The sequence below is a fragment of the Pan troglodytes genome, chromosome 17 (genome assembly GCF_028858775.2).
Source record: "Pan troglodytes isolate AG18354 chromosome 17, NHGRI_mPanTro3-v2.0_pri, whole genome shotgun sequence".
NCBI classification, from domain to species: Eukaryota; Metazoa; Chordata; class Mammalia; order Primates; family Hominidae; genus Pan; species Pan troglodytes.
The window spans coordinates 77,152,085-77,296,263 of NC_072415.2; positions in this window are offsets into that span (position 1 = coordinate 77,152,085).

The following is a 144,179-nucleotide window of genomic DNA, read 5'->3' on the forward strand; positions in this document are numbered from 1 at the left end:
TACCATCTCTCACCTTAGAATAGCTATTATTAAAAATTCAAAAACCAGCAGGTGTTGGTAAGGCTGAAGAAAAAAGGGTTGTTGGTGGGAAAATAAATTAGTTCAGCCACTGTGGAAAGCAATTTGTAGATTTCTGTAAAAACTTAAAACAGAACTACCATTTGACCCTGCAACCCCATTACTGGTTGCACATCCAAAAGAAAACAAATTGTTCTACCAAAAAGATACATACACTCTTATGCTCATTGCAGTGCTATTCACAAGAGCAAAGATCAAAGGAATCAACCTATATGTGATATATATATATACACACACACATATATACATACATATGCTACATACATATATATATATACACATACATATATACATATATCTTTGTAGCAACAGGGATGCAACTGGAGACCATTATCCTAAGTGAATTAATACAATAGCAGAAAACCAAGTACCACATATTCTTGCTTCTGAGTGGGAGCTAAATTTTGGATATTCATGGACATAATGATGACAACAATAGAAACTGGGGACTCCTAGAAGCAGGAATGATGAAGGGGGACAAGGGTTGAAAAACTAACTATTGGGTACCATGCTCAATGCCTGAGGGAAGGATCATTTTTACTCCAAACTTCAGCATCATGCAGTGTACCCAGGTAACAAACCTGAACAAATATTCCCTGAATATAAAATAAAAGTTGGAAAAAATTTAAATGGGTAAATTACTTGAATAGACATTTCTACAAAAATAAATAAATACAAATAGCCAATAAGCACATGAAAGATGCCGAATGCCATTACTCATTAAGGAAATGCAAATCAAAACCACAATTAGATAGCTTTTTATACTTTGTAGGGTTGGTATAACCAAATAATTGGAAAACAACAAGTGTTGGCAAAGATGCCAAAAAAGTAAAGTAAAATCCTAGTGCACTGGTGGTAGGAATGCAAAATGGTACAGCCACTGTGGGAAAAGTTTAACAGTTTCTCAAAAAATTAAACATCAAATTACCACATGACCTAGAAATTCCACTCCTACGTATATACCCAAAATAATTGAAAAAGGCACTCAAAGATATTATCATTCATGAATGTTCATAGGGGAATTATTCACAATAGCCTAAAAGTTAAAACAACCCAAATGTCCATCAATTGATGAAAAGATAAACTAATCATGGTAAATATAAAATGTAATGAAATGCTGTGTATCCTACAATGTGAATGAATCTAGATAACATTATGCTAAGCAACAAAATTCCTGGGGTTATGGGTTTTTGAGAGAAAGTCCATAGAAGTAATGGACCATTTTAATTCTGCTAAGAACATGTACTCTCAACAAGATTTATCAGTGTGGATGTTAACTTTGCCTATCTGACTAATGTAGTACCTGTCAGGTTTCACCACAGTAAAGTTACTCTCCTTTTCTCCACCTTTTGATACTTTTTATTTTTTGTTTTATTTTGTTTTTTGAAGGAAATCATTATACACAAACCACTCTTGAAGTGAAGGGCTACATTCATTGCCCTTGACGGTAGAGTGGTTACGTAAGTTATTCGGAGTTCTGTAAGGAAGATTTCTCTCCATTTCTACTTTTATTGTTTATTCAATTGTTATATAGTATGGACTCGTATACTTATTTCATACTTTGGGTTAAATCCAATATTAATTTTTGCTTTTGGCTTTTGCTCAAATAGTTTCAGTTTTGGACATTAGGAGATCTTTCTGTTGGAGTCCTTGACCTACCCTATCAATGTGTTTTTCTTGTTTCTTGGGATTTTTTTTTTTTTAGCATGTTCTTTCTTTCTGGCACCACGAAATGCTCTTGATTCACTTTCTATGTTTCTTCTCTCTGTCCTAGAGTCAGCCACTTCTCTATAGTGTCCTGGATCCTTTCATTGAAGAATGGTACTGAAAACAGATCCCAGTGCTAGGTGTGCTCTTGGATTCTTAGCCATCTGCACCTAACGAAGTCAAGTCTGTGCTCATACTGATGTCTCTACCTAATTCATTACCACATGGATTACTGCAGCCTCCTTCCCTTGGTTGTCTGTACACTACCACTTCAGCAATAAGAACTTTCAATTAATGTAGGAATTTTAAACAAGAAACACAGGCATGGTTTCTTTATACTCAAGAAGTTTAAGTGGAAAAGTCCCTGCTCTAAGTGGGTCTCTTCATGCTGCTGAGTCAACAGGCAGAGAATGGGCTTACTGTTGATACTAATTGCAAAGGATAAATTTGGTTAATTATATACAATAGGGGCAAGTAGGACAATGTCAGAAACTAGGGCACTTGTCTCTTAGTGTCCCCATGTATGATAATGCTAATCACTAAGAAACAGCAGATACCAAATCAATATGGGATCCTAATATTATGGTTCCTTTTGGAATGATGGTTTTGATCTCCTCATTAGATCGTCTCCACCTAGAAGACGTTCTGTGGGAAATAAGGGGAACACGAAATGCATTTTGGAAGAAAGGTCTGATGATAATCCCAGTTCTTCTGGTCAGCTATGGAGCCATTATGTTTCACATCTACATTTCATATTAATTGTTTACTTTCCTCCTTTCCCTGGAGTCTTACTAAAGAGTGTTAGTGGTACATAACATTGCATATAGGTTCCATGTTGGGGTTTGACTGAGTTGGCATTAGTGTGTGACGATAACTGAATGAATTTTGTATCTTTGTGTTCAGTATTACATATACTTACTCTAATTTTAGTAAGCCATTATGAAAATTCTGTTTACTAGATTCCTTTCACTTTTTTCTTTCTTGTTTTGTTCAAGGAGGATGACTTCTAGGATTTCCATCACCTAGGTTCCCAGGTTCCCCTTGGCGTCCAGTTGCTGGAGAACTTAGGCAATAGGGGGCAATGGCAAGAGGCAAGAGGGCAAAAGCAGAGGGTGCAGTGTTGGTCTTTTCTGTTTCCACGATGTCCTGCTGTGGACTTTCAGGGAGTGAACTCCTCTTGAGTGTCAGCTCCTATTGAACAATTCCTCTTCCATATCTCAAACTCCGGCTGAGCTCCAGGAACACTGTTTTCTTTTCTTGTTCCTTCAGTTCCAGGGATGATAACTGCTTCCCTCTGTTGTTAGGTCATGGCTCTTTCACCGTCTCTCATTATTTTTCCCCTTACCCTGTACATAAATATGTAAGTAGTCCACTCAGCTAAGCATATTTAAGCGTGCTTTCCCTTTCCTGTCTGTAATATGCAGCACACACACACACACACACTCAACAGACCCAATTATCATTTTTATTATTTTTAAGTGGTATCAATTTCTAAACATATTAGAATTAGCTGTTTTTAAACATGTAACATATATTACATGCATTTCTCCAGGTAAATATAAACAGAGCTAATATACAATAATTGTTTATTAAATGAGTGATCATTTTACCTCTGTTATAGACATTTGGGGAAACAATTTATGTAAGTAATCATTAGGTAAAATAGGTAGGCATCTTATTATCATCAGTTTTATTATTTTTATTTCATTTTTAATAGGTCAGGGTAGAAGTTTGTTTCCAGAACTTTGCTAATAGGGAGCAAATAATCTCCTTTTCATAATAACCGAGGCCTTTGCTGATCTATGAATTTATGCTCCCTAGTAACTTCTTCAACAATTACTATGGAATCTTTTAAAACTGTAGGAAAATTTTAAACTCTTATGGAAAGATGAACACATAATTTTATAAAACAGAATTTATGCCACATTTTTACATTATTCTCTAAAGCACCAAATAACCTGTAAAGTAACATCCTGGAAATTGCTAACTATGACATTTCCCCGTCAGATTCTCAGCATTTTGGATAAACCTCTACTCCTTCTCATCTCATTAGACAATTAGTAGTGACCTTTTTTAAAAGAACCTGTGACAACTTTTATATTAGTTTAAAATTCTGGTGACATACAATTTTAGACCTTTCTATTTTCTCCTTTCTTTGGAAGGGCTACATTTGTGGTAATATAAGAATAACCTTCTGAACATATTAGAGCTTACCTTATTTTGTCAGAAACACTATCAGTTTTTTAAATTCTTTTGTTGTATGAAACTTTGCAGATTATGGACAATGATCTCCTCAACAGTAACTAAGCAGACAGGGTAGAAAACGAATGTGAAAAAAATAAGTGTAAGTAAATAGTGAAAAGGAAACCAGAAGCAGTACTGTATGAATATTTAGTGAGCTTAATTTTTTGGCAGATAATAGTTTTAATAAAGAATGTACGTATAGAAAATAAGTGTAAGAACATTTGAGAAAAACACATGAATTCAAGTGGGTGTTTATGTGGAATATTTAGTGATTTAAAGAAAAATATATATCAAATATGAGATCATGGCTTTTAGAAGAACAATAACATTATTTGTGGAACATATTTCTAGGAAACAATTCACTAATTGTAATTTAGTGGATTTAAAAGATAATATGGATTGTTTATTGATTGCAATTGGTTGAGCATTTAAATTAATGTAAGTGGTTTTAAGTCACACCAACAGGATTTGGTATAGTTGATCACATCCTGCTGCTAGAAAAAGTCTCTTCACTCGGTTGGATGCCACTTTCTTCTGGCTTTTCACCAACATCACTGGACTCTCAGACTCTGGTCTGTTCTTCCTTATACCAAAGACTTTTAAATATGAAGGGCTATAGGGCGTTGTCTTTAGAATTCTTTTCTATCTATGCTCAATCCTAAAGCAATCTTTTATTGTCTAATATTTCTAAATGCCTTCTAAAATCCAACTTATTCAAAATTTGTACGTCCAATCCAGACCTGTTCTCCAATTCCGCACTCTTATATCCAAATGCCTGCATGATCTATTCACTAGGATATAGGCATCTCAAACTAAATACACCCAAAATAAGATCTTCATCTGCAACTCTTCCCAGGGAAAAAAAGAAATCTAACTTGAAATCAAAAAAAAGAAAAAAAAGAAAAAAAAATCCCCTCTCTCCTCTTCCCTCAGGTTTCTTCATTCCAATCAGTGTCTTTTCCATTTCTTCCAATTTCTCAGCAGAAACACATTTAAAAATCACCCTTTACTTCTCCCCCTTACCCGACACATCTACTCTATCAGAAACCCACCTTTTAAGAATATGCCCCAAATCAGAACACTTTATATCACTTTAACCACTATCAATGTAGCACAAATAACTGCAATTTATCTTTGCACTTTTTGAACTAGTCTTCTTTTCCAACAATCTCTCTGCTTCTACTCTTGTTCCTCAGTTTATTTTCTAAGAGCAGTCAGAGCTATCCAGTCAATTTCAATTTCAGATCATGCCAACTCCATGCTAGCAGCCCACTGTATTCAGAGTAAAACCAAAGTACTTTTGACCTCTTAAAAGATATTTATTATTGTAGGGTGGGGCTTGGGGAGGGGGGGTAATTACGCTCCCACTCCAATACCCATTTTCGAAGACTAAATATGTATCCTCTCTGTCCAGAACACTTTTTTCAAAGATAACAGTTTTATGCCCTTATTCACCTTTGCTCCTGGTTCAAATATTATATTTTCACTAAGGCACCCATATAATTTATGAAACACACATTTAGAATTACAAGCCTTCTACGCATGACTCACTATTCCTTTTTATTGCTTTATGTTATCCACAGCATGTGTTTCATATACAGTTTATTATACTTGATTTTATTTTTCTTATCATTTTGCTGCACTAGAATATAATGTCTATGAGGTTGAAAATATTTGACTGTTTTGTTCAGTTCTTATGCATCAGCAACTCACAGATTATGACACAAAATATGTGATAAATACTGGAGTAAAAAGTGTGATTGGGTGATTTTTAAAATAATTCTGTTAATTGTGAGTAAAGGTGAAATAAACATGAAAGTACAGATATCTTTTTGACATACTAATTTCATTTCTGTTGAACACATAGCCAGTAGTAGGACTGTTAGCTGATATGGAAGTTTTATTTTTAATGTTTTGAAGAACCTCCCTACTGTTTTTCATAATTGCTGCACTAATACATTGCCACCAATAGTGTGCAAGAGTCCCATTTTCCCCACATGCTCATCAACACTTCATATCTTTTGTCTTTTTGATAATGTCCATTCTGACTGGTGTAAGATGACATCTCATCATGGTTTTAATTTGCATTTCCCAGATGATTAGAGAGGTTGACCATTTTTCATATACCCATTGGCCATTTGTACACCTTGTACATCTTCCTTTAAGAACTGTCCATTCAGTTCCTTTGACCAATTTGTAATTTGGATAGCTGTTCTTTTGCTATTGAGTTCCTTATATATTTTAGATATTAACCCATTATCAGATGTATAGTTTGGAAATATTTTCCCCCATCTATAAGTTGTCTTTTCATCCTGTTTATTGTTTTCTTTGCTGTGCAGAAGCTTTTGAGTTTGATAAAATCCATTGTCCATTTTTATGTTTGCTGCATTTTCTTTTGGAATCGTATCCAAAAAACCATTGCCTAGGTCAATGTCCTGGAGAATTTCCCTATGGTTTTGTGTGGTGATTTCATTGTTTCAGGTCTTACATTTAAGTATTTAATCCATTTAGAGTTGATTTTGTATATGGTGTGAGATAAGGTTCTAATTTTATTTGTATACATGTGAATATTCAGTTTTCTTAGCACCATTTCTTAAAGAAACTGTTCTCTTCTCATTAGAGATTATTGGCACCTTTGGTGAAATTCAGTTGACTGTAATTGCTTGGAATTATTTATGGGTTTTCTATCTTGTTCCATGTCTATTTTTATTCCAATAATTTTGCTTTTTTGGTTACTAGAGCTTTCTAGTATTTTCTGAAGTCAAGTAACAAGATGCATCTGGTTCTGTTCTTTTTTGCTCAGGATTACTTTGGCAATTCAGAGTCTGTTGTGGTTCCGTATCAATTTTAGGAATTTTTTCTATTTATGTGAATAACGTCATTGGTAATTTGATAGGGATTGCATTGAAACTCGTGATTAATTTGAGTATTATGAACACTTCATTTTTTAATAAAAATATGTACTTAATATGTAAGAAAATTTGTAGTTTTCTCCGCAATATTCTGTAGAAATGAACAGACACCTCTGGCCAGAGCAGTACAGGAATCTAGATTACATCTGTAGCCTCAATCAAAGGGCACCTGAGGTTGACCATTATGAGTCAGTTACTGGGTTGTCTCTGAAGCCTAGAGATAGGTGGCTAAAATGTTTTACTACCCAAAATCAGTAGAATGTTCCCCTTTAGTTTTTAAGAGCAGCATTTCAGTGAAAGCTTGCTGCTAAATAAACATTATAATTTAAATATGACCATACTGTTTTGCCATTGAGAGTCATACATCCCTGTATATTGAGACTTACATTGGATATTTATCATGGAGGGAGATAAAACCAATATGACTTGTGTGTGTATGTGTGTGTGTGTGTGTGTTGTTTTTTGGCCAGGACAATACAATTTTCTGAGGAATCATTAGGTAAAGAACAATCTGAGACATCATGAAAAACTTCCTAAAATGAAACTCCAAAATTATGAAACTAAATACATAATTATTAGAGATTGAGTTAACATTAGCTTATACCCTTTAACTAATTATTACTTATACAGTGTTTAAAAGATCATTGCTTTATTTTATACAAGAATAAATATATGTTAACTTCTCAAAAATTATAAAGAGATGTTATTGGGGTTTTAGTTTTACTTATACATTAATTTTATGATTTTGGCCAAACCTGAACAACATTACAAATGTCTTAGCCTAAGACAGCCCATGTAAAACTGTTCTCTCTTCAAAAGTGACTACCACCAAAAATTTATGTAAAAGTGGTTCTTCACAGTGAGTTCTGAACAGTTTCTCTATCACAAAATTAGTGTTCAATAAGGTATGTTAAATGGGTGAGAAATATAAATTAGTGATTATAGATAGAAAAATATTACCTTTTAATAAAAAAAAAAGCTCAAACTCTGGCTTCTGCATTTTTCCTTATCCTCATTCACAAGGAAGAACATTGGGTGAAAGTAATGACTTACACTAACTATTCATTATGAACATCCCATTTACGGAACTGTACTGATAACAACATCTTGTGATTATGTTGTGGAGGGGCAAAATTTTCCCCGGAATTAATGATAAATGCATCAGGACCTTTATCCAGTACACTGTTCGAGATGATTACATTCATGGTATGTTTTCTTAATCTATTTTCCCTTTCCAGACACTATGCTCTTTGCCTGAGGCAAACCCATCTAATAATTTTCAATTGAACAAAACCATAACTCATGACCCAATAAATTATTAAGGAACCCTGACTTGCATCTGATTCATCATTCATCTTACCACAATGGCAGAAAGCCTACTGAATTTCCTAACAGTTTCTTGCCATGATGAATAGTTCCTTTTAAATGTAGGAATACTTTCATGTATGTTTACGCATGTATATTTTTACAAAATTACTTTTTAAACTAAAATTTGTCGCTAAAACTTCATAGTAATAATATCGGTGTTTGAAAAAGTTTTCTCATCTGTTTACATCACTTGAAATTTGCTTATGAACCCAGACAATCCTCTAGAGGTAACCATTATATGTTCCCTGAGGTTAGATTTTTTTAATCAACTACAGAGTATAGAATATTAAAATATTGCTTCTTATTTTCTCATTTTCTTATTTCTTATAAGCTAATATTCTAAACTGGCCTCTAGAATTCCAAGGAGAGAACACTGTTTAAAAGTATATGTTACATAGTAGGAGTGGAGTAAACTTGGAAGGGTATTGAGATGTTTAAAATATTTCAAAACAGAGAGATGATTGCAGTAGTGTCAGTAGTGAGCAATAAGCTTCACCTTTGACCTGCCTCTCTATAGCCAGTCATGAAATATATATTGAATCACATTTTAAAGCCTAGATATTATGCTTAATAACTGAGTTGTCAGATGTGATATCTGAGAATACAATTCATCATAGTAACCGGTTGAACAATAATTATGATTTTCCATAGGCTATTACCTATGTTATCACATAAAAAAGTGTCATTGTTGTGATAAAAATGGAATATTTGACAGTATCAGAAAATATAATCTGTCTCCTTAGTTAGCTGTATTTTAAACTGGTGTGAGTACAGAATACACAACTCACCAAATCTCTGAACAGTATGTATCTTGATGATTTATTATTTTTCTTCTTAAAATTGAAAACTGGGGATATGGAAGTTTCAAAAATAATATTGAAGAAGGAGAAAGAAAGAAGTGCATCCACATCCCCACGATTCTTCCTCAGTGTCTGATTTCATTTTGGATATTACTCACTGTTCAATGATGACCACAAAGACAAAAGTGTCAATTTATTTCTTATGAAAGTGTGTAACAACATTACCTAAAAAATTAAAGTTATTATGTTGAATTGATACAGGTTTTATTTCTGATTCCCTGTTACTTCTCTTAAGGGCTGTCAAGAACAAATTCCTGTTTTCTTTTTGTTGAAAAGAAGATTTGTAAGAAGTTTTAAAAACTACAATTTGAATCAATTGTTCAATTTTCTTCCCTTTATTCCTGATGGCACAGTTGAGCCAGATGTCTTTTTGTGGGTGAGAGGAGCAAAAAGCAAACAGAAGCAATAATTGTGTGTTCATGCCTGAGAGTTTCCTGAACCCAATTACTTAATCAAAGGCAACTTGCACCTGCGGTTACACAACAGCGGGAATAACAAGTTGCTGCAGGGATATTGGACTGTGTCTAGAAAATTTCAAAGACTTGCCCTTTTAGTCTGCCCTCCTACCTTTTTGAAGTTTGATTCCCTCGTTTTGTAGATAAATACTTGAACAAGACCTTCAGAATATAATAAGCAATATAAATAAAACACCCAAAGACAAGAAAACCCCCTACCAAAACAAATGGTAGAACTTCATATGTGGCATGTTTATAAAAACCGAGGATCATTTTTTGGTATTCTCATAAACATGACATGACCACGAAATACTTAAAAAGCTGCCACTCATTCGGCTGCTGCAGACAAATCATCATTATGCTTCATGGAAAATAACGGCTGAAGGGCTCAATTCTGAAACAAGTGGAGAAGTGCTCAAGCAGTATTTAAACCCCTAAGAATCCTTTCTCCTCCTAAAACCATCAGCTTTTATAAACAGTATCTCACCGCACCACAAAAGGTGATCAAATATACTTTGTACAAGAAACTTGTAGAATTTGGTAATGGAGTTTATTTAAACTGGAAAAAGGTTGCACTCCAGTGCCTTTATATCATATAGGTCTTTTGAGTAGCAGATAAGAAGATATTTATTTTAAATGACATATTGTCTGTTTTATTGGCCGTATTTTGAGACAATGTGTACATAAAGTATTTTGAGACAATGTGTACATAAAGATGAGAAGTAGAAGTAAATATGCTAACTCAATCATGGAAGTAATCAGTGCTGTGTGTCTTGGCACAGATAAATATGATGGAAAAACCAGGTGCTACAGAAACAAATTGGTAGTTTGTAAAGATCCAAGGTAGGGGCCTCTCCCTTCACTCATTCCTGGGGTTAGTCATTGCCCCAGTGAAAAATACCTTGGTTCCTGGGAGCATGTATGTATGTGTTTGGTGGTGTTTCATTTATAGTGAAGGTAATTCTTAAAGTCCTCACTTTTTATTCCACTTTCTCTATTAAATTATTCTTGACTAAACTTTTGTTATATCAAAAATTTCTCATTTATAGGATTGCTATTAACTACTGTTAACAAATACCCAAACAGAGAGACTAAAGCAATGGTTTAGGTAAAATTGTTCATGCACAAATTGAATTAAAAATAAAAGCTTTTCAAAATTGGGCTGAACTGTACCATTTGCTATTTTGTGACCTTGCTTTCATTAGCCGGGTATCTGACTGTATAAATATAAAGCTGAGATTGTTAGAATTTCTTGAAGATATCCTATGCATCAATAAGAAAAAATTATCTACTGGTTTCTTGTTCATCAAGAAAATTTACAGCAAGGAAAACAGATTGATTCCGTTTATTCTTAACAGCACATGCAGCTCTTATCATTGAAGCATGAAGAAAGAAAATGTATTGATTTAGACAGAGAAATAATTAGGTAAACATTGTGAACATTCATAGTTTATCTGACATAAACCAACCCAGATAGTACAGATAAGGTCTTCAGTTTATCTGCCCGCCACCCCAGTCATCTGGTCATCAATTTACATGTATCAGTCATATATTGATTCATTAAAAACACTCCAAACTTGGCAGCAAATAGTAACAATCATTTATTCTCACTCACACTTATGTGTGTCTGGTTGTAGCTGATGTAGAATGAGTGAGGCTAGATGATATGGTTCCAGCTGCAGGTCTCACTGGACTCACTGACCACTGCATGTTGCCTCCTGCCAGGTTAAATATGTTCTGTGTGATCCCACTGTGGGGTACAAGCTAATGGAGAAGAACTTACCTAGAGAAAGCTTTTATTGTGGTGTTGGAAGAAGCTCAAAAAGCAACTGGTAACACACAATTCCTCTGAAGGCTGAGGTTGGGAAACAGCACGCTGCCACTTACCCCATGTTCCATTTTCCGAGGCAAGGTCTTGGCCTGGCTCTATATTAAAGGGGTACGTTCATGCTTCCATATGACAGAGACTATAACTGCAAAGTCACGTGGCACAGGGCCAAGGAACAGGGAGAGATGATGAACTGGGGCTGATAATTCAGTCTACCACCATGTGCTCTCTTGCAAAATAAATACTCTAATCTCCCTCTCAAGACTCCCAAATATGTAAACTATCATAACCCTAGGCTTCGAATTTAGAAAGTTGCAGCACACCTCAATGTATCAGCCTCCATTGAATCTGGAGAGTTAGATCCTAAACAGTAAAGGTAATATCCTGTCTAAAACAAACGTGTAATGAGAGTTTAGAGACAAGCTACTATAAGTAAAATGGAAAAAAATAACAGGCGCATAGCAGTCACTGGTTTATAACAACTCTGAGATCACACTGGACAAATACTGCTTGATCTCCTACTGTTAGTTTTCTCTATTTTCTTCTTTCCAGATTATTTCAGGAGGCAGTTTTAATAGATACGTCACCACAACATAGCATGTATTACCCTTTTTGCAGCTTCCTATAGTAATTTTTGAAAATGATTCCCATTTTCTCTATTATTTATCTTGCTATATTTCACCTACCTCCAAGTCAATTACCACATACTTAAATACTTTGTTATAGAAGCACTCAGTGTTTAAGTGCTAATTTCTGTATCAGTTAGTTATTGCTGTATAATAATCTGTTTTAAAGTGCAGTGGTGTGAAGCAATGCTCACATATTCTTTTGTGTACGTGTTTGCTGGACATCAAGTGACTGGTGGCGAGCTGTCTGAGTGGCTCTACTTAAAGCTAAAGCTCTGGCTGGCCATGGCTCCTTTCTGTGTGTTGAACTTAGGTCTGTTGTTTGTGTATCCATTTCTGGGCTAGCTGGGGAGGCCAGCAACTATCCGTGGGTGGTTTTCTTCTTATGTTTTAAGAAACAGAAAGGAACAAACAGAAACATACTATGATAGAGTTAAATATGTTGACAGATTACCCCCCTGACCCCCACATCAAAGTATGTAATGTGTATCTCCACCCTTGGATATGAGCTGGCCATGCAATGACGAGCACACTTTACTTGCAGTGGTGACTAGAACATTACCAATCCCCTGAGGCACACAGAGCATTCAAAGTGTTCGAATGTTAGCTGCTGCTGTCTAGCCTCAGACAAATTTATGAATAAGGCCAAACCACGCATCTAGACAATGAGAGACCACAAGGAAGAAGTAATAAACTGGCCCAGCTGAACCACCAGCCTGCTAAACAACAGACAGCAGCTTCCAACCCTCACTCATCTTAGAGGCGTGAGCAACAAAGCTGACTAAGCTAGAGCAATCACAGAATTTATCTGAATGAATCTTTATGTGTGTTGTTCTCATTAGCTACTAACTTCTGGTATAGTTTGTTACAAGGGAAAAAAGCTACCTGGTACGGTAATTGATACCTAGAAATGGGTCTTTACAAAACTTAAAATGTATGGCATTGACTTTGGAATTGGGTGATAGAGAATGAAAAGCCACCAAGGACTCAGTTGGAAAAAGGCTAGAGAAACAGTGCAGAAATTATTTATGTATGTATGTATTTATGTATGTATGTATGTTTGTATTTATTTATTTTTGAGATGGAGTCTCGCTCTGTCACCAGGCTGGAGTGCAGTGACATGATCTCGGCTCACTGCAACTTCCGCCTCCTGAGTTCAAGCGATTCTCCTGCCTCAGCCTCCCAAATAGCTGGGACCACAGGCACGTGCCACCATGCCCAGCTATTGCTTTTGTATTTTTAGTACAGATGGGGTTTCACCATGTTGGCCAGGATGGTCTCCATCTCTTGACCTCATGATCCTCCCACCTTGGCCTCCCAAAGTGCTGGGATTACAGGTGTGAGCCACTGTGCCTGGCAGAAATTATTATTGAAGGGTGGAAAAACTGACAATTTATTTATGTGGCTGTGAAACAATTGGCAGAACTGTAACCTGTGTCACTTGTCAGATAGAAAATGTACCTAATAAACATGAATTGTCCAAAGATACCACCAGACAGAATATTGAAAGTGTCAGCTGGATGTTTCCAGCTGCATATGATAAAGAACTCCAGGGGAGAGATAAGCTATAGATGAAACTGTTATGATTGCAAGAGTAAGTTAAAGGGTTATAGAGGAGCCATAAATTATTGGGTTGGAAAATAAACTCTGATCCCTAGTCTCTGAGTGAGTAAAATGTTCTTGAATCAAAAGGAGACCTAAAGCCATAGTTAATATCAAAGATGTGGTTATAGCACTTCACATTAATAACTTCAAAAGATTTAATACAATGCCTACTAAACCCTCTCAACTAGAAGAATTGGTTTCACAAAAGTCAAAACACACCAAGTAGAGAGAAGGTTGTCTCAGAAAGAAAAGTAAGTTTTTTTTTTCCCCTAATAGAATAGAATATAAAGTGATACATAATATCCCCACAAAAGTTCTTAAGGAAAATATGGTGTTTTAAACTAAAAGAAAATGAAATTGCTTAAATTTCAAAACGCCTCATTTTTTGTGGTTTTATAACTTTATTTGACAAGCAGCTATTAGCTCTCATCCACATTGACTGTTTTTAGAGTTTTGAAAATGGTAACAGGTACATAGGTAACCAAAGTATAGAGCTTGTTTGATAAATCTTTATCCTCATTACATTTTCTGGACAATTGCACATGGACACGATATGGGACATGCCTTTGGTGTTGTCAGCTTTTTACAAGCAGGAAATGTGTTGAGAAAGTTATTTGGCTACAAATGTTGGCAATTTCATAAGAAAAATGTGGGACATCTCAGGAGGCAGAATAAAGATTCCATATGGTGTAGGCAGGAAACAGAGAGCAATGGAGTAGGGAGATGACAACTAGGTACAACTTAAGCAATGGGCACAACTGCTTATTTAGGGGATCCTGGCACCATGAACCCAACGGGATTTTTAAAATTTTATGGGCCAGTGGCTGATGAGCATTTATTAGAATTATCCATATACTGTGAGCATTTATTACATTGAATTTTTAAAATCTTATGGACCAGTGGCCAATGAGCATTTATTACGGTTATCCAAATGTAAGCATTTACTACAGTTATCTATACATTGTCTCACCATCATATTTGAAGTGTGAAAAGGATATTATTTGTTCCTTAGTTCAGAGGCCTACAGATGAAGAGATGCTATACCAGAGAGGCTTTTCCCACAAGAGTCTCATTTTCATCTGGACCTGATATAGATGACGCAATGAAATTGTGATCCTGGAATTTAATATTATAATCGAATGACAATTTAGAGAGTCTTTGAATGGAAGTGACTATGTTTGCACATAAGAGGAATGTGAAAATTATACAACAGGGGAAAGATTGAGATGGATTGCAAACTTAATCCTAAACACTTTCCCTCCTATCAAGAAATGGATCTATTTCATGACCCTTAAATCTGGGTTGGCCATATAACCTTACTTGACTAGTAGGATATTACTATCTTCAAAGAATACATAATCTAAAATTTTTATTTATATTTGCCCTGTTACCACTAAACTAATGTTGTATACAACAGAAAAAAAAGACAACTTTCACTTTTTATCCACTGTAAATTCTTTGGCAGTTTGTGGACAAATAGTCTAGGGAAAAGCTGAAGGAATAGTTTCATTGATCCACAGGGCACTGTTTCAATTATAATAGTCATTGTTATTACCAGTACTGCATGAACACACCCTAACACACTCATTGATATCACCAGCACTGCATGAATGCACACATCTATATGAAGACAACTAAATTGAAAGTAAGAAAGTTCATTCTAAAATGCCCTATGTCATCGTAAAACATTACTACTATTGACGAAAATGAAAATTTTTGTTTGAATTGATTTTGTTTCATTTTTAATTGGCAGACAATATTTAGTATATTATGTACCTGTTTAAAGTATATAAACATTGTGCAATGGTTAAATATAACTAATTAACAACAGCTTTACCTTACATAGTTATCATGTCGTAGTGGGAACATTTAACATCCACTGTCTTTACATTCTTCAAGAATACAATATATCATAATAAACTATAGTCACCATGCTGTACAATTAACATTTTAGTATGCTTAGTAGTTTGGTTCATGATACAGTAAATATATATATATAAATTTATACATATATTTATTTATATACATATATGCTTTGAATAATGGCCCACAAATCTGATAATTTTTACTCTTAAAGAAAGTATACATGACTTGTCTTGCATGATAAAATATGATGTATTAAATATTTAAATTTAAATCTAGCATAATACACATTACATTATAAACTAATGTGTATTACTCTGCTGAAAGAAAATTATTATTATAGATTTAATAAACACTTATCAAGCACCTGATAAGTATAGATTATGTTACTAGAAATGTTACCACAGAAAATAACTCAATGATACTTCTTTCAATTGAAAGAATTCACTTGAGACATTTATGCATACTAATAAAAAACAACAACAAAGAAACTCTTCAATAGACTTTAAAAACATGTACTTCTCGTGTCTTCAGTCTAGTAATTTGGTTTAATTCTGAGCCCATAACCCATTCAGAGTTACCCTAGAGAGGAACTAAACACTAAATTAGTTTCCAAAGCAACTCTGAATAAGCCCTTCAAAATTAAATTTAGCTGCATAAATCTTCAGAACTCTAATATATTACAAAGCCCTTAACTCATACTAAGTGTTTAAGAGAAATGTGTTGACTAGCATTTAAATAAAATTTGGTATGGATTTACCTCACTGTAATGAGTTTCTGATAAGCCTGGAAAACGGATGAGTTGAGTTATTATTCTTAACATTTCTCTCTCTCCTTCTTGTGTCTATCTGCGCTCTTTGATATTTGACTTTGTATCTTCCTCCACTACACATGGAAAGTTTTTCCTCATCCCATTGACATTGGCAGCCAGATGACGGTCTTATGCCAAGGGAATGAGGGCAGAAATTTCAAGGTGCCAATTCTCAACAGAAGTTTTAAGAAGCATAACCAGCTTTTGCTAACTGTAGTATTACGTGGAGACCTCTGGCCTTAGATCCAAAAGACACATGGAGCAGTTCTTAATCAAACCCAGGTATGTAGCCTGAAGTTGAGTCTTCCTATTTGTCCCCACAGGAGTCAATCAATCAATCAATCAATCAGTTCGCACAATGCTTGTTATTGACAGATAATGACATTTGGCATTGCTTAATATACAACATTATTGAAGAAATAGTTCATGTTCCCCTTGGATATTCTGAATTCCATTGTATTATGAATATAAATATGGTTAGGGTTTTTTTAAATGATGAAAAAATCTTTTCTTCTTTCCTTCCTCCCTTCCTCCTTCCTTCCCTCATTCCTTGATCTGGAACTACCTCCTCCCTGCCTTCTCAGTCTCCCCCTTTTTCTTCTTTTTTTTATTAAGCTTTAAAAGAATAGGAAGTTAATGCAACACATAATATGTCTAGGCTGTGTTGTGAAATTCACATGTTCCCATGTGACCATCTTTGATTATTAATCGAAAGTACACCCTGACTTATGTAACTATGAACGTTGCATTCATGGCCTACCCTTTGCATTTATCTTGATTATTAAATGTTCTCATTTTTTTTGCTCATCTCCCTCAAATTGCAGGATATGTTCTCCCCTGCTTTTCCAAATGGATAGACCATTTCATACCATATGAAATTAAAGAAGTTTGACGTATAGCACAGCGACATTCTTCTAGCTCCTTTATCTTTTTTTTTTTTTCGAGACAGAGTTTCACTCTGTGGCCCAGGCTGGAGTACAGTGATGCCATCTCAGCTCAATGCAACCTCTGCCTCCTGGGTTCAAGCGATTCTCCTGTCTCAGCACCCCCAGTAGCTGGGACTACAGGCGCACGCCACCACCCCAGGCTAATTTTTGTATCTTTAGTAGAGACGGGGTTTCGCCATGTTTGCCAGGCTGGTCTTGAACGCCTGACCCTTAGTGATCAGCCTGCCTCAGCCTCCCAAATGCTGGGATTACAAGCATGAGCCACTGTGCCCAGCCTTTCTCCTCTCTCTTAAAATATTCTTCAAAGCCAACCAGAGAAGCTGAGGAAGGAATTTCTCCTAAAAATCTGTACATAAATATATCTTAATGAATTTTATGTGTACTGTTTCAACAGAGGCGCTGGTAGTTGGAGAATTCAAATGTGATCTAGGAAGCGTAGGGCAGAAGTAAAACATAGACACTCCCAAACTCTAGACAGATTACATCTTTCCTGGATTAATTTTGCGTTTTTCTCCTTATCCTCCTGATACTTTGTGCCTGAAGCCATGACATCAGGAAATTGTAAATAAAACTTGTGGCCATTACACTTTTAATTGTGGCAGCAACACTAAAATCTTCCAAGTATATTCATGTGGAAGGAGGAAAGCCGTCTGCTTTGGGAGAGGCGCCACTGGGGGACAATTTCTGTGCCTCTGGAGGCAGTCTGGGACTTAAAAAGGAAATGGACAGTTTGTGTCCTTTGTTGTTTTCATTTATTTTACTTTAATCAATTTTGCTAAAGGCACGTCTTGATTACATGTAGCAAAAGGGATAATGTAAAGATAGAAAGAGTGGTTCTTTTTACCTAGATAAAATATTGTATAAGTCATTCTTTCTATTAAGACAAAAATAAGACCAGCCAAAGGTATCCTCTTATATAAGGAACGTGTATTTAAACATTAATATAATATTTCTCCAAATGTCATATCATTTAATAACTAATATAATGTTATATGACTCATGTTTTTTCTTCATATTAGCATAAAATTCAAGATACTGATTTAAAACAGGAAATAATAAAATGAAATGTTCTTTGTAGATGGTCTCAAGTTGACACCATCAAAATCTGCTGCGGAAACATGTACGTTAACAAGGATGCCAGGAATCAGAGAATACAGGCAATAGGTAACCTTCAGGGAGGAAAAGTCAAAACCTTAGGAATTAATAAATAGTAAAAACAAAAAAAAATCTATAACTATGGTTTTATTTATATATTTTTAGATTTCTAAAACAACTCATCCTTCCAAAAATAAAGTATATCCAAATACGTATATCATGAATTTGATTTTTTATTGTTGCATGCTACAACCATTTTGCCTATGGTTATTGGGTACTTGGCAAAATTTCTGGAATATTTAATGTCAGTCTTCAACTATGTCTCCCCAAAACACATTCAACGCTGGTTTAATAAGCACTTAGTCCTCACGCAGCTTTCATCTTCCATGTGAAATATAAATTTTCACCCATTACCAAATTAATGTAGAGCAGAGATTTAAAAATGTAAAAAATAAAAAAGAATCACAGTATAACAAAAACTTGCATTTTCAATTTAAATGAAAAAATATTTTATGCTTTGATAAATTTGAGTTTCTGTGCAAATGAATTTTCTGTTTTCTTTCTTCCGTGTCCTCATATTAAAATATATTTTAATCTACTTTCATTCTATTACAAATAAAATATCCAAATTCCCTATATTATGACATGTGTAGTTGGTAGAGTGGTATTTTAAACTACTGGTAGGCCAGCTGCAAGTGCTGAAGGATGCAAGTAGAGTGTTGTCAGCGGAAACGGTGGAGTATACCACAATGAAAGGTTTGAGCAAAGTCAGAAACCATGTGAGAATGTCGAGTCTTCCGAAGGAAGTGGGGAATCCACTGAAATAGTCGCCTGCTAGGTATATTGAAAAGAAAGAACGTAGAAATTAGAAGTCCTGTGCCAGGGAGATGAGACCAAGGATATGTGGATCAAAAGTAAAGGGAGGGATGGATTATTGTGGGAAAAAAAATTCACTTATTTTAAAGTTATTTTCATGAAGTGATGGAAGCCTGATGGATTGGCCTGACTTAAAAAACTGGCAGATGATACATGGTTATCCCGACTATAAACTTCATCTTAGTCATTTTTTAATTTCCCTCGGGATCTGACCAAAGTGCTTTCCAAATAAAAGGGGCACAGTAACGACTGTTGACGGAGTGAATGTGTGGATGATAAGACGGTGCTCACTGAACCAGATTACTGTAAGGGCCCTCTTCTGTCCCAGAATATACTTTAATGCTCTTGTTGCTTTGGCAAGTTTTCCTATAATATCTAAGGAGTGCTGGGTGCTGCAAAAGGTTTTCTGATTTGTGCAATGTGCAGTTTTACACAGCTGAAGTCATATGAATTCCTTCTTTTATCTGAAAATTTAAATCTTTTATCAGGATGAAATCACCTTGGTGCTGTCTGTTGAGGCTTATTATTTTCATGTTTTTTTCCCTTGAACGTATACTTTTTTATGCCTCTGAAACAAAGAAATCTGAGATGCTGAAAATTAGTAGCCATGTTAACCCTTTATTATCAAATAAAAGACAAAAATGTTATTTTAACTAATGTCAAGACAATGGTTGCATATTATACTTGTTTTCTTAGACTCTTTTACTGGCAGCCTACATATTGTTAAAGTAATTATTCAGAGCAAATGTCTATGTTTCTACAAATGAATACATGAGCAATTCGTTAAAATGTATTATGTGACAAGAAATACAGTATTCTTCATGATACTTTCTAATTTTTTTCTGAGTAGGAATTGAAACTATTTCAATGTTATTAAAATCATATTGAAAACAAAGCATTCATAATAAATAGTCCTTAACTTCTGTAATACAATTCCAATTTAGTTGAATATGAGTCACTGTTTGAAGTTGAATGAAACAAGCTCATTAACCATTTGTTTGTACTGACCAGTATTTGGACTATATTTAAATTATCGTAACATATAAAGCATTTTATCATATATATTATCTAAGTTGATGTATTCACCCACACTTAAATTTTTTACATATTATTTTCATGAATTTTTTAAAAAATGTACCCATTGCTTGGAAAAAAGAAATGTGCATTCTCTTCTCTCTTACAAATCACATTTAGAACTTAAACTCAGTGTTTATTATTTACTATACTTTGATTAGCCTTTTAAAGAAAATGTTAGGTTGAATTTCGGAAAGATTTCGTACCACTATTGGTTTCTTCTACTTTGTATGCAATGCTCAGTGTACTCAGACATATAATGTGAATGATGTGGCATATGCATATAAATATATAATATTTATGCATTTTAAATCTTTCTTTAAAACAAGAGAGATGATCATTTTCAAAGTATATTAGTCTCATTTATCTCCATGATGCCATTAATGTTGTAAAATGTTGCAGCACCATTCCTAACTCCTGAAGGCCTGCATCAGCCTTTAGCTACTCAGCCGCATTATTAGACTGTCAACATAATTCAGACATCTCATACAGAAACAGCCAACCCGCTGGCTCCAGTGCTTTGTAAATGTATTTGCTTGATGTAGTAGCTCTGAACATATTGAGGACTTTCCTGTTTCTATGCAAACGGCACTTGCAGAATCATCTCTATTGCTGCTTCAGAAATGTGCTGAAGATTTACAGCTTTGTTGTTCTGTGTTATACAGTTTGGTCTATCTCAATTCCTATTCACTGATAAACATATGAAAAGGGAAAATGCAACTTGTAGAATTAGAAGGAAAATTAGTGTTTGTACTGATCACCATTCCAAATTGACATATTTTCATTTACTTTTCCAATTCAGGTTTTAAAGCCTCCAAATGTATGGATAAAATTACACAGTTAAGAAATTCATCAAAATATTTGTAATGTACAGGGGATGCTTTTGTTTTTCAATTAATGAGCATAAGCACTGTTAGCTCAGTTTTATACATAAAAATAGCATAAGAACTAAAATAGCAATTTCCCTTTAAAACTGAACTCAAACATGGACACATATTTGAAAACCTAGAACTAAATTTGACACCAAAAGAGAAAAACGAGTGAAAATTTGTTTAAGGAGCTATCCTTATGACACGGGAAATCATAGGGGATGAACAATGAATGCACAAAGTTAAAAGAGGCCAAATAGAAAACCTATCATTCTCTGTTCTGTCTTCAACATTGCCCACTTTCTTTATCTACAGATGCAATACTACTTTGAGTTAACTCAGAACTTGCAAATTAACGTTTATTTATTTTGAATTATTTTGTCATTTTTAACAGAACAAAGATAATCAAAATGTGCATTCTTAGGGCAACTAAGTCAGATGAAGATTTGATGTTCTATTACCAACTAAAATGAGCTTCCAGGCAATGTGACTAGTCAAGACAGCCATGATCAAGTAATGTGACATTATGTATTACACATGACAATGATTCTGGCATCTCCTTAAAAAAAAATCTGCTCTGTGTATCAATCATTTTAATAACAACAGACTCTCTCGCTGTGAGCTTTCTTTACAGATGGGCTCAGTGTAATCTATAAAAACTCTACTAGTGGTCAAATACTGTGTTAGGCACACAGGAATCAACAATATAAGGACAAGGAACATTCGGCCTCACAGAACAGGCAAGCTCCTAGGGAAGTCGGGTATTCCAGTTCACAGATGCAAACATGCAGTGAACCGTATATTGAGATGCAGCATGTTCAATGAAAATATTAACAAAATGGTCTCTGATTTGAAACTGGCAATGATTTTGTCTGCTGCAGGAGTTAGGGATGATCTCAAGCAATAAAGTGTGTTAGTGTTTGGAAGATAAATCTGCGTTGACCAGGTTGCTCACGTGGGCGGAAGGGCTTTCCAGTTAGAAAGAAGTAGCAAGTCATGTTGAGGATATTGATTTGCAGTAATAGGGATACAGCAATCCCAGAAATTAATGAATCCAATCCTATGATATTACAGGTGAGAAAGCTGAGGCCCATTCAAACTTAGTGACTTGCCCGAAGCCAGTAAGTTAATTATTACGATAAGCAACCTTAAAAAATATGCTGGGTCACCAGATAAGCCTCTGTCCAATGTCCTTACTGCGCCTCTGCTGTTATTGACCCTGCTATTCTTCCTCTGATCATGTATGACTACGCCTTTCCAGTCTCTGGTCTCCCCTCAGAGTCCTGCTGATTTGTGTGCTCTTGCTATGATTTTCTAAGCTGTCAGTTCTCTGAACCTAGCTCTCTGTTCTCCATCTTTCCAGATCTTGCTTGAAGCCAATCCGAAGGCATTCATGGACAGATCTTCCTCAGTGGTTTATACATAGTCTATATATTGTGTTCTAGCTAAAATATTTTTTACATGTCAAAAGAAGGAGATACATACAATACATATTTAGAAGCAGGCAAAAAGAAAAAGAAAGTAACTCATAACCTTACCACCCAAAGAGTATCACTGTTAACATGTTGGTGTAGAACATCCTTCCAAATATTTCTCTGTTCTACATTTTTTAATTATATATTTGAGATACTAATTTCCACTTTTCCATTTCCATGAATGTTATTCTTTTAATATTTATTTCATATTCAAATTCCCCTTTGTTTCTGAAATTTCTCTGGTAGCTGATTTTTGCCTGCCCAGATGCTGTCTGTGACCTCTCATTGCATCCGGTTAACATGATCCTTAAATCTCCTTTAATCTAGGGCAGTTTATTAAGTTTTTCTGTCATTGACTTACTGAAAGCATCAGGCTTATTGTACTCTACATTATTCCAACTTCTCAATTTTCCAAACTACTTATCTGAAGTAATGCCTCACATAATGCCCAGTAATGCCTGGGACCATAAGCTGAGCAGGGAGACTGCTCCCTGTGTCTCCCCTCCTGTGACCATGTCCACTTCATATCAATGGGAGATATTCAAGAGCGGTGAGTAGAAACACGAGCCATCATTCATTTATCCTCTAAATTCAGTATTTTCTGTAAAATGGACATCAGTTCTAAAAAAAAAAAAAAGCAGATTCAGATTTTTGGCTAAAATGCATTTTATAGGTTGCACACTTTGCAGGGTCTACATCACATAATACTTAATCATCCTAGCTGCCATATCATACTGTTGCTAGGGTTTATCAGTGGTTTAGGCACTGATATTGAATAGTTCATTTTCTCTCTTTCAGAGTAACAAGTAATACATGTAATATTTATATGGCATTATATAAATAACTAATACCTTATCAACCATTCCCTTAATGGTAATGAAAACAATTGCCAATACCTAAAAGAAATATATATTTATACACATATATGTATATATATATACACACACATATATATACTTATGAGTTATAAAGTTACGATTTTCGAATTATGTCATTTCCATATGGACTGATAATATTTAGTTATCCTAACATAAGAGTCTCGCTGATAAATATTTAGTTTTCTGTATTTAATTACCATGTTTTCAAGAAAAGAAAACAGATTTAATACCTGTATGTCTAACGATGACATATGGGTTTTATCTAGCTTTCTCTTTTGTGAGCAATATTAGGAGCAAACGGATCTTTTAATAATTGAATGAATATTTATCCAACAAATTATTCTTTGGCAAGTTTGAATGGTGGAATTGCCTTGAAGTAGACCTCCATATCCTGTTTATAAAGTCCGTCCAAATTATTAAAAGGTTCCCCTTTTTTAAGCACAATATAATATCATAGGTTCATCATGTGTCTTCCTCTCTTTACTCCTGAAACCATTCTTCAGGAATCCCCATTCCTTTTTTTTTTTTTTCTTTTTTTTGAGACGGAGGCTCGCCCTTGTCACCCAGGCTGGAGTGCAGTGGCGCGATCTCAGCTCACTGCAAGCTCCGCCTCCCGGGTTCCAGCCATTCTCCTGCCTCAGCCTCCGGAGTAGCTGGGACTACAGGCATCTGCCACCTCGCCCGGCTAATTTTTTGTGTTTTTAGTAAAGACGGGGTTTCACCATGTTAGCCAGGATGGTCTCGATCTCCTGACCTCGTGATCTGCCCACCTCGGCCTCCCAAAGTGCTGGGATTACAGGCGTGAGCCACCGCGCCCGGCCCCCAGTTCTTTTTAATATAGAATATATTCCAAAATCGTGCTATTGCACTCCAGCCTGGACAACAAGAGCAAAACTCCATCTCAAAAAAAATAAAATTAAATAAATAAATAAATAAATAAATAAATAAATAAATAAATAAAATGGGATAATAATAATAGTGGAAAATAATACAGTATTGTACTTTTTTCTCATTGAAATGTATTTAATTTAAAATACAATGTTCAAGTACAGTCAACACCCTATTATTTAAATCACCTGACATAAATGATTTCTTCCTATGTTAATATTGTGAAATTGGGAGGAACCTTGGGTGCTTTGTTTACATTTGTATGCATTGGCAGGGCTTTTTATAAATTTTTGTTGTTATTATTTTTAAATCAGGAGATTTACTTATTCAGAAGCAAAAATGATGTTGAAATTTTGTCTTCCATTCACCCTTGACCTTGTGACCATGCAAATTTTTATCTAGTAAAGGTCAGCAATGTTATTCATTTCTTGCTTGTAGATTAAGGACAATTGTATTTTCTGTGCAAATAAAAAATAATAATTCATTTTGACTAGAACTTCTGCTGCATCTGTTTTTATCCTTTATTTGTAAGTAAATACATTGATACATTAAGTACATTATTCTGAACACTGATTATCAGAAAAAAAATAAAAGGAACTCTTTTAAGAACCCCTTTTTTTGTATTTCTATAATAATTTTAATAAATTTTCAGTTTTTCTTAAATTATAGTCACTACTGTTTATCTTTCTATTAGATTGTGAATTGCTGGACACAGAGATTATATTTTATCAGCACTTCAGTGACTTTATTTTTTTCTTATTTTATTCTTCAAATTTCCTTTATTTTTATTTTGGTCCATAATAAATGCTTAGTCATTCCTTGTTGAGCGAGATTGTAAATAAAGTTTATTTCCCTAGAGCTTATGTTATTCTTCAAGGATTCTAAAACGTGTCATTTTTTCCAGGTATATAGAGAGCAAAATTCAATGTTATTACACCAGATTTGGCTTCAAGGGGAGCGGAGTCCTTCTCGCTCCGTCTACCTGTTTTATGGTAACTGTGGCTTGTTCTTGTTGGTGTTGAAGGAGATTCTGTCAGGAATGGATTTGGGGGTCTTATCGATGCCCCTGGTCCATTCAGAGAACCCTAGGGTTCCAGGTTAACCTACCTTACAAATAGTTTGTAGTAACCTTTTTATCTGTAATTTGGAGATTATTACGGAGCTTCCAGCACTTGTTTTAAATAAATGTATTAGTTCTTTTCCTTAATCTTCACAATAGCCCTACAAGGAAATTCATATCCTTTGCTTTTTATAAATGAGGAAACTATATCTTAAATGTTAGGCAATTTTCTAAAGAGTTTCTAGTTAATAATATTTTCAAAAGGATCACAGTTCTGAAGAAATCTGTGTGACAGTCCTGGCTGAACTTTGACCACTACAACTCATTCCCTAACAGTATAAAGTATTTGAAAATTAAGTACAGCTACACATCCCATAGGACTTTTGATGTCATTCTGTCATTTTAGTTTTGAGCTTACAGTTACCAAGAAAAAACTTAATTTAAAAAATCCTAGATATTTATACTTTTGCTTGGCTTATGAATGAACATAGCTGTCCCAAGCAACATGGGAGCCTGGAACAAAAGACAGAACTAGTAACACTGATCTTGCATTTATTTAAAATGTCATATTTTGTTTATCATGACTTTTGCTATTAATTATAAATTGTTAAAATACATTGCACTAAATTATTTTTATTACTGTGTTTGATGCCTTCCTTAATTTTGTTCCCAAGGCAAATACCTCATTCATCTCAGCCCCAGTGCTGCAGCAATAAGAAAGGTGTTTGTTATTAGAGAGCCATGTAAAAATAAACCAGTCAATCTTTATGAAGCCAAAATATGATAGGCATTTTAGGAGGTAATAAAAAGCAGAGTTATGATCTTTGACTTTAGAAGCTTTCAATGCTGTTTTGTCCATAAACTATTAATATGCAAATGTACAGTATGGAAGAGTTTATGATAGATGCAAAATAAAGATAGTGTGATTTACAGCTCAGACTATACCAGGAGCTGAATGTGTCAGAGGAGTTAGAAAGATTGTTATCCCATAGGTGGTGCTTAATTTGGAACTTTGAGAATTTATAAGATTCAGAGGACACCATGAGGATGAGGAACTGCAGGGAAATGTTTTTAGACATTGTTAAAAGTCAGTGATTTATAGAGTCTAGGAGGAAGGAGGGGATATATAACAATAATGTAATTTGATCAAAAAGTTTATGCAGTAAATTAGTACAAGAGAATTTGTAAGATTTAAATGTGAAGAGTTTGTATAAACACCAAATTTAAGACAAATCTTTTAAAAATGAGTATAAAAGGAGGAAATCATGTCCCAGAGGAAGTTTCTGTCCAAGATTTTTCTGGTAAACAGGAAGGGTTGAGAAGAGTAGCTTGATAGGAAACTATATCTGCATATTGGAGTCAGAAATGAAGTAATAAGGGCCTAGCAACAACATGAAATGGAACATCTTAACATCCATAAGGTGATAAAAATAAGTTTATTCACTTAAAAATAATGATGGCAGTGCTAGCAATTATTGAGCATACACTATGTCAGACACTACCCCTAAGGTTATAAAATGCTGGATACAAATGGTGATAGTTACTGAAGACTTCAGAAGAAAATTTCTCAATTATTTATCATTATGAATAACATTACTTGTATTAATTTTAGACACTTTATTATATTTAAAAAGTTTTTCTGGTTCATATCAAATGATTTTGTTCAGGATTTTTTGAGTTGTTCATATGCTTTTTCTTCTTCCTACTAATATGAAAATTTACCTTGGTTGGTATTTAAATGCTAAAGCAATTCCTAAGACAAACAGTCCACAGTTATGATGCATTATCTCTTGTTTATAGTGGTGGGTTTAATTTATTGACGTTTTCATTTTAGAATTTTACATCTATATGACAATAATTGACCTGTAAATTTGCCATCACTCCCCATTTGATATCTTTGTCAGGCTTTAATATAATAGTTATCCTGAATCCATAAAATGACTTGCAAAGCTTTTCCTCCCTTCTCTTTTCTGGAAGGGTCTAGGTAACATTGAGCGTATAACTTCCCTAACTGTTTGGAAGAATACAAAAGGAAATCTACTTACATCCATGTAGAGTCTTGTGGTTTGTTCCTTTTTAGTCATTTTGGGTATTTTTGAAAAGATTCAATTACATATTCAATGTCTTTAGAATATCTAGGTGCATTTTACCCCATGGTAGATACTTGAAAATACTCACAGACTGCACAGCAGTTTAAAGGCAAAGAATAAGATACAACAAGAGAAAGAGGTGCAGGCACACATTGCAATTCTAAGAGATACACACACACTTACTGGCTACCATGGGCCCCCGTGTTCCTGAGTACCGTGCTGTGTCCTAGCCTGAACCTCCACGATTCGTGCGAGGAATCTTAGCTTGGAGAGCTCACCAGAGGCGCTCTCAGGATCTCTTTATATAAAGTCGGTCTTGTCACACTAGTTAGGCCATTTCAAGCATAATGAAAAGACTAACATTGGGAGACACAAAGGGAGTTTTGTACTTTTCAACAGCACATTACAAATTCCACTTCTGGATGAGAGTCAAAAGCTAGACATCGGACATTCCCAGAGATAGAGCGAGTTTGTTCATGGCAGCTGTAAATCAAATCTATCTCTATCTAAAAGTATTCAGACTTTCAAAGAAATTTCTTACATGAGTTTTGATAACTTCTGTGTTCAGAATTTTTCCACATCATCTAAATTTTCGTTTGTTGGCATAAAGTAAGAAATAGTCTCTTATCTTTTCAATATAATTAAGGTCTCAAGTGACCCCTCATTTTATTCTTCATATTTTTATTTTGTATTTCTTCTTGCTTTAGCCTTTCTAGGGGTTTATAATTTGACTAGTATTTTCAATGAATCAAACGCTTGATTTTTAAAATTTTCTTGATTGCCTTTATTGAATTTCTCTGTAATTTATTCCTATACAGGCACACACACAAACACACAAACACACACACACACACACACACACCCCTAGACTTCCAACCAAAAATTTACTGTCTTACCCTTAACAGTGAAGTGTAGAAAAAGTATTGCAAATATTAAAAGGTAAAAATAATTTGTCACAGAATGTTGTATTTTACCATTTAGGATCCTATGTCAGGGAGAAAAGACAGGCTGATGACCAATTAGTTAATAATAAACACATGACCTAATATCAAAGATAAACATTTGCTTGATGAAACACTCATCCAGTGTGTGTGCATGTGTGTGTGTGTGTGTGTGTGTATGCATGTGTGTGTGTGTATTAGGCTAAGATTGGTTCAGATCTTTGTTTTTTTAATTGCTTTCGCTTGTTTTATTAGTTATGAAAATAGGTCTCTCACAGTGAGTATAGATAAGATATTTTTAGTTTGACCTTCACTTTTTAAACATCTACCCTGACAAGTTTAGTCTTCTCAACAGAATGATTAATTTCTTTACATTTAATATAATCACTGATTTATTTGAGTTCATATATATACCATTTATTTTCCATTTCATAGAACTGTATTATTACTTCTTTCCTTTTAAGTAATTGAAGACTAGTATTAATTTATTTTCCTAGAATTTAACTTATTATTAATTCATTATTTTACTATTTATATTTGGTTACCCTAAAAGGACGAGAGGAAAAAATATTAAGCCAGTGCTTAGTGTTCACACTGGAGTTATTAAATGTAAGTAAAGTGTAGCAAGTATGGTCAGGTGCAGTCTTCTCTAGTGTGGTGATATGTGCACATATATTAATATAATTTTGTATATATAGTTATAACCAAAGATGGGAGAAGGACAGCTAGCGAATTAGATTGTGTATCAATACTATTTGGGCTTGGTGCTAGGATGTTACATTGAATCTGAGTAAGTAGGTACATATCAAGTGTCCCAAAGTGCAGGGAAGACAAGGTTGTATGGACTGGTAATCAAGGTGGCCCCCAATGTTGTTCAACCTGACTTATCCTGCACTCTCTACCAAAGTCACTACTTTACTACAAGTAAAAAATATGACAAAAGCAGGAGAAAAGGGCTTGAATTTCAATATGTTATTTTAAATAATCAAAGACAAAGATGAAGCATATAATGCCAACCAATGATAATAAAAATGGGCTAGTACATTAAAATGTGTAGTTGGAAGGACTGTTCTTATAGATATCTTTTCAGATGGAATCTTTTTCAGTTGTTCATGTTCGGGAAAAACAAATAAAATAACCTTTATTTTGAGATATTGGTCTGGGCATTGAGTTAACATGCAGGATGTGATTGACTTAATGAGAAAAACTAGAAATACTATGATCTGTAAGAAAAGATTATGTGTATATGGACAGGATATAGTTAATCAATAGTCCCTAATAAATAATTAAAATAATTTGGGACAAAATTTTACTTTCAGTTACCTTTAAAATTCTGTGAAGAAGAAATTACCAATATTATCTGTTTAAATACTTTTCTTATTTTGTCTCCATTCCCAGCATAACTTGTAACTTTGTTAAATTTCCTGTGACTTTTTTCTTGCTAATCAAAACGTGTCAAGGAAAAGTTCTACATTTTGACATTTCCTGTTGCATAGCCTTTCTTGAATTGGTATTTTCTTTGATTTAGCCTCATTAAGGCTACAGAAATATTAAGGTCAAATTTTTATTTATAAATGATATTTGAAAAGTCAGTGCAATTGTCCACATTGTGAAATGAATTGCATGGGGACTTCTGCATGTACTAAGGTAGCATTAGCTGGAGAAAAATCTTTCATCGAGCAAACGTCCATCTTTGATATTAGGTCAGGTGTCTGCATTATTAACTCCTAATCGGTCATCAGCCTGTCTTGTCTCCCTGACATAGGATCCTGAATGGTAAAATATTATTTCCTATGACAGGTTACTTTTGCCCTTTCATTTTTTTCAACACTTTTTCTGTACTTCACTGTTCAATAGAGGATAAGGAAGTAGTTTTCTAGTTGGACATCAGAACACTCATCTTAATTGCCAAGGTCACACAAAATAATTCCATTTGACAATTACTGGCACCGTATCGATGTTTCAAGTTAAAAACTATGTTTTCATGGCACTATTCTCTCCTTTATTCTTTATTCTCTCACTTTTTTAACACTCCTTTTAACTGTCCTGTTTTTCATCAAAGAGAGGGTACACAGCATTCCAACTTATGAAATGGCCAACAGTAAATCATATTCTAATGTAGGTATCTTGACTTTTCCCTACCATAATTTAAACCATTACTCTATTTTTTCTGCAGTTCTTGTAATTTTGTTTGCTTTTCTCCCAGCTTTATCGAGGTATAATTAACAAATGAAAATTTTACATACTCAAAGTGTACAGTGTGATAATCTGATATGCCTATACTTTGTGCAATAAAGACCACCGTCAAATTAACACATCCATCACCATACTTAGTTACTGTGTGTGTGTGTGTGTGTTTGTGAAGATAAACCCTATATTCTCAAGAATTTTTAAACTTTAGCTCTACTGCTCCAACTATGTTTGGTTGAAAATATTATGTTCTAAAACAATTAGTAATCATATAGTAAGCACTATAGTATATGCCCTTCTTCAAAGGAGAATAATGTTTTAAAAATTGTAGACCAAGAGCTAAGTGACCATAAGTAACTTCCTGTCTTAGTCCATTATATGTTGCTGTAACAGAATAACACAGAGTGGGAAATTTATAAAGAAAAGAAATTTGTTTTTTGACAGTTCTGGCCGCTGGCAAGTTCAAGGTTGGTGAGCCCGTACTACTTGGCAGGGTCTTCTTGGTGCATCATCACGTGGCAGAAGGAAGGAGGGTGAGAGACTGGGTGCATGTGTTTGTGCATAGAAGAGAGTGAAAGAGACCCAAACTTGCTTGTATAACAATTCACACTGGCGATAAGTAACTCATTCTCATAACAAGGACATTAATTCATTCACGTTCACGATGACACAACCCTCATGACCTAATTGCCTCCTAAAATTTCCACCTGTCAACACTGTTACCTTGGGTAGTAAGGTTTCTGACACATGCCTTTTGGTGAACACATTCAAACCATAGCACCCCACCCCCACCCCATTGCAGTCTGGCAGAGGAAGAGCTATGCCCTTTGCTAGGTGTAAATAGCATTAATCCTAGTCCTTTGTTCTCATATTCTCTACTCTTCTTTTGCTTGGGTTTTAAAATGGGCTCTTTGGTTGTGTGAGAATGTGCAAGTTGCTTAATAAGGTATACGAAAATTTCACAGAGTATAAAAAATCATAGAGGTTTAGTGTTTACAGTTATTTTCATCCTGTAAACATAAAATTTGCTTCTGGAAATTTGTAAATTTATGGTTAAATCACCTTTATCCAACAAGGCCCAGGAGGATCTGATCCTTATTGCAGTACTTATACGTTTGCCCCTACTATTAAATTTTAGCCTCTAGTGATCTCATTTGCACGTCTGGGCTACTAACCAGGACACTTCTGTCTTTGTAGGTCTGGCTTTAATTTTTTTTTTTTTTTTCTTTTCTCAGCACTGTGAGACTCTGGAAAGTTTTGCCTGGGTTTTGGCCTTTTAGAGGAAGGTTTCTTCTTGATTTCTTTTTTCACGCAAATAGGGATCAGCAGATGTTTGAGACAAAATATGATGGTAAATATCAGGTTTAAGTCTCTGTGGTTCTCTGATACCCATGATCTTGGGTACTCAATTTTTGCCATCCTTAGTAACTCTGGACAGCGCTGACCCATTTTTGTAAGGCTGCTGAAAGCATGACCCTGGGCCCAGGGCTGGGGGCACATTATCAATTTTCTCAAGTGAACAATTAATGGAAAATGATGGCATTGCGTGAATTCATTCGCCTTCTTCCAAGGATCTTGACCACTTCATCCTGGCTAACTCAGTTGGTCTGTAGTTCATTCAAAGAGCTATTTTATTTTTCTCTCAGATTATTATAGCTTATGTCATCAGAAGACTTCGATTAAAAACTACCCATTATATCTGAGAGCAGATTTATGGCAATGTAACAGATGATGGAATTTAGTTTTCTCATTTTCTAGGAAACCTAGTGACCCAAAGCCATACAAGCTTATTAGTGCCACAGTCAGAAATGGGATTCTTGAGAATAAGTAAAAATAATGGTGCACTGATTCTTGAATGCAACAACAGCTAATAAAAGGGAATCTGGTTTCCTGACTTCCTATATTGCTATGCTAGTTTCCAATGCATGAGCTTAATGAATATATTAGAAATGTGAAGATGTGATATAATCCATCAGACTATTAAAGAATCACTACTTAAGACAGATCAAAAAATTTTCTACAATTTTCATTTATGAGGAACACCTTCTGCATAACTGCTCTTGCTTTTGAGACAAAGAACAAGAGAAAAATTATTTCAATGATAAACCTTTTTGTAGAATTTTGTCCAGATACATGATTTTAACTTTTTATTTCTATGCTAGTATTTAACGTCAACTAATTAGATGCCAAATTTATTTTATGCATTAAAATATTATAAATGTATAATAATGACTGGTAAATATTTTCAAAACATGTCAACCACCATTTCTATCCACTCTAATGTTTCTTCTTATTTGCAAATATATTTCTATTTTCTCAGATTCTGTTATTCTCAAAACCACTTCCAATTCCTTTCTGGATTGGGTTTTTTAAACACATTGCAGTTTATGAGTTGAAATTTTACATACCACAAATATAAATATGTTTAGTAATTTTAAAAATGAAATGTAAAACAAAAAAATTTCTTTCATTATGTTAAATTTATACTAAATTATCTTATACTTTCGCCTTGTACTGAAAATCCTATTTGATTTTAGGTGGGTTACAGGTTGTAATTTAAGCTGAATTTTTGCCATTTTTTAAAGTATTCAAAATATTTATTCACCCTTTTAAGAGAATTCTGCTATTTTCAATATGGCTATAAGTTCTTTAAATGGTATTGAATTGAAAGAAATAAACACAGGTTCAAAATAAATAAATACCTTTATATAACTGGAACTATGACTAATAAGTAATTACTGTAAAACTGCAACTGAAACAAATTTAGCAAAATTTTCCAATGTTTACTTCAACTATACTAGTCTGTATGTTAAATCACTTTGTGGATAATTAACAGAAATGTTTTAAATAATAATTTTGTTAAGTTGTAATTATGGTAATCATAGAGTTGTATCTTCTGTCCAATACCATAATTTATTCAATAATATTTTTATTATATATTAGGTTTCTACTTGCAAGCTTCCGCGTTTGGAAAGACTATATAAACTTTGAATCATTCAAAGTTGCTTTGGTGATAAAACAGAGTTGATTTATTTTAGGAAACATAGTAAAGCAATCTGTATATGTATACACACACACACATATATCAGTGTTAAAATACTTCATAAATAGATATTTGAAAGTATTTTTAAAACATTTTATAGAATTTAAAAAATTGAGAAAATCATATAATAAACGATTATATATCATATCTGTTTATACAGACACACACATAAATGTACATTTTATATGCTAAAACTTTTGCAAGTAAGGCCCAAAATCATGAGGTCATGACCTTTCATTCCTTAGTCTTTCAGCATCCATAAGTAAGAATAAAGGATGCCTTTCTATAATTATCATTATTTCCAAGAAAAATAGTTATTTCAATAATATAATTTTATATAGTATACATTTTATTTTATCCAATTGGCTCTAAATTTTCATCTTTTTTCAAATCAAGATTAAATCAAGGCTATTGTCTTTCATTACAGAATGATCCACATACTTTTTTTTCATGACATTAACTTTTAAAAATATGTTAGTCTTTTCTTTTTCTAGGCCCACATCTGGGTTTTGTTTTTTGTTTCTTGTTTTTCGTTTTTTGCTTCCTCATAATAAGATTCAGGCTAGTCATTTACTAGTGTTGCTTCATATGTTGTTTTTAATTAATCAGTAATCCATCATGTGAATTTGAGACTGAATATCTAATTCCATAATTTCCTTTCTCCCAGTGATGAACCTCACCTGAATTACTCGTTGGGAGTTGAAATATGGAAATTTTTAAATTTTGTCATTCTTCCACATATTGCTCTCCTTACAGAACTTTTTCATTTGATCCCCACTTCTTGCATCTTCAGTCTTTCTCTTCCACACACACACACACACACAGACAGAAACACAAATACAATTAATATTCACAATGTACTTTATCTGCCCTGACTTGGAATCATTAGTTTTGCCAAGGAATCCTGGTTTCTTTTAGTGGCAACTTATACTTAGAAACAAAGACCCAGATGCTGTGTGTGCTTACGGTCACTGCAGCATGTCTGCTTCTAGCCATTTTTCATATCAAATTACCAATATATTTCAAAATTTCACAATTTAAATGTGTGTCCTTTCATTCCCCATGCCATATTTGTCCCTTTCGTTTTATACAGTCAAGATATTTGTGTGATCATATCATTCCCTCTGTTCTATTCCATGATGTAATTAAATAATTTTGAAATTACTACACCATCATGTGTTTATAAATTTAACTTTTTTTTTGTACAGGTCAGGTCAAGTTTTTTGTTGTTGTTGTTGTTGTTTTCTTTTTTTTTTTTTCTGAGACAAAGTCTCACTTTGCCACCCGGGCTGGAGTGCAGTGGCGCAATGTCGACTCACTGAAACCTCTGCCTCCCAGGTTCAAGCGATTCTCCTGCCTCAGCCTCCTGAGTAGCTGGGATTACAGGTGCCCGCCACTACGCCCAGCTAATTATTTTGTATTTTTAGTAGAGGCGGGGTTTCACCATGTTGGCCAGGCTGGTTTCAAACTCCTGACCTCGTGATTCGCCTGCCTCGGCCTCCCAAGTGTTGGGATTACAGGCATGAGCCACCGCACCTGGCCAAGATTTCTTTAGCATATTGCACTAGGAGTTTAGACTCAAAGTACTATATATACTCAGTTTACTTCTTTGTGTTTGATGAGGTTTTCATAATTATGCATACTTTCATTTATTTATATCTATATTTACATTTAAATGTCAAAGCTTATTATTTTTAATCAATTTTTAAACGTGTAAAAATTGTTTAAAATTAAATTCTGTAAAAATGTCTACTCAAGAACTCCTGTTCCCGTTAAATGAGCTCCTGACATATTACTATTTCAAAGGGTAACCATTTTCTTTAAAACCTAGCTTAGCCTTTTAATGTTTCGTTTTGAAAATAAAATAATTAATTAATAAAATAATCAACAGGTAACATATTAAACACAAACATTTGAATCTCATTTATCTCACTTGAAAATATGTAATTGAAATAACTCCATAACAGTTCATGAATATTATCTTTTCTTTCTTTTTTCCTTCACTCTTCTTCTCTTTTTGCTTGTTTTTTGGCTACATAGTAGTTATTTTAGTGGACATATCACCTACTGAATTAAATTAACTAGTCCTTTATTAATCAGCATTTTTATTACTTTTTTGTTATTACATATGTTATGAATATATTATTTTAAAGCAGAATAGCTTTGTCTTTGGGGCATCATACTTTTTGTTTCCAATCAGTATATTTTGTTATTTCAGCATGTTTGTTTTTTAAAGGTCATGCTAATTTCATTGCAGCCAGAGAAACTACTTCGTATGCATTGACTCCTATTAGAATTATTAAGACTCAGCTTATGACCAAGAATGTAGTCCATCTCAATGAATATTCTGCATGCTCTAGGAAATAACACTCATTCTACTGGTATTGTATACAGCAGTGATCCCCAACCTTACTGGCACCAGGGACTGTGGAACACAGTTTTTCCACGGACTGGGGTAGGAGGCATGGTTCCGCGATGATTCAAGCACAGTATATTTATTGTGTGCTTTGTTTTTATCATTATTACATTGTAATATGTAATGAAATAATTATGCAACTCACCATAATGTAGAATCACTGGGAGCCCTGAGCTTGTTTTCCTGCAGCTAAGTGCTGGGGGTAATGGAGACAGTAACAGATCATCAGGCATTAGATTCTCATAAGGAGTGTGCAACCTAGATCCCTCACATGTGCAGTTCACAATAAGGTTCATGCTCCTGTGGGAATCTAAGGCTGCCGCTGATCTGACAGGAGGAGGAACTCAGGCAGTAATGCCAGCAATGAGGAGCAGCTGTAAATATAAAAGAAGCTTTGCTTGCTTGCTCACTGCTCATCTCCTGCTGTGCAGCCCAATTCCTAACAGGCCACAGACCAGCACCAGTCCATGGCTCAGGTGTTGGGGACCCCTGGTTTAGAGCATTTGGTCACTGTCACTTTGGTCAAGATGCTTGATAGCTGTGATAGTTAATTTTATGTGTCAACTTGAGTGGTTAAGGAATAATCAGATAGATGTAAAATCATTATCTCTTAGTGTATCTGTAATGGGCTTTCCAGAATAGAGTAGCATTTAGATCTGTAGACAGAGTAAAGATGATCTGCCCTCACCATTGTGCACAAGAGCCATCTCATCAATTGAGGGCCCAGATAGAAAAATAAAAGGCAGAAGAGCGGCACATCCTCTATCTCTTCTGGAGCTGGGACATCCTCTTCCCCTGCCTTGGACATGAAAATTTCAAGTTCTAAAACTTACAGCCATGAAGGCTTATCCAGCAGCTTCCTGGTTTCTCAGGCCTTTGGCCCCCAGCTGAGAGCTACACCATTGACTTCCCCAGTTCTCAGGATTTGGCACTCAGACTCAATTACACCACTAGCTTGCCTGGTTCTTCAGCTTTCAGACAGCATATTGTGGGACTTCTTGGCCCCCATAATTGTATGAGAAAATTTACATAATAAGTCCCCTGTTATATATCTCTCTATAAAATAGGTTCTGTTTCTTTGGAGAACACTGACTAATACAATAACATTTCTAAAGTATTCTATTTTGTTACTGTTTTTCTATTGACCTGTCCTGCCAATTATTGAGAGAGATGTTAAAATCTTTGATTATATATGTGTATGTCTTTTTTCCTGTAATTTTATGTCTTTGTTTTATATAATTTGTAACTCCATCATTAGGTACATAAATGTCTATCTGGTTTAATGTACTATTGATAAATGAACCCCGTTATCATCATGAAATATTAACTTTATGTGTAGCAACATTCTTTGCTCTGAAGTCAACTTTGTTTGGTAATAATAGCCACTCGAATTTTTCCAGCTTCATTAGTGTTAGAATGTCATAGATTTTTATATCCTTTATATTTCAATTGTTTTGCATCTTTATATTTGAATGAGCTTCTTATAGGCTACATAAAATTAGGTCTCTTTTCTTTGATTGTAAGTGTGTCTGTGTGTTTTCAACTGTAGACCTTCAATGTGCCAAGCAATATGCTTTATGGTGGGTGAACAAAACTATAATCAGACTGTATCCTCAAGGAGCTAGCATTGAGTTAAAGAAGTTCATATATACCCAGCTAACTACATACAATGTGAAAAGGCAGAGCAGGTAATCTAAACAGAATATTCTGAACTCTCAGAAGATGCAGTAATATTAAACCAACCCATATTATATGTTATACTGAGCATTTAAACAATTATACAGGTTGTTCAATAAAACCAGCTATTAACAATATTTAAATTAAGGTAAATAAGTTAAAATATAATGATCTATCACGTAAAACCATAACACAAGTTAATATTTTGCCATTCAGCATTTTCTTAGTCCAGTAGATAAAGGCCAGAGAAACAAACACCGGAGAAAATGAAAGCCACTTTTACCAGAGAAAATAACTGAACCTGCAAATAAGCAGCAGTCTCCCATGCTGAGACATTCTTGGGTTCAACTGGGGAAAAATGAAAAGCTGCGGGGAAGGATATATGAAAAGCAATTGGAAAACCAGGTGAACTGGATAAGAAAAAATAACATCCTACTAGATATCAAATGTGCATCAGTGAAAAACAGTAGTTATGGACAAACACAGCAATAATTCCAATTATCATTTAAACCCTCGAAATTGTTATTTAAAAAAAATCCTATGGCAAATGTCCATTATGTCTCTTTGAAGAATAATTCAGTAATGACATAGTTTTAAACATTAGCTGGTAGAAGTTGGGATTCCATTTTAATTACTGATTTATATTTTATGTCCTGGACCTTAGGTCAATTTCACAAACAGATGATTCTTAGTTTCTGACTCAGTACATATTTATTAAAAATTGTTAGCTTCATAAAATGATAGCTATTATTAACATGTCCAGATGTTTTAAACAATTCCCATTCTACACTAAGTATGCTTAACAAAATTCTGCTGTTGACCAACAAGAAATGTACCAGGGCAGATTTCAAGGGAAAGGTGGCCTTGTTCATTAAATTAGAGATGATGATAAAAGTTCCCTTCTGGAATCCCGAAACCAGGTTTGATTTATTCTCTAAGTTGCACCATAATCTAGAAATGAAATATCCAATTGTCCCAGGCATGGAGCCATGGCATAACTTAAATAATTTTGTGGATCCTCGCTACACCTATTATATGAGATGACTTCAGAAATTCTTGGAAAATGGAATTCAAGAATAAAGGTAAAAAAAGCAACAAAAAGCTATTTCTTAATATAAGCTCCATCAAGTTCAAGACACTTTTGAAAGCAATGATACCAGCCATTTTGTCCAGCCCTAAAAAGTGAGGGTTCTGAAAATTTAACCATGTCAGTGCAGTCTTTTTCATATTATTAACTGAAAAAAAAAAGGTGCATTTTAAAGATTTAAGACTACAAAACAAAAAAACGTCAGAAGAAGCCGAATCAGGACTGTAAGATGGATGCCTAATGATTTCCCATTAAAAGTCTTGCAAAATTCCCCTGGATTGATGAGAGGAATGAGCAGAATCATTGTCCTGGTAGAGAAGGATTCTCTGGTGAAGCCTTCATGGATGGTTTTCTATTTAAAGTTCAGCTAACTTTCTCAAAACGCTCTCATAATAAGCAATTGTTTATCATTGCTGAAAATCAACAAGCAAAATGCCTTGAGCATCCCAATAAACGGTTGCCATGACTTCTGATCTAGACCAGCCCACTTGTGCTGTGACTGCACGCTTCCACCTCTCGGTAACCATTGCTTTGATTTTGTTCTGTCTTCACAGTTGTGCTGGTAAAGCTATGTTCCATGTCCTGTTACAATTCTTCAAATAAATGTTTCAGTATCTTGATCTCACTTGTTTAAAATTTCTGTTGAAAACTCTGCTCTTTTCTGCAGCTGATCTAAGTGCAATGGTTTTGGCAACCATCGAGTGAAAAGTTTGCTCACAGGCCGGGCGCGGTGGCTCACGCCTGTAATCCCAGCATTTTGGGAGCTGAGGCAGGTGGATCACCTGAGGTCAGGAGTTCGAGACCAACCTGACCAACATGGTGAAACCCTGTCTCTACTAAAAATACAAAAATTAGCCGGGCGTGGTGGCGAGCGCCTATAGTCCCAGCTACTCGGGAGGCTGAATCAGGAGAATCTCTTGGACCTGGGAGGCGGAAGTAGCAGACAGCGGAGATCACACCACTGCACTCCAGCCTGGCGACAGAGCGAGACTCCGTCTCCAAAAAAAAAAAAAAAAAAAAAGAAAGAAACGTTTGTTCCCCTGTAATTTTTCAGTCAGAATTGTGTAAGCTGAACCAGTCGAGATGCCTATGGTGTTCACTATTGTTTCTGCTGCTAATCGTCAGTCCTTTCAGTCAGGGCACAAACAAGATGGAATTTTTCATCAAACATTGATCTGGATGGTCTGCTGTTGAAGGGTTTGCCTTCACCATCATCTCTTTCCTTCTTCTTCTTTTTTTTTTTTTAAGACGGAATCTTGCACTTGTCGCCCAGGCTGGAGTGCAATGGTGTGATCTCTGCTCACTGCAACCTCCACCTCTCGGGTCCAAGCGATTCTCCTCAGCCTCCCGAGTAGCTGGGACTACAGGCGCCCACCACCACACCCAGCTAATTTTTGTATTTGTAGTAGAGACAGGGTTTCACCATGTTGGCCAGGCTGGTCTTGATCTATTGACCCTTGATCCGCCTGCCTAGGCCTCCCAAAGTGCTGGGATTACAGGCATGGACCACTCGTGCCCTGCCGTCTTGTCCCTTCTTAAAACCAGCTATCCATTTGTAAGCTGCTGATTTTGGGGAGGAGTTTCCCCATAAACTTTCCATAAAGCAGTAAAGATTTCAAAGTTTGATGTTAGTTCTTGCTTCAATTTTAGCAGAACTCATATTGCCCTGAAAGGGGCTCTTTTCAAACTAATGTCTATCCTTCTTGGTGTCTAAAACTACTTCCTGTACAGATATGTTATAAGAAGTTAGTATGAGTTTATTTTGGTGCAAAAAAAGTTTGAAATTCAAGCATTCTTTTTTATAATTCACATTTTTTATAAACTTTTTAAAGACCCTTTATAGTTTGGATTTTTTTTTATCAAAAGCCAAACCAAAAACAAAACAAACAAACAAAAAAACATAATGAGAAACATTTCCATAACTACATTAATACTACTAAATTTATTAGACATCTACATAACTGTAAGACATAGCTTGTATTAAATAAGTAGAGAATTCTTGTTTTACATGGGGATTATAAGCATTTATTGCAAAAACACCAGGATCATAATCTACTGTTCAAAATAAATTAATAAGTTCAAAGGTTATTGCACTAGGGCAATAAGAGAATTAGAGATCATAATAAAGCAGAATACACACACACACAAACAGTATATTTAACTTGGAAATGAGAATGCTTAGACAAGAATTAAAATGTACCTTACATAAGTAATTATACGTAATAAAGATTGTATTTATATTTTTGAAGGAAGCAATTATGAGATGTAAAGTTATATTATACTCTCCATCACAATAACTTTAAAATGAGCTCACCTATAATATTAGATATATTAATTTTAGGATACATATAAGCATATTACAGATTATCAAAAATAATGACTATGTTCAGTCTCAAAGTAGAAAGATAAACAATATTTGCTAATTAGAAAAAACATCATAGTAAAATATGCAGTAAATTTTATATAGTGACCTCAGTTTGGGTCAACTGTATTCCCTGTTCTCAACGCACCAAGCAAAATTAGTCCCTAGAGCAAATCACCACAGTTAATAGTAGATAACGAGGGAAGAGAACAATGCAAAATGTTCTACTATGTTCAAAGGAAATATGTTTTTAAGTTAAGAAAAATAGTAGATAATGAGGGAAGAGAACAATGCAAAATGTTCTACTATGTTCAAAGGAAATATGTTTTTAAGTTAAGAAAATACAGGAAGGGAAAGCATATCAGGAATATTCACATGCGTGTTGTGTGTTTGTAATAGGGAAAAAATAGAAACACTAATTGATCACTAACAAGAGAATTGGCAAATAAATTATGGTATGCTATAAATGGAATTCCACATCAATTACAATAAATAAAGTTAAATTTTATATATAAACACAAATAAAGCTCCCACACATACTACTGATTGCAAAAAATAATTTTATACATATGACAGTAACCAATTTACATAAAGTTCAACATCTTCAAAACAGAGCTAGAGATTTGTAGATATGTATATTATGAAGCAAACCTAAAAATACATTCATGGGAATTACTAGTATTAACATCTTGGAGTGAGGAGGCAGAAAAGTCAAAAGTAGAGATAAGTTGCATTATTCAAATAAATGTTTCATTTCTTGAGCTGGTTTGTGTAAAATCAGATGTTCATCATCACACGCACAACCAAACATGAAGCTGTAAGTGATGGGAAAGAGAAAGTAACTGTTAAAAATCACTAAGTATTATGTAAGCATTTGGCTAAGACATGTATCCTGTGTCATGTAAAGAGATGATTCTTATATACTAATTTTAATAGTTTAAAAGCATAAATTTATATTTAGTTTTTATCACCTACATTTTCTTTTTGGAGCTATGGAGATAACTTTTACTTGTAAATTCTATCAACATAGGTTCATTTTTTCTCTTTTAAAGTTCATGTAAATAAAGATTTTGATTCACTATTACATGTTTACAATCATAACAAAGATTTTGAATTCATTTTTTGTGTTTGACTTAATTCTTTCTAAGCCTCACACTACTTTTCCCCACATCTAAACAGGCTGATAAGAAAGTTGACCCATGCCTCTTCCATTGGAGCTAGTGGAAAATTAAAACACCCTAAGCACATAAATTTGCACAAAATCTAACCCCTAAAAGCTCTAAAGTCCAAACCCACTCCTTCTGGTTTAGCCAAGGGAACACCAATCTGCTTACACTCTACAAGCTCTCCCAGGGAGTTCCTTGTGCGAGAATAAACAACAATCTCTCAGATTATCTTAGCATGTGGAGTATTACCAGTCCACGAACCAAATTTATAGTGGGGACTTATCTTGGTTCCATGGTGTGATTAAAACCAGTGATACTTGAAGAATGCTGTGCATGATTGTAGTTCCCTCTGGCATTTCTGTATAGTATTCTACTGTGTAAACATTTACTGATATTCACTGTTTTGTTGATGGCTCTTCAGTTATTTCAAATTTCAGATATTAGCATCTGTAACCTTTCATCTTTGTAACCTTTGTACATCTTTAATATGGTCACCTTTTGGAAGCCATATGTATTCATTTTTCAGGGGTAAGATATACCTAGAAGTAGCATTTCTAGGTCATAGGTTATAAGGATGTTCAAATATTAGGAGATAATGTCAAATAGTTTTCCCACATTTCTGACCGATTTTCTCTCCTCTCAACAATATCGAAGAGCTCTGGTTGTGCCGCTCTTTGCTACTATTTGGTATTGTTTGATTTTTTATAATAGCTTCTCTAGTGAGTGTGAAGTAGTATTTGAATGGGGTTTTAATTTGTATTTTTATAACAAATAATGATGCTCAGAACATTTTTACATACTTAATGATAATTTGGAAAATTCCTCACTGGTGAATACTTGTTTAAAATTTCCTCTTCTGTCATTATCAATTTGCCATAATTTATAAGAGTGTTGTTATGCATCCAGCATCACTTACTTAATATATTTGTTGTATCCTCTTCTATTTGGAAGTTTATCTTTTTCCTCTCTTAATAGTAAGTATTTTGGTTTGGGATAGATGAAACAAGCAAATAAATGAACCAATTTATTATTCATTTAATTTATGATCATTGCATTTGAATTGATTTTAATAAAAATATATATTTCAAGTTTATGAAGATTCAGTCATGTTTCATTCCAGAAGTTTGGATTGATGTATTTTTTACATATGTTTGCAGTCCATCTGAAATTGATTTTTGTGAATGGTATTTGGTGTGGGTCTATGTTCCATTATCTCCATATATATTTTCAGTTAATCACATACCAGTTATTAACAACAGAATTCCTTCACCCTGTTCTTCAGTGGCTTCTTTGTTGCAAATAATTCAGCCATGTATTTTTTATTCTGGCTGAAAATTTATGTTCAATTTATCTATTGGTTTATCCTTGTCCCATTGCTATTCTTCAAAATACTGAGCTTTATAATGTTGAGATATGTTATTACCTGTGTTCTCCAATTCTTGACTTGCTGAATTTCTGTATATGTTTTTGAACAGTATTCTCAATTTACACAAAAACACTTTTTTTTTTGAGACAGACTCTTGCTCTGTCGCTCTGGCTGGAGTACAGTGGCATGATCTTGGCTCACTGCAAGCTCGGCCTTCTGGGTTCAAGCAGTTCTCCGGTCTCAGCCTCCCAAGTAGCTGGGACTACAGGCACACGCCTCCAGGCCCAGCTAACTTTTTGTATTTTTAGTAGAGACAGGATTTTGCCAGGCTGGCCAGGCTGGTCTCGAACTCTTGAGTGGTCTGCCCTCCTCGGCCTCCCAAAGTGCTGGGATTACAGGTGTGAGCCACAGCACTCGGCCTTCTACTGACATTTTTATTGAGATTGCATTTTATAGAGATCAAGTAAAGGAACACTGATATATTAACACAACCATTCATTTACATTTTTTGTAATTCCTTCAATATTATGTAGACTTTTCTGAGAAAAATTTGTTTGTATCTTCCACTACATATATGCCAAGATATTTAAATATATTACATTTAAGCCTAGATATTTACATATTTTTTGAAGTTATTTTAAATATCTTTGTTATATTTTCTAATTTGTATTAGTATATTAAATTAATTTAAAGTTTTATTTCAAAATTTCATCAGGAGAACTTGATTTTATTTTTTTCATATAATTTTCTGTAGATTATGTTGCTTTCTAGTCCTTATCTTTTTCAACTATGTATAATGACATTTTGATTTCTTCCTTTTACAGCTATACTTTTTTTTTCTTTTTCTTTTCTTATTGGTCTGCTTATAGCCTCTAACACAATGTGAAATAGACATGTTAATGGACATTTATATATTAAATTTTTACCTCAAGGAAAATACTTACAGTATATTTTCTTTAGTTTTTGTTGGATATTTAATCATATTAAACAGTGCACTTTATCTCTATTTTTTCCAAAAACAATTATGAATGGATGTTGAATTTCATCACTTTTTCTCCATCACGTAAAGTGTTTCTATGATTTTTTCTTCCATTTTATTTATATATGAAATACACTGATCAGTCATGGAAATGATACATCAATCTTGCTTTCGTTGGGCTTAAACTCCATTTCTCTATGATTTAAAAACAAATTCTCACTAAATTCATTTAACGTTTTATCAGTGGATTACTCGAAATATTTCATTAATAAATAAGTTGTTCATAATATCTGGTAAAACTTTGCCTTTTAACATTTGTTTTCCGAAGTGTTTAAGTTTTCGTAAATGTTTTCTGTTGTCATAAGATTTTTATGGAAAATCTGGTGTGGAAAGGGCAGCTTTCACCAACAAAGCCTTGTAATTGGCCTTGAAAGAACAGGATTTTGGCTGGGCGCAGTGGCTCATGCCTGTAACCACAGCACTTTGGGAGGCCGAGGCAGGTGAATCACCTGAAGTCAGGAGTCTGAGACCAGCCTGGCCAACATGGTGGAAACCCGTCTCTACTAAAAATACAAAAATTAGCCGGGCGTGATGGAACACACCTGTGTTCCTCCCAGCTACTCAGGAGGCTGAGACAGGAGAATCACTTAAAACCAGGAGGCAGAGGTTCCAGTGAGCCAAGATCACACTGCTGCACTCCAGCCTGGGTGACAGAGTGAAGCCCCTTCAAAAAAAAAAAAAAAAAAAAAAAGTGGGAGAGAAGAAGGAAGGAAGGAAAGAAAGAGAGAGACAGAGAGAGAGAGAGGAAAGAAAGAAAAAGAAGGAAGGAAGGAAAAAGAAAAGAGAGAAAGAAAGGAGGGAGGGAGGGAAGGGAGGGAGGGAGGAAGGAAGGAAGGAGGGAGGAGGGAGGGAGGGAAGAGGAGAGGAGGGGAGAGGGAGAGGGAGAGGGAGGGGAGAGGTAGGGAGAGGGAAGAGGAGAGACAGAATTTTGTCCTGGAGACAGAGTCCCCATAGTGACAGAAAAGGAGATCTTAGGTTTAAATTGGGATATGGAAGCCAGGAAGGTGTGCGAAGAGGAGTTTTAAACAGCACCAGAAAAAAAAACGTGAGGATGTGGGTTTTCACCCTTTTCTCTTGTGATGAATGTTTAAATAGATACAGACAGAGATATAGGTAGGTAGATATAGCTTATCAAATGTTCATTTAAAATATATGCAGTTAATTGTATGTGACTTATACCTCAGTGAAGCTGTGTAAAAAAAGACACATGAAAGAAAATGAAAAAAAAAAAATTGTTTAAGGCATACCAACAAAACTGCAGACCCAGAATGCGCACACAAGTTTTTTTATTCGAGTGCCTTTTACCATTGTGCTTTCATTGCTCTGATAGAATTTATTACACAGAATAATCAGCAAAAAATACAACTGGGAGAGTCAGTTGCTGTGCAATAACTAAAACATAAAATAATTTTTATATGGCCAAAAGGTAGGTGGTTTCTTTGGCACAGTTGGTCAAAAAATATTTGACATCTGGCCTCCTATTTATATATAAATTAATTTGTACCTATATATTATAATTATGTATCAAATGCAACCAAACATTTTAAGTTGATATTGAAACAGAGTAATAACTATCTGTTTCTCCTCTCTTCACTGTAATAGCCATAGTGTATTTCAGATCTGAAATAACACATCATCTTAAAATTATAGATGGATAATAAGTATATGAGGCAATAGATACAGAAATTAGCTTGATTTATTCTTGCCACAAACAGTGCATGCATGTATCAAAACATCACACTGTAGTCCATAAATATATGAAATATAAAATTTAAATTGTGTTATTAATAAACATATAGATTGAAAAAATATTACACCATTTTCTAGAGGTAACTTTCCAAAAGCAAAACAAATTTTTCTAAAAAGCAAGAAGCATATATTACTAGAAATCCAGGCGTGGTGGCAAGCGCCTGTAGTCCCAGCTACTCAGGAGGCTGAGGCAGGAGAATCGCTTGAACCCAGGAGGCGGAGGTTGCAGCGAGCGGAGATCGCGCCACTGCACTCCAGCCTGGGTGACAGAGCAAGACTCCGTCTCAGGAAACATAAAAATAAAAAATAAAATTAAAATTTTAGTAATTAACCATAATTAGCAATTATACCTTAGTCTTACTGTAAACTTTCCCAAGCCAATTAGTCATATTTATAATCGTTATGTCTTTTTTTCCAAAAATCAACAGAATTTATTGAAGAAATTTGAGGTGGTGAAGATAGGCACCTTTGCTGCCACGTTGCACCTGAGGCAATCTCAGCCAGCATTCTGCCACTACATACAAATTTATTAGAAAGAGAAACCATTATTAAAGCTGACACAAATGAGGTCTTAAATCTATTTTAAATTTGACTAATTTCTAGCTCAATGGTGAGCTTCACGTGCTCACCATTCAGCAACTTGCAGTGAGACACTTGAACAATGGCTAAACGGGGGACTGTATCAAATAAATAGACACTATGATATCAGAGAACCAGCTAGTACCCCAACCCTCCCCACCCCATCCCCCCACTTTTTTGGAGATAGAGTCTCGTCCTGTCACCCAGGCTAGAGTGCAGTGTCGCAATCTCGGTTCATTGCAACCTCCGCCTCCCGAGTTCAAGTGATTCTCCTGCCTCAGCCTCCTGAGTAGCTGGGACTACAGGCGCCCGCCACCACGCCTGGCTAATTTTTGTATTTTTAGCAGAGATGGGGTTTTGCCATGTTTACTAGGCTGGTCTCGAACTTCTGATCCACCCACTTCAGCCTCCCGAAGTGCTGGGATTACAGGCCTGAGCCACCGCACCCAGCCCAGAACCCACTTCTTCAAGTCCCTGGTGGCTTCTGTTCATACAAGCGTGCAGAAAAACCCTAAATGGCTTTTAGTAAATTCTCATTTGTTGGTGCCTTCAATTTTACTAATAAGAGCCTATTTCTAATAGTGATTATGCTTATTATAAGAAATGGTAATATACAATGTGCTAATTAGTAAAACTTTTGGCTACTGAATTAGAGGGTTTGAGAAAAGGCTTACCCTAATGATCTTCTGAGAATGGCCCTTACTGATAGGTTTACTGTCAAAATGCAATGTTTACACTCTTAATAGCACCTTAGTTGACCACTCCTAAATTCAATTTTAAACTGCTGTCATATATATCTATCTATATAATTGTTTATATTTGTGTATTTTTAAATAAATAACTGTCATTGACATTAACACAAATAGTTTTCAGTAAAGGTATAGAAGACAAGTAAAATACAAATAATTTAATAACAATAAAATGAGTAAAAATAAAGTTTATGGAAACAATGATTGGATATTAAGAATACAGAATATAGAGACCTAAGTTATATAAATGTACTCAAACATAAAAACTTGATGTTTTACTTATAACTAAAAGTATACAAGAATGGTAATAAATGCTTTAAAATTAGAAATATTTCTTAAATCTGATTATGGTTAATAAAATATAATCGGGGGCCTCAAATACTGGAAACCAAAAAAAAAAAAAAAAAAAATTAAATGTAGCCTAAAGATAAGACTAAAAAAACAGAAATCCAAATATCTCAAAAATAAATAACATCATAAAAATTGCTATCTTGATGGCAGTATTCCCTTTACTTTATAAATTGTGTTACTTTGTTCAGCTATAAGTCATCCACTCAAAGCTGATAAAAAAAATAAAATTATAAACAGTTCACCTGGGAGGAAAAATAATGTGTGATGGATCTATCTTTCACCCATACACACTAAGCACCATTTAATTGAGTACAGATAAAACAATACTAGCACCAACTACCTCACACAGAAATCATGCACCCGAAACATTACACTGTAAATGATGAATTGAGACATCACTGTTAACATCTCATTTTTAAAGAAAGACTCTGATATATTTATTTATCAACACTTTTGGGAAAGCATCATCAATTTTTTTTCTTGTTTTTCACATTTAACATTTTATGTAAACACTTTATGAAATCTATCTTAACATCACCAAGGAAATGGAATATGAGATAAACTGAAACAAAATAAGTGTTTAGAATGAAATTATGCTTTATACACATAAGTCCTAGCTATTTATATAAGTGACTCCATAAATTGGATCAAGGATTCATTATTCATTTTAACTGAATCATCCATATTCTATTAGGTCTAATTAAGAAGTATTCTGGCAGTAACTAAAAAAATCAATAAATCGTTCAATCATTTTTTTAAATTCAGGTAGATCCTGAAGAAAGATTTGTCCAGAAAAATAATTACAATAGCAATAATAAAAATATAACTCTAGATTTCACCCATTAGACTTTGAGTAAGTATAATACAGGAAAAATAAATAAAACTCATAATAAATAGACTAGACATACATTATCAACATATTCCATACAAATGCAATGTCCTTAATTGAATATTGGCTTAACTCTACCTGCTTCAGAAATGAAACATGGAGAAACCCTAAGCATTCATGACTACTTTAGGCCATTCCTTCATGACTACCCTAGGCCATATACATATACCTGAGTTATAAATGGTTATAAAATGTTCAACCTTGTTACTAGCTCTTTATAATAAAAAGCTTTTAGAAAATGGTCAGTGCGTAAGCAATTCTTGCCACGGTGAAATCTGATTGAATAACCAAGCGATTGTACTATCCTGGTTCTGCTTCATAACAAAATGGAAAAGCTGCATACGTCTATAATAGGCATGGATTGTTAACATTGTATGATTTGCTTTATTAAGTCTACTTCTGGTATTCATAGAATTTTAATCCTTGCCACAATAAAGCCGTGAAGGAAATACATAGCTAGCATGTTAATTGTGGCAGGAATCTGCCAAATGTTATTAAATATTACCAATATGATGGATCCACTTATGGTCTTTTTGTTAACATTACAAATTACCATTCTCATAGCTACATGTGGAAAGGAGCCTTTGAAATAGATAATCCCTTAAGTCTTATGGGTAAATTTTTGTACCTTTTGTTTAATTTTGAAAGGTTATACATATACTGACTTCTTTTGATGGCTAATAGGCTTTAATAATGAAAAAACAATGATTTAAAATAAATCTGTCTTTGGCAGTGAACAAATAGCAACATATTTTGAAGTAGAATTGTATCCTATTTCATAAGATATTTGGGAATATTTTTCCTGCAATAACAATATTTTTCACATGTAGATCCATCAAGACTATCTGTCTAACTTGAGTTCATTTGCTAAAGAAAGCTATCTCTTATCCTGATTTTAAATTTTCCACACTGTTATTAATTTATTTTAGGCTCCGTATTGATAAAAAGGGCAGTACAATTTATATAGACTTTTATATTCTTTTAAGATAAGACAAATCTATTTGACAATAGACTCATTTTTTGAACTCAGATAAAGTTGGTGTTACTCTTACCCCAGTAGTAAGCTTATACACACAGTGAATCCATGTCATATGCAAAGTAGATAAGCAAGTGTTTCCTTTGTTACTGGAGATTCAAGATTCACTTTTGTGCAGTAAAAACAAAAGTAAGCTATAGTATGCATCATGTTGATGTAAAGTGGTTGACATTTTATTAGAAGACTTTGATAATGAAACAATTAAAACTTCTATTGACAGATAAATGGATAAAGAAAATATATATATTAGGCTGTATATATTTCTATCTATCTCTCTCTCTGTATATATAATGGAATGATTCAACATTTTAAAAGAAGGAGCTGCTGCCATTTATGACAACATGGATGAATCTGGAAGACATAATAACAAGTAAAATAAGCCAGGCACAGAAAATAAAATACCATCTGACCTCACTTATAGGTGGAATATATTTTTTTTAAAGTCAAATACATAGAAATGGAGAATAGAATAGTCATTACCAGGGGTGGGTATGGGGAAGAAATGGGTAGAATTATTGAAAAGGTAAAATCTTGCAGTTAGGAAGGATTAATAAGTCCAGAGATCTAATATACAGTATGAGGAATATAGTTAATAATAATATATTATATACTGAAAATTAGATAGGACAGTAAAATGTGGGTGCTCTGATCACACACCCAGCAAAAAATTAAAGGGGCAGCTATGGAAGGTGGTGGATAGGTTAATCTACATGACTGTAATAATTATTTCAAAACATCATGTTTTACACCACAAATATATACACTGAATATATAAATATATCAATGTGTGTATGTACACATATATGTCATATATTATAAGTGGAGTGTGTGTATAGAAAACACCACGATATATGTGGAATGTAAACGATTGAACTCACAGGAGCAGAGAGCAGTGTGGTTTTCACCACGGGCTGCAAGATGGGTGAATGGGGAGATGTTGGTCACAGCATACGAAGTTTCAGTTAGATAGGAAAGACAAGTTTTTGGGATCTATTGCACAGTGTGATGATTGTAGTTAATAATAGTGTATTATATATTTCAGAATTGCTAAGAAAGTAAATTTCAAGTGATCTAACTACAAAAATTGTATTTGAGATGATGAATATATTAATTGATTTAATTATTCCACATTGTCTACACATATCATAATGTCACTTTGTACCACATAAATATATACAATTATAATTTGTCAATTTACAATAAAAATATTATGAAATAATATAAATGAACTCTATAAGGTATATTATTTGTGTCGTGAGTTAAGAAATCATTAATAACTATTTTCAGAATGACAAATGTGATTATATGTTGTAAAAAAGATAAATACGTGAAATTGTGAGGTTAAGAAAAGTTTAAATTGAAAAGACAGGAATTCCTGTGGAATTATGGTGAGCACCTAAATCTAAATCTCTTCATAAGTCCTCCAATAAATATATGGATAAAGGGACAGTAAGATATGCATAACTCACAATGACCAATGATGGTGCTACTAGGAGATTTAAAATACCGTAAACTTAACATTATATGTCAATAAGGAGATGAGGGCATTTCTGAAAAGTCCTGGAAAAAGCTGATATGAGATTTCTTTTCTCTACATGAAACTTCAGCCAATGTTTTGACACCATTTAGCAAAAAGTCCAGGACTCAATCCAGAGATTGGGAAATATTTTTTGTAAAGGCCAGAGATAGTGACTATTTTAAGATTTAAACAAAGTGACCTGAGGCCTGCCTGTAATCTCAGGTACTTGGGAGGCTGAGGCTAGAGGACTGCTTAAGCCCAAGAAAGGGAGACGAGCCTGGGCAAAAATTGAGAACTGCATCTCAAAAAAATAAAGTAAAATAAAATAAAATAAAATAAAATAAAATAAAATAAAATAAAATAAAATAAAATAAAATAAAACAAAACTCCAGAACACACACAAAAAACTCAGACGAGTTTCATAGTCCTGACAGTGCCTGTGGCAGCTACTCCCCTATGCCACTGTAGGTTGAAAGCAACCATAGACACTACGTAAAGGAATCAGTATGATCTCTTTCCAATAAAATTTATTTACAAAAACAGGCCAAGGTATGGGATATGTCTGGCAAGCCTTAGTTTGCGGACCCTTGCATTAATCGTGCCAAGTACTCAGATAACATTAGACAGCCGTTTAGTATTTCAGCTTTGGTTATGATATCAAACTACTCAAATTATTTCACTAATCTACTATTAAGACCAGCTACCTAATTTGTGGGGCCTACTGAAAAAAATGAGAATCTAGGACTCCTTCTTCAAAAATTATTAAGGATATCAAGCCAGCAAGAGCAGAGCCTTACACCAACCCTGGGACACTTCTGAACGTGGGGCCCTGTGCCCCTCCCACAGCACATGCACATGAGGCTGGCCCTGCCTACCTTTACCCTTGTTCCTTGCTCCTGTAACTCCAAGTTTTGTGGCTTCTCTTTTCTTGATTGGGAAAATCCATTCACTAAGCTCTCAGGGTGTTCCTCCTGTATCTATATTAAACATAGGATTTGTCATCATCACTCTGCACATCATATTTCTCTCATAGAATCTTTATCTAATTTTTTTCAAAATATTTATCTAACGCTAATTATCTAATGCTAATTTTCTATTTTCTAAAGCTATTAAAGGTCTGTTCCCTTCCTCTGCTTTGTATAGTTCCCTTTGCAACAGGAGAGATCCCTGCCCAAAATGCGGTGCTGATGTTGAGGGTGATGACACTCCCCGTATTAACAAAACAGGAGAGAAAATGTATTATTCAGACAAGAACGCACAGGGAGCTCCTGGTGGGCATGAGTAGGTGTGAGTTTGCTTGAGCAAAGCAGAGGAAGTGGGATTGGGCCTTTATAACATGGCAAACGAGTGAGAATGGCAGAAAGTTCCCAGGCAGGGGAAAATTAAATTTCTCACGTGTAACAAACAGGAATGTGAATTCATAAGTTGTATCAGCCTATCCAGAAGTGCCACCAAGAGGGAAGGGAGAATGAGGTCTAACAAGAATTGAGAAGTCAAATATGGAAATGAGATAGGACGATTTCTTACACCCTGGCATTCCCCTGCCCTTCAGCTTTCATCATCTGTTTTCATTATATTTGAGTAATCATGAGAGAGGAACGACCATTCAAAAAAAAATCTATGTTTTAAATCAGAATGTTAATTGTGATAATATTCTTGTAATCACCTCACAAAACATTTAAAAGTCATGCCATTTTATACAATGATCACACACACACACAAACTAGGTTATAGGAAGTTTATTTTTAAAAACCTATGACCCCATTATATTATTTTTTAAATTACTAAAAAGTGCTCAAAACACATTGTAAAAATTCAGAAAAATAAGACTAAATACATGATGTGGTTATAGTAAAATCTTACTATTTATGAAATATCTACCTATGCATATATATGTAAATATAGATCTACACTTATTTGCATTTTCTAGTTTGGGAAATTATTTTAATTGTTTTTACTCAAATTAGAAATTATTTTGTTGATCGAAGCAGCCTCTAATATCAATAGATGAGACAATTAAAAGCAAAATGTGGACCATTAGAAATGTTGCTAATATAATGAAGTCATGTATTATTTATATGAGATTATATTTGAATGTAGCATATTATATTGCATTATGTCACGTTATAAATAGTGTCAGATACCATTTATTAACTATACACTTGTTAGTAATAAACCAGACCTGAAGAAACACCACTAATAAATGGAAAGGATGGCACAATCAATGCATTTTCTGAGCTTTGAAGAAGCTTCAGGATGATTTATATGGTAGTATTAAATGGGATAGTCTAAATTTGATAATACAAAGCAAAATATCACATTTAAACTATTAAATAAAATGGAAAATATATTTGTCCTGTTATAATTAAAAGTACAATGGAAACTTCCTGTTTCTTTTCATATAAAGTTTAAAAGAGTTTTGGCCAAGTTTTTTTAAATGTACAAATATCTAATAGCTTTATTTTTTCCTTCATTTTTAAAATTGTTTTACAACATTTTGAAAAAATCCATCAATACCAATTATATAGACATTTTCTTCATTATTTCTCTTTTATGAAGTGGGAGAAAGTTTGTATTGCAACAGTTTCATTCGTTAATTTATGGTGAAGCTAACTATGGCTATTTTTTTTTACTTATTAAAAAATACATGATACCTGTATATACTGCATATGTTACTCATTAGTCTCCCTAAATTAGATAATAATGACCTTTTCTGGATCTCATCAATAATTATCTTACTATTAAACATTCTTTTCCTTTTCTGATTATAATCGCTGCTTTATTTGCCGTATTGTATGTTATTTAAAATATATATTTACCATTTGTATTGTTCATACTGCTACGTATACAATTTGGGAATATTTGTTTTCTGAAAGTATAAAGCAGGAAACCAGACTCTAAATCAAATACTTTGTAAGATGCTCACTGTTAAATTGATGAAAACAAGTTGTTGGAAATAATGCTTTAATTTTCTAAGACTTTTCTACCTGTGTGTTAGCATTTTTTAATGTTTAAATATTTTTCTTAAAACATATGCATTTCCTAATTTTATATTTTTGGAGTGTATACTCAGAAGTGGAATTTCTGTATCATATGTTAATTATATGCCTAATTTTTGAGGAACTGCCATACTGTTCTCCATAGAGGCTACACTATTTTACAGAGGCTCAAAGAGATATTTGTACACCAATATTCATAGCAGCATTATTTGCAATATTCAAAATGAGGAAGCAATCCAAATATCCATGGACAGATGAATGGGTAAACAAAATGTGGTATACAAACATATTGGAATATGATTCAACCTTAACAAAGAATGAAAATCTGACAGATTGTACAACATAGATGAACAATGAAGACATTATACTAAGTTAAATAAGCCAGACGCAAAAGAGTAAATATTATTTGATTCCAAATATATGAGGCACCCAGAATAGACAAGTCCATTGAGACAGAAAGTAGAATAGTGATTCCAATGGCCTCAGCCTGTGGGATTGGGAAGTGTGGGGAATTATTGTTTACTGAGTATGGATTATCAGTTTGGGATGAAGAAAAAGTGCTGGAGATGGAAAGTGGTGATGGTTGAAAAACAATGAATGAAGTTTATTAATGAACAATAGTGCACAGTAATATCAATGGCATCTCAAGCAGAGAGAGGGTTTCACTTAGCTCCACATGTTATGGAAAAGAGAAACATTTGATAAAGCCAGACTATTAGAAGACACTAAGTGAGAATGGAAGACAGGATTACCAGTACATAAGCCAAGGGAAACTCTGCCTCTTTCTTTGTTCCAGACAGAAATATAGACAGACAGGTAGATAATAGATGGATTTATATAGATATATACACACATAATTATATCACATATTAAATGTTATATATAATTTTCTATACACATATACAGAGAGAATGTATGTGTGTGTTTATTTATTTTTATTTTTTAATTTTTTGAGGCAAGGTCTTGCTCTGTCACCCAGGCTGGGTGCAGTGGCATGATCACAGCTCACTGCAGACTCGATTTCCCAGGCTCAAGTGATCCTCCCACCTCAGCCCGGGTGACAGTCATTGGCAGAAAAACCCATTTTTTCTATTAAATGTGCAAAAAACACACAGTTGAGAAATAAATTACATAAATTATATTATTTTCAGTTTTTCCTTTTATGCTGTTTTCAAAAGTTGATTGCACATCTACACAAAAATAGCACTCTTAAACTGTCGTTGTATTTCCTTAAAGTGTGTTAAACAGTTATTTTCCTTTAATGAGGAATACATGCCCATATATTATCTTCAACAGGAATTACTTTCCCCCAGAATACAAACGTTGTCCAAAACAAAGACTGTTTCTAAAGTTCAAGGGCTTCTCATATTTGGACAGAAATCTCACTATATTTCTGTTGCATCCAGACATCCAAGACTTTAACCTCCCATGACGATGAGTAATAGAAGGATAAGAAAATCTATTCCTTCGGTTACCTCATGGCAACATTAAGTTAATACTCTCTATTGAAGTGGCAGCAAATGATTTATTAGCATGCCTCCTCTCTGGAGTGACGTGCAATTGCATGGATGATGGGCTGGTGGAAACCACTGTGGATGTAATATCTCTGTAATGCTATGATGTTGATGACTTGAGGGAATACATTATTAAGGAAATATTGTGCTGATTACTTGCTTCTGTAATATATCATCAATCTGATGTCACTACTAAGATGTATAAGTATAATTAATAATTCACAAAGTGAAAAGTGACAGCAAGACTTCCCTTCCAAGTAATCTTTAAAGTGTTCAGTTTTGGAAACTTTATTCTAAGTACTTAGGTGAAGGTTTGGTGAGGTAAGATTATTTAAAGATGAAGGTGATATATTAAAGTCAGACAGGTACAATGAATACATTTGGTGGAATCTCTGTCAGTTTTCGTTATGAAGAGATACAAGGAACTGCCCTGCCCAAAATTTTTGGTTTAATCAAGGATCCCATATAAAATAGGATAATTTATGACATATGATAAACACCTTAACTTTAAAAGCATTTTGACATCTTTTAACTTCTATTTTGCACATACATATTACTTAATAAGTTTGTTGAGGAAGGATTTCTATTTTTTTAAATAATTAAGCAGCCAGATATTAAAATCTACTCATCTCATATCACATTCAGTAGCACAGTGGAGGGGCAAGACATTAGGTTGATATCCAAGATTCCAACCTCTCTTTTGTCAATAACAAATCACAATTTTAATCAACTTAGCTTTCTTGACTTCAGTTTTCTCATCTGTAAAATAGTTTGATTTAAAAATGCAATCTTCATGATTATAGTTTAATTTGATGCAAAGAAATTCCTTTAGCACAAAAGAGCAATTATTCTAACACTTTAGTTTTTTAAAAAATAGGGAAAGAAAAACCCTCTAAGTACTTAATGTTTCAAAATAAATAATTTCCTATCAATGTGTAAATGAAAACTGCTTTCTATTTTCTTATTTTCACAGATATTTAAACAGTGTGTTTACTAATACATTCCAAACAATATGATTAGTTTACCATACGATTAAGAACTAACACCAAAAGGACGCTTAGAAACATTTCTTCAGGCAAATAATCTCCAATGCAATTGGCTCCATAAAATGTAACCTTGATTATGCCTGGCATGGTGTCTCACACCTGGAATCCCAGCACTTTGGAAGGCCGAGGCGGGAGGATTGTTTGAGCTCAGGAGATCAAGACCAGCCTGAGCAATATGTCAAACCTCATCTTCACAAAAACAAAATTAAAAAAAAAAAAGCAAAGAAAACAATTAGCTGGGCATGGTAGCACACACCTATAGTCCCAGCTACTTGGGGGGCTGAGGCGGGAGGATTGCTTGAGCCCAGAAGTTTGAGGCTGCAGTGAGCCGAGATCCTACCACTGCAGTTCAGCCTGGGAGAAAGAGCAAGACCATGTCTCTAAATAAATAAATAATTAAAATAACCTCTAGTAATTTAAATTCCATCAACTCTCCCGAAAAAGTCTTTATGGTCTTGCATATATTGAATAAAGAACTCTTCTTGTTGAAAACCTTAGCTATATAACATTACTAAATAGTTTCACAAATGAATCAAATAAAGTGTTCACTCTAAGAATGTCCCTTTTTTCTAATATGCAAAATTTTATTAAGGTATGATACTGACAAAACTTTTTGCCCATTGATAAGATACTGTGATGTTTATTGATGTATGAGGTAGGTATTGTCAACACACACATTATAAATGCTCTGTGAATTTGGATTGTTTTAAGTTTTCAAAGTTTATAAATTGCTGTAAGCATTGAATAAAACTCCTCTCATCATCAGATTGCTGAGTATGTGTCTTAGACAACATTGTGCAAGTTTCTTAAATAACAAAAATAATTTGGATCCAGACAAAGAAGCTGAACTGCAATAGCAAACCCCTGTTGTGGTTGGCTCCAGGGAATGTATTGAATCTTTTGATAAAATGAGCTTCGTGTCTCTTGAAAATGTTTCTGTGTTTGCTGTTTGAGACTTGTCTTTATATTTGAGAATTGACCCAATATGCTGTTGATATTAAATAATTAGCAGAGATACTGCAATTGAAAGGGACAATTCCTATACTCAGGTTTCATCTATTAGGAAAGCACAACCTTTTAAAGGCAATTCATTAAACTGAATGGAGCGAGACAATATCAATGTTTTAAAAAGACAACAAGTCAGACTATAGCACAGAGTGAAAGTAACTCATTTTAACTTCTTTAACTACTTTTTGAACTGCTACTCACTCTAAAGCTGTTTTAAATACCTGCACACAATATTTCTATTTCATGAACCCTTGGACTGTCTGTAGTTTCTCTAATGTTTGTTGTACTTTAAAACTGTAGACTTCAAATTTAGTACTCACAGGTTCAAACTCAAAGCAACCTGTTTCTTTGCATGCTATCTTGCAAGAAATAGAAAACTGGAGTTCATAAACTATTGATTCACTCTCATCCTTCACATTTTCTCCAAATTCATGATTCCATTATCATAAATTAATATATACTAACCAAAAATATGAAACTTGGTATCTTTCACATGATCCAAATTAAAAGAAATTATTTTAACAAATGCCCCAAAATACACACAAATTTTTATTTTAAATATTTGAGGAAGAGGTATTTTGAAAATAACTAAATGTTTTCCATTATTGCAATAATTTTCATGTTAGAAACCCTAATTCTAATGTCTTTACTATTAAATGAGAGAAATTGGTAGTCCTCTCTCTGTTTTCTTTGTTGGTGTCAGTTGCCTACCTTAATTTTAAGTACTACAAGACAGCATCTAAAAGTAATCTCTGGCAACAAATATGAAACAGAGGGAAAAAAATGAACACTTGCAAACACCGAAGAGTCAAATTCCCAGAAACTTAGAGAAAGTGAGTATGTACTATGTTGATGCAGCTGACTTGGGCATGACAACAATTATTAAGAAAATGAGTTAATGCTGATATAGACAAACCTTCTTTCTTCTTACACCAGTTTCTTACCAGGACTCTCGGTCAGATCAATAGCTTCTCTATTGTTTCTGATTTTTGAGGCAACCAGACAATTAAAATTTCTGCATCTTACCTATAAATTATTCTGTTTTAATCTTCATTCAAACATTACAATCCTCAAAAATCTGGAAGAAAGTAACTGATGATCACTGTAATTTCCTTCTCTCACTCTAAATATGTATTATATTTATTTATTTATTACTTATTATCATATATATTGCATTATTAAGGTAAATTAATGTATGGCCTGGATACTGAGAGACACAAATAAGTAAGGATAGAAGAAACAAAGTTGAGATGCACGTAGCTTGGGATGTAAATTAAATCCAGATAGAATATGTAGAACATCTGTGTGTGGAACACAAGAAGCATTAATAAGAAGAGCAAATGGAACCCATAGTCATGAGTCTCGTGAGCCACCAGGTACTCATGTGTCTTCAACTGACTAACCATTGGTGACCCCCATTTTGAGGGTTCTCTATGACCTGGGCCTGAGACTCACAGATAAAATCTGTGGCCGCTCAGCTGGTTATGAGCTAGTTATACGGGTAGGGTCAAGAATATTCAACCATGCAGATAGAGCACGAGTTAGCCACAAGCACCTTTTATCTGCTGAGGCTTCACTCTGGTCCTCATAATCACACTGTAAGAGAGGAAGACTGATGGAGAGGAAGAGAGAGGGACAAAAGGAGAGGGGAAGGGAGGGAGAGAATGGTGAATACTGGGGAATTCAGGGAATGTGCCCCTTACATCGACCTTGTATGCTCTTTTATCCTATCCCTTTCCTTTTGCTTCTGACTAAATGCTTTAAATTGATGCATTAAGCCCTGTGATTCCAGCAACTCAATGAGATCTGAGCCCTTCTCTTCTGTGACTCCCTGCAGGCTAGCAGTGTACTTAGAAACCACCGTTGTCTGAAAATAATTTCCCATGTTGTCTGCAACTGGTCGTTGTATACCCCTGCCCCTTGCAAAATAAACAGTAATTATTATGAAAAGGGAGAAAGAGAGTAAAATAAAATAAAACTGCCCCAGATAAATACATCTATCAGATACATGATTTTCCTCCTCTCTGTATTTCATCAATGGAGAATATTAGCAAAATTTGAATAGCCATGTAGCATCTGGATATTTCATTAGGAATTCCAATTATAAAACATTCTAAAATTTGTTAATCTCAGAAAAGAATCTATCATTTTAAGAAATACACTAAAAGGACCAGTCGTAAGCAAAGAGCTCTGTTATTTAGTAAGTAGAAACTGTAGATAGTGGCTATTTTTTTTTCCTTTCCAGCATGAAAAAAGCAAAAAGCAAAACAGGAACAGTGAGACTATTTTATAAATACGGCAGAAAAATGGAAATATAACATTAATCTGGAGGCTCAGAAAAGGACCCTACCTGTAACAATGGTTAAAACAGAAATTAGGAAATATCAGAGAATTATTAGCATACCTGAGGAGATTTATGAAGATATGACAATTCAGAGAAAAAAAAACCCATAGTTTGAGACCATAAAGTCAAACAAAAGTTATTACAAATGAAAACTGGAGAATGAGATCTCTCTTTAATATTGAAGCAAAAATGTTAAAAACAAACAAACAAGCAAGGAAGCTAAAACTGAGTGAACAGAATTAAACAATGTATGAACAAAATCATATATTATGACTAAGTGTGTTTTATTCCACAAATGCAAAGTTGTTGCAATTTAATAATTTTAAGAAGAAAAATGTAAGATCATCTCTATAAATGCAAAAAAACCCAACACCCATTTCAGATTTAAAAGAAAAAAAAAACTTTCAGTAAAGGAAATTTCCTCAATCTGATAAAGACAATTTACAAAAAAACCTACAGCTAACACTCTACCTAATGGTCAAATACTAAATACTTTATCCCTAACATCGGAAAGAAGGCAAAGATATCCTACATTCATCACTACTATTCAATTTTGCAGTGGATTCTAGCCAGATAAATAAGACAAATAAAATAAATTAAAGGCATCCAGACTGGAAAGAAACAAGTAAAGCATTTGACGTTAGCATGTCCTCATGGAAAAACTGTGGGAATTTACCCAAAAGAACTATGAGAACTAAGTGTGTTTAGCAATGTTAAAATATAGAAAATCAATATAAAAAGATCAAGTGTATTTCTGTGTGCTGGTAACAAAATCATGAAAACCGAAATTAAAACATGCCATTTAAAATGTGGAATACCTAAATCTGATATGAGATGTAAAAGACCTATTCACTGAAAACTATAGAATAGACCTACTCATATAAGGACAACTGATTAGAAGCCAAGACAACGGAGTGGTGAGAGGATAGTATTTTTATAATAGTGCTAGAACAATCAGAATATCTATATGAAGAAAGGATGAAGTTTTATCCATACCTTGTATTCCATAAAATAACTAACTTAAAATGGATCATAGACCTAATGTAAAACCTAAAAATATAACATTTCTTAGAATGGTTAAAAAAATGTGCGCTTTTGTCTTAGGAAAATTGTATTTTTCTTTAAAAATAATTGAACACAATTACCTCTATCTAGTTCCAAAGTATTTTCATTACCTGAACAGTAAAACCATACCAATTAAGCAGTTGCTTCTCATTTATTTTCTCCTCCCCCCAACCACTGGTAACAACTAATCTGCATTTTGTCTTCATAGATTTTTCTATTTTGTATATTTTTTATAAATGGCATCATATAATATGTGACTTTTGGTGTAAAGCTTCTTTCACTTGGCTTAATATTATCAAAGTTCATCCAGGTTGTATTATGTATCAGTACGTGATTTGTTTATGTAGTTGAAAAATATTCAAGTTATATAAACTATATATTTAACTTATATAAACTTTCAACTATTCAAATATTCAACTTATATAAACTTCAAACACTCAACTTATATAAACTATATAAACAAATATATTTTCAACTATATAAATAAATCATAGTATGTATAATTATAATTATATAATATAAATATTAACTAATGTAACTAATATGTAATATTAACTATATATATTATTACATAGCGATATTCACTATATATTATATAATTACAAGTAAAACATGTAATAGTTTTATTAACTTTATATTATATACCATAATTGCAATATATAGTATATAATTATATATTACATATATTAGTTATAATAATATAATATGTATTAGTATATATAAAAGTATATATAATTATTATATATAATATGTAATATAACTATAATGTACAATATATAATTATAGTTGTGTATAATATATAATTAAATATATTATTTTTATACTATAAAATTTTATAAATATTATATATGTAATTACATATATAATTATGTTTTTTCATCATCTGCATATACCACAGTTTATTTATCTGTTCTCCTACTAAAGACCATCATGGTAGCATCCAATTTTTGGCAATTATGAATAAAGTTGCTATAAACGTCCATGTACACGTTTTTGTATACATTTAAGTTTTCAAACCCTTTTTGTTGGAAGGAGCACAATTGCTAAATTGTATGGTGAGAGTATGTTGCCAAGTTGTCCTCCAAAATGGCTGTATCATTTTTTATTCCCACTAGCAATAAAGCAAATGATGCATTGTTCCACATTTTCACCAGCATTTGACAATATTAGTGTTTAAGTTTTTGCCTATCTAATAGGTGTGTGGTGTTTCTTACTGTTGTCTTAATTTGCATTTCCCTTGGAAATGCTATTTTTAGCATATTTGAGGCACCATCAAACTCTTTTCCACAGCGGCTGCACCATTTTCCATTTCCAACAGCAATGCACAAAAGTTTAAATTTCTCCATGATCTCTATGTTTTATCATAACCATCCTGGTGAGTGTCAAGTTGTACCAGATAGTGGGTTTGTTTTGCAGTTCCTGATTGTCTAACGATGTTGAACATCCTCACATATACTTGTTGGCCATTCATTCATGTTTCGAAGAAATTTCTAAGTCCTTTGACCATTTTATAAATTTACTTGTTGTCTTTCTTGTTGCTGAGTTGAAAGTGTTTTTTTTATATATTCTGCAGAGTTCAACCTTATCAGACAGGTGACTTGCAAATATTGTCTCCAAATTAGTTGGCTACTTTTTACCCTCTTGACAATGTCCTTTGATGTACAATGCTCATAATTTTGATGAGATCCAATTTATCTATTGTGTCTTTTATCTATAATGACTTAGTTTTCATATCAAAGCATTCATTGTCAAAGCCAAGGTCATGAAAACTTAATCCTGTGTGCAAGCATGTGGGCTAGGAACTCAGAGATGCATAACAGCATGGCTGACCATTAGACCCTGAGTCCTTGACGACAACTCCCTTGAAATAATGCACTGCATTGGCTGTGCATTGACACTGATGTTGGGAGGTCAGCTTTCTCTCAGAGACCTGTCAGACAAAGTCTTTTAATTGCCTATGGTCAGGCTTGCAAAATCATTTATAGAGTTCTGGTCAAGATTTAAGCTGAACTCCTCAGATTTGAGCAAATCTCTTATCAAAGAACATGTTTTGGTGCAAATAAGCACCTTAAAAATGTGCAATGTCATTAGTCACTGGAAAAATGCAAATTAAAACCACACTGAGATTCCTCTATATGCCTAATCGAATTGCTAAAATTAGAGTGACTAAAAAGTTTGACCATACCAATTACTAGCCAGGATGTAGTGGAAGTATAAATTTCATACACTGTTGGTGCAAATGTAAATGGTGTAATCACATTAGAAAAGAGTTTGGAAGCTTGTCAAGAAAGTTAAACAATTATTAATACTTACCATATGACCCAGTCTTTCCACTTTCAGAGACTTGCCCAAGAGAAAATAAATCATATGTCCATACAAAGTTATCTACAAAAATATTCATAACAGTTTTGTTTGTAATATCATAATCTAAACATAACTCAATATATATCACTCAGAGAATAAACAAATTGTTGTATATACAAATAATAGGTTACAACTCATAAAACAGGAATTATTGAATCACATAAAAACAGACAAAAAATGGGTATACTGTGTGATTCTAGTTTCCAGTGATTAAAGGGAAATTTTTGAAAATGTCACTATTGTATAGTGACAAATATCAGATCAGTGGATGTCTAGGAAGGAAATTTAGGGAGAGATGGACAAAAGACCACATGAAAACCTTTGGATGTGATGGATATGTTCAGTTTCTTAATCAGGCTTATGAATTTAAACATGTTTGTATGTATACATATATATGTGCATGTACATATAAATATGCATACACACGTGTTTATATGTTAATCACACCTCAATCAAGTTGTTTAAAACCATACATTGAGGCCAGATCCAGAGGCTCACGCCTGTAATCTCAGCACTTTGAGAGGGTGAGGTGGGTGGACCACCTGAGATCAGGGGTTCAAGACCAGCCTGGCCAACATGGTGAAATCCTGTCTCTACTAAAAATACAAAAATTAGCCAGGCGTGGTGACACACACCTGTAATCCCAGCTACTCAGGAGGCTGAGGCAGGAGAATCACTTGAACCCAGGAGGCAGAGGTTGCAGTGAGCCAAGATCATGCCATTGCACTCCAGCCTGGGCAAGAGAGCGAGACCCTGTCTCAAAAAAAGAACACACACACACACACACACACACACACAGACATATACATTGATATTCACCTCCTCCATACCATCTTTCAGGTAAAGTGAAAAGTCCAACATCACTGTTTCAAGTTTTGCACATGCATAGAATTTATTTTTATCACCGTCTTTCAGACAGTGAAAACTAGGTGAAATTCTAATTATCTAACTCTCTGGTTTCATGTGTACCACTTTTATGTCTAGAATCATCAAAAACCACAAAAATAATACCTTCCTCCAGGGTCTACTTGTCATAGTGACCCCCCTTATGGTGCTATAGATGTGAGTTGAGAGATAGGATTCAATAAAATAGGTATAATTACTATAACACTCTAAGCTACCTGCTTGTGCTTCTCTTCTTCAGAACTAACTTAAAAATAGCCTGCCTTGTGTTACAATTACCTGTGTTCACAGCATTTTCATGATGGGCAGCTTGCGAGGGGATAGTACTTGACAGCCTGTGACCAAGTGTTTGGTCTCTACCAGGGATCAGTACCAGGCCAGAAGTCATTTTTCAATAGGAGAATATATATTTTCACATGGTTGTGTGCATTTGCAGATATTGGCATGTTTATGTGCAGGAAAAGGTACACCATGACTGGTAGGGTTTGTGTGCAGGGCTTTGCCAGCCTATCCAGAGTGTTTCTATAAACAATGTGAGAATTTGATTTCCTTCAGAGACTCTAAAATGTTAGTGGGCAGAAGATGTCTACATGCACAGTCCTCGGCAGGTGTCTACATGCACAGTCCTCGGCAGGTGTCTACATGCACAGTCCTCGCCAGGTGTCTACGTGCACAGTCCTCGGCAGGTGTCTACGTGCACAGTCTTCAGCAAAACCTTGGGGAGTGAATCTTCACAGGACCTCCCTGGCTAGAAACACTGCAGACATGTATGGATGCATTTTACTACTTGAAAAAACAGCATACATTGTGTGACTCTTTCAAACAGGAGAGACAGTAACAGGAATTGCATACATGAATTTCTCTAGACTGCCTGATTCATCTTTTTTCCTTACTGATCCTGCCACATGTTCTATCTGTGTCTCTGTAGTGAGTTTCAGTTGTGAGTACAACCATATGGTGAGTATTGTGAGTCCTTTTACTGAAGCATTAAACATGTGGATGGTCTTTGGACTCTTGACCTAGCAGGTCAACATAAAAGATTAATCTAAAAAACAGGCCAAAGCCTCCACATGGAGTTATATGTGCTGAAGATCCTTCCTTCTTTCAATCACTGTTTTATCTAATGGGTGCCATGACCCAGCTGGCACATAAGCCTGTATGGAGGGCACGAGCCGCTGTGGAGCCTTCTTGGGCTTTGAACTCCAAAAAAACTCTATCAGTAAAAGAAAGGAAATTTTGCATCCAAATATGATGTATAATTCTAAGAAAACCACAAAAACAACGGCTTTAGTTTTCAGATGTCTCCCAAACAGCTCCATCATCTCTGTCATTTTGCATTTTCAGTGTGAGTTTTCCCAAGTACACACCAAGAAGCCTCTGTGAATCCCACACCTGCATGAAAGTCTGGTGGTAACTCCATTCACAGAACAATGACCTTTCTTTCTTCATCTTCCAAATCTCACATATGTTCCTTGTGTTAGAAAATTGTAACCTGGAACATGTAGGGAAGGAAATTCTGAGAAATTATGTCTCTAGCTTATCCTCTGAAATACAGAGAAAAACTTGGAAGGGTGACAGAGATGATGCCAAGTTGCCATAGATAATCCAGCATAGATAAAACAAAACTATATTGAAATTCAGTTGTTTGTTTAATATGGGTTTTATATTATTCTCTCTTATAACCATTTTAGTTATTAATTTCTAAGAGTATAAATTTGAATTATGAGTAAGATTTGTAAATTCAATTATTTATGAATAGTATAAAATGTAATAGCCTAATATTTTCTCTTTCCAAAGTAAAAAGCTAAGACAATATCAGCTGTAATTAAGAAATAGGTGGGTATTTCTCCATGCTAATATTTGTATGCAGTAGGTTGATTTTACCCTAATTAGGAAAATGGTAGACTCCTACATAAGAGAAGAAGAGACTGAATTCGGTAGCTTAGATGAGTGATCAAACAGAAAATCTCTCAGGATGCTGGTCCAAGAATGTGCATATGAAAGAAAAAGAAATATTTTGACTCTAGCTTAGAAGAGAAGTAGATATGTCTATCTAGGGAGACAGAAAAACAGAAGGCATCTATAATTGTTCTCAGATTTATTACGTCATACTCCCTTAGGTATTATTCTAAATAGAAATATTTTTCTACGGAGTTTAAAATTAAGAGGTTGAAATTTTTTAAGTTTTCTCTTCCATCAGATTGACAGAACAGCAATCCTGTCATTAGCTAATAGCAGCTAGTGTATGTTGAGTTCAGCATCATTTCCTGAGAACACTGTCCTTGTTGAATATAAGGGGATAAGCATTCAATAGAAAAAGATGCAAATGTCAAAGCTACTGAAAGTTAAAAATAAACTCACACCCCTAATATACTCTTTAATAAAACAATAGAGGCAAAAGAAGTTATCAAGTTATTTCAGGCAAGACACTGAGTTGTAGGGGACATATTAAAATATAAGCAATAGGATCAAAAGTCATTTTTTCAGGCTTAGAAACAACATGCATACTTTCTAACAACTTTTATAGACCATGAATTAGTTGCTGCAAAATTTTATGTGAAAAAAGAGATGCATGTTGCTATGTATGACTATGTTCCTCATCACTTGCTCAACCGTGGATATATTGAGTTATCGTGTGGTAAACCACCATGCTAAGTAATGCAAAGTCTGAGCAAACTAAAAAATCTTATAAGGTAGGTTTTTTAGTGTGTCTCATTTCCTTCTATTTTTAGTGTGACACACTCATTTTAGTGTGTCTCAGTTTCCTTCTATTTATTTATTTATTTATTTTTAATTGACAAATAAAAATTGCATATATTTATCATGTACAACACATTGTTTCCAAATATGTATACATTGTGGAATAGCTAATGAGCTAATTAGCATATCCATTATCTCACATGTGTCTTTTACAGATTAAGAGACTGGAGTTTTGAGATTTGGATCAACTTTCTTAAAAAGGCAATGGGCCAAACGAAGATACTACATGTTAAAAACGGCTAGTGATGTGATACTTCTTTTAGCCAATAGACACTAAAACATTTTTAAGGGATTCTGAAGAACTCTACATGCTGCAGCTGTACTACATATACATGCAACACACACATACTCTTTTCTCCCCTCACGCACTAACAAAATTCAGATCTCCCAAATAGAGTTTTCAAACTTCATGCAAAGTATCTGGATTCTTATACTCACCTCTTTTTATAGAAGAAATTTTTGAAGTATATTAGGCTCATTGAAAGAAAAACAGAAAGAGGAACATAAGAGAAGAAGGGAGAGATAAAAGAAAACAACGGAAATTAGGAAAGGAGAGGGTGAGAGTTAGGGGACACAAGAATAAAAGGTACTGGCTCTGCAGTGCTTAGAGGGTCTACTATATGCTAAAAGCTTTACAAATATGTTATCTAATTCGACAACAACCCAGCAAAATACACACTGTTTTCGCTATATTTTTGATGAGGATAATGAAGTGAGAGAAGAGATTTATACCAGGCTAAACAAAAATAGGAGAGCCAGAATTCCAATTTGTTTTGTCAGTTTCCAAAATATCAGTCTCTCCTCACGCAGCATGCTCTCCGGGCACTCTCCACCGCCTCTTCTTTGCTCTCTGTCTCAGTGTCCCAGACTTAAAATTTAATGGTATTGATCATCTCATCCTCTCAGTCCTGTGGAAATGTAATCCACACCCATCTCTTTTTGTTTCTCCATATTTGGGGAATAAAATAGGAAAAGAAAAAAGAAAGGAATGAAAAGCTCACAAGCCTATAATATATAGAAGGAATTGACCATACAAAGTCATATAAAATTTAAAATAATAGAATCTTAATAAAATAAAAAGGAATAGGTATTGCAGAAGAATACTGACAACTGTAGTATGATATCAAGTAAGGGAGAGACATGTAGTCACTAGTATCTGTCATTGTGGCTTATAAAATTATTTATGCAGAGAAATACAGTGACTAGTGCCAAATATACAACCAACAGAAGTGTCATTAATCATCTTTTTTTAATCCTCTTGTGGATCAACATTATAAATTAAAACAAGTCTTTCTTCAACAACAATTTCCCATGGGACATTTGCCCACAGTGAGGTACAACCACCAAATGCCGTCCTTCAACTCATATACCCTTCCCATTTTCCTGGACCTTGCCCTTTTCTGGATTTTGCAACGAACCTATTTAAGTTAGATCTGACACTCAGATAGTTGTCTTGTCTCATGCAGTCAAAAATTGGTCCAACATCCCAGCAAAACTATATATATACCCCGGTTCTAAGAACAATTTCAGTGTACGACCACTAATTTTTTCTTCAATGTTTATTCAGGTGACAAAAACAGAAACTGTTTCAATGTGGGTTTGACAATTACTTTATATGTTTGTGAACATTTCTTAGGAGAGGGTTAACATACGGAGGATAAAGAGATCCTTTTTTTTTTCTTTTTTTCTTTTTTTTTTAGAAATTTTTAATTGTACTTTAAGTTTTAGGGTACATGTGCACATTGTGCAGGTTAGTTACATATGTATACATGTGCCATGCTGGTTTGCTGCTTTTAGTTCAAGAAGTGGGATTTCTTTCCACTGTTCCTGGAGGCACGATGTGGATCCTGGAAGCCAGGGAAGGAGCCATTTTGGTTTTCTTCTTGTTAAGTCTCACCAAACATTTTTCAATTAATCAGTCTATTTAAAAATGTACATTTGTTTTTCACCTCTTGTTGGTGGGCTTGTTTCATTAAGTCTTGTACTTCTCTTAGACACTTCTTACCTAGTAATAATTTGGGGTCGTTCTGTTATTCTCTATGTTCTCAAATCAAACTATTTAATTTTACTTATTTTATTTTATAATAAATTAATACAAGATAATAGATTCAGAATAGAAGACAACTGAGTTTCCTCCACAAGTTTTTGAAGCGTGACATTTCAGTATCATTCTTTAATTTTTTTTAAATTTGTATTCTAGTTGATGTTTGTTAGAGAAAATTTATTGTTTTCCAAATATTCTATTTCTGAAAACATTGAGTGGTTAGGATCAAATTTTCTAATAGTGCTAGGTTAAATAATCATTATAATTGGAGAATAAAATACTTATTCCTCAGAGATTGTTCAGTTTCTGTTAACTATGTATTTTGAATTGTCATAGAGATGTTGTCTTGCACAAAATTGGTTTTCTTGTGTACTACATGTATGAATATGTACAGTGGCCTTGAGGCTATAAACTCAGGGTCTTGTTAAAAGGTATGTAATTGGTATATATGTTAGAGATACTATTGCATATATAACACAGTCTACAAGAATTTTCATAGTAGCGTTACTGAGAATAGTATGAGAAGAAAAACGCTTAACTATCCAAATATTCAGCAGTAAAATAATAGATTAATACATTGGAGTATGTAATCCCAGCACTTTGGCAGGCCAAGGCAGGTGGGTTGCTTAAGCCCAGGAGTTTGAGACCAGCCTGGACAACATGTTGAAACCCTGTCTCTACAAAAAAAAAAAAAAAAAAAAAAAAAAAAAAAAAAAAAATTACCTGGGCTTAGTTGTGCGGGCCTATAGTCACAAATTACCTGGGAGGCTAGGGTAGGAGGATGACTTGAGCCTGGGAGGCAGAGGTTGCAGTAAGCAATAATAGTGCCACAGCACTCCAGCCTGGGTGATGGAGGCAGATCCTGTCTCAAAAAATTAAAGAAATAAAAATTTAAAAATTGGAGTACATCACACAAGAAGATACCAGAAGCATTAAAAATAAAGTATGCTGTATACTATTAATACTGCATCATAAATGAATTTCAGAAAAAATAAAATCAAGTAAAAAATTATCTAAACACTACATATGTATTATGAATAAACTTTACTGCAAGAAATCAACACAACATATCATTTAGGATACATATGTTGGTTTAAACGTCATACATGGAGGGTATTATAAAACTGAAGTCAAGGTAGGGTGTGTCAATGTTTGCAGGACAGGAATTGGAATTGGGCAGGGGAACGCAGGAGCGAGGATCGTGGCAGCAGTGTTATGGTACGAACATTAATTTCTAGATGAACTGTGTGCACTTTATTATTAATATGTTTAAAGTTACTGAGATATTACAATTATTCTTTGATATGTATGAATCTTAAGCAGCTAAAATTGTTAAAATATTTATCAACATATTCTTCAGCAAACTCAGCTGATGTACAGTATCTACCAAATTTGATGTTTAAATATGGCATAAATGTAACTAGATACTTTTCAAAAAGGTAAATATGAAGCATAATTATTTCACATTAAAAATAAAGCAATTTTTAAAACCAACTAGGAAAATAATAACTGATATTAACCAAAAATCTCAAGTAGATTTTATGTATATACATATTTATACATGTATGTAGGCAGTCATAGGTACATATTTTTCTCTATGTATTTAAAGAGGAATATATCTTTGTAATAAAATAACAACTTATTATAACTCTTACTAGTTGTAAACTGGTGGTAACATGAAGTCATAAATCAATGTGGGTGATATGGTTTGGATTTGTCTTCCTGCTCAAATCTCATGTCGAATTGGAGGAAGGGGCCCAGTGATTGGATCCCCGGGGGTGGTTTCCTCCACGCTGTTCTCGTGATAGTGAGTGGGTTCTCTTGCCATCTGATGGTTTGAAAGTGTGTGACATTTTCCCCTTTGCTCTTTGTCTCTTGTCTCCATAGGAAGGTGCTTGCTTCCCATTCCCTTCTGCCATTATGGTTAAGTTTCCTAAGGCCTCCCAGTCAAGTTTCCTGTTAAGCCTGTGGAACTGTCAGTCGATTAAACCTCTTTTTTTTCTCATAAATTACCCAGTCTCAGAGAGTTATTTACAGCAGTGTGAAAACAGACTAATACAGTGGGTTTGAGATTCTTTTTGCTATTTTCTGATTAATTCAAGTATCTATTTTTATGAATAACCTCTTCATAGACAGTAGTTCTCTGTTATTTTGGTCAATTTGCTTACAACACTATAGATTTCTCGTAAACCCTTAATGTGTTTGGGAAATACCCTCTAACTATTTTTTTATTCCTAAGAAGTGTTGCGACTATTCTTTACTGTTTGTTTATCTATAAATTTTAAAATAAGCTTTAAAATATTCATCATAATTTTACTAAAATTGTATTACATATGTAGGTAAATCAGGGAAGATTTATTTTATTTATGATATAGAATTTCTGTTTAGATTTGTGTAAGCCTTCTTAAATATTAAGTTTTATTTAATATATTATAAGAAGTTCTTATTGTTTTCTAAAAAGTTCTGGCAAACTGATCACTACAATATTTCTTGATACCTTATATTTGTTATTGTCACTTTTTCCCACTGATGCTGTTATAGCTCTGTTCAAATGTTTTTCTAAATGTCTTTTCCTATTGTATAGAATGGAAATTTATATCAGTATATTGAACTCATATCCAGTAAGTTTTAAAACTCTTTTTACATTTTGGGTGAAAAAGGTCTGCAATTTGTAACTAAACACAATTTTCGTTTTTCCATCCCAATGAATAAATCTCTTAAACCACTTTTATTGTATTATTGCACTGACCAGAAACTTCAGTGCAGTGTGGAATACAGTTAGTGGTGGTGGGCATCCTTTTCTTTTTCCTATTTTTAATATAATTGCTCCTAGCATTTCTCTATGAAGAATGAAAACATTTCTATTCTATTTTTTTGCTGAGAGTTTGGCCAGAGTTAGATCTTTACTAAATCTCTTGAATTGATTACAAATTTGGTTAATTTAATATGTTAATGTGGTAAATGATATTTGCAGTTCTTCAAATAGGAAGCTACTTTGCATTAGCAAGACAAAGAGAGCTTAGATAACATATACTTTCTTAATTATATAGCGCTAAATTTGTTTTGCTAATGTTGTGATTACGGTTTTCACACCGGTGTTTTAGATGAGAATGCCTGTATTTTTTGTTTGTTTGCTTGTTTTTTATGTCAATGTATCAATATCCTATTAGAATGAATTTGAACATATTTTTTCTCTTTCAATTTTCAGGAAGGTTTTGGTAGCATTCACCTGAATAAACCTCTGGGCCTCCTTTTTACAGAATTTTTTAGAATCTAATGATTCAGTTGTAATTATTTGTGCTGGACTTATTCAGGCTTCTTCTCTCACTCACTCAGTTGTTATGGGTTAATTTTTCTAATTTATGTGTTTACCACAACTTCCTGATGTAGTAACAAAGTTATTCAGTGTTTTTTTCAAGCTTTTTAAACCTGGCATATGTTGTGATGCTCCCATTTTAGTTTTAGTGTTTTCACCTAAAATGTTTTTCAATCAACAGCTTCAGAGTACCAAGGTTTGGCGATGTTAAACCTCTTTATTGCATTGTGATTTGTTATTGTATATTAATTTTAAGATTCATGCTTAGCTAATTTAACTTTTAGCCTTTAAATATTTTATGAACATTTTAGGCTATAACATATCTGCATTCCACATTGTATATAGAGAATCTTTTCTGTTATGTTTCACTTGTAAATGAATGAAAATATGAAAATTTACATTTTAATAACTGTTCAACTTATAATAGATATAGAATGTTTTAAATGTACCAAGTGCATGGGGTTTACCGTGTTTTAGTTCATATTGGTCATTTGCATTAGTATTCTATTTAGTGATTGTAGGCTCTATGATACATCTTTGTAAATATATTTTACATATATGAGAACATGTGATTTGAAGGTTCAGATTCACATTATGTATGTAAAAGTCTACACGGGTGTAAATCAAGGTTAATTCAAATACTAATATTATTTTTGTGTATCAAAATTAAGAAAAACACTTGCAATATCTCATAGTGTTGGTGGATTTAGTTACACTAGTCTGAAATTTTCCAACACATTCAATAATTGCTTTAGCTATTTTAGGTTCTAAATTTTAAAAATTTTCTTTATGAATTTAAAACTTTACTAAAATGCACTTATCCTCTTTACCCAAAATTCTACTTTTGTTTCTTAAAATTTATGATTTCTAATATTAATATAAATGTATAAAATCTGTTTTTTAAAAATGTTTTTCTTCCTTGTTTCTTTAAGTTTTAGGTGTGTCTCTTAGAAACAGCACAAATTGGATTTTGGCTGCTTCTTCTTCTTCTTTTCTTTTTTTTTTTTTTTCAATAGAGTTTTTTCAATAGAGTTTTGCCATGTTGCCAGTGGAGTGCAGTGGCCATTCACAGATACAATCATAGCACAATACAGTTTCAAACTCCTGGGCTTAAGTGATCCTCCCACCTCAGTCTTCTGTGTACCTGGGACTACAGGTGCATGCTACTGTGCCCAGCTCTGGATTTTGTTTTTTATTCAATCTGATTTACTTAGTGATTTTATGTTTATGTTTATTAGTTACTAGTTTTTCTACCAGCTTACTTTTTGCACCCTATTTTTTCTATTTTTCCTGGACTTATTTTTTCTTGCTTGAGTTATATCTTATATTGTAAGGCGTGAGTTTGTTTCCTTGATTTTCTTCCTATTTTTCTTGCAAACTTTTGAATCGCTGTAATGTATTTCTACATATTGTTGGTTACTCTTCAATTTTTACATGCATATTTACCTTACCAATTTGTAAAAATTGAACCCACCTTGGGCCCTCCCCCCAGGCTAAGATAGACTTTAGAGCCTTAGCTCACATCACCCTTTTCTGACTTACCTGGTTTCTTCCCTCATTTGGTTATATCGTTGTCAGTATCTCCTAATCGGACAGACTTGTAGTTATAAGCACTGTTTCTTTGCAGTTGTCTGCTGCTTTCCCAGTTTTTGTTTAACAATCCTTCTGTAAGCTCAGACATGTCTTCTGAGGTGATTTTTCTTCTTCTATAAAGATTCCAAGATGCATAGTTTGCGTTAGGTCTTACATTTTCAACTTGGGGCCCTCTCTTCTTGAGAAATTGGAGCTATCCTAGGTAGTCACAGAGGCAGTTCATGGATGGGTGGGTTCAATCCCTATTCCAAGGGTGCATTTATGTCCCCTGTGTAGGAAACAGATGCTGTATTAACAGGCTGTAAACTGCAGTTTTTCATTTTTCTATGAGCATAAGACTGTCATTGTTTCTTTCACTTTTTAAGAAATTCTCATGTTTTTAATTTTCTCCTTTTACATTTCATTTAACTTTGCTATGTGTCTGGAATGATGCATGCGGATTGTGGTCATAAACAGAAACTTCTATCACCTCTATAAGTAGTCCAGTACAGCTTTAGAGTACACTTTTTATTATTTGCAGACACCATAATAAAACAGTGTTTATTATTTTAAACACAGAAACAATAACGGTTAAAAAATGAGCAGTATACAAGAGAATTAGTAGATCCAGAAACATCCAAAAAGAAGAGACTTGAGGAATATTTTCATCTCACTCACACAAGAAAAGATTGTCTCCATAAATGGCTCATAACACCTATGTTCTGTTTATTTTCCAAGTTAATGTGGAAAAAATAAAGAAATGATCATACATTATAGAATATTCTTCTAATAACACTTCAATTTTATTACGATGAGGTTTCATGTTTAGTGGTTACTTCAGCAAATAAGACTTCTAGTTTTTGAAAATCATACATTGGTAAAATTTTAAAGTGTGTATGAGTTTGATATAAAAATAAATTTAGGCTTTATAAGTCCAGTTATAAAATGTATTTTTACATATGCACTGGAAAAATTGGCCTTCAGACTTTGAAAAACATATTATGCAGACTTTCTCATTCAAGGCTGTCTGTATTCTGCAGTATCTAATAGAAAAGTGTTTTCAGTTTAAAGCACAAGTGACCGCATGCCTTTCATAAGTTTAGGAAAGCTTGGGATTCATCCTGTGTAATAATTAAAATGATAACCAAACTTCTTGGAAATCACATGGCCCTAAAATAAATTTACCTATTATCTAACAAATTTATATTATAATATGCTTTAAACAATAGTTAGTATTTCCGGTACACTTTTGTTCTTTCAGATGAGACTGTCAGGTACTGCTTACAGCTGTAGGTCCATTCCTTCTCATTTTTCTTATTTTTACAATGGACAAGCAACCATAGGTGCCAGCTCTGAATCACGGAAGATTCAGAAAAATCCAATAGGGCAGAATATCCATGTGGCTTAACTTTACTAGTGGTACACATGGGATGGGGTGAGGGAGTTTCCCTCTATTCTATACTCTAAGATATCCTATAAGCCCTTTCTCATGTCTTCGGTCTTGTGTACACTTCCGAGACCAACTGCTATTGTATATGGGTGGAGCTATCTGAGGGTAGTAGCTGTGTTGTTTCCACGCAAAGAACTGTACTAATCAGCCCACCCTGTGCTGGTCTTGAGGGAGTTTGCAGTTTTTGAGGGGATCTATCATCTGGGCAAATGGAGATTTAAACGTGAGGGCGGCTGGAGATCTTTCTCCCATGCCAGGCACCTTGCGATGACTGTATTTCATTACTGATTCTTTTTAGATCTGTCTCTAATTATTGGGTTTGTTTCTCCTCTTTCATGTCTTGTTTTCTGCCTCTCTCTCTGTGTGTGTGTATGTTCTTACATTTACTTATAAATTGGCACCACCTGCATCATTCCAGGTGTCCTCCACGTCAAGCCCTACAAAACCCCTTTACAGCCTCCTCTGAGATCTCAATGCCAGCCTGAAATCAGGCTGTCCTTCTACATTTGGGCTTCAGTTGTACCTCTCTGATTACATGCGGAGTCCTTGATTGTTACAACAAACACCCATACTTCTATGAACTCCTTCTCTTGAGGTGCATATCCTCCAGTCATTGCTATTAAGGAACTATATTAATAGTGACAGAGGCTTTAGATACTTCCTATAATAAATATATTTTTGGATTAAAAATCCACATGAATGCATTCTATTATAAAATGTATTGCATTTTCTGGAAAAAAAATCAATTTTACTTTGTTTGTACTTATTTTTGTCCACTATCACTTTCAATTTACTCATCCAACAGTAATTCTGAAGTACATTCTTTCTAAAAAGTGTCGTGTAGGGACATCTAGTGGTCTTTCTGAAAGTTGCAATTTTACTGTGTACATACTGGTCTCAATTCACAAGTGCTATACCATTGTTTATCAATATTAAGAGAGGAAAAACAAGCCTTTTACTCACTTAATGAATAAAAAACTGTGTTCATAATGTCAAAGAAAAGAGCTTCAATCACTAAAACATAAAATATACTAAAAGTTGCTTATTGGAAATACAGTTTTTTATTATATTTCTGTGAATTTCCAAATCAATGTTTAAATGTCTTCTTATCTCACCTAGAACATGTCTCTGCTAGGAATGTAAAATGCCTTCAAATGGGCAATATTAGATAGCAATTTCAGCTATTATTGAAATGGGAAAGCTTCCCTAGTCCCCCTCGCAGGGCATGCGATAGGGGTGTGGCTGGCTGCTTCAGGGCCCCTCAAACCTCTAGGGGAACATACAGACGGGCAGGCTGTGGGGCTCGGAACCCATGGCAGTGTCCAGGGGTGAATGTTTACAGCTGAAGTCCCAGTGGGCGTGTGTTACAGGGTGCTCTTTTAGTTTAGCTGTCTGTAGGCAGCTTGTGTGAACCAGCTCAATTAGACCCCGTTCCTTATCACAAGGACAGAGAGATTTCTGTATCCTGGGTGTTTTTTGTTTGTTTGTTTGTTTTTTGCCTTGGTGTACCAAAAGAATCAGGTCATAAGTGGTCTTGCAGAATGAGTGCGAAGTTTTATTGAGTGGAAGTAGCTCTCAGCCAATGGGGGAGCCAGAAGGGAAGAAACTCTCAGCCAATGGGGGAACCAGAGGGGAGATGGTTTTCCCCTGGAGTTGGGCCACAGGGTGCCTTTGGATCTCCTTTGACTACCCCAGCCAAACTCTGCCTCGTCCTGCTAGTCAGTGGCCTGTCAGTCAGTGGACTGCCAGTGTGACGGCGTCTGTCGGTGTGCTCTTCTCCCGGTGTGCTCCCTGAACGCCCTCTCGCCATCCAGCCTCTTGTGTCTTCTGCTGATGTCTTCCTCTTGACGTATGGCTGCCTGTGTGTCTGCCCTCTAGGGTCTCAGTTTTTATAGGCCCAGCATAGGGACATGGAGGGTCAGGGTGGTCTTGGAAAATGCAACATTTGGGCACAAAAGCAGGAGTGTCTGTCCTCACGTTAGGTATGTGGGGGTGGAGCTTTAGCCAAGGGACCCTCCTTTCTCTACAAGCACTTCCCTGCCCCGCTTCCATATCATTGAAAGGGACCACACTCTTCCCTTCCTAGCTCTCCTATATCATTATAATTATCCATTGCAACTTGATACATGTTCTTAATACAGCCAATAAACATTAAGCCATTCATTTAATATTTTGAGTGAATTAATTTATACCAAATTGAATTTATATAGTAACCAAAAGTGAACATTTTAAATCTTTCAAAGAAATATTTTGTGACGCAAAAAAAAAAAAAAAAAAAAAAGAGAATATACTGAGGTAAATTTAAATGCAATTTCTATACTAGGTTTTAAGGAATGGAGGCAAATCTAAACTTCCATGAAAAAGCATTAAATAACATTTTTTTCCAGTTACATAAATCATTATTTAATATGCCATTTTACCATTGTGACTTTACAAATTATTGAGAAAAACATCGTGCCAAAAACAGTCTAAATACCAGTTTCAAATGTAATTAATAAAAAAGCAAAACTACCTATTTCATAATAATGTACTAAGTAGTAGATTATGTTTAAATATACTATTATTACAATACTACTATCAATACTCAGTAGTATTGCAAAGGTAACTTTGATTAATTATATATTAATAAATGGCAACCCTACGAGGTGGATTTTAACTTTACACAAGGCTTAGTAGAGCTCAGTGAGGTTAAATTACTAACTGAAAGTCACAGTAAGTTATGAAATAAAACTTAAATTTTAATTATTGCCAAGTTTTAGCCATACTAATTTTATTACACATTCTATCATTATTAAAACTGCCATTTATACTTTAAAGCAAAAGTTGTTGGCATAGTAATAATTTATATGTTGTCATTTTATTTGAAATTAATTTTTGGCGAGCATCTTCAATTTATCAGTGGCTCATTTTGTAAATTTTAAAGCAAATGCAAGAAATTTGAAACTCACATGATTAAAAATGAAGATTGCCCAATATATGTTTTTCTCTCTAATAGGCTGATGTAACTAAGAGGCAGATTGAGAAAAATCTACATAACTTTTAGTCTACTATATTCTTAAGTTTTAATAAAATAAAAACAGGAAAAAAAAGAAGATGTCAAGTGCATTCTCCATCATCAATCCCCTAAATTATAGATGTGGGTATGAAAAAGTAGAGAACTGGGACTTCATGCCTGCTGTCCCTCTGGAGCCTCATAGTAAGTCACACAGAAAAATATATCTCTGCCCATCTTTTTACCTACCCAGATGAAGAATATAAAAGGTAAGGAACAAAAAGTGGAAGAAAGAGAAAAATCTGCTTGCAGTGAATCTCTATGAAAAACATTTTATGTAGCAGCATAAATAACAACTCTGGTAGAAATGCAGTGAATATTACAGTTTTCTCAAGCTGTACTTGAGTAAGTAAGAGTGAGAAATATACTTTGCTGTATGCATGGGATTAAAAAGTAAGCTTTAGTAAACGAGAGGTTTTACATAAAACTATAGGTGAAAAAAGATAGATATGGAAGTCAAACAAGGAATAATTAACATCTAAATAATTGTCTTGGATTGTTCCCCAGAAGAGTTAAGTAAATATATAATAGAAGAAAATATTTCTAGCTAAAGGAAAAAAACCTATGAATGCAGACAGATGTTCATATGTGCAGAGGCATAGCTTGGTGCCTTTAAATGGTCAAATGCTTATAGGTTCTTTCATTACATCTTAAGTGAACTGTTTAGTATATTAATCAACCAACATTCCTCATTATTTAATATATGCTAATGGAGCAAATGAAGTTTGTTTTACATTAATATAAGTGATATCTTATCCAAAACATAGCAAAAGAATTTGAAGTTTGAACAGTTATAAAGCACAAATTCATAACACATCTGAGTATATTTTAAAATAGGTGTCTCTTTACAGCACTTATTTGACTGTCATATTTTGGACATGCAGCGTGATATATGTCAAAAATTAAGTAATGGTTACAGAAGTATTAAATTATAAAAGTCCGTTTCTTTTGAAATCAGATTTTGGCTGATTTGCTATTAATAATAAAGATGGAAAATATTTCTGCCTTAAAAACATTTACAAGAATTTTTCAATGAGTATGTGCTATCAAATACTTGAAATAGTTTTAGATTTATTAAATATTACCACATATTACAATTGCATTAATTTCCATGTTTTAAAACATTAAATACAATTATTTGATGCTAAAATATTGATTATTTAGAGTTCACATTATACATAATATAAAAGTCACAATATTAAAAGGAGTTTGGATGGAATGGACTAGATATACATGATGATATATATATGGTATCAGAATGAGTACAATAAGAACATCTTATCAAATGGCTGTAAAATTAACTTTTAATTGCAATTAATTTTTTAGAGAATTTTAGATAGCAATAATTTTTCAAACAGCCAGAATTATTTGTTTGAGTGTACAAAGATATCTATATACTTATGGATTCTAAATAAGAAATAAATGCATTCATCAACATTCATTACACCATTATTTATTGAGTTTTTCCACATGCCAATCACTATTCAAAGCATTGGGGATATAGCAGTGAACTCAATAGACAAAAACCTCCTGGTGTCCTGGAGTTTGGATTCTAGCAGAAAGATGCTTCCAGAGTGATCCAGCCTCTAATCGGAATCTGACACTGTTGATACTCATTAAAAACTGACTGACTGATTGATGATTGACAACTGCATGAATGAACAAATGAATGAGCAAAAGAATCATCTCTGAGTTTTTTCCAGCCCTCTTTGTCTGTCAGGGATCATATCTAATTCTGTACTCATTGATATCTAGCCTTTACCTCTTTCTTGCTTTTTGACACCCCTTTTTATTAATATCCTATCACTCCAACCTGTTTAATGTCCTCTAGTGTATTGTTATATATGAAACAAATAAATAATGCCATTCTAGAAAATAATAACAGCAATAATACTAATGTCCAGCATTCGAGTCATTTCCCTTTGCCATGCAGTACTAAGTTCATCGTGTGCATAATCACATTTCACCATCATAATGACCTTACTGACCTCTTCATCTTATAAGTGGGGGTTCTGAGGTACAGTTAGTTATGAACTTTCCAAAATTTACATAATTACCATGTGACAGAGGAAGTACTCAAACCCAGTTTGACCTTATACTGAACCCACTGTTCAGGAAGTTCAATCCTAAATAGCTTCTTTAACACTTCGTATGTCTTATAATTGTGTTATAGCCAATGTTGTTAACAAAAATTATAATAATGAATTTTATAACATATAATTCTATATTTGAAATTCATCGTTTTACTTAGGATCAATCTGATAAATATAATTCAACATTTACAATTATGTCACATATTTGTCCATAAAATCCCATGAACGTTCAATCCAATAAGCTCAAATATATCTAAAAATTATATTCAATCTAATTCATATTTTAGTAGAATTTTATCCTTCCATTTTATCCTTTAAAATATTTCAAGTGATGTAGTATTAATCTATTTCTTTCCATTTTTAGATGGTTTGAGGTTATCTGTTACTATCAGTCATAGAAAATTATTCATAACATGATGATTCTACTTAATAAGATGTAAAATATAATAAGAGGGTAAAAAATTTGCTTAAATGGATGTAAGACAATAATTTCATCTTACCAGATTTGCTCAGTATTTAAACAAATTTCATATGAAACACGCCATTTTATTTTTAGGTACATAGAACAGTTTCTAAAACAAGAAGTTTAATCCCACCATCCAAAAGGAAAAATTAATTTATTTTTATGTTGTATAATAGAAGAAAAATAATATCATAAATGTTATGTCACATATAAAATGATAAAAATGAGAAAATTAGATAATTATTTTATTAACTAATTTTAATTCTGACTTGGGAAGATGAAGACAAATACAGTTGTATTTATGTGCTGAAATATGTTGTTGTTTATATAACAGGTTATTAATTGTACTTCTGAGAAACATTTTTGGTTTTCCAGTGAGATAGTGAACTACTTCCTTATGCCAGGAAAGTGTGACAACAAACCAGTGTCATTTGTCTGCGGAACAGTAAATAATTAGGTCCAGAATGTGGCAATTTAGAATATTTCATATAGAGGTATCAGAAATATAAATGCTTTGTTAAAATGAAATGTTACTTCTTTAAAATTTAAGATTTTATGTCTACTAAAAGTTTCCTGAGTTGTCATTTTGTGATGTTTGGCTGTAGTTGTAACTTTAACAAATGGAAACTCTGGATCCTGATTAACGTAAATATTTTTCCCTGGGCTTATTTTTGTTTATATATTTCTGTTGTGACTATGCGACATATAAGCACTAGATCAGGACTATGAACTTGGAAGAATTTTTTTATTGCATTTCATTGACACCATATATTGTCATTTCTAAGGCTAATTTTAAGAATTACCATTCTTTAATGATAGAATTAGACAATAGTCTTTTGTGTGGGTGAAGTATTTTATTAACAACTTAGCAATAAAAATACATAATTATGTCCTGAGAGAATTTTTGGTAGGATCAGGAAAGATATTCTGAATACAAGATGGCATATTTGACAAGTATATCATGCAAGTGAACAGAAGGCTGGAAATCAGAGTGCTGGTCGTAGAAAATAGTACTGACTTTGGAATTCTCTATGGCCGAGTGTTTAAAAGCACAAGCTCTAGAATCAGAAGGTTGGGGCTCAAATCTTGAATCAAACATCCGATAGCCATTTAATCTTGAGCAACGTATACCAAACTGAGCAAGATAAAACTTCACAGTCATTGCACTCAATTTAACTTAACAGAATATTGCACCCATCCAACTAGAACAAATTCTTATAAAAATCAAAGATTACTAGTATAGAAACCACAACTAAAAACAGAATGGAAGAGTGGAACAGACACAATTGAAAACTAACCCAGGTTTATCAAGCAGAGTAAATCTGGAGCACAGAAGAGGTTGTTAAAAATAGAAAACAGAAATATGACATCTGGCTTTCATAGACTACTAGATGAAAAAAATGGAACAAATGCATTAAAATTATTATTTAATAAAAAAAGAACAGGAAAAGAACCAGGTACCAAGTCAGAAGGGGCCCTCCTGCTTTATACCTATTCATCAAGATTGTATTGGCTCTTCTTGGCATTATCATAAGTATTTTAGAACCAGCTTCTACATTTCCCCCAAAAAAATGGTTTGGATTTCAAGTGGGATTGCATTTTGGGATAAATCAATTTGGAGAGAATTGATACATTTACAATGATCCCAATTTACAACACTTGAATCTTACAATCCATGAAGACGATGTATTCCTATATGAATTTAATTCATATTTAAAGGTTTATATTGTCAGTAGATAGCCCTTGCATATTTTTTGTTTTCTTAGAGATTTGATGCTTTGATGAAATTTTAAATAATTTAAAATTGCTCTAATTTGCTCTAATAGAGGAATCAGTTATGTAATCATTTAATCCAGTGAACTTGATAAAATTGCTTATGATTTTTTAAAAATTAGAGGTTTTAATATGTTGTACATACACAATCGTATCTCTGCAAATAGTAACATTTTTCTTTTGAGCTATGATGCATCTATACTTTTATATATTTTTATATATTTTTCTTTATATTATCTCAAAATTTTCAAATTATTTGTTTTTTGTTTGCTTGTTTTTGTTATTTCATCTCTTTGGCTTACTTGTTTGGCTGTTTGCTTTATTTTTTTTTTACTTGGTGGAAAAGAATGGAAGTCTAAAGCCTCTTTATTTTACTTTTTAACTTGAAAAATAATTTTGGTGGGTAAAAAATTTTATGTTGCAAGTTTTTTGTTGTTGTTAGCACTTTAAGGAAGCTGTTTCACTGTCTTTTAGTAACTGTGTCTTCTTTTGAGTACTCTACTATCAGTCTTGTTTTACTGCCTTTGAAGTTAATATGTCTTTTTAAAATGCTTTTAAGGTTATCATTGGTTTTTAACAGTTTCACGATGAGGTGCCTCAAGTATCTTTGTACTTTTTCTAAGTGGGATTCTCTGAGATTCCTGTTGTCATCAGATTGGAAAAAATATCCATCAATATTTTTTCAAGTGTTGCGTCTGAACTCTTTCTCCTTTCCTTTAGAGATGCTGATCAAAATTATGTTAGAACTTTCCTTTCACTCCTGTCTTTCTCTTATTCTATCTATATATATCAATAGATATAATGTATATATGTGTGTGTATATACACACATACATTCATATATATAAAAGAGAGGGGGCGAGGGAGGGAGAGAAATAATAAGAAATAGAAGGTCTAGACTTAGACCTTCTTATGTATTATCTCACTTAGACTTACAACAAACTTGCAAAATAGGTATTATTAACCACTTTTGACCGACAAAGAAATTTGAGGTTGTTAAAACCTCCTAGGCTTGTCTAATTATTATTGAGGAATCTGGGATTCAAACTAATACTTGTTGACAATTCCAGGGACTATTGTAAACACAAGAGGAAGTAAAAAATATACAAAAGCAAGTATCAAATTTTATTGATAGAATGTTTTGTGAGTTATAAAGGGAATATAAACACATATATATTCAAACACAAATAAATTGTGTGTGTATATTCAAGTTTTAAAAGGTAGTTTCAGCTTTACATAATAGTATTATGACTTAATAAATCAGTAAAAATTATTAACACACTAAATTTTTATTGTAGACTTTCACAAATTTATTAAACTCTATTAAGGGGAAAGAGGAAAGGTCCTAAAATGTCCTTAATTTCACAGAGAGCATTAGGATTGCATCTGTGCTATAGCTAATGCATAGGCTTCACTTTAGTTTGCCTTCCAGATAGGAGGGGAAGCACAAAGGGGAATGATAGATAGCAATGTTGTATTAATACTGATCCTGATTATTGTATTTCCCAATGCAGCTCTCATTTGCTGAATTAAAAATTATTTAATAATTTAGATAATTAGCTTGCATTTCAGATGAACCCAGTGTCCCTTTATAAGACTTTTATTATTTTTGTTGTGACAGTGATTATGGTGATGTTTAACATTTGTTTTTCTCTAACTAAGTCACAAATACTCAGCAGCTGACTTTTAAAAGTGATCAGTATTTTACATAGAAGATTCAGGGAAGCACTGGTTCTTGAATCTCAGATTTGGGCCTTAGATATGTCTCCTTCATGAACCAAAGGCCTCTAGATACTAAATAGACTCATGAGATATTCCAAGCTGCATCTAGCTGATAGATGTTAGAGAAAGCCTGTAGTCCTCTCTATGGGCTTCGCAGCGATTCACTATCCTAAACAATTATGATTTTATTTTTAGTATTTGGTGAAGTAACGAGAGCAAAAGATTAATGTATATTCAATCTCTACAGTATTTTAACAAGCCAATTAAACCAGATATGTTTATTTTAAAAATACTGTGTGTGTACATGTGTGTTTCTCAGTAAAACTCTGGAATCAATCTCTCCACTGACTGCCCAATCCTGTGGCTTAACGAGAAGTTCAACAATGCAACAAATATACATGTGAAATCTACTCTTTGTTTGCCATGCAGTTTTCTATGTTCTTGGGAATTATTCATCAGTAAAACTGATAATGATATCTAACAAATACACAGAGTTGATAATTACTTCTTTCAACTCCAGAATTGTAGTTGTGGGTTGTCTCATTCCTGCTAGCATCAAGTATGGCTTTATATTTAGCATGTCCTTGGTGGGGCAGCTCCATAGTCTGTGTTTGTCCCACGGTCACCACTTTGTGCTATGAAGTTTAAGCCATTTAAGTTTAGGTTTATCCTTTCAGGAAGATAGTGATAAATCAATTACAAAAGTATATCGAGAGGAGAAACCACCATAAGAAAGCATTTGATCTCTTGATTTTCACATATGATATAATAATAGGACAACTCAGCTAACACTGATGAATGTTTTCCATAATGTCTGAAGTCCAAAGAAGTTGATCTCATGAGTTTTCTATGTTATGGTTACATCCAATACTGCATGTAATTTTTTTCTGAAATGCTTGAAAGTTGTATGTGTTCTAAAGTATATTGATTCAGACAGAATTAATGTGATAATGAACGGAAAGACAATTGATGGTTTTCTGTATTTCTTGTGACAAGATCCTGCCTGAACTGTAGTAGTTAGGAAACTCTCCTTTAATTTTGAAAAATTAGAAATAATTAAAGAAGTGTCAAATAGGCAATGCCTGGCTCTTTAGATGCAAAGAAAAAATAGATTATAATTAGCATGCTCCTTATTTGATATTTTTGTAAACTTTGGAATGAGTTTATTCTCAGAACTTTTAACCTGATAAAATAACAATTTGCCAATATTTTTGTTATGGCTGCAACAACTGTTGGAAATTTAATTGGCATGGTGCTACGTTAATTCATTTTATAATTTATGAATGCACTGGCAAGCTTATTATTAATTTTAATGACATTATTCCCAAAACAACTAGCTGTAATCAAACTCTTTACTGAGTCTTGGCGACCTTGCCAATACAAGAAACTGGTTATTTGGATTACTTTTTCTTAGCCAAGAGTCCAGCACTTTGTTTTCAGTGGGCCATCCTTCCTTAAAACATTTATGAGTAAAGCATACAATTTTTTATAAATAGATGGGAAAAAAATGTGTTTGTTCTAGAAACGAATCAGCTGTGACTGATTGGAGTAAAGATTTATAGTGTCCTTCCCTATATTTCTTAATGCCTTCATATATAGTTACCTACAGCCAGAGTTGTTTTGTTGTCAAATATATATACATATATGTGTGTATCTTATTGTAATAATAATAAAAGTAGCTAAAAATACATTTTTTCTGTAACATTTCTGGAACCATTCTGGAACTGGTACAAGGAAGCAAAGTATCTATTTTCTTTACTACATTCATATTATATGGTTACATAAAGTTCAAGAAACTGGTCATCAAAAGTCATTGAGGAGTACAGACCACAAATAGTGTGCTAACAATAATTACAAAACTTATGAGGAATTTTTAAAACTGTGATTGTGAATCCAGTATAATTATATGTTTTAGCATATATATATGCAAATATATATAAATGCAAAGACTGAACCTGTATGTAAACTGTAGTATTTGGGTGATAGTGATGTGCCGGTTCATTAATTGTAGCAAATGTCTCACTCTGGTGGGAAATGTTGGTAATGGGGGAAGCTATGCATGTGTTCAGAAAGAAGGTGTATGGGAAGTCTCTGTACCTTCTTCTCAACTTTGCTGTGAACCTAAAACTTCTCTAAAAAAAAAAGTCTCTAAATGTGTATGGATGTAAGTGTGTGTATATATACATATATATAAACACACATGTATATACACATACATTTATATATATACATATATACACATATACATTTATATATATACACATATATACACATATACATTTATATATACACATATATACACATATACATTTATATATACATATATACACATATACATTTATATATATACACATATATACACATATACATTTATATATACACATATATACACATATACATTTATATATACATATATACACATATACATTTATATATATACACATATATACACATATACATTTATATATACACATATATACACATATACATTTATATATACATATATACACATATACATTTATATATATACACATATATACACATATACATTTATATATACACATATATACACATATACATTTATATATACATATATACACATATACATTTATATATATACACATATATACACATATACATTTATATATACACATATATACACATATACATTTATATATACATATATACACATATACATTTATATATATACACATATATACACATATACATTTATATATACACATATATACACATATACATTTATATATACATATATACACATATACATTTATATATATACACATATATACACATATACATTTATATATACACATATATACACATATACATTTATATATACATATATACATATATACATTTATATATATACACATATATACACATATACATTTATATATACACATATATACACATATACATTTATATATACATATATACACATATACATTTATATATATACACATATATACACATATACATTTATATATACACATATATACACATATACATTTATATATACACATATATACACATATACATTTATATATACATATATACACATATACATTTATATATATACACATATATACACATATACATTTATATATACACATATATACACATATACATTTATATATACATATATACACATATACATTTATATATATACACATATATACACATATACATTTATATATACACATATATACACATATACATTTATATATACACATATATACACATATACATTTATATATACATATATACACATATACATTTATATATATACACATATATACACATATACATTTATATATACACATATATACACATATACATTTATATATACATATATACACATATACATTTATATATATACACATATATACACATATACATTTATATATACACATATATACACATATACATTTATATATACATATATACACATATACATTTATATATATACACATATATACACATATACATTTATATATACACATATATACACATATACATTTATATATACATATATACACATATACATTTATATATATACACATATATACACATATACATTTATATATACACATATATACACATATACATTTATATATACATATATACACATATACATTTATATATATACACATATATACACATATACATTTATATATACACATATATACACATATACATTTATATATACATATATACACATATACATTTATATATATACACATATATACACATATACATTTATATATACACATATACATTTATATATACATATATACACATATACATTTATATATATATACACATATATACACATATACATTTATATATACACACACACATATATATAAAAGTGTGTATACACACAGACACACATACATCACATATCCTTATAGAAAGTTAAGAAATGTGTCACTTGCACTGCTCCTTTTATAAAAGTAAAAGTGTACCCCTCTGCAACTCAGCAGAAAACTTTCATGGTCAGGATACTCAGGATTTTTCAAGACAAGTAACTAAAACTAGGTAGATATCTAGAGTTTAATATTAAAAATTCCACTTCCAGAAATAAGCATCCAGGTAATTTCAAAAACCTTCATTCTGAGAACAAATAAAATATACTTAAAATAAAAATATCAATTTGAAGGTATCTAAGAGCCGACAAGGCAGGGAGAGTTTGCAGGACTAATATCAAAAGAGAAGAGATGTCAAGAAAGTTGTTCTCAACATTTCTTGGCCTTTTTCCTCTCCAGGGCATTACAGATCAAAAAGAATTAACTAAAGGAGTGAGCAAAAATGATAATATTCAATTTTGTTATGAATAAATCAAACAAGAATGCATAAGATGGATCATTGCTCCCTGAAAAACATTGAAATGCTGAATGAGCAATGCATTTTTTAAAAATTAACAAACATTTATTAACCACCTACTATTTGCTAGGATCTGTTCTGGATATTATAGATATATCAGTTAACTAAGCAGCCAAGAACCTAAGAATTCATGGAATTTAATATTGTGGCTTATAGAAAGAGCCAAGAAACAAAATAATAAAGCAAAACATAAATGATGGTAGAAAATAACTTGGGAGTTAGAAGGCATAGAAGGAGAATACACATTGCAAGCAGCTGTAATTTTCAGTGGGTGTGTTAGGAAAGATGTGAAAGTAACATGTGAGCAGAGATCTGAAGAATGTGAGAGAGTGAGACTTGAGGCTATCAGAAGAGAGAACTATCCAGTCAGAGGGACTAGCAATGCACACACCCTCAAATGACAGTGTGTCCTTGGCGTTTAAGTTACTAGGAGACCAGTGCAAGTGAGGGAAGTAAGCAAGAGGGAATTATTAGGAAAAAAATACTGGGAATGAATTACAAGGTCTTGTTAGTTATCGCAGATCACTGGCTTCGAATTTGAGTGAGATGGAAGCCACTGAGTGTTTTTAGGAAGGGAAATAACTGACTATATGTGACAGGGCAGAGTGGTTATGTTGAATATGGACTGAAAGAGGGCACAAGCAGGGACAATGATTGAATTTTTCAGCTAAGAGATGATGGTGTCTCGGCCCAGGACATAACCATTTTCTCATTAAAAGTGAATAAAGATAGGATATACTTCGAGGGTAGAGCCTATAGAATTTTCTGATTGAGAGAAGTGCACTTTGAGAAAAACAGGAATATGACAATGATTCTAACTTTTTGCCCTGATGAACTGAAACGATGATATTGCCAGTATACGTGATGGAGAGAAAGCACAGTTCTCAAGTAGTTCAGACAGGATCTAAACTTTTAACATGTAAAGATGTGATGCCTAGTCAATGTCTTGGTGAATAAGTCAAGTAGGCAGTTGCTTATCGGAGTTAGTAAATCAGGGGAACGTTTGTAAACATAGATATAAATTTTGGAGTCACTGGCATAGGCATGTTATACAAATATATTAGACTGAATGCAATCACCAAAGGAGTCAATATAGGAAAGAAAAAATAAGCCTGAGTCCTCCATCTTAATTTTAAAATGTTGGAGACTGAGAAGAAGCTGCCAAAAATAGAGAAAATACTCAAAAGGAACTAACTACACTGAGATGGATCTTTTTAAAAAATAAAAACTATTTTAAGTTCAAGGGTACATGTGCAGGTTTGTTATACAGGTAAACTCATGTCACGGGGGTTTGTGGTACAGATTGTTTCATTACCAAGGCACTAAGGCTAGTACCCAATAGTTATTTTTTCTGATCCACTCCCTCCTCCCACCTTCACCCTCAGGTAGACTCTGGTGTCTGTTGTTCCTTTCTATGTCCAAGTGTTCTTATCATTTAGCTCCCACTTATGAGAACATGCAGTATTTGGTTTTCTGTTCCCGCATTAGTTTGCTAAGGATAATGGCCTCTAGCTGCATGCATATTCCTGCAAAGGACATTATCTCATTTTATAGCTGCAGAATCTTCCGTGGCGGTTATGTGCCACATTTTCTTTATCCAGCCTACTATGGATGAGCATTTAGGTTGACTCCATATCTTTGCTATTGTGAATAGTGCTGCAGTGAACATATGCATGCATGTGTCTTTATGATAGAATGATTTATATTCCTTTGGGTATATACCCAGTAATGAGATGGTGGGGTTGAATGGCAGTTCTATTTTAAGTTATTTGAGGAATCATCTTGTTGCTTTCCACAATGGTTGAACTAATTTACATTCCCACCAGCGGTGAATAAGCCGAACTGGATTCTTTACTCCAGATAGTCTGAGAAGCTCTGTTCTAGTAGACTGTCTCCTTGCAGGTCTTTAATCATTTTTCCTTCAGGCTTATGGGGATTCACTACCAACCTTTTCTAATCCAGAGATTAGACCTCACACTTTGTCTCCTGACATGATCATCTTATAAATAGGACCTTTTGAAGTGAATCATCCATTTCTTCCTCGGGCCTAAACAATTTAATTTTTATTTTAATATGAAACTTGTTATTGCTTTTAGCTGAACAAATATGCAGTTCTTGGTAGAGGTTGAAATAAGCTCACATATATTTTATTTTCAAGTGAAATAAGTCCATTTCCATCCTGCCTGGCTCACAGAGCTTGTTAAACAAAAAGAAATTCGCTTTCATGTATGGAGTTGAAAACTGCAGCAAAATGTACATTGTTTTCACTGAAATCCGAAACTTGTCTAGAGGCAGATCAATATTTCTTATCTGGAGTACATTCATAATGAGATTTTACCTCACAAAATTCTTTGTCTTCTCACAGTGTCAATTTCTGAGGCCAAGCAGAAGTTTCACTGAACAGGTCTGTCATCTGGTTTCACACTTGTGTTGAAAAGTGGGAATATATTTTTCAGTTTAGTCCTGAAATTCTTTTAAGTGGTTTGGTTTTCAGCAAGATTTGAGACTTCCTGATACCCTCTTCACTCTGAAGCCCACATGAGAATGGAAATATTTCAAAATTTCCTATTGAAACGTGTCCTTCCAAAGATTGGATTTCCTTCTACATCCAGGTAAAGTTAAAACATTTTCTCTTGTCTCATTTAGAGACTACCCATCTGGTTGATTTGATGAGCCATTTTTGCTAAGTGGGCTACATTCAAAGCTGCCTTCAGTCTTCAAAGCAAACAAAATACGTGTTGTACTATTTTCCTGGAAGTGTTCCAGCAATTCACCTTTCCCTTAAAATATCCTGGGGAGAAATCTTTCCCTGCTAAGCCACTCATTTATTCAATGTAGCAGAAGAATTATGCATTCTCTATTATGATTTCCACATAATTGTTTGACAGACTTAATTGATAAGCCCTTGACTGTTTCATAACATCATCCCAAACTATTTTTTTTAATTTCATACCCAAGAGTTTTTGACAAGAGCATCTTTCTGCAAAGAAAACATTCTGTTTCAAAAAATCAGGACTTTAATTTTACTTTTTCATCCAGAGAGGTGAAACTTGTTGCAGAAACAAACATTGATGGGCACCATGAAAGCAGATGCCAATGCAGATTTTCCAAGATATATCTTTTGTGTGTAGATATAAAAATAAAACATAAATCATACCTACCCCTCTCATTGTTTGGGGCAGCTCATTACAATGGAAAAAAATGTTGAATTTCACCATTGTTGGCAAATTTTACAAACACTACAATGTGACATTTATTGATAAAATCATTTGGATTATTAAGTTAAGTATATTAATTATTTTTAGTTGATCACACTGAACTTCCTTAGCATTGTCAGTATGTTCAATACATTTATGGTACTGTGTCCGGAATTGGTGGGTTCTTGGTCTCGCTGACTTCAAGAATGAAGCCGCGGACCCTCGTGGTGAGTGTTACGGTTCTTAAAGATGGTGTGTCCGGAGTTTGTTCCTTCAGATGTTCAGATGTGTCTGGAGCTTCTTCCTTCTGGTGGGTTCGTGGTCTCACTGACTTCAGGAGTGAAGCTGCAGACCTTCACTGTGAGTGTTACAGCTCTTAAAAGCAGCATGTCTAGAGTTGTTCATTCCTTCCGGTGGGTTCGTGGTCTCGCTGGCCTCAGGAGTGAAGCTGGAGACCTTCACAGTGAGTGTTGCAGCTCATAAAGGCAGCATGGACCCAAAGAGTCAGTAGCAGCAAGATTTATTGTGATGAGTGAAAGTACAAAGCTTCCACACTGTGGAAAGTGACCCGAAGGGGTTGCCGCTGCTGGCTCAGGTGGCCTGCTTTTATTCCCTTATCTGGCCCCACCAACATCCTGATGATTGGTCTATTTTACAGAGAGCTGATTGGTCCATTTTATAGAGAGCTGATTGGTCTGTTTTGACAGCGTGCTGATTGGTGCATTTACAATCCTTAAGCTAGACAGAGTGCTTATTGGTGTGTTTACAATCCTTTAGCTAGACACAAAAGTTGTTCAAGTCCCCAGCAGACTTTTAGCTAGACACAAAGCGCTGATTGGTGTGGTTACAAACCTTTAGCTAGACACAGAGTGCTGATTGGTGCATTTATAAACCTCTAGCTAGACAGAGTGCTGATTGGTGCGTTTACAATCCTTTAGCTAGACAGAAAAGTTCTCCAAGTCCCCACCCGACCCAGAAGCCCAGCCAGCTTCACCTTTCAATAGCACTTCCCAGGGGACTTTGCGGCACCTATCCCGGGCACTCTGGCAGCCCAGAGGGAGCTGGTTCCCCCATCAAGCCCAGCAGGCGCCGGCCGGCCGTGCTGAATGCAGGGCCCACGGAGCTCGTGCCCACCCGGAGCCCGCGCCCACCCGGAACCCACGCGCACCGGGCCTCTCCCTCCACACCTCCCCGCTAGCAGAGGGAGCCGGCTCCAGCCTTGGCCAGCCCCAGAGAGAGGTCCCCACAGCACAGCGGCAGGCTGAAGGGCTCCTCGAGCCCGGCCAGAACAGACACCGAGGCTGAGGAGCAACCCAGAGCGAGCGAGGGCTGCCAGCACGTTGCCACCTTTCAGTACTGTTTGAGAGTGGGATCTTTTCGTGTTCTCACACTGCATTTTGTCCTAATATTTTATTCAGTCTAATTTATATGTGAATTTCTTTACCAGTTGTGTTATGTCTTGTCTTTTTTGTTTTGTTTCCTCTGCTGGGCAAAATTTCTGCTAATAAATAAATTACTTGTTCCCTAACCTTTTTCATAGGAGGTAACTTTTTTGGTTTAACAAAAATCTTTAAGATCCCAACAGGCACTCAAAATAATCAGTGCCTTGATTCTTCAGTAGCCCTGGGTTGTGCTTGGGAATTCTTGGCTTTTCGGGAGCCCTGGGTGCCTTTGTACACTTTTTTCACAGATGGTTCACATTGGGACAGGGCAACGTGGGTTTCTGTCCTATATAAACCCCACTGGTAAGTGGCCCTGTTTGTAAACCTGGCTTTCATGGTCGCACTCATGAAAGGAGATGCAGCAGATGGGTTGAAATTCTGCATCAATAACCCCATTAGAATTGCCCATTGGCTGAGGCCTGTATTCCTCCTCTTGTGTGTCATATCTTGCCCCAATAACACATGTTTGCAAAACCCAGCTCCTATGAAAATATGAGCAGAAATATAATAAGTAAATGAGAAAACGTCAACAAAATGTTAAACAATGGCAATGAGATTCACCTCTGATCTGTATGATCCATGTCTGCAGGTTGCGCAGTAACAACATATCAGCCATGGAGGAGCAGCTGAATTATAGCACAGAAAAAGGCCTTTGTTAGTTTGTAAATTCCCCTCCTACTTTGTTTTACACTAGAAGGCTTTGCCTTGTAAACCACAGGTGTGTCAAGGGAGCTTGGGAGAATAATTTTGAAGAGACCAATATTGTCAGCCTATTAATCTGCCTCTTAATCTTTCCTCTGAACAAAGCACCACTCACCACCAATCAATGGGCAACTCTCTTTCTTTCCAAAAAAACTAAGAATGAATTTAAGCAAGCAAACATGTTTGGAATGCACACTGCCAGGGAGTACTGAGAGACCTGTAACAAAATAGCTAACAGTGTATCACCCTGAGCATCATGAAACAAGCAAAGTAAAAACAAAGAGTGTTTTTAAAAATCATCATTTCTTCCAGAAGCCCTTAGAGAATATGGAACCCTAAGGGTTGAACAGAAACCCCATTGAAACACTTTCGCTTAGAGGGAAAAACAGAGTGCATTCTATCTTATTTTTCTCATTGATGTGTATGTGTGAGTTTTCTGGGGATGGAAGCTGGGGATTTCAATGACACATTTAGTTGAATTGTTCAGGAGTAAAAAGAGGGGAAGGCTGCACCAAAAGGAATATAAGATGTACGTGACACTTTTTTTTTGCAAATCACTATGAATTAAAGTTGTTTAAATTATTTCAAAGGCAGTATAAACAGATTTGTTAAGATAGTAGATTTCAAGGTAAACAGCACCGTGTTGTGCAAAAATTCTCAGAGTCTTATCATAGCACTTCGTATTATCTGTTGTCTGAAAGTCCATTAGGGCTGCTCAGTGTGCATGTGTGTGAAAGTGTGTATCGGCATATGCATGTATTTAAACAGCAATTTGGATTACTCGACAATAAAATGTAAATAAATATGTGGAAAGCAAATGCACCCAGAAACCCAGAAAGGCACCAGGAAATCCAAATTTTGTGGTTTTTCTAGTAAGTTTAAGGATGTGTTACAGTTCTTAGTGTATCCACCAGATGGCGGGCTTCTACCATTAATCAGTCCACCGTTCCAGATACCCAAACATTTGCGGTGGATTAGTAAGAATGTGTGAACAGCAGTCATCTTTAGAAGAACATATTATTAATTTAATCACATATTGAAACAAGTAAAATCATTTATAAATATCTTTGATGTTTTGCAAAAATAGCTTTTTGTCTAATTCGTATTTAGTTTATCTTGACTTTAGCCAATAAATAAATAAGAACAATTGAAAAGTAAATCTCTCCAGAACACTACCTTAATCTCATCATAATTCTCCATATTTTAGATCACCAATCTACACTATTTTAATTTACAGAAAACAAACTCACAAACAAGCAAGCAAAAACTGGCTCAATTGTTTCAATGCTTTTATAATACTTTAGTTTTAAATAGGGTTTTCAGAATTTCAAAACACTTTCCCCTACATTTGTCCCTCATAATGTTCTCTCAGAAGTAAATGTTGTTTGAGATAAAAAGGTACCCAAGGGAGTTTACATCCCTTGCTTGTAGTAATACATTTGATTTCAGAATTAGAATCTAGAGTACCCAATCTTAGAACTATGGTGCCTCCTTTCAGTTGTTTTAGATTTTTTTTCATGAAATGTTCATAAGTTAAGAAAACAAAATGTAGTAAAGTAATAATCACCAGTGCTTAGATTTATCAAGGGAAATCATAACAAAATGCCAAATAACAATTTATCAAATCATAACAATTGCAGTATTTCTTCAGTTTTCACATTAATATTATAGAAAGAAATCCAATGATTTCTTCTAAAACCAGGCCTTTCTCCCATCCCGGAGGTAGTATTATGAAGGTAATCACCATTCTAAACTGAGTACTTAGTTCTCATGTGCAACTTTTATAATATTGCTAATATATTTAAGCATTTAATTAATCATGTGGATTGTATCATAGTGCATTACTATTTGTGAGGTTCTGCGATATGCATTTACAGTCATGAGCCACATAATGTTTCAGTCAATGACTAATTGTTGATGGTCCTTTAAAGTCACATGCCCTAGGGACCTCTCGATGATCCTGGCCCTGTGTAGGCCTAGGCCAATGAGTACATTTGTGTCCTAGTTTTAAAAAAAAAAAAAAAAAAAAGTTAAAAAAGTAAAAACATAAAAATTTTAAAAAGAGGAAAAAGCATGTAGAATAATGATGCTCAGAAAGAAAATATTTTTGTGTAGCTATACAATGTGTTTAAGTGTTATTACCAAAGAGTCAAAAGTTTAAAAAATTAACAAGTTTGTAAATAAGTTACAGTAAGCTAAAGTTAATGTATTATTGAAGAAAGAAAAACATTTAAATAAATGTGGTGTAACCTTAGTATACACTGTTTCTAAAGCCTACAGTATGTGTAAAGTGATGTCCTAGACCTTCACATTCTTCACGACTTACACACTATATCACCTAGAGCAACTTCCAGTCCTGCAAGCTCCACTCAGGAGTGCTCTAAGCAGGTGTATCCTTTTTTAAATCTTTTATGCTGCATTTTTACTCTACATTTTCAATGTTTGTTAGTTATATATAGATACACAAATACCATCATATTACAATTGCCTACATTAGGTTGATACATAGTTGATACATAAGTTGATACATATACCTCTGTTTCCTTATTTTAGGAAATTATAGAATTTCCTTTTACAACTATGACACCACTATAGATATTCTTGTTAATGTTTTTTGACTTGATTCCTATTTTATAGAAATGTTATAATTGATACTGTTGTGAATATTTGCTTATGAACAGATGTAAGAGTTTTGTGGGGGTTTTCTTGAATGAATATATAGAAGTAGAATTGTTGATTACAAGAATAAGTGCATTTTCTACTTTAATGTATATTCCAAATTTACTTCTAAGGCACACGAATTTTATTAAACTTACTATCTCTTGGCTATAAGAAACTTCTAAAATTTTGTCCATAAAGTTGTTTGTAGTCATGAATTTTTTGTTTCAAACCAAATAAATACAGTCAGAAGTCCATCACGTAAAACAGTGTTGTTGGTTGAATTCTGCCACCTTGAAAAGGATATGTTTAAATCCTAACCTCCAGTAACTCAGAATATGGGCTTATTTGGAAATAGGATCTTTAGAGAGGTAGTCAAGTTAAAAGTAGGTCATTAGGATGAACTCTAATCCCATATGACTGGTGTCCTCAAAAAAAGGGAAATCTGGACATAGAGATAAACATTCCCAGAGGGAAGATGATGTAAAGCAACACAGGAGAATGCCATATGGAGATGAAGGAAAGGAACACCGGAAAACGCTGGCATCACACCAAAAGCTGGAAGAAATTCCCCGACAGGTTTCTGAGAGAGCCTGGACCAACCAACAGCCAAAATCAACACCTTGATTTAGGACTCCGAGCCTCCAAAACTGTGAGACAATATATTTGTGTTGTTCAAAGCCAGTAAGTTTGTGACACTTTGTTACTACTGGTCCAGAAAACGGAAAGAACACTGCAGGTTTACGGCTCCTTGTGTGCACACACTTCCCAGCCGCCGTGCTGTCTAACACGAATCTATACACTGATGTGAAGGGATTTGGAAGACATGAAGTCCAAAATCGACTGACTTTAAAATAGGGAGAGTATCTGGGTCTAATTAATGACTTGATCCCACTATGTGAGGATGGAGGGATTGAGCCATGCGTCTGCAAGAAACCCGAGATTGTTGGGAAACCAGCAGCCAGGAATGAAGAGAAGACAGGAACACGTTCTCTTTCACAGCCATCCGAAGGAATGATCCCTGCCAGCATCTTGATTTCAGACTCCTAGCCTTCAAAACTGTGAGAGATTCAATTTAGGTTATCCTAAAACACCTGATTTATGGTTCTATTCATGGCAGCCCTAGGAATCTAACACACCATGTAAAAGTGGATCTGTATCCATTGTTGTTTATGTACAATGGAATGCTTCTCAGCCATAAAAAGAATGAAATCTTGTCTTTTGCAGCAACATGGATGGGACTAGAGGCCATTATCTTCAGTGAAATAACTCAGAAACAGAAAGTCAAATACTGCATGATCTTAAGTATAGTTGGGAGCTATATAATGTGCACACATGGACTTAGAGAGTGGAAATACAGACATCAGAGACTCGGATGAGTGAGATGGTGGGATGGGGGTCAGGGATGAGAAATTACTTAGTGAGCACAATGTACACTATTCAGGTGATAGTTACACTAAAAGCTCAGGCTTCAACACTACACAATGTATCCAGGTAGCAAAACGGCACTTGTACTGTCTATATCTATAAAAATATATTTTTATATATAAAAAGTGGATCTGTTTTCATCGAAGCCAGTTCTGGAGCTCAGCAGACAAAATTATTTTTCCTCATTCCTACCTCACATCCAACCCTTTTTGTTCCCTGAATTTCTCAGATATATATTTGAGAAACACTGGAGTAAACTGTGTCTTTAAAGAAACCTTTCCTTTTTAAAGCTTCTACCGTCAATAACGTCGTGTAACAGAGAATAACACAAAAGCTTTCTGGAATCTATTGTAAAGATTTATGGTGTTATTCTAACTAGATTAGCCAAAATACTGTGCAAGAAGTGTGTGTCTATTTATAAAAATATGTGTACATTTGCCAGTTGAACCTTGCTCTATTATGGTGGAAAAAGGGATTATTCAGACGATTTTTTATACAATTTTAAACTTTATCTATCCATGGGCGAATCACTCTCCTGAAATCACACAACCTCCTTCCCTTCACCGCCCCACAATGACCATTCATTGTTTGATACAGAATATCTTCTGTCCTGGTCTCCATTGTATTCATGATTAAGACTGGATATTTCAGCCTAAAGAACGTCAACCCAAGAACCATACTCTGTGTAATTTGGAGAAAATTTTACCATCTGAAAATGAAGATAAAGACTACCTCATGTTAAATGGCTGTTTAACCCCAAAGAAACACATGAGACGTAAAGAACATCAACCCAAGAGCCAGACCTATGCAATTTAGGGAAAATTACTTCTACATTCATAATTGTACTATCTGAAAATGAAGATAAAGACTACCTCTTAAGTTAAATGGCTTAATATATGTTTAACCCCAAAGAAAAACACGAGACACATATTGTCTGATGAATATTAGCTATATTTATGCTATGTAAATGTTAAATTTATCTGGTATTGCTTAGTAGTTTTAAATGCATATATGGTATCAAACTATATGTGTATTTATCTATTAATTTTTTATGCATCAATATATGAGAACTAAATTTAGCATGATTCTCTATTTCCACAAATTTATTTAGTATTTTTAAATCCTGTAAACATTTTAATTTAGAGTAAATTTGTTACTGAAGTACAAATTAGGTAAGATATATCATTTGGTATTAAAGATTGTATTTTAATCTTCTTTTTCTAAACACACTGGTGAAGTGGTTAGAAGCTTAGGGAGATAGGATTTATCAACAGCATTAAGTATATATTTTCCAATGGGAGAAACGGTTTTCATTCATTCAGGCTACTATAACAAGCTACAATAGACTGGTAGATCTTTTTCATTCATCAATGTATAGACCAATTTATAATTTCTCTTAATTCCAGAGCAAATACGAATGTTTCGATTGAGATTACATGAATAACTTATATGTATGGGCCGGGCGCAGTGGCTCACACCTGTAATCCCAGCACTTTGGGAGGCCGAGGCAGGCAGTTCACCTAAGCGCAGGAGTTCAAGATCAGCCTGGCCAACATGGTGAAACCTCAATTCTACTAAAAAATATACATAAAAAAAAAAAATTAGCTGGACATGGTGACATGGTGGCATGCATCTGTAGTCCCAGTTACTTGGGAGTCTGAGGCATGAGAACTGCTTGAACCCAGGAGGTGGAGGCTGCAGGGAGCTGAGATTGTGCCACTGCACTCCAGCCTGGGCAAGAGAGTGAGACACGGTCTCAAAAAAAAAAAAAAAAATTGTATACATGTATTTATTCAATCTTATTTTAAAATACTAAATAACTTCAAATTCCCCTTCCTTTTCAGAAGTGTTCTTTTTAATGATGGCGAATAAAATATTAAACCTCCATATTTAATATAGTTTTACAAAATAATATTCAAGTACTAAAATGTTCTTTGGCAAAGAGTTTCATTCAAATAATCAGTTGAATGTTCATTAAGCCTGACAATCTATTTTAGTTCCAATGGTAGAAGTTTTATCATGCTAACATGGGGTCAGTATTTTCTCTGTTGTGGTCCTTAACTGAAAAGTAATTTATTTCCTCATATTTCTTGTCATAAGTGGTATCATTTGTATTGCAGCATGACCTAAGCCAGGCAGGTTTTCAGTTTGTTTTACTAATAAGACATATTGCTGACATGTTCTCAGATCTTGTCTGACAAATGAGCTTAGTGAGAGTAGTAGCAAAACAAAGAGCTGATACTATTTTTCTTGGTTATTAGCTTCCAAACATCTCAGAATACAGACATAAAGTGAACTGCAAACTGCTTAACATATCTCTAATTGCTTTTGTGATGCTATTCAAGTATATTAGTAGAAACTGCAGCAATGGCTATCTTTGGCCACTCTGAGTGCAGTTGTTTAAGGCTGGAAACCACAGAATCAATAACTACTAGACTTTTTATTTAATTAAAGACGAGAGAGAAATAGTACCTCCTGTTAAAAAGTGCCTTGTATTTCTTATTTTCTTTCAATAAAAATCTACCTCTTGGACCAGCAGAAGGTCAAGACCTGCCCAACATGATCAAAATTAGAAAGTTTTAACTCATCCTTCTAAACTAAAATAAAAGACAAAAAGATGCCTCATTCCTATTTAAGGATTAAATGTGAAAACTCAGAAGGTTGTACATAATCTGAGAGAAGACAGCCCTCTACTGAGAACAGGTTGGAAATATATACTCTGAATATTTGAATTTTGCTCTTTAAGGCTGTCTGAAGTAAGAATGAGTGCGGATAGCTAAAGTAAGCTTATAGCAATTAAGAAAATTAGCTAAATATTAAAATCTAAAATAATTCTTACTTGTTTTATAAGACTAATTTAATTTCCTTGGAAAGTAGATATTACCATTTAGGGCATTTAAAAAATTAGTTCCATTAAGCTGTTTTGTTGCATGAAAATGATGCTTGAATTAGTTTACTATTTGAAGAATATTTGAATTTAAAACTACTTATCTTTTTACTTGAAAAAATGTAATATAGTGATTTGAAATTGCTTTTATGTAGTGAAATGTCATCTTAAAACTAACACGTAGATATCAATTAAAAGTAACACTCATAAGAAAACTAAAATACTATATATGTATTATTATACCTTTCCACCAAAATATTTATCTACATTGTTTAAAGTTTTATTTCTTTAATACTCAAATTCTTTAGAAGTTCATCACAAATATATTTTATTAAAATTTGAAATTATTGTTTTATGTCTTTAAACTTGTTTGAATCATTTTATTATTTTAAGATAAGATTCAGATTTAGTATGTACTTACTTTTCTTTTTTTACATTACATGAACCTACATTTTAAAGTATTAGAGTGTATTCTCACTTTACATATTGTATAGTTAAAGACTACTCTAAAAAAAAAAATCTCTTGATTATATTAGCACCATGGCCAATTGTCTCAATATTATGCAAAGATGCTTTAGGAATGTTAGTTAACTATTTGTGCCCATATATTTTGAGAACATAGAACAAGTGTAACTGCTGGGTCATAAGCATTTCCTTTGCTAAACAGCCCTTTACAACCTAGATCATGTTAATTTTTTTAAAGCATCGTGTAAGTGATTGTTTAAGGAATTTTGTTTTTCTTATCAATTACTATAAACATTCAAAGTACAACTTCAGCATTCTATTTTAGCTGTAAACTTGCTTAGTTTTGGAAAGAAGATATAAAAATAAATAAGTCATTAGAGTTATCTGACAACTAAACAATTTGCCATTTAAGTTGGGTCCTTTTGTATACTTAACAAATTGAGGATGTACTTTAAAAAAAAAATACTCAGTTTGACTCTTTTTTCTGCTCAGTCAAGGGGCCTAGTTTTCCAATATTACTGCTTATGCATGGGAATGAACTAAGGTTTCTATTTGAATAGAATTATGTATTTCAAAGTCCAAGTAACCAATACAAGTGATTGAATAAGTCATTTCAAATTATTATAAATCAGACTTAATCAAGTATTTCCCAATTAACATACTTATAAATTGCTTTAATGAGTAGCCCCTGGCTGCTTACATTCCTTTTGTTATTTGTTTAAGATCAGGAAAACTTTCTTTAGTTAGGGTTGTTATATTTTGGGGATATGACCTTTCACAAGTTCTAGGTAGTCAGAATATGAGGAAAACATTTTTCCCTTATTATTTTTTTCTTGTTCTTTTTTTTTTCTGAGATGGAGTCTAGCTCTTGTCACCCAGGCTGGAAGCAATGACACAATCTTGGCTCACTGCAACCTCCCCCTCCCAGGTTCAAGCGATTCTCTTGCCTCAGCCTCCCGAGTAGCTGGGATTAAAACCGTGCACCACCATGCCCAGCTAATTTTTTTTTTTTTTTTTTTTTTTTTTTTTTTTTTTTTTTTTTTTTAGTAGAGACGGGGTTTCACCATGTTGGCCAAGCTGGTCTCAAACTCCTGACCTCAAGTGATTCACCCGGCTCGGCCTCCCAAAGTGCTGGGATTACAGGCGTGAGCCACCAAGTCCGGCCTTATTTTTCTTTAACTTTGCAACTTACCCAAGAAGTCAAGTAGTCAAGAAATAAAGTATCTACCTGCTGTAAGGAGAATTAAGTAGGACTAAAGGTTCCCCACTCGTGAAATGATTCTGCAGCTGTTTTACCTATTATTTTCCATTTTTTCTGGCTTTTCTCTCTTATCCTAAATGGAGATTGAATTTGGAAACCTTGACACTACTTGAGGAAACATCTGGATTTGTGACCTGTAGACCTCTGCTCTTTGACATGGGACAAATACCTCTTTTTTTCTGTCTTGTTTCTGTCCCTGACATCCATGTGTGCCTTTAAAACCTTTAAAACTTCCTTCTTAACTTTTTTTTTTTTTTGAGATGGAGTCTCCCTCTTGTCACCCAGTCCGGTGTGCAATGGCGTGACCTCGGCTCACTGCAACCTCCACCTCCCGGGTTCGAGAGATTCTCCTGACCCAGCCTCCTGAGTAGCTGGGATTACGGGCACCTGCCACCACACCCAGCTAATTTATTGTATTTTTAGTAGAGACAGGGTTTCTCCATGTTGGTCAGGCTGCTCTCGAACTCCTGACCTCAGGTGATCTACCCACCTCGGCCTCCCAAAGTGCTGGGATTACAGGCAAGCATGAGTCACCGCACCTGGCCTTACCATTTTATTTTACTGATGTGTTTGACTCTTAATGTGGAGTGGGTGGTATTATTAGTATTTTTTAAAGTTAATATATAAAACTAAAATATCTTTTAGACAAAATTACTCTTGGAAGATTATTATATTACCTAAAATGCACAGCATAAAATACATCAGCTAGCAATAATTCCAAGTACTGTACAACCAAGTTTTTCATCAGAACCAGTTATTATTTCCTTAGTAGCCCCCAAGTGATATAGTTGATTTGGGTTTAGATGATATATTGTACCTGTATTTTGCACAATAAATATAGACAGCATGCAACACTCACATTATCAGAGACAGAAAGGAAAGAAAATGAAATCTTCTGAGGTACAGGGTATTCATTTATCCATTTCATTCTCATTTTGGATCATGATGAACTAAAATAACTCCACATATTTAAATCTCCCCTTCACACACACATAAAGTGTATTTCTGTTAAGCAAAATGTGTGTGTATTTACACACATATACACACAGTCTCAACTTAGGATAATTCAGTTTCATTTTTCAACTTTTTGATAGTACAAAAGCGATTCACATTCAATACAAACTGTACTTCAAATACCCATTAAACCACTCTTTTTTTACTGTCAGTACAGTAGTCAATAAATTACATGAGATTTTTGATATGTTATTACAGAGTAGGCTTTTGCCCAACTTTGGGCTAATGTCAGTGTTCTGGGCATGTTTAAGATAGGCTACACTAAGCTATTTTAAGTAGGTTAGGTTTATTAAACCCATTTTGAACTTAGGATATTTTCAACTTATGAGGGTAGGTTTATCAGCATATAAATCCATCAAAAGTTGAGAGGCATCTGTGTGTGTGTGTGTGTGTGTGTGTGTCTACACTATTTGCTCCACATTTTTTGCCACTGTACACACATCCAGTACACACCCTCTCAGCCTTCTCAGAATCTACCTAGTATATTTACTTCTATCAAGTTTATGTTGGATACAATTTTAATAAATTCTATAGGTTACCTCATTGTTATTACTAGCTAATGTTGCAGTTCACATAGAAACTTATAAATGTGTAGGAAATCTCTTTCAGATATATTCCACCTAAACTTCCTTTACTGCTTCTGAGGGTGGAAACTAGGATTCTTTTATTGGAGTTGTTCTGGAGATCCACAGATTATAGAGGTTTTGCTGCACTTACGTCCAGTGTCCCTTTTCCCTCACATTCTGTTGTTTCTGGAAGCTCTGATAAATTTTCAATGGAGAAGGTAACTTGATATTTTATTTTATTTTATTTTATTTTGAGACAGAGTCTCACTCTGTTGCCCAGGCTGGAGTGCAGTGGCATGATGTAGGCTCACTGCAACCTCTGCCTCTCAGGTTCAAGTGATTCTCCTGCCTCAACTGAGTAGCTGGGATTACAGGAGACTGCCCCCACACCCAGCAAATTTTTTTTTTTGTATTTTTAGTAGAGACTGGGTTTCACCATGTTGGCCAGGCTGGTCTTGAACTTCTGATCTCAGGTGATCCACCCACCTCAGCCTCCCAAAGTGCTGGGATGACAGGCATGAGCCACCGTACCCAGCCTTCTCTCTCTTTTTAAAAAAATATTTTTAATTGACAAATAAAAATCATATATGTTGCGGGAAGTCAGGCACCCCAAACAGAGGGACTGGCTGGAGCTGCGGCAGAGGAACATAAATTGTGAAGATTTCATGGACATTTATCAGTCCCCGAAATTAATACTTTTATAATTTCTTATGCCTGTCTTTACTGCAATCTCTGAACATAAATTGTGAAGATTTCGTGGACATTTATCAGTTCCCAAATAATACTCTTATAATTTCTTATGCCTGTCTTTACTTTAATCTCTTAATCCTGTTATCTTCGTAAGCTGAGAATGTACGTCGCCTCAGGACCACTATTGTACAAATTGATTGTAAAACATGTGTGTTTGAACAATATGAAATCAGTGCACATTGAAAAAGAACAGAATAACAGCAATTTTCAGGGAACAAGGGAAGACAATCATAGGGTCTGATTGCCTGTGGGGTCAGGCAGAATAGAGCCATATTTTTCTTCTTGCAGAGAGCCTAGAAATGGATGTGCAAGTAGGGAAGATATTGCTGAATTCTTTTCCTAGCAAGGAATATTAAGAATTAAGACCCTGGGAAAGGAATGCATTCCTGGGGGTAGGTTTATAAATGGCTGCTCTGGGAGTGTCTGTCTTATGCAGTTGAGATAAGGACTGAAATATGCCCTGGTCTCCTGCAGTACCCTCAGACTTATTAGGGTGGGGAAGAAACCCCACCCTGGTAAATTTGAGGTCAGACCAGTTCTCTGCTCTTGAACCCTGTTTTCTGTTGTTTAAAATGGTTTTCAAGACAATACGTGCACAGCTGAACGTAGACCCTTTTCAGGAGATTTTGGTTTCGCCCTTTGCCTTGTGATCTTGGCTTTGCCCTTTGCCTTGTGATCTTTATTGGGCTCAGAAGCATGTGATCTTTGTTCTCCTTTTTGCCCTTTGAAGCATGTGATCTTTGTGACCTACTCCCTGTTCGTACACCCCCTCCCCTTTTGAAGTCTTTAATAAAACCCTGCTGGTTTTGCGGCTCATGTGGGCATCACAGTCCTACCCATATGTGATGTCACCCCTGGAGGCCCAGCTGTAAAATTCCTCTTAGTACTCTTTCTCTTTATTTCTCAGCTGGCTGACACTTAGGGAAAATAGAAAGAACCTAGGTTGAAATATTGGGGGTGGGTTCCTCTGGTACATATACGTTTATTGTGCACAACCTGATGTTTTGAAATATGTTTACAATGTGGAATGACTAAATTGAGCTAACAGATGCATTACCTCATATACTTATTTTTGTGGTGATAATACTTAAAATCTAATTTTTAAGCAACTTTTGGCAATGCAACACATTGTTTTTAACTATATACACTATGTGGTACAATAGAGCTCTTAAATTTATCCCTCTTATGAAATGGAAATTTTGTATCCCTTGAGCAATATCTCCCCATCCTCTTTCTCTCAATACCTGATAACTGTCATTCTACTGTCTGTTTCCATGAGTTCAAATTACACCATTCATTTTATAAGCTCTCATGAATAAAATTTTCTTTAATCTTGTTTTTCTATATGGCACATTATTGAAGTATATTCTTGAAAACATATATGTTTTATGAAGCATCTTTAGTGAAAATTACAGTGCAAGAAAGCTGTGTCTGGATGTGCATGTGTGTATGTCTTTATGTTGAAGAAGATTCAGTTTTTTGACTAAGATAATTAAGCGTCAGAAAATACTTTACTTTTTAAATACATGTGATATTAGTGATTATGTTCTTAGAGAAGAAGAGAACCATATCTTTTGTCACAAAATAATAGCTTTCTCATAATGTATGTCTTGTGAAGTGTTTGCATTGATTTATGTATGAGAAGTTTACTACAAATACTTGACCTTTTACCAGTAACAAAAGTATTAATAGAATTCTAAATCATTCCAATTATCTTTGTTTCTTATTTTCAAGTAAATTAATTCTTGAATGCAGACCATTCTCATAGCTTCCTCACCTTCTTGGATCTCTGTATCTATACTCACTTTTATTGTCAACCAATAAAGAACATTATCAAAGAGAAAAATAACTGGGACTTCCCTTAAACCAAGTAATTTATAGTAAGACGATGTAATTTCTCTCTTAGAAAGTCATATTTCAAATTTCATAATACAGTTCAGGTGCAATCTTAAAATGGAAATATTATAAACTCAGCCTATCCATTTATTAAAATTAAATCATTCAAAAACTGTGCATAATAGGATGATTACTTTTAATAATAGAACAAATTGTATTCCAAAATATTAACATTGTAATGTTTTATTTCTGTTAAAACTTTGTGCTGAGAACATTACAGACAAATTATCTTGATTTTCTAATTTAGTTACCATGAATCCTTTGGAAATGTGTTATTTTCTCTGTCTTAAAGATGAAGAAACCAAGTTTCAGAGGTCACACTACTAGTTCCAGCTGTTATATGGTTTAATGATATAACCTCTGAGTGTATATTGTTTCAATATATGCCATAAGTATATTTAAGTGACCTTGAGATTTTACATATTAAACGGTTTTTTAAGTTATTAAGTACACAAACCACTGCAACTAGTATCACTATTACTGATCTGTGGATTGATTGACAATGGTGATTCTGATTCCTCACTACGCTCCCCAAAGTGTACATTACCTTGAAAGCATTTGGCTCACTGAGGGATCATTTGTTGAATGGAAGGCCTAAAGACTGCAAGCATTAAGCGTTAACAGCCTTAATGAGTGATTCAAGAGGTACTCACTGACCAAACACCTTTGCGGATTCTATTTGACAGTGGATTCTGTTTATGTTTGTTGTTTGTAGATAAATGTTCTTGTTTCAAGGTGGGGAATCACAAACTATGTTGATGCTCTAATGCAGCCTTAATTTTTTTCCTAGGAAAATGCACAGAAAAAAAAATTTACTTTTTATTTTGACAGATCTGTTTGCCCCCAAAAGACTCTCCAGTGATTGCCTAGAGATCTATGAGTGCCACCAACTGGAGAACTGCTTTACCAGATTATGTGTCACAAATCTTAAGTGTTCTTAATTGAAATTATGAGCTGAGTTTCAAAAGGTGAGAAAGGTTTAGTGTTTGGGATTGGTGCATCAACACATATTATGTGTCTTATATCAGTCACCCACTAATCCACAGAAATTTCAAGTAGAGTATCTATATTCAGGAGATGGCTATGTAAAGTAATCTCTCCTTACTTGTTGGTTTATTGCTCCTCAATTTCAGTATAGAACTTTATTTCCGGTGATCAGAGTCAGACTACCTGGGAAATAAGAAACTCTTTGTTCTTCACTAGATTAATTGGCTAGACTTTTATCCTAGCTTTAACTCCTGGATTTATTTAAAACAAAAAACTGGAAATATGCATCACTCGACAACTGAGGAAATTTTCCAAACGTACTCTTATATTAAATTCATGAAAGAGAGAGACTCAAAAGATTGTTTTTCTAAATATATGTGCCACTTGTGCAAAGGTTTCTTTCTTAACGCAGGCGGCCTTCTTAATGTCTTGACTATCACCAAATTGTACAAAAAGTCTTCCTACTTGAGAGTGACATTTGGGGAGGGTAATTTGATAAATTCGCTTATTTTTGTTTTGATTTTTTGTTTTCTCTTAATTCAGTGAGTATAAAAGCCATTTTTTAACAGAGTAGAGATATTGATGTCTCTAAGGAGAAATGTAAGAGGTGTATTTCCTCCTTCCCTCCCTCCTTTCCTGCCTGCCTGCCTTCAGAGATGGAGTCTCTCTCTGTCGCCCAGACTATAGTGCACTGGCATGATCTCGGCTCACTGCAGTCTCTGCCTCCTGGGTTCCAGTGATTCTCCTGCCTCAGCCTCCGGAGTACTGGGACTACAGGCGCACCCCACCACGCCAGGCTAATATTTGTACTTGGGGTAAAGATGGGATTTCGCCATGTTGGCCAGGCTGGTCTTGAACTTCTGACCTCAAGTTATCCACCCACCTCGGCCTCCCAAAGTGCTGGGATTACGGCGTGAGCCACCGCCCCCCACCCTTAATATCTTTCTTAATGTCATATGAGCCACTGCGCCCCACCCTTACTATCTTTCTTAATATACTGATCTTGGCCTATGAAGCTTCTGATTTCTATCTAGACAAAACTTAAGTTTATTTAAAATTATTCTTCAAACAGTACACCAGGAAAATAAATAGCCACATCGTTTTTGTCCTTTTTCTAATCAAATGGAGCTGAGTTACTTCATCAATTGTTTTTATGGACTGTGCAATTTGTGAGAGCGTAGCCTAAATGATATGCTTCCTCTCAAATGGCCATAATCTACCGCACTGTAAATCTCAGCAAATGAACATCAATGCATCTTTAACACCTTGATATATAGAGAAATTAAAGTCCCCAAAGTTATGTTTTCCCTCCTCTTTTATATAGAGAAATTAAAGTCTCAGTAAATATTATTCTCTAAATAATATATTGCCATCACGTGAGCATTTGTTCCCAAACCGCAAATAAGTTCGTGTACAAGGTCAATTAGACCACATAGACGTGAAGCTTAACTTGTAGTGAGCTGGGACTTACACACAAAGAGTGAAATAACTCCTTTAATTATTTTACCAGAAGCTCACTACTGTGTTCCAGGCTGACCACTTTAATGACAGGGAGCGTGGTAAGTTGAAGGCAGAAGCGAATGATAAGAAAACAGAGTAATTTCCACGATAGGTTTATTTGATAGCTCCCGTTAAGTCTATGCTACCAGAAAATTCTGCTTATTGTCTAGCATTTTCATTTTCCTTTTGAAGGTTGAATGCAGTGAAAAGGAACTGTGTCCTTCTGTTCCATGCAAATCTGATGTACGAAAATGAGCCAAGCATTGCAGCACAGCGTTGCACATACACATAACTGTCTCTGAATAACAGGAAGGGAGGAGAAAGGAAGACAATGGGAGAAATTGCACTGCCCTGAGTCAGAAATCAGATCTCTTTCCATACAGCTGCAGTTATGTGATCATTTGCAAGTCAACGTTTCTCAATTGTTTAGTCATTTGTAAGACAAAAAGACTGGTTGGATTTCAGAGAATTTTGAATCCTCCTTTCAGGTTTAACAAGCAATAAATGATACTCTTCAGTGTAAAAATAATGCCAAGACATTATTTGACTTTAAATTAAATTCAAACAAGATATCTTGCTACAGTTATAAGCTGAAATAAGTCGTTTATAATAAAGCGCATTTCCTCTTCTAAAGAAGAAAATCTCGAAGTCCTGTCTTTGAGATTAAAATTCCTGAACAATTTTCTAGAATAAATTTGAAGAGATTAAAACTGACGAATTCTGTACACAATCCAAATGTCACAAAGTACTGTAATTCACTCAAGGGGAAAGGATTATTACTTTTGAGTATTATCCCTTGCTTTCCAGTTCACATTATATTGAGTTGAATTATAGTGACTGAAATTGGCGTAAAATTAATATAATAATGCCAACCGTTAGCAAAAAATTACATAAGGAAATTATTAGAAGTCATATCATATTGCTAATTCTCCAAGCAAGGATTCATACAATTATGCAATATTTGCTTCCCAAAATGAGCATATTTTTAAAGCCATTGTGAAATCCAACGGGACTAATGATGATTTCTTTTCACCTAAAGAGCTTGTTCTAATTTAGTAATTCTCTCTCTCTCTCTCTATATATATATATCTCTCTCTCTCTGTCTGTCTCTCCCTCCCTCCCTGTCTCATCTGATCTATCTGCATGAGGAAAATTTTCTCTAATTTCCCAGAAGAAGGTGGTCCTAGTCCTCCAAAAGGATAAGCACAGTTCGGCAGGTCATTTCAATTTCGTGGCAGTATACTGCAGTACACAAAGTTGTTATGCAGGTAAGCCATGTCCTGCAAACAGATGTTTGTAGTCATAAATTAAAAATTAATACCCATAAGGCTAATTGCCAGCTGTTGCTCAATGAATTCTGAACGTCAGAGAGAAGGATGGATGTTGCTATTAAACTCTAAAACAACGCTATCTGAAACTATGATTTGAACCAGACCTTTGATTTATTGAATAGTCAATGTCTATCAACACTCATTAAATATTCTACATAATTTTTTGTAGTCCAAGAGATTTGGGAAAGTATAAATTGTTATGTATACACTATAGGCCAAATACTGCAAATTAAATAGGTTACCTAGTTATTATTTCAAATATGCAAGGAAGATGTTAGTTTCTCAATTTTAAAAATTAGGTCACTGAAGATCACAGAAAATAATTAAGATGTTTAGAATCTCTAAGCAGTGGAAGAATTACTGTGTAAACTTCCACATACCACGTGGAATCAAAATATTAAAAAGAAGCCAGTCATGGTGGCTCCTGCCTGTAATCCCAGCTATTTGAGAGGCTGAGGCACGAGGATTACTTTAAGCCAGGAGTTTGAGATCAGCCTGTGCAACATAGCAAGACCTCATCCCTAAAAAAATTTAAAAACAAAATAAAATAATTAACCCATAAAATAAGTGTAAGAAGCACTAATTACATTTGATGTCCCATTAGGAACACATATTTTTATAACACTGAATTTTTTTTTAAATCCCTCTCATTGCTTTGATTGTTCTATTACCTGAAGCCTGTCACATGTGTTTAGACTCCCAATTAGTCTGCAGCACAAGGAGGTCATAAAGGTTGAATAGTGAGTGGGTAAGCTTCAAATCCAAGAGTATAAAGCCAATGCCCGTTCCTCTATGCCCTGACATATTATGTTTGTTAACCTGAATATTCTATCCTGTTGTCTTCCTTGTCTTATAATTTCCAATAGTGTGGAAAATAAATTTATTTTAAATCCCTAAAATAGAATGTACTGATTTTTACATTTACTATTTATCAGTTCTGTTAAAAACATTCTTCATTATATTATACTGTCCTATAACTTTAAAATGTTTTGATAAGTAACCTATATTTATTTTCACCCTTTGGCAACTGAGATTTTACAAATGTTTGCATTTTGCTTTGCACACAAAGAAAAGTTTATAGTCAGACTTATCCTGCCCAATTTAAATTCATTCCAAAATAAGCACTGTTTTCTTAATGCTTGCTATCCCATGGCAAATCCATACGCTTCCAAACCCTGTATTCTGTATTTTTCAGGTAGCTTCAAAATCAGAGTATCATTTTTGCCTTATTTTAAATTATTTGTTTTGTAATGTATGAATTTTTGAATTAATATAGTTTCAAAGAGGCCAGGCGCAGTGGCTTATGTCTGTAATCCCAGCACTTTGGGAGGCCGAGGTGGGCAGATTACCTGAGGTCAGGAGTACGAGACCAGCCTGGCCAACATGGTGAAACCCCATCTCTACTAAAAATACAAAAATTAGCTGGGTGTGGTGGCACATGCCTGTAATTCCAACTACTCGGGAAGCTGAGGCAGGAGAATTGCTTGAGCCTGGGAAGCGAAGGTTGCAGTGAGCCGAGATCATGCCACTGCACTCCAGCCTGGCCGACAGAGCAAGACTCTGTCTCAAAAAAAAAAAAAAAAATACATATATATATATATATATATGTTCAACATTAGCAAAATATGTTTGTAGAAACATATTTAGTTGATATTTAGTTAGGGAGAATGGTTTAAATTTTACTATATAACCCTTAAAAGAATTGTTTACCCCAATTTAATAACTAACAGACTAAAGAAGCTCAAATGTTTTATGAGAAGACAAGCAGATAGGCTTCTAATGCTTAAAATTTTGTCCCAATTCTTAACTTTACTAAATATATTAAAATAAAATTTGTGTACTCATATTTCTGTTATTTAAGAAATTAAAAATAAGATATTATATATTATCTCTTACTCTGGATATTACTGTCTTTTCTATATGGAACTGTTAGTTATTAAAATTTATAGGATTACTCTTAAGATAATTTTACCTATTCAGTTACATTGTTGTAAGGTTCAAAATCAATCAGACATGTAAAGTACAGAGGCTGACACACACACACTTCCTCAATAAGACTGTTTTCTTCACTTGAATGGAAACAATATTACATTACATAAACTTAATGCAAACATTTTTTGAAGTCCCATGATATATTGTGAAGCAAATATTACATTACTTACAATTTAAAAATAGAGTCAGTGAAAGATGTTCCAAGATTTGGAAGTCAGAGTAAAGGTCACATAATCCATACTCAAATCTCGGGTGCCAAAATTACTCCTACAGAAATGTGATGAATGATTACTCAGCCTCTCTACACTTCCAATGATGAGTTGGGAAGAAGAACAGAATATTCTATGTGGTTTGCTAACCTTGAACTGTGACTGGTATTTTCCGGTTGTCTTCACTGACAGGGGAACTGAATGTTGTGTGAATTGAACCGGTTTGATATTTCTTTTCACCATCACCTGCCAGGCAGCATTGGGACGGACCTTCCCATTTAAAAATCTGATGAAACATCCTGGGGTGTTTTTGCATTGCATGGTAGATTTGAACGATGCATCTTTTGGCCATTTTCTCTCATCATTATACACGCATGTGAATTAGCCAGGGTGATACACTACTCTATTTTTATCTCTATTTTGTATACTGATTCATCATTTGTGTCAATTCAGGTCATTAAAATTAGACATGGGCTGGGCATGGTGGCTCACACCTGCAATCCCAACACCTTGGGAGGTCAAGGTGGATGGATCACCTGAGGTCAGGAGTTTGAAACCAGCCTGGCCAACATGTTGAAACCCTGTCTCTACTAACAATACAAAAATTAGCCAGGCTTGGTGGTGGGTGTCTGTAATCCCAGCTACTCAGGAGGCTGAGGCAGGAGAATTGCTTGAACCCAGGAGGCAGAGGTTGCAGTGAGCTGAGATTGCACCATTGCACTCCAGCCTGGGGGTCAAGAATGAGACTCCATCTCAAAACATTAAAAATTAGAAAAAATAAAGGAATAAAAATAAAAGAAAATTAGACATATAAAAGATGTATTAGGGGAAACACTTGTGAAGTTAGAAAGGTGGGCCGCAGCAGCAGTGAGAGGAAGAGTTTTCATTCTGCAATGCAGGCCTGAGAAGTGTACAAAGAGGGAGAGAACATGAAGTTTTCTCTGATGAACTCAGCCAGACCGATGAGGATCTCGAGCAAAGTTGAGGTTAGAGGAGTTCTTCATCAAGAAGAAATGGTCTTAATCTAATAGGACTTCCACGCCTAGCCAATAGCCAGGAGAGGCCCAGGTAGAATGTGGCTTTGGAGTAAATACCACAGCAAGTGCCAAGGCCCAGTGAATGGAGGCTCTCATCTAACTGTGCTCTTGCCAAGGTGCTCATGGAGAGAGATCTGAGTGGGGTACTTCTATGGCTGTCACACTAGCATAGGTTATCATTTATTAGGAGGAACAAGACAGGAACAGAGAATTTGATAATCAGAGGTCATTTTTGGCCAGTTATTGAATGGCACAAAGGGAGATAAAACAAATCTGCATGCATCAGGAAATGCAGGGGCGAAATCCATAGTGGTGATTATCTCCTTAATTTTGCATGTTCTTAAGAAGTTCTCTATTCTTCTCCCGCCCTCCAATGGTGGTAGAGTAGTTATTTTTAGAAGGAGATTAAGATACTATTTGCGGTGGCCAGGCGCGGTGGCTCACCTCTGTAATCCCAACACTTTGGGAGGCCGAGGCGGGCAGATCACAAAGTCAGAATTCTGAGACCAGCCTGACCAACATGGTGAAACCTCGTTTCTACTAAAAATATAAAAATTAGCCAGGCATGGTGGCGCATGCCTATAATCTCAGCTACTCAGGAGGCTGAGGCAGGAGAATTGCTTGAAGCCAGGAAGTGGTGGTTGCAGTGCCGAGATAGTGCCACTGCACTCCAACCTGGCAAGAGAGCGAGACTCCGTCTCAAAAAAGAAAAAATAAAATAAAAAATAAAAAAGAACACTATTTGCAGTTCCAAATGTTTTTTTTTTTTGGTGCCTATTCATTATCTGTGTATACATCTTATTTTTTAGTAGTATATAGATCCTCAGGGAACATGAATAACAGCTACTAGAGAAGTGGCAGATGTGGAAATCCTAGCTGTTACTCTGTGGTATGTTTTATGCAAAAACATATGCAAAATGTGTATTTTTATAAATCACAGTGATGAATTACATAAATCCTGTAATTTTGAATGTGGTGTAAACTGATGTTCCTCATCCCAGGATCCAACTGATAGTTTCTGTTTCGCTCTCATTCTGTGAATGATGAGAGTGGGACTTGGGGCTGTAGACAGCAAGACAGATCCAGAATCAAGATGTGATACACAGGCAGTAAAGCAGGGAACAAAGACTACAATAATCCTCTTGCTCATATATTTATTTAAGTGGGTTGACAGACAATATACCAATGTTATTTATATAATTAATAAAATATGGTAGACAGGGACACAAATAATGATAGTGATAAATGACAATTTTGATCACTTATTATCTCCCAAGCACCGCTCTAACTGCCTTAAATGCATTCAATCAGCGTACACTTCAGAGGTATACAATATAATGATTCCCATTTTAAGGATTAAAAACTGAAGGAATGATAAAGTAACAACAAAATTCTCAAAGTAATAATATAGCCATAATTAGGGTCTATACAGAGTAACAATTTTGAACTTACTTCCAAAAACTGATCAGTTGAAGCACGAGATTCTCACTCTCCCAGGCCTTTGGGGTACCCCAGAAGAACAAGAATCTAATTGAATGAATAGTATCTAGAACATAAAGCACTGTTGATTCTTTTTTGTTGATCTTTGCACTCATCTATGTTGTTACTATGAGCTCAATTTCTAGATGCTACATCAATAGATTTACTGCTTCAAAGATTCTCTAAACACACATGTAATAAAACAAAATTTATCCCTATTTGGAAAATGCATTATGTGTCAATTGCTTTCTGATTAAAAAATAAAAGAGTAAATAAGAATCTCATATGGAAACAATGATTAATTAGGTAAATACCTTTTCATATAGTAACCTCATCCAAAAAAATGTAGACAATATTATGAACATATTCTCAAGATATCAAGAAATCCCAAATATTTCTAGAATAAGTGGCAAAACTTATTTTTGTACTTTTAGTTTTTAAATAAATACCTAGGAAACATTTTAGTATTCTAAAAAGTACTTATTTAAAAGTAATGAAAGCTATAGTGTCTGTTAGAGTGGTAATGTTTTATTCTTAATTTTGCTGTTTTAAGATGCTTACAGGGAGTCATGAACTGTTAACTACATTTTTTATCATTTTGTCTTAGGAAATTTATTTGTATTTCAGAAATATGATGATCTGAAATATATTTTTATCATGTTTCTCATGTTTTAAAATAAATTGTATTGTGTATATGTGAGGCTTACAACATGGTTTTATGACATACATATAGATAACAAAATCGTTGCTATAGTGAAGCAGATTATCATATCTATCATCTCAAAAGGCTACTTTTTGTGTGTGTGACAAGAGCAGCTAAAATCTACGTATTTAGCAAAAGTCCCCAATGCAATACAATTTTATTAGGTTTGCTATTGTTAAAAGATGATAAAATATTTGAAATCTTTTAAAATTATATAGTTTAGTGGTTGAACAAATATTCGTATACATATAAAATAGGAAGCAAAACTAGTAAAGTGTTCACAGTTACAGAATCAAGGTAGAGGATAAGCAGATGTTCATTTTACTATGCTTCCAATTTTTCTCTCCAAAACTTTTAAAACAGTTATAAAAGTATTTTATTTAATGGTGTAATGGTATGTTGCTTACATGTGAGTGCTTGGAAAGTAGGAGTCAGGTTTTTTCTCTCTGTTTTATCTCCCACATCCAGCAGAGTGCTGAGTTCATAGCCCTTCATGTGCAGCCACCAAAAACAAACAAACAAAAAAAAGATACAAGTAAGATAAAACATAAGAATAAATATTTTAAAATAAGAATACAGAATACAGTTCAATTTAAAGAGTGCTGACTTCATACTGCTTAACATGAATGATTAAACTTCATTATTCCATAAGTCCTCTGGGAAAGATGTTGCAAACCTGTACATTTTTCATATGCAGAAATTAAGAATTAGTTAAATAACTTCTCAAGCCAATCAAGCAGTACGTTGAATAAATGAGTCAACGAAAATTCTGGTGGGTAAGCTGCTGCTGCTGCTTCTTTTTTTTTTTTTTTTTTTGAGATGGAGTTTCACTCTCGTTGCCCAGGCTGGAGTACAGTGGTGCGATCTTGGCTCACTGCAACCTTCGCCTCCCTGGTTCAAGCGATTCTCTTGCCTCAGCCTCCCGAGTAGCTGGAATTACAGGCACCCGCCACCATGTCTGGCTATTTTTTGTATTTTTAGTAGAGACAGGGTTTCACTATGTTGGCCAGGATGATCTCAAACTCATCACCTCAGGTGATCCACCCACCTCGGCCTCTCAAAGTGCTGTCATTACAGGCGTGAGTCACCATGCCCAGCCCTATGTTGCATTTTGTATTAGAGAATAAGTAAAAGAACACAATGATGACAGAAACTGATAATGCAACTGATGAAATGGTAACAGCTAAAATACAGTACATGGGAGAATCAAATCATTCTATCAAAGCTACCATTACTTACCATTCTCGAGTAATCTAAATGCAAGAGTAAGATCTTGTCGTTTTAGTGAAAAACAAAAAAACAAAAAAAAACATGTTTTACTGATGAGGGCGCTGCAGTTACAGTTCAAGGAGAGTTTAACTTGCTGCTCCGAGTGGAGACCAAGCTACTTCTAAATGCAGGGCTCTTTTTGCCTTGTTCTCTACTATCAACTTTATCCTGTGGAACATGGTTACCTCCGAAAATATATATTTTCTTTTTGACACCTTTTTTTTTTGCTTCATTTATAGGTACTTAATTCCAAATGGACTATTAACAGACTGTTTCTATGCAAATGAATAAGCATTAGTATTTAACGTTAATTGGCTAATCAATCAAGGTAGTCTCACTTATTTTCCCATAGTCTCAAGATATACTAAGTGCATCCTTGTGTTTGACAAATAACTAAGTGTAAAGCATGGAACCAAGTGAATACAGAGGAGATGTAAACCAATAATTATTTTTGTATTATTATGTGGCTTGTTTATTTTTCCATTAACAGAGCTGATTTGTTGGGGGGAGGGGTCTGATTATAAGGCAATAGAGAAACATTACACAGACTGACATGGCATTACTACACAGGAACATTCAAGAATTACTATTTGGAAATGCAGTTAGACTCCTAGTTGCGTTATCAGTATAAAGCTTGTGAATTACTTAAACTACTGATAAAAATATAATTGTCACTAGTCTTAATTATTATTTATATGTATTAAAGTTTTGACTTTTATATTCAAATCAGCATTTATAAATATCAACTAAAATTGAGAATATTATTAAAAAGTAGATCTATATTGTGTTATGGATTTCATAAATCTAGTCATTTGTCATTTACTCATTGTTTCCTAAGTTTTGCTAGGTGCCAGCATTGTATTATGAATCGACAGGAAGAGAAGAATTCAATGTATGATGTTGCTGATACACATATTCATGCATCTATAATTTATTTTAAAGGCAGGAGTCATCAACCAACACTATAAATGCCAAAAAGGGTGCAGCCTGGTGGCAGATTTTATGCTTCATCCTATAGACTGCACGCAGTCCTTAAGCATCTGTCTAGTATCAAACTTCCCAGAGCTTTTTAGGTAGCCTACACTCCCTAAAGTGACAACAGTGCAAAATGCAATCTACACTTCCTCCTCTCTATATTTTAGTATAGAATGATCAGAATCTTAATAGAAAAACACCACTCTGGGGCTCAGTCACATCTTTGCAAGTGAGGCAGTCGAGTCGTCTTAGGTGGTCTTCCTTATTCATTTTAGTGCTGCTCACATATCAGCTAGGTTTTTCTCAGAATCAGTTTATCTCTGGTTGCTGTTACCCACAATCAAACAGTTATTTGAAAGCAAAGGAAGTCAGCGTGATGAAATATCTTGCTGGGTACACCAATGATTTGAAGTGAGAAAAAACAAATCTGGGTAATACACTCACAGTTTCTCCTATTACAGAAGACAACAGGAAATTAGGAAACATTCTGTTCTTCTTTCCAGTGTCTTACAAGGAGACCAATAAGCAAATATTTGTGAAGAATTTAAAAAATATATTTTATAAATATGGTTATATTTATGTACATGGACATTTTTAACATGATCCACTCAAGTGTTTTGTGGCTCTAGAAATTAGCCAATTAGAGAAAATGGGAAGCGTAGGGGCATATACTTAGGAACTTGCAGGAGATAACACTTTCTGACTTAGAAGGGCTGTGTCATGAATTGGCTGGCTCTGGATCATCATCCAGGTACAGTTTTAAAAAGATACAACAACCTTCATTTAGGTCAGTCAACTGAACATGAGGTTTACTTGTCATCAAGTACCCTACATAGAGGCTGAACAAAATGATGAAAAAATCCAGGTCAAGTAGTATTGAAATGCCAGATGAATAGCTTATTGCGTATTGCGTATTGCATATTCAGTAGAAAAGTATGGGATAGTAGGTCAGCAGTGAGAATCTTGTTGGTAGGCCTACGATGAAGAGTGAGTCGATCCTAGAAAGGATGTCAGAGACCAAACCTACATGCCAGCCTCACACCTGCTACATAGGGATTGGATGATTCAGGATAGGGATGCTAGAGGCTGCTGGTCACTAATCAGTCATCAGATCCTCTTCTTTTCACACTGAGTACTTGTTAATCCAATAAAAATGAATTAAGTTATTGCTAAATGCCTTATCTGACCAATATCAGGCGAATATGGTAACTAATTATAGCCTCCAGTGGCCCCACCTGTTTAAACTACGAAAGATTGGGACAGTAGCAGGGAAAATGACTTCTTAAAGCAACTTAGAATTGCATCCTGTTCAATAAAAGAAGCATTTTCACAAGGCCCCAGAGCCAATTTCATTGATGATTAAATGATCGATGGTAAATTCAGCATTCGTTGATCAGGCCCTATTTCACTAGGCCTACCAGCAGAATTTATCATTACTGATGTCTCCCTCTTCATTGGCATACTTTCTTCTCTTGGTGTGTAGAGTTCTAAAATCTCTCCTGACTCTGGTACCTCTTGTTTGTTTGTTTTTAATCTCATTTGCTGATGTATCACTTTCTACACGACCTCTTTATTGCCAGCCTGTGCCAGAATTCAATCCTTGGTCCTTTTCTCATTGGTGTCTTTATCCAGCTATTTGATGTTCTCCTTCAGCCTCATGGCTTCACACTGACACGTGAATGATTCATACCTGTAAATATCCACTCTACCTTTTAAACTCCAGACTTGCATACCCAACTGCGCATGTATCCTCTCTCCTTAAAAGGGTAATGGACATTAAAAACTCAAAGTGTTCAAAACTCAATGGAACCTTTCCCAGCACATTTTTCCATTTCCTGAGACTAAAATCCTTAGAGTTATTATTGACTTACACTTTTATTTCCTGATCTACACACATATTACTTCCATAAAATTCTGTTGGCTATAACTATATAAAGAATCTGATCTCTTCTATCCACATGAACTACTTTAACCTTGGTCCAACCTAATATCAGCTCTCAACACTCAAAATGTTCATAATGTCAGAATATTATTTAGAAATATGTGAATACTATAATTATTTTTTTGTGTACACAATGACAACATCTGGGTTTTTTTCTGACATAATTTGTTCCTCTAAAAGCCCATATATATAGATATATATTTATATGCATTATTTATACATGTATATACACATACCCACACATATATACCCACTCACATATATACACATATATACATACAAATTGAATATATACTTATATTTATTAAATAACAAATGGGCATTATTAGTCTCATATTAAGTTATAAGATTTAGATGCAAAAGTTTAATTAGTAGAACTGGGGAGAGAATCATCAGAAATTCTTGTACAATTCATAACCATAAAATTTGAGATTAACTAAGTATGGACAGCAATTGTAATTTTCAGTCTCAAACCCACTATTGTAGGCAGAATAATGGCCCCCTAAAGATGCCTGTGTTCTAATCCCTAGAACCTGCAAATATGCTATGTTACATGGCAAAGAAGAATTATGGTTGCCAATGGAATTAGGATGCAAATCCACTGACCTTAAAACAAGGAAATGTTTCTGAATTATCTGGATGAGTCCAAGTGTAATCTCAAAGGACATTTAAAGTGAAAGAAATAGGTGGGAAAAAAGGTCAGAGACAGAAGTTTGCAGACACTAAACTTCTGACTTTGAAGTTTTAATCAGAGGGCATCAGCCAAAGAATGCAGGTAGCCTCTAAGAGCTAGAAAAGGCAAGAAAAACAGATTCTCTTCTAGAGCCTCAAGGAATAAACATAGTTCGGCTGTCTGCTTTCTTTTTACCCTAGGAGACCTAGTTCAGACTTTTGACTCCAAAATGACAAGATCAGAGATACTTGTTTTTTGAAGCCAGCAACTTTGTGATACTTTATTATTACAGCACTAATAGAAAACTAATTGACTCATTCAGATATTAAAATTATACTTTTTTTGTCTACAACTCAATTTTGTTCTACCTGCCTAGAAATATAGAGATACACTTTAAATCGGAATGTTTGCTTTCACTTTAACTTTGATGACTGATCTTGCTTTGTAGCTATTTCCTGACACTTAGGCATTTATTCTTCCTGCTCTGCTATTTTGTTCACTTTACTGTCCAACATGCTGCTTCCTGCCCACTGCATCTCCAGGGTTTTGGCTTCATCTCTCCTTTATTCCACAGCTTCAGCATTAATCTTTGCTGATGCTGCTGGTACTTTGTCACTGATATCTTTCACTTGATGTACCTCCCACTGGCAAGCTTCTCAAACAACATTTATCAGTGTTGCCTGATACAAAGTGAAAATCAGTATCCAGAGTCATGTAGAAATTTAGCCACCTTTTTACAAAGGAAAATTATTTTAATACCTATAAAAATATAGCCACTTATGATTACCTTTTGTACTAGAATATATTGTGAAATGTATGAGCATAATATAAGAAATACAACATTGATTATGCCGATTAAATGAAAGAGAAATGTATGTGTGCCTTGGTTGAATACACGAAGGCTTTTAGATATCATTTTTTGATGTGTCACTTTACTCACTTTAACTCCTAAGTAACTCATGTTTTTGCAGCTTTGCAATTTCTAAGAGATATTTCCCTTTTGCTCTTATCCCAGTTCCTGCTTCCTGGTGCTACTATAAAATTAAATCACCACAAATTAGAGTACATAATCTTAATACTCAAACATAGATATAATTATGGATATGGCATCAGAATTTTAAAAAAAGAATGCATTGTTTCTAGAAATATAGTACATTACATAAAACTCAAGCAATAAAAAATAAAAAACTAAAAGTAAATAAATCAAAACATCAAAATCAATGTTTAATAATAATAAATGTATACTTTTAAAATATATCTTAATCTTATAGAAGATTAAGTGATCAAATTATAATATCAAAATTAAACTATTATATTTATACATACAAAACATATATATGTTTGTATATAAGGTTTAAAGCATGATATTCAATTTGTATTTGTATTTAAAATAAATTAAAATATTTCTTAAAACCTAAAGGAATTTCTGAACTTCCAGATAATTCTTTTATGACACAAGAAATTTTTGTTTCTAAATTTTTCTTCTGATTAAAGGAAAGAGTAAGCAAAAATATTAGAAGGTTAGAGTACTATGGATATTATAAATGCCTGCATCGATTTTTAAAGTACTACAAGTAGATCTCTAGCCATATGTGATGGTGAATAGGCACTCCTACTCAACATTCCCCATCTACTCACCTGCTGCTTGAGTTAGCATTATTCATACCTCATTAAGCTTTATAATATTTATAATCTGTCAATAATTCCGTTAATTGTTTATTCTTATTTCCCTAAGAATAGATTCAATGCTCATTAGATTTTATCTATACCACTTCTTTATATTCAATTATTTATTTTTATTTGTCGATGAGTAAAACTTACTGTCAGTAAAGATTTTTTTTAAAAGAAAAGATCATTTTACTATATTTCAAAGTGTTCAGGCAAGTGGCAGTAACAACGGCTTGCTTTTACATTCAAGGGGAAAACTGGCTGGCTTTAATATTATTGGGTCATATTCTCTCCCTTAGAACTTTAATGTCACTCTCCTCTCTCAATTTGCATTGGGATTACTGTGGCTAGTCTAATTCCTGCAAATAATTTGAGGGTAGATGGATTTCTCTCTTTTGTGGATGACTTGTTTTTGCTGTTTGAATTCCTGAAGATTTCTTTTGTTTTGCTTTTTAAATCTATGAGGGTAAATAATTTTATTTCAATGTATCTGCTGTTTTATATCGAATTTTCATGGAATATGTAGTGCACATATTCTCAAATTCAATTATTTCTACATTCTAGGAATTTTTATGTGAATTACATATTTGAATTTCTTTTATCTTCAATTTTATTCAGAAATGAACCATAAAATGTTTATTTTCAAAATTTAAGATATTTTATATATAAGGTCAGCTAACAGTTGTGATATTTGTCATTTTCTCCTGTATTCACTTATTTCAAGATATTCGATTTTTGGTCATGTGATTTTCATCTGTCTTATTTATTCTTTCTGATTATAATGCATTTCTTAGTTCTTCAATTATGCGTTCTTCATTCTCAAATTCTGTCCTCAATTCTAGAAGTTTCTTGTTTATTATGTTAAAAAATCACTTAAAGTTTAACATTAAAAATGAGTTTATCTAGCACCATAATGTCAATATTGAAGACTTGAATTTGAGGTCTAGTTAGGCTTTCTGCATTCATAGCAAATGCCAATCTAAGAATGAAACATACACTCCGTGAGGAACTATAAGAGTTCCTGAATATTTGACATATTTGGAGGAGTGGGAACAAAGGAAGTAGCAATGTGTGTAAGAGAGAAAAAAAAGTTATATATTTATAGCTTGTAATTATGTTTTCTAATATCTTATTTGAAACACATAAGATTTTGACATAATTTTTAAGATAAATATATTTCTCTTCTTACCCACTCGGTGGCTTGGTTTACTTTCTTTCATAATCAGTTTATTGACCTCTTTCCCACTATCCAGGAATCAAAGACTGTCATTCACTTATTCATTCATTTATTAAATTAAAATATATACATATATATGATAAATATAGCACTGTTTTAACTGCTTGGATGGTATTAGAGACAAATTCAGGCTAAAACCTTACCTTTTTGGTATTATATTCTAACTGGAAGAATTGGTCAAAAAACAATACACAAAATAATAAACTGAATACAATATTAGAATGATATGTACATTAGGGGAATATTAAAAAACAAGAAAAATAGAAAAGTAGAAAAGACATGAGGGATCTGAACTACCAGAGTTAAGAATATGGAAAATTTTTAGTATTAAGTATGATACTCAAAATAGATGTCATTGAGAAAGTGAGATTTGAACACGTATATTAAAACAAAGAGAACGTGATTAAACCAGATGAAATGCCTTCTAGAAAGGAGGAACAATTTTAAAAATTGGAGCAAAATTTCTAAGCACAGAAGCTGAGTACTATTTTAAGGAAGAATAAAGCTGCCATCATCACCAAATGTAGTAACAAGAGAAATGGAGGAGGTAAGGGAAGTAGCTAGAGTGTAGACAGATCACGATGGATCTTATAGGCCCGTGTAAGGATAGAATTTGCACTGAGTGAACTAAGGAACTGTCCCACGGTTTGAAATGAGGAGTAATATGATCTAATTCCCTTTCTGAGTGGATGAAAATACCAACGGAGGAGAAGAGTAGAAGCAGATTAGGAGGCTACTGTAAACGCTAGGAAAGGAAAAGATGTATAACTGAATGTAATAAAAACACCGAATGTTATAAGATAGGATGCAGCTGGAGAAAAGATCGATGTGTATTGCTAGCAATGAATTAATCAAAAATTACATTAAAAATTCAAATTTAAAATAGTATTAACAAACATCAAATAATAGAAATAAATCTAACGAAAGATGTTCAAGAAGTCTACACTGAAGAATAACAACATATTATTGCGTGAAAGAAAGTAAAGAGAACTACATGAATAGAGACGTTCTACATGCATGTACTAGAAGATGCAATAATGTAACTATGTCAATTCTCTTTTATAGATTAATAGTTTCAATACAACCCCAAAGAAATTGACAGCTGATTCCAAAGTTTATATGGAAATAAAAAGAAACAATTATAGTCACAGCAATCTTGAAAGAGGAAAAACCCTGGATTACCCATACTACCAGGTAGCAAGACTCATAGTAAATATTGACAGATAGACCAATGCAACAAACAGAATCCAAAAATAGATTCACATTCAGTTGTCTAACTTAATAGAGACAGGAGTTCATCAAAAAGTGGGCAAAATGTAGTCATTTCAATAAAATATCATATATAATTTTTTTCAATATGATGAAATAAAATAAAATAATAGAAAAACATCAGACCCATACCACACTGTAAACACGATAAATCCATATGGACTGTCAATCTAATTTAAAATATAAAACAAAAATATAGGAAAAAACATAGTCAATTCTTTAAAATAATTTGATCTTGGCAAAGATTTCTAAAACTGTGCACAAATGCAGTAACCATGATGAAAACCAATGCTGAATTGAATTATATTAAGAATTCATACTCATTGAATAGCACAGTAAGTACATGAAAATGCAAGCTACAAAAAGGAATAAGATAGAGTCAATCTTCACTGTTTACAGATTTTATATTCGTGAATCTGCCTACCTATTAAAATGTATTTGTAACCCCTCAAATCAACACTAGCTATGCTTCTGTGTTCATTTGGGCATGCGTACAGAACAGCGAGGAATTTACACCTCCCAGTGTACACGTTCCATGCTGAGCTGCCCTTTTTTTTTTTTTTTGAGACAGAGTCTCACTCTGTCTCCCAGGCTGGAGTGCAATCTCCGCTCACTGCAACCTCTGCCACCCAGGTTCCTCCCAAGCGATTCTCCCGCCTCAGCCTCCCAAGTAGCTGGGATTACAGGCGCCCAAAACCACGCCCAGCTAGTTTTTGTATTTTTAGTACAGAAATGGATTCACCATGTTGCCCAGGATAGTCTCGAACTCCTGACCTCAAATGATCTGCCCGCCTTGGCCTCCCATAGAGAGCTGCCTTCTTGTTCCAGTTCTCATGCAGTAAAGAAGTGTCCTGTTTGTAGTCTACTTAGGGTCATATTTTGAACATTTCTGTGCTTTCTGTTGGTGACTTTGTGTGTAAAATGGCCCCAAATGCAGTGCTAATGTGTTGACTAGTGTTCCTAGGTGTGAGAAGTCTGTGATGTGCCTCATAGAAGACATGCATGTTAGACAAGCTTCATTCAAGCATGAGTTACAGTGCTTTGGGCCATGAGTTTGATGTTCATGGATCAACATTATGTATTATATAAGTTATCTTTAAACAGAAACTACATAAAACAAGGTTATGTACTAATTCGTTGAGAAAAATATTGTGACAAAAGTCTAGAGGAAACTTACTACCGTCGTTATTCTAGGAGCAACGGCTCTGTATTTACCAATTCAGTATTCATTAATTACTCACTAACCCACTAATTCAGTGTCAGTGTCTACTTTATATAACACAACTGCAAAGTCTAATAAGAGTGGGCGCTTTCTGTCTCTCTAATCTGTATATATGTATCTATATTGATATCGGTATCTGTCCTTTGTCTTTTTTTTTTTGCAAATATAAGGGCATTTAACTCAGATAAAGAATTACTGGAAATATAGAACTTGTATTTAGTAGCTCATACATGCATATGTATTTTGTTCTTACCAGGAGAGTACAAATGCTGCACAAAACTTACTGTTTTTATTTCATTTCTTGACATATGCATATTCTTTTTTATTACATTTAAGTTCTGGGATACAAGTGCTGAACATGCAGTTTTGTTACATAGGTATACAAGTGCCATGGTGGTTGGCTGCACCCATCAACCAGTCATCTAGATTAGGTATTTTTCCTAATGCTATCCCTCCCTTAGCCCCGCATACCCCGACAGGCCCCTGTGTGTGATGTTCCCCTCCCTGTGCCCATATGTTCTCATTGTTCAACTCCCACATATGAGTGAGAATATGCAGTGTTTGGTTTTCTGTTCCTGTGTTAGTTTGCTGAGAATGATGATTTCCGGCTTCATCCATGTCCCTGCAAAGGGCTTAGTCTTTTTATGAGAACAGTAATTTTATTCATGAGGGCTCTGCCTTCATGACCAAATCACCCTCCCAAAGGCTGATTTTCATGTCATTACATTAGTGAAGAGATTTCAATAAATGATTTTTAACGGGACACAAATATTCGGACAGAGATGAATTATTTATGGTAATTATGGTGTTGAAGTAACCAGAGATTAAAGGCATTAAGGTATTTTTGTTTTTGTTTTTGTTTTGTTTTGTTTTTGAGACAGAGTCTCTCTCTCTCACCCAGGCTGGAGTGCAGTGGCGCGATCTCGGCTCACTGCAACCTACGCCTCACGAGTTCAAGCGATTCTTCCACCTCAGCTTCCCGAGTAGCTGGGACTACAGGCGCGCCTTACCACACGCGGCCAATTTTTGTCTTTTTAGTAGAGGCATTAAGTTGATGAATTATAATGGTCCTAAAGCAGGTAGCAGTGACAAGGCTGTCAGTGTTTGTGGATGGAGAGCAGAGGTGGAGATCTCGCCTGGAGCAGGCAGAGTTTCTGGATGATGAAGGTGGATGGAAATAGGGAGGCCATATTGTCACATTCTCAAATTACAGTGTTAAAAAGTGTATATATACCAGTTTAACGGGATCAAACTGTTAAAATGCATACACTAGCAGGGATAATCTCTTGGTGTTCCATTAGGACCATTTATACCACAGTACAGATAATAATTTTCTCCAAGAAAAAAAATTAGATTAGGACTTTTCTTAGAAGATCACCAGGCATGTAGTTGATGATCAAAAAATTCGTATTCAGGAAATAAATGCCTATATAGGAAAAGGTGTGAGTTTATGAAGGAGGAGGAGAGGAGAGAGAGAGAGAAAAAGAAAAGAAAGGAGAGGGAGGAAGACTGAGATTCAGGAAGGATAAAAAACTATTGCCAGGTATAGCAGAAAGGATGCGTTGACAGGAATATGACCTCAGAAAAGTAACTTTCCAATGCTTGATCTTGGCATGAGTGCTGGAGAGCACTTTCTGATTTTGACAAGAGGACGAATAAAGGAATGGAGGGATAGCAGAGAAAGGACGCAGGCAGCAGAGACTAACAACCTCGGGCTACGACTGCACGGGAAATGTGCTTACCTTAAAAAGCATCAGGATAAGAAGTATGAGTCTTTTCTTTATCTTTTTTCATTGTACTTTCCAGTAAACATCAGTATTCAATGATAAATAGGACATATTTTGAACTTCCACCTTTCTTTGAAAAATTATGTGACGATGTAATAAATCTTACTAAAAAAAGACTTCTCTGATATGGAGCTTCATGTTCTTTTCTGCCTTCCATTGTATCATTAACTGCTTTGTCATTACTGTGTCCTTGACTTCCTCTGGTTGATCATTAGTGAAGATATTAAATATGGCCATCATTAACATAAAGTCTTCTTGCTCGGATACTGCCATTTATGGTAATTTATTACATACATTGAACAACTGCAGTTTAGTAACTCCCATGCAAATTCATAAGTACAACCAAGTATTCAAAAGTGCAACAAAAATTGCTGTTGCTATATAGACAGTAAAATAATAGAAAACATATGTAAGGTGGCTTATTCTTTTATATAAATTAACATATATTTGAAATCATTTAACATTTTCCTTCTAAATATCAGCACTTTGTTTTAAGTAAATTTACATTAGTTCTTCAATAAAAAGCTTCAAATCAATGATGTCTTCACCCTAAATTTTTTTTTTTATACTTTACGTTTAGGGTACATGTCCACAACGTGCAGGTTTGTTACATATATATATACATGTGCCATGTTGGTGTGCTGCACCCATTAACTCGTCATTTAACATTAGGTATATCTCCTAATGCTATCCCTCCCCCCTCCCCCACCCCACAACAGGCCCCAGAGTGTGATGTTTCCCTTCCTGTGTCCATGTGTTCTCATTGTTCAATTCCCACCTATGAGTGAGAACATGAGGTGTTTGGTTTTTTTGTCCTTGCGATAGTTTGTTGAAAATGATGGTTTCCAGCTTCATCCATGTCCCTACAAAGGACATGAACTCATCGTTTTTTATGGCTGCATAGTATTCCATGGTGTATATGTGCCACATTTTCTTAATCCAGTCTATCATTGTTGGACATTTGGCTTGGTTCCAAGTCTTTGCTACTGTGAATAGTGCCACAATAAACATACGTGTGCATGTGTCTTTATAGCAGCACGATTTATAAGCCTTTGGGTATATACCCAGTAATGGGATGGCTGGGTCAAATGGTATTTCTAGTTCTAGATCCCTGAGGAATCGCCACACTGTCTTCCACAATGGTTGAACTAGTTTACAGTCCCACCAACAGTGTAAAAGTGTTCCTATTTCTCCACATCCTGTCCAGCACCTGTTGTTTCCTGACTTTTTAATGATTGTCATTCTAACTGGTGTGAGATGGTATCTCATTGTGGTTTTGATTTGCATTTCTCTGATGGCCAGTGATGATGAGCATTTTTTCATGTATCTTTTGGCTGCATAAATGTCTTCCTTTGAGAAGTGTCTGTTCATATCCTTTGCCCACTTGTTGATGGGTTTTTTTTTTTCTTGTAAATTTGTTTGAGTCCATTGTAGATTCTGGATATTAGCCCTTTGTCAGATGAGTAGATTGCAAAAATTTTCTCGCATGCTGTCCTGTGCCAGTCTTCAAAGGGAATGCTTCCAGTTTTTGCCCATTCAGTATGACATTGGCTGTGGGTTTGTCATAAATAGCTCTTATTATTTTGAGATACATCCCATCAATACCTAATTTATTGAGAGTTTTTAGCATGAAGCACTGTTGAATTTTGTCAAAGGCCTTTTCTGCATCTATTGAGACAATCATGTGGTTTTTGTCGTAGATTCTGTTTATATGCTGGATTATGTTTATTGATTTGCGTATGTTGAACCAGTCTTGTATCCCAGGGATGAAGCCCACTTGATCGTGGTGAATAAGCTTTTTGATGTGCTGCTGGATTTGGTTTGCCAGTATTTTATTGAGGATTTTTGCATCGATGTTCATCAGGGATATTGGTCTAAAATTCTCTTTTTTTGTTGTGTCTCTGCCAGGCTTTGGTATCAGGATGATGCTGGCCTCATAGAATGAGTTAGGGAGGATTCCCTCTTTTTCTATTGATTGGAATAGTTTCACAAGGAATGGTACCAGCTCCTCCTTGTACCTCTGGTAGAATTCGGCTGTGAATCCATCTGGTCCTGGACTTTTTTTGGTTGGTCGGCTCTTAATTATTGCCTCAATTTCAGAGCCTGTTATTGGTCTATTCAGAGATTCAACTTCTTCCTGGTTTAGTCTTGGGAGAGTGTATGTGTCCAGGAATTTATCCATTTCTTCCAGATTTTCTAGTTTATTTGCGTAGAGGTGTTTATGGTATTCTCTGATGGTAGTTTGTATTTCTGTGGGATCGGTGGTGATATCCCCTTTATCATTTTTTATTGCGTCTATTTGATTCTTCTCTCTTTTCTTCTTTATTAATCTTGCTAGCAGTCTATCAGTTTTGTTGATCTTTTCAAAAAACCAGCTCCTGGATTCATTGATTTTTTGAAGGGTTTTTTGTGTCTCCATCTCCTTCAGTTCTGCTCTGATCTTAGTTATTTCTTGCCTTCTGCTAGCTTTTGAATGTGTTTGCTCTTGCTTTTCTAGTTCTTTTAATTGTGATGTTAGGGTGTCAATTTTAGATCTTTCCTGCTTTCTCTTGTGGGCATTTAGTGCTATAAATTTCCCTCTACACACTGCTTTGAATGTGTCCCAGAGATTCTGGTATGTTGTGTCTTTGTTCTTGTTGGTTTCAAAGAACATCTTTATTTCTGCCTTCATTTTGTTATGTACCCAGTAGTCATTCAGGAGCAGGTTGTTCAGTTTCCATGTAGTTGAGCGGTTTTGAGTGAGTTTCTTAATCCTGAGTTCTAGTTTGATTGCACTGTGGTCTGAGAGACTGTTTGTTATAATTTCTGTTCTTTTACATTTGCTGAGGAGTGCTTTACTTCCAACTATGTGGTCAATTTTGGAATAGGTGTGGTGTGGTGCTGAGAAGAATGTATATTCTGTTGATTTGGGGTGGAGAGTTTTGTAGATGTCTATTAGGTCCACTTGGTGCAGAGCTGAGTTCAATTCCTGGATATCCTTGTTAACTTTCTGCCTCATTGATCTGTCTAATGTTGACAGTGGGGTGTTAAAGTCTCCCATTATTATTGTGTGGGAGTCTAAGTCTCTTTGTAGGTCTCTAAGGACTTGCTTTATGAATCTGGATGCTCCTGTATTGGGTGCATATATATTTAGGATAGTTAGCTCTTCTTGTTGAATTGATCCCTTTACCATTATGTAACGGCCTTCTTTGTCTCTTTTGATCTTTGTTGGTTTAAAGTCTGTTTTATCAGAGACTAGGATTGCAACCCCTGCCTTTTTTTGTTTTCCATTTGCTTGGTAGATCTTCCTCCATCCCTTTATTTTGAGCCTATGTGTGTCTCACCCTAAATTTTTATGGTAAGTTTTCTACCACATATTGTTGTACTTGTTGTGTTTGTTTTTCCTTCTGTCCTTGTAATGTCTTCTAAAATGTAATATGTCAACAGCCAAAATGACTTCAAATTTAATGTTCTTTATGTATTATTTATGGAATAATAATGCTAAGCATCATGTTTTAAAATATTTGCATTTCAAATATTAAATAAATGATGATGTTCAACCTCATTCTTTCTATATCCTACTGTCATTTCTACAGAAGCAGCAAAGCATAGTGGTCATGTCTGTGGACTGTAGTGTCAGACTACTGGGGTTGGCTCAGCTTTTACTATCTGGTGACCATGTGCAAATTAACTAACCTCTCTGTCTCTGCCCCCTCATTTGTAAAATGAGGAATAATAATCAACTCCAACTCACAAGATTGTTTTTAGGAGTGAGATAAAGTATAATAAACTTAGAAAACATGCTAGTTCACAATAAGTGCTTTAAATCAATCAATTGTGTCTATATATAACTTTTGCAGTAGTCTTTAAATGTTCTAATCCTGTAAACTTATTTAGTTCAATACTTATTTATCTAAAATTCCAGTCTGTAAAGGTTTCATGATTAATTTCAGGGATCCAATAAATAGTTCAGCTATTTTTAACATTTAATAAAATCCCTGTATATATAAGTCATCAGTTTGCAATGGCTCCCTGTAAACCAACTATCTCTATTAGCACCATAAAAGTGATAACTCTTGTGATGGAGGAATTGTTTTAGAGGTTGGGCTAAAGTCAGATTGCATTGTGATGAGTTCAGGAGAAAAGTGAGTAAGTAATGACAATGTGCACAAACCCTGTAAATAATTTTAATATGCAGAAGATGAAAAGAACAGCATTTGCAGAGGGAATCACTGTTAAACAACAGGTTTGGGGAGGTGTGGGATGAATATGACTATATTTCAATGTGTACTGTTAATAAAGAGTAGAAAGTGAGAAAATTAACAAATAGAGGAAAAAAGAAGTAGTTAATGGCTTGAAAGTTAAGAAGAGGTATAAAGAAATGGCATACAAGACAAAGTGGGTAGTTTCATGATTCAAGGAGAGTAAAACTAATGTTGGATTTTTGGAGTATGTTTCCAGTAGTCAAAAAGACTTTTTACCTAATTATTTCCTTTTTCTTCAAGAAGTAGGAAATAAGGTCGTTTGTCCTTTATTCAACTAAATCTCACTGTAAAATATGATGCCAGCATCTTTTTTTTAAATTTTTATCTGTTTTTTTCTCATCATAAGATGTGGTATTTGCTTATTACAAATAAAAAGCAAAATAAAGAGGCACTTGGGAGCATTCTATGATGAATTAGTTTCCTGTAAATTGCTTAAGAATGTGATGTTATTAATGCATGTTATAAAGCCAAGTATACGTGCATTTAAAGATTCTTTAAGAATATAATTTTTAAATTTCTTCCTATTTCTTCACTTCCCACGACTTTTAGGTATTATTCTATTGCTGGCAATTTAGGCCTTTTTCTAATTACTCTCTCTTTTACTTAATCACACATTGAATATATGTGTCCATAAATCTTTGTATGCATTTCCCATTATTTTCTTAGAATAAACATTTGAGAATAAACTAAGACATATTCTTGTTTGAAGTTCTTATACTGTCTTTACAACTTGCCTTCCAGGGAAGTCATTAAACAATATGGTTCATTTCCATTTTCAGCAAAATTTGTTACAATCTTGTAAACAATAATTTGGTTTTTCAATTATTTACAAACACTATTGAATTTATGTTCTACCTGTCCATTTTAGTGCTATTAATGAGAATTAAATTGATATGAAAATATCATCCTTTTTTTGCTACTTATTCTTTTATACTAGTTTCTTAATTCCTTTAATGGATAGAACTCCATACTCTGTACAGTGATTATTTGAATAAAAATTTGCATTTATGAAGCAGATTTAAATTTTATATAACTTTTTTATGACTCTAGAATAAATTTCAAGTTGTAAATTAACAAACTACATACTATATATATTTTTAAAAATGGCTAACCTTTTAAAAAATTCACATTAACTATTTCAAAATTTATCTTTTAATTACTTATATATACTAGAGTCTATTCATCTTTCAATTTTTCATAATTCTGGAGAGAATGTCATTTTTCTCTACTAACATGCTTTATAATTTCCCCCATTTTAAACAATCCAATTTCTAAACTTCAGGAAGTTACCTAGGTCCATCATAATTTGACCCCTCCTTTATTGGAGTATGAGGTTTCAGGTTCATTTGCTGCTATTCATACCACTGTGCAATGTAGTCATTGGACAGACTTCTCGCTCTTCCTATATGTTTATCTATGTATGGTGAAATGCACTTTCTTCCTATATATTTAGCTATGTATGGTGAAAGGCACTTTCTTCATATATATTTATGTATGTATGCTGAAATGCACTTTCTTCCTATATATTTATATATGTATGGTGAAATGCACTTTCTTAACTTACTAGGCTCTTCATAAACTGCCTGTTTCCAAAAACTGACCTCTAATGTTCATCTCATGTGTCATTGCTGGGCAGCATTTTAACCACATTAGAGTCTCTAGTCACGCTGACTCTTCTCCAGCCCTTCAAGAACCCAGAAGACATATATGTTACTCTTGTTATCCTGAAAAATGTTGTTTATACCATTGGCACACTACATTTCCCATTATATTATTGCTATTTTGTATACAATCTATCAATCTCTTGTAGATTAATAGATTCTACAAAAAATTATCTACTATCTAAGAATTGTGATAATTCACTGTTGTGTAAAAAATTTGTATATAGCAGTAGCATTATGCCTAGTACATAAATGTATAATCAAACAATATATGTTTAATTGAATTTAATAACATATGAACTACTTCCTTTAAAAAATGTTTGGGGAAAGAAGTTATAATGTAATGTATCTAAATGCTAAAAGGTAGCATGTGAAGGTAAAAGGTATGGGCCCTATCTGAAGAATTAACAGATTAACAAAAGCATATATCATGCACTAATAACTATCACTGTGTGCAATATACATAATTATAGGAGGAGCTGACTTGATAAATGTCTATCACAATAAGAGTCAGTGGAAATTTTATATGAAAAGTATTTGATATGCCTTTAGTGAGCAATAAACATCTTTGTTAATATGAGAGTTGTTGCTTTTGGGTATGAGTTTCAAAATTTATTGATTAAATATTACTTTTATTCATTAATCTTGAATACTAAGTTATAGAAAAGGAGGAAAATTCACTTCAAAAATGTCAAGGGTAGTATAAGAACTGAATTCAAATTGCAGGCAGCCTTCAGCCTTAGCCAGTTCCATCTATTATAACAAAAATACCGCAGTCTGGGTGGCTTAAACAACAAACGTCCATTTTTCCAAACACGTGTTTGTCCAAGATCAAGACACTAGCAGATCTGGTGGCTGGTGAGGGGAATTTTTCTGTTATGCATACTGCCATCTTCTCCTTGTATCTTCACGTGGCTGAGAAAAAAGCTCTAGTCTCTTTCTTATAAAGACACTAATGGGGGCTCCACCTTCATAACCTCATCTAAACCCGGCCCCAACTGCTAATTCCATCTCATTGACGATTGAGGTTTCTAAATATGAATTTTGGGGGGACACAAACTCTGTAGTCCATAACAGAGGGCATTTATCCATGTTGACACCATGTTCTATGTAGGCAGGTTGAATGTGTATAGCTAAGTTGACCTGTTTTGCAGGCTGGGGAGGGTGGCTCATACCTGTAATCCCAGCACCTTGGGAGGCTGAGGCAGGCAGATCACTTCAGGTCAGGTGTTTGAGACCAGCCTGGGCCACATGGCAAAACTCTGTCTCTACTAAATATAAAAAAATTAGCTGGGTGTGGTGGCACACACCTCTAGTCCCAGCTACTGGGGAGGCTGAGGTGGGAGAATTGCTTGAGCCCTGGAGGCGGAGGTTGCAATGAGCCAAGATCATGCCACTGCACATCTGCCTGGGTGACAAAGTGAGACTCTGTCTCAAAAAATAAATAAATAATAACTAAAGATTTGCCATGTTGGTGAGATGAAAGAAAAAAATGAATGAAATATAAAATTGATGATTCTAGCAATAAAGTGATTAAGATATTTGACCTCATAATCCAAGAGTTCAATAATTGAAAAGACTCAAGAGACTCTACAGTCAGGTTGGCTGTAGTAAAAGTTCATGATCAGTGCAGCAGAAGAAATAAAGCATGGACAACCATTAAGAGACTCAAGACTCCACCTCTCATATGTTCTCAAACATACAGGACACACATGTATTCAGATTATGAGATGCCAAGACATATGTAAAGTGGTATGGTTTGGCTGTGTCCCCACCCAAATCTCATCTTGAATTCCCACGTCATGGGAGGAACCTGGTGGGACATGATTGAATTAGGGTGGCAGATCTTTCCCGTGCTGTTCTTGGGATAGTGAATAAGTCTCACAAGATCTTCTGGTTTTAACAAGAGGAGTACCCCTGAACAAGCTCATTCTCTCTTTGCCTGCTGTCATCTGTCTAAGACAGGACTTACTCCTCCTTGCCTTTGCCATGATTGTGAATCTTCCCCAGCCACGTGGAATTGTAAGTCCAATTAAATCTCTTTCTTTTGTAAATTACCCAGTCCTGGATGTGTCTTTATCAGCAGTGTGAAAATGGACTAATACATAAGGTATCTTGGTTTCAGGGACGCTAAGGCAGAGGTTTACTGGGGGATCTTTAATGCCCTGCTGGTCACATAGATAAAATTAGGCAGTCTAACAAATTAAATGAAGTCCAAACCATCAGTTTATACATTTTCTCTAAACAGCATAGACATACTAGCACAAGGTGTGTCCAGAGAAGTTTTCAACATTAAATAGCACAGTATGAATCACTAGCTAGCACATTTCATCTTTGTCTTGACCAAAGGCAATACCACACTTTCAGGGGTCCCTGGAGGTAAGCATACTGCTACCTCAGGCCAGCTGTACGTTAGCCTCATCCTTACATATCTAGATAAGGAAATTATTAAAAGCAGGAGGAGATTATTGAAAAGGGAGAATGTTTAAGTATTTCAAGATTGTAAAACAGCAAGACGATGCCAAAAACTGTAAAGGGTCTGAGATTTGGGTCTGTTTACAAGCTAAAATTTAGTCTGTTCAATCTCATGGCTGTAGGCAGAAGATACAAGTCCCGAGGCAGAGATAAAAACAAAAGACTCGTTATTAATACTTACTGCACAGAAGGCAGCAGGAGCTTCATGTTTCTCCTTCCTCCTAGGTGTGCTGGGGAATGTGGAGCATCCCAGGAGAATGCTGTAACCACAGTCGACCCGTATTACAGCTAGGAAGCCCAAATTTGGGCTTCAATATGAAGACTTTAGTCTCTATATTAAAAAATGTAAAAGAAGGCTACAAAGAAAGCTAGAAAAAGACATCATTTTTATTATCCTAATGTACAAAATATCTGCCATCTGTCCCAGGAGAGACAATATCTCTATTCCTCAAGGTTGTTACACAAACATGCTTGAAAAGATAATATGGAATATAAATTGTCACAACATAGGCAGAAACATGAGAGACCCATGAAGAACTGTTTTCCTAAGAGAAATATATGAAATATGGCTAGAGAGGGGATTGTTATATTTTGTAATTCAAAAGTAAAGCAGTTTTCTGTAAAGCTGAATACAAGGCACGGCAATGCAGTGAGTGGCTAAAGTGCAGCTGATGTGATAGTAGCTGGATATAAGGAGAAAAATAACTTGAAAGGCCAGTATATTATATATGTCATGCACGTGGCCTTTGAGAGCTTTAATGCTATGGGCAGAATGATAGTGTAGAGGGGGAATGGATACCAAAATAATAGTGAAACGGATTACTCAATTTGTTTCACTTGTATCTTGTTATTCTTAGATGTGTCTCTTGTTTAATAAAGAATTTCATGATAGAAATATCTTTAAGATAAAACTCAGTTTTAAAAATGTAATCAAGAAGAGTATACATATTAACAGTGTGGAGACTTCTCATACCTAACAAAGAGTAATTGTAGAGAAGTGAGAAAATGACAGCAAGACAAAAAGTAAGTTTGGCATTCCTGGATCTTCCTGAAATGATCTTAAAACATCAATATAGGGAGAGGCACGGTGGCTCACGCCTGTAATCCAGGCACTTTGGGAGGCCGAGGCGGGTGGATCACGAGGTTAGGAGATCGAGACCATCCTGGCTAACGCGGTGAAACCCCATCTCTACTAAAAATACAAAAAATTAGCCGGGCGTGGTGGCAGGCGCTTGTAGTCCCAGCTACTCGGGAGGCGGAGGCGGGAGAATGGCGTGAACCCGGGAGGCGGAGCTTGCAGTGAGCCGAGATCGCGCCACTGCACTCCAGCCTGGGCGACAGAGGGAGACTCTGTCTCAAACAAAACAAAACAAAACAACAGAAACAAAACAAACAAACAAAAATCAGTATAGTATGAGCATATCCACTCCCATTCTAGATTCATAGGTAAACAGGGTACATTCAGTTTCCATTTCTTCCATAACAAATTACCACCAACATGGAGTTTGAAAATCTCAACCGTTTATTATTCTGAGGCAAAGTTTTCTGACTCAGAATTCTGGGTACAGCATAGAACAACAGGGTCTTCTGTGGTGATTCTCACATTCCTGAAACCAAGGTTTTGCCAGGGCTGTGCTGCTGGAGGCTTTGGGGATGAACATGAAACGATGCTGATTCAGGATGCTGACCAAATTTGTGTCTCTGTGGTTGTAGAACTGAGGTCCTCATAGACCTGAGGTCTCCACTTTTATGCTGGTTGTCAGGGGATCAGCCTTTGCTCCTCGAACTGCTCACATTTCTTCTTATGTTTTCCATGTGGCTCCCTCTAGAAACAGTAGGTGACATAAAATTCATGCTTCAAACCTCTTGGTTTCTTCCCTTTCTGCTGTATCTCTCTAACTCCAGCTGGAAAAACGGTTTTGTTTTGTTTTGTTTGCTTTTAAGAGCTCATGTGGTTAGATTGGGCCCACTGAGATAATGTAAGGTAATCTCTATTTTAAGGCCCCTAACATTAAATCTAAATGCAAAGCCCCTCTTTTCCCCAGGTACTGTGATGTCCTCACAAGTTCTGACTATTAAGATGTGACAATCAGAGAGGTCAGTATTCTGACCAGCACATAAATACCTGATGAGCAACTCTTGATTACAGAGACTACAGTGAAGGTACTATTTTCAAGTGATGAAGGGGTATAAATAGATTTTTAACCGTCATGGTAGTTTTTCATAATTGGTAGCATAAGGATTTGCATGGGAAGAGGAGAAAATGATTTGGGGGTTGGCGAACAGAAATTCAGAATCACGTGGGTGGATGAAACCTGGATAGACTGTGTGGGTGGAGCTAGATAACTTTCCACACTCCGTTGAATGAAATGTTTCACAGTATTTCTCAAAATGTGAAAAGCATTACTGATATCACAAAGTAAGTAATAAGATTTAAGGGCTCAGGAAAAAAAAAAGATAACAGGAACTTGATATGCTGAAGATAGAGCAAGGCTAGCATTAGGAAAAGAGAGAGAAGTTATTTTGTAGTTCCGGGGTTGTCTTATTCAAGCTTGTGTTCCAGCTTAACAAAGCACTTGATTCAGCAGGTTAAACCATTTTTTGGTGCTGCTAATCTGATTTGCTCCTGTGATTTCATTGTTTTTTACAAGTTGCAGCATGCTTCACTTTGCATTTTCACTTTCATAAGATGACTGCTCTGTAACTTTCATTCTCTTTGCCTTCATTACTTGGTATACTTGCTTGAATAGGAAAGATTTCTCCCTTATGTGTAGGCATATACTATTGAATTATTTGACTCATGTTAGAGTGCTGTTCTTATTTATGATAAGTCCCTCAACATAATGTCCTATCTAGAAGCTGTGAATATGTCACCTAAGGGTGATGGAGATCTCCAAATAGTCACTTTCCAGAGCTGTAACTGGCACTTGTTTTAAATTGGTATGATTATGTCTAAGCCATGCAATTTGAAAGAATGGTACTGACACATAGACACTTTCCATTGCTTTTATGCTTTTTTTTTCTATCATAGATCCACACATCATTTTTTATGTCTTGAGTGAATATGACAGCTGTGTGATTTCTTTTTCTTTGTGAAGCCAATTAATCTGTCTACACTTCTGGGCTTTTAATTTTTTTTTTTTTTTGCATATGCCTTTTCTTTCTTTTCTTTTTCTTTTCCTGAACAAGTTGTTTACATTCTCAGAATGTTTGTCTTATATCTTCATACTTGTCTGATTTTCTCATTACTTAGCCTTTTATCCCAGCTTCCTGTTTAGGGATTACTAATAATCACCTCAGCTCTCTAGACTCAGTCTGTGATTTAGTCTGTTCTCGTCACACATGCATTGAAATTATTTGAGGCACATTCAACAGCACACTTAAAAGAAGCAGACAAAATAATCCCGAAAAAGTCTCAACATTGATTTTGTACTCTGTAAAGGTTTACAAGAGCTCAATGTGAATGTTTGGAAACCTAAGGACATCAGACGACTAATTGTTTCAAGCGATACTTTTAAGGAACAGATAAAAACAGACACAAAGAAGGGGATCAGAAGTCATTTGTAAGGATATATGAAATCGACTGATGTGCCATACTGATGTAGATTTCATAGCAACTTGTCTGCAAGACCTCATACTTCATCTCCATGATGAAATTCAGTTACAAAAACTGTTAAAGTGAGACAACTTATATAAGTTTACGGGTAGTGGGCTCAGTAAAGGTAAATGTTGGTGCACTTACCTTTGCCTTACTAATTGGAAAAATCAATTAAATAAAACAACACGTATTCATTTAGTAGAAATTTATTGAGTGTATTCGCTACAAAATACTTTTAGGTCAATTTTCAAGGTTGCAGGTAGTATGATTGAAGTTTAACCATGAGAAAAATATACAGTTTACATAGATCAGAATATCAAGGTACTTTTTAAAGATATCATTTTAAGAATAAGGAGTTATTGTATATACAAGGAATATTCCTTGCATGGAATATACGAGGAATATTCCTTGCATGGAATATACGAGGAATATTCCATGCATGGAATATACGAGGAATATTCCATGCATGGAATATACGAGGAATATTCCATGCATGGAATATACGAGGAATATTCCTTGCATGGAATATACGAGGAATATTCCATGCATGGAATATACGAGGAATATTCCATGCATGGAATATACGAGGAATATTCCATGCATGGAATATACGAGGAATATTCCTTGCATGGAATATACGAGGAATATTCCATGCATGGAATATACGAGGAATATTCCATGCATGGAATATACGAGGAATATTCCATGCATGGAATATACGAGGAATATTCCTTGCATGGAATATACGAGGAATATTCCTTGCATGGAATATACGAGGAATATTCCATGCATGGAATATACGAGGAATATTCCTTGCATGGAATATACGAGGAATATTCCTTGTATGGTATATACTAGGAATAAATATATTTTATAGGAAGTAAAGTATGGAAGGAAAACTATACTTTACTTCCTATAAAATTTTTGTGAACTATACCATCAAAAAAGTTGTCTAACATGCAGCACCTAAAATAAAAACAAAATCATAGTAAAATAGATTACTCAATTAATTTCAGTTGTATCTTATTATTCTTAGATATATCTCATATTTAATATAGAATTTCATAATGGCAATGTCTTTAAGATAATATTAATTTTAAAAAATTGATAGATAATTTGACCCAGCAATCCCACTTCTGAATATCTACTCAAAGGAAAATAAATCATTATATAATAAAGACACATATGACCTATACTCATATGCTTGTAGTGGCACTATTCACAATAGTGAAGTCATGGATTCATGTCCATCAATGGATAACTGGATAAATCAAATGTGAAATATATACATCATGGAATACTCCGCAGCCACACAAAAGAAGGATATCATGTCCTTTGCTGCAACCTGGATGGAGCTGAAGGCCAATATTCTAAGTGAATTAACTCAGAAACAGAAAATCAAATACCGCATGTTCTCACCTATAAGTGGTAGTTAAACAATAGGTACAAATGGACATACAGATGAAGGTAATGAGGGTTGAAAATTTACCTATTGGGAAGAACGTTCACTATTCAGATGATGGGTACAACAGAACCCAAACCTCACCATTACGCGATATATCCGTATAACAACCCTGCACATGTACCCTGAATCTATATATTAGTCTGAATCTATATATTAATAATATTTTAAAGACATAAAGTAAATATAATTAAAAATAAAAAAGAATATGCATTTCAGAGGATCATTTACTTCTCCGTCATCACACAATGAATTTCTATATAAATTACTGAGCAAACTTAAAACTAAAATGAGCCTTAGAAAACTGTGAAAGTTAAAGAGAATAAGAAAGGCTGGGTAGAGACCTTCAGACCTGGCAGTGGGGAGGTAATCATGCTGTCTCATATCTCCCTCCTTCCTCCCAGTTTCTGTTTGTGCCTATTGGCATTTTTGGGTTGCTGACTTAAATATAAATATCCACAAGTAGCTACTGAACAAAGTGGCTCTAGCATGTGGAGTCCATGACATTAGAGCTCCTGTCTTTTCTATTTATTGCTTCAACTCTCACTCCACCTCCTCAGATGAGAACAGAGCCTGGAAGTGGACAAGATCTCAATTCTTATTACATGGATCCAGAAAATTAGTCGCTATACGTCAAACCCAAAAATATGGAAAAATAAATCTAACTAACCAGGTTTGGAAATTAAAAGCAACTGGTCTCAAAAATGTGTAATTGGCATAGACATATTTTATTAAGAATTTCATATTTAAAGCATGGTTGGTTGTTATATAAAAGTATTAGATTTTATAAAAGTATTATAGAATTTATATCCTTTCTCTCCTCTACTCAAAGCTCTTCCAGGATATCCTTCCAGTTGGCAAAGTAAAACCCCAAGCCAAAAGTAACCTATGGCCTATATTTGTATATCTCATGAACTAAAAATGGTTTTTACAGACTAAAAGAAGAAAAAAGAGGAGAAGGAGGAAAAGGAGGATAATTTACAACTTGAATTTACAAATGGAAAGACCATATGTAGCTTCAAGTCCTAAAATGTTTACTAGTCAGCTCTTTACAGAGCTTCTGACCTGCAGCAAGAAAACCTTACAGGTTTGCAGCCCTGCAGCAAGAAAAAAAAAATGTTTGTTTAATTGTCACAGGAGAGCTTTCTTGATTCAAGTTAGTGTTTAAGGACTAAAACTCTGGCATCTGGGAATTTGAACTCAATCTACTATTCTAGTGTTAGGGATGATGTGAAGAATTTAAGCCTGTTTCCCTTGCTGCAAATGGAGGCAATGTGATTCCATTTTACAGAATCGCTGTTAGAATTAAAGGGCATATTAAAAGTAAAATATTTAGCAAAGTACCTGTGCAAACCCCTCATCTTCTACCACCTGCCCTTCTCACCACACACCACCCAGCACTGTGCATCCACACGTCTCTCTTTCTGTGCAGAAAACACTCTTATGCTTCATGTTGCTGGAAAGGCCTACGCAGCTTTCCAATTTTGGCTTAAATTACTTTCCCACAGTGTTTATTTTACCTGGCACAGTA